Source organism: Salvelinus alpinus, chromosome 17, assembly GCF_045679555.1.
Source record: "Salvelinus alpinus chromosome 17, SLU_Salpinus.1, whole genome shotgun sequence".
NCBI classification, from domain to species: Eukaryota; Metazoa; Chordata; class Actinopteri; order Salmoniformes; family Salmonidae; genus Salvelinus; species Salvelinus alpinus.
In genome coordinates this window covers 12028537-12172715 of record NC_092102.1, presented here as the reverse complement: position 1 = coordinate 12172715, position 144179 = coordinate 12028537, and the positions used below count along the sequence as shown (strand labels likewise).

Here is a 144179-nt window from a genome sequence, read left to right as displayed (position 1 = left end):
TAAAAAAAAAAAAACATGTTTTCCCATCTCAAGAGGTTAAATAAAAAATTACTAAGTGCCCATTAACTGCCAAATAAATTAACAGGGTTGACCGTAACAGAGTTGACCGTAACAGGGTTGACCGTAACATGGTTGACCGTAACAGGGTTGACCGTAACATGGTTGACCGTAACAGAGTTGACCGTAACATAGTTGACCGTAACAGGGTTGACCGTAACGTGGTTGACCGTAACAGGGTTGACCGTAACATGGTTGACCGTAACAGGTTTGACCGTAACAGGGTTGACCGTACCAGAGTTGACCGTAACAGGGTTGACCGTAACAGGGTTGACCGTAACAGAGTTGACCGTAACAGGGTTGACCGTAACAGGGTTGACCGTAACAGAGTTGACGATTTCTTCTTAAACAGCCATGAATCCCCTTGTGACAGGGGGAATGGAAGCTTGTTGTGTACAACAGGGATTGGCATTCGAATGCAAGCTTCACAAAAAAACAAGAAATTGTAAAAATATTTCTATGGATAACAGTGTTGACGTGTTATGCTCAACCTGCTCAGTTTTTCCCCACAAAACACCAGAAAATTGCCATAAAGAGTAGAACCAGCTCACCTGCTCACTCTATGATTTATTAGATGTAAAAAAAATATATATAATTTTTTTTTTTTTAGAAGGAATAGTTTCACCATATTAAAATTTGATTTCAGTTCACATAACAGGGTTTACCTTATAATGAAGTACAGATGTAAATGAATCCCTAATCACATGGAATAAATACTAATCTTCAGAAATGACTTTGTTAAAGCAACAAAATAATTTGGGATTTACAATGATGGTGAAATTTGGGAGAAATGTTGGGATTAAGTGGGTTAAAACATTCCAAGAAGTGACACAGGGTAGACGGAGGGACAGATTTATTGAATTCTCCATGTGGTCTATATTAAAGGTCACTTCGTTTAATATAACATGCTTTTAAAATTCAATATTGGTGCATAATTTCTACATAAAATATCAAAGGATGCAAAAGGCACCCAGAGGTCTCCTACGCCTCAGATCAACACAGTGGTGTCTGAACATCAAGCAGAATGACAACACTTCCTTTGTATAGCCTGAAGACAGGAACAGGGCTGAAGATACTAGGCCTGAAATCAGAATGGCCCCCAAACAGATGTCTTGAATTAAGTCCTCCTGCATCCCAGAATGCCTCTAAACCATAGCGGCTCATAAATCAATGTGGGCTACATAAATAACAGCATCATATAGTCAGGCGTGCTCTCTCTGTTTATACAGAATGACTCAGCAAATGTGTGGCTGGCAAACATGCCTGCAGTGAGACCCATCCAGCCTCCCATTAAAGAAGTAGTTAAATGCACATAGGGACAAGGAGAGAGAGCATGAGAGAGTGGGAGAAAACGAGTGAGTGCTCCATGAATGCTTGCCATATGGTGTACATCTTATTCTGGCATTCCTCGAGTTTTCCAGCTTAATAAAGTTTCTTGTTTAGCTTTACAAAAATGTTTTTCCAACCAACTCACTCGGAAGCAAGGGTATCAAACAAACCTGAAAACAAAAGCTTATTTGAGAAACCAAACGGTCCACTGGAGAGACACATGGCCATAAAGGGTAATAAAAGCATATCACTGTACCCTTGTGTTGTTTGACTGTTTTCCCCCTGTTGGTAGTGTAATAGCAGATTATGATGAATGCTACAGATAAAGAGTAGGCGTCACAGTGATAGAAAGCAGGGAGTCATGCAAAAATGGAATGACAACAACGGACCTTGCATCAATGACCACGGATTATTTTTGGACAACAAAGCTCTAACTAGGCCAAATATGGGAAAAAGCATAACTACTTTATGTTTTGGGTTTGGTTTATTTGTAAATGCATCTTAACGTAGAACAAAGAAAAATATATGATATCTATATAATATATCATTAATTGTCATTATGTACACTTCTTTACATGTTTTGCACTAGAAATGTACACAATCCCAGAAATGATAAGAATAATATTTCTGTTTCTTTTAGATGCATATCTAGCGACAGTATATACATACATTCATGGGTTAAAATAACACCGTTTAAAAAAAAAAGCCTTTCAAATTGAATGGGAGGAATGCATCCCTATAAGCATACTGTTCTCCCTATACCTCGTAGGTTCAGAAGTTGATAATACATAAAAAACATGCCATCATAGACAGTGCAGTTTTTGCAGAGGGAAAAGAAAACACAAATACTGTGTTTATAATGGTTTTTCGTCCCCCCCCCCCCCTACCTAAGCCAATCACGTGTCAGCTGCAGGCAAGGAGGGTGACTACGGCCACGTGCATTGGAGAGATTTCTATGACCATTTCCTGTCACGTGTTCAAGAGTAAAGTAACTCATAAATAGCACCATGCAATTCCAGTTCTTATCCACCACATTCAATCCCTCAGGAGCCTTGGCTTACTTAGCACTGCTATCAATTTGAAGTAGAAGTCACTGTTGGAAGGCTATAGGTTTGTTCCAGTACCAGGTGTTGATGACACGAGGCAGACCATTGTGTTGATATTGAGGAGACAGTGAACTCAGGCTAGTGAAGCTAGAATCCCTAAAAAACATAGTTCAACTGTTTTACTGAAAACATTGATTACACTGACATTGATTTCATGGATTGGGTCCTTCATTGCTCCTACACCAGCATTGTATGGAACTGTACATTGATCGAGTGTCACTGACACTGACATACACACATATGTTCTGATTGACATGCTCATATTCGTGTACAGTATAGAAGATGGCAGACATTCAATGCTCATGTGCTTTGGAGATTTTGTACAGCCACCAACTAAGTGCTAGAATTATGTTCAAACAGATCCTCTGTACTCAGTTGAGATATTGGCCCCAAAGGACATATGGTGCCTTCGGAAAGTATTCAGACCCCTTGACTTTTTCCACATTTTGTTACGTTATTCGAAAAAGGATAAAAATATTTTCCCCCTCAATCTACACACAATACCCCATAATGACAAAGCAAAACCATGTTAATAAAACATTTAAAAACTGAAATATTACATTTACATAAGTATTCAGACCCTTTACTCAGTACTTTGTTAAAGCACCTTTGGCAGCGATTACAGCCTCGAGTGTTCTTGTATGATGCTACAAGAATGGCATACCTGTCTTTGGGGAGGTTCTCCCATTCTTCTCTGCAGATTCTATCAAGCTCTGTCAGGCCGGATTGGGAGCATTGCTGCACAGGTATTTACAGGTCTCTCCAGATATGTTCAATCAGGTTCAAGTCCAGGCTCTAGCTGGGCCACTCAAGGACATTCAGAGACTTGTCCCAAAGCCACTCCTGTGTTGTTTTGGCTGTGTGCTTAGGGTCGCTGTCCTGTTGGAAAGTAAACCTTAGCCCCCAGTCTGAGGTCCTGAGCGCTCTGGAGCAGGTTTTCATCAAGGATCTCTGTACTTTGCGCTGTTCATCTTTGCCTTGATCCTGACTAGTCTCCCAGTCCCTGAAACTGAAAAACACCCCCACAGCATGATTCTGCCACAACCATGCTTCACCGTAGTGATGGTGCCAGGTTTCCTCCAGACGTGACGCTTGACTTTCATGCCAAAGAGTTCAATCTTGGTTTCATCAGACCAGAGAACCTGGTTTCTCATGGTCTGAGAGTCTTTAGGTGCCTTTTGGCAAACTCCTAGTGGGCTGTCATGTGCCTTTTACTGAGGAGTGGCATCCATCTGGCCTCTCATAAAGGCCTGATTGGTAGAGTGCTGCAGAGATGGTTGTCCTTCTGGAAGGTTCTCCCATCCCCACAGAGGAACTCTAGAGCTTTATCAGAGTGAATATCATGTTCTTGGTCACCTCCCTGACCAAGGCCCTTCTCCCCTGATTGCTCAGTTTGGCCAGGTGGCCAGCTCTAGGAAGAGTCTTGGTGGCTCCAAACTTCTTCCATATAAGAATGATGAAGGCCACTCTGTTCTTGGGGACCTTCAATGCTGCAGAAATGTTGGGGTATCCTTCCCCAGATCTGTGCCTCGACACAATCCTGTCTCGGAGCTCTACGGACAATTCCTTCGACCTCATGGCTTGGTTTTTGCTCTGACGTTCACTGTCAACTGTGGGACCTTATATAGACAAGTGTGTGCCTTTCAAAATCATGTCCAATCAATTGAATTTACCACAGGTGGACTCTAATCAAGTTGTAGAATAATTTCAAGGATGATCAATGGAAACAGGATGCACCTGAGCTCAATTGTGAGTCTCATAGCAAAGGGTCAGAATACTTAAGTAAATAAGGTATTTCTGTATTTCTACATTTGCAAAAATGTCTAAAAACCTGTTTTCGCTTCGCCATTATGGGGTATTGTGTGTGTGTAGATTGCTGAGGATTTTTATTTATTTAATCAATTTTAGAATAAGGCTGTAATGTAACAAAATGTGGAAAAAGATCAGGGGGTCTGAATACTTTCCAAAGGCACTGCATTGTTACAAGGCCAGACACGTGGATGACATTATGATATTCAAATAGCATGAGCTTCAAGAGTCACGGACATAACACACATTCAACTAAATAAAAAATAACATCTCCTCCAGCTAACGTATACAAATATACAAAAAGAAAACATACATTTATTCAGTACTGATCAAAAGGCCAGTCGGTTCACATATAAACAACGCACCATAAAACAATGTGCGCATTTCCTTTTTGTTGCACCTCGTTGTACGGCAGTTGGCTGTTCACTGTTAGCTGTTAGCTGATCCACATGCCTTTTACCTGGCACGAGTCATCATAGTGCTCCTGTAATGAAAATAGGAGACAGCATCCTCCACATTTTGCCAGTAGCTTATAATGGCATGATCCTGATAATGATCAGTAGTTCAACATGAACATTTGAGTATTAATATAAATGTTTTGGTTTAAAGAACTACGTAGTAAAAGTTTAAAACTCCCTTGGCGATGAGAAGAAGGAATGTTGATGCATTAATTATAGGCAGGTACATCAACAACAATTAATTCAAACCTCAGTGTAAAAATACTTTGCATAACAAAACTTCTTTTCGATTCTCAAATGTTATCTTTAAAATTTGACAAGACCCCCAAAATGAAAGAAAAGCTATTTACAAGACGTAATACACCTGTGAAGATGTCATGTCAAGTAAGAGTTTTTGTTTTGTATCACCCAATAAATTATCACAGGACCACCAACGTGCGTCACACAATCTTGCACAAACACACACACATAAACAAACAAAACATTCAAACACTCTCTCTCTTAACCGTTGTTTGAACGTTCAGTCCCACTGTCCCCTCTGCTACATGCCCTCTCCCACATTCATTCCTCCAACTCTCTCTCTCACACAAATATCCTCTCCTTGTCTCTCTGTGTCCCCTGGCGTGGCCTCAGTCTAGCAGGATATGGGGGGGGGGGGGGGGGGGGGGGTCAGCAGGGTCAGTTTGCGGAGCGCACAGTCCTGCTGCTTCGTGGAAAGCGGTGGACTTTGATGTGTTTGGACAGGTGATCGCTGCGGGCAAACTTCTTCTCGCAAACAGGGCACTGGTAAGGCTTCACTCCAGAATGGGAGCGCCGGTGTCTGGAGAGTTCGTCTGACCTCGAGAACCTGAGAGACAGACAGACCAAGAGCACAAAAGACATGAGTCCTATATCAGTGCAACTGCTTGCCATAACACCCCAAGATAAAAAAAAAGCCCCCTCTCTCTGTCTGACTACACCAGAACACAACACAGGATAAAGGATCTTTCCAACACTCTTCAAAAAAAGAGTTTTACCCATATTATAGCTCTACCCATATTTGGGTTTAACACATCTTCACAGAAAAGTCAAACAGATCTGTTTTTGGTCTTCACTCTAATCCCTGGGTAAAGGGTTAACTCATTACTCATGACAGACTCTCTCTCTCTCTGTGTGTGTGTGTGTGTGTGTGTGCGTGCGTTGAGGCTGTTTAATCTGGAACAGGGGATTGATTTCCTAACACATCGCGAGCATGCCCTTTTCCCAGGAAGGTGTTAATTCCCAATGGTAACATACTGATTAAAGAGATTTTAAGTAATTCCTAGACATTCATTCCATTGACATTGACCATGAACCATGTTGCAACTGTGCTATTGAGATTAAATAAAAGGATCCCTGCAAGATACGTGGTAATATGGCTACATACACACATGGAATAGTAGGTGCTACACATACTGTATATAACATGGTAGTAAAATGGTTACGTATGACTAGGCTACATTAGCAACAGAGGATCGCCTGTATGGGCCTGTATGGGCAGAAGTAAGTCTAAAACAAATACTGTATGCCACTATATGTAAACTAGATAAGTGGTTCTGGGCATGAAGACCGTGAGGTACATTTTTCTTACATTAGGAAACCTCATTGTAATACTATTATATTACTTATGTACTATACGTTATGCGTCAATACCCTCTATACCCCAAAGCTGATATTGTTCTATAACTCCTTCATGTTGAGACATGATTCAGACAGTTCATTCAGTTGTCTTTGACCGAAACTCAGCCTCACCTTGTCCTCTAAGATAATAAGCCTTACCTTTAGGACTGTAACTGAAGGGGCCAAAAAAGGGACCCAACAAACTATCTCTTCCTGGATTTTGATATGAAGTATTTCCCTGTAGGAAACTGTAAGGCTATTTTATATACAAGTCAATAGTTTGAACACACCGACTCATTCAAGGTTATTATTATTATTTTTTACTAAAGTGTCAAACAAATCAAAATATTTTTTAGATTCTTCAAAGTAGCCACCCTTTGCCTTGATGACAGCTTTGCAAACTCTTGGCATTCTCTCAACCAGCTTCACCTGGAATGCTTTTCCAACAGTCTTAAAGGAGTTCCCACATATGCTGAGCACTTGTTGGCTGCTTCTCCTTCACTCTGCGGTCCAACTCATCCCAAACCATCTCAATTGGGTTGAGGTCTGGTGATTGTGGAGGCCAGCCCATCTGATGCAGCACTCCATCACTCTCCTTCTTGGTCAAATAGCTCTTACACAGCCTGGAGGTGTGTTGGGTCATTGTCCTGTTGATAAACAAATGATAGTCCCACTAAGCGCAAACCAGATGGGATGGTGTATCGCTGCAGAATGCTGTGGTAGCCATGCACATTAAATGTGCCTTGAATTCTAAATACATCACTGACAGTGTCACCAGCAAAGCACGCCCACACCATCACACCTCCTCCTCCATGCTTCACGGTGGGAAAACCACATGCGGAGATCATCTGTTCACCTACTCTGCGTCTCACAAAGACACGGCGGTTGGAACCAAAAATCTCAAATTTGGACTCATCAGACCAAAGGACAGATTTCCACCGGTCTAATGTCCATTGCTCATCTTTCTAGGCCCAAGCAAGTATTTTCTTCTTATTGGTGTCCTTTAGTAGTGGTTTCTTTGCAGCAATTCGACTATGAAGGCCTGATTCACCCAGTCTCCTCTGAATAGTTGATGTTGAGATGTGTCTTTTACTTGAACTCTGTGAAGCATTTATTTGGGCTGCAATTTCTGAGGCTGGTAACTCTAATGAACTTATTCTCTGCAGCAGAGGTAACTCTGGGTATTCCATTCCTGTGGAGGTCCTCTTGAGAGACAGTTTCATCATAGCGCTTGATGGTTTATGCGACTGCACTTGAAGAAACTTTAAAAGTTCTTGAAGTTTTCCGTATTGACTGACCTTCATGTCTTAAAGTAATGATGGACTGTCGTTTCTCTTTGCTTATTTGAGCTGTTCTTGACATAATACGGACTTGGTCTTTTACCAAATAGGGCTTTCTTCTGTATACCAACCCTACCTTGTAAAATCACAACTGATTGTCTCAAATGCATAAGAAGGAAAGAAATTCCACAAATTCACTTTTAATAAGGCACACCTGTTAACTGAAATGCATTCCAGGTGACTACCACATGATGCTGTTTTAGAGTACGCTAAGAGTGTGCAAAGCTGTCATCAAGGCAAACGGTGGCTACTTTGAAGAATCTCCAATATAAAATACATTTTGGTTTGTTTAACACTTTTTGGTTACTATATGATTCCATATGTGTTATTTCATAGTTTTGATGTCTTCACTATTATTCTACAATGGAGAAAATTGTAAAAATAAAGAAAAACCCTGGAATGAGTAGGTGTGTCCAAACTTTTGACTGGTACTGTAACTGCTATATGAAACTATGTTATATAAGCAGTGGTTTGGAGGTGATGGAGGTTGGGCTTATGACAGTAAGGCTGCTTGTGGAGCTCCTGTGGGGCAGGGTGGGACACCCAGGCATGGGGAGGGGAGCCATGATTCCCATCACCTCCACAGCTCAGTTAGGCTACACTCTGGCTCTGTTCGAGCTTGTCCCTGATCTCAGCCCTGTAGCATACAGTAATTACTGATAAGAGCTGGCAAAGGCCAAAAGGAGGGGACTTACTGTGGTGAATTACAAGAACTACCAGTAAATGTGTCCTAAACTCTTTCCTGTAAACATAATGTACAAACACACTCATGAATGAACACAGATTCCAGTCCACAGTGAGGGACAGTGTTACTCCAGCCACCCTTGTCATAGACTGTTCTCTCTGCTACCGCACGGACGGCAAGCGATAACGGAGCGCCAAGTCTAGCTCAAAGATGTTCCTAAATAACTTCTACCCCCAAGCCATAAGACTCCTGAACAGCTAATCAAATGGCTACCCAGACTATTTGCATCTTTAATAATTTGTTATTCTTATCTCTTACTTTTTTTAGGTATTTTCTTAAAACTGCATTGTTGGTTAAGGGCTTGTAACATGTGACAAATAAAACTTGATTTGATTTGTTACAGTGACTCATGTAAGTCCACGGGGAGGGACAGTGTTACTGTAACTCATGTAAGTCCACAGGGAGGGACAGTGTTACTGTAACTCATGTAAGTCCACAGGGAGGAACAGTGTTACTGTAACTCATGTAAGTCCACAGGGAGGAACAGTTTTACAGTGACTCATGTAAGTCCACAGGGAGGAACAGTTTTACAGTGACTCATGTAAGTCCACAGGGAGGAACAGTTTTACAGTGACTCATGTAAGTCCACAGGGAGGAACAGTTTTACAGTGACTCATGTAAGTCCACAGGGAGGAACAGTTTTACAGTGACTCATGTAAGTCCACAGGGAGGGACAGTTTTACAGTGACTCATGTAAGTCCACAGGGAGGAACAGTTTTACAGTGACTCATGTAAGTCCACAGGGAGGAACAGTTTTACAGTGACTCATGTAAGTCCACAGGGAGGAACAGTTTTACAGTGACTCATGTAAGTCCACAGGGAGGAACAGTTTTACAGTGACTCATGTAAGTCCACAGGGAGGAACAGTTTTACAGTGACTCATGTAAGTCCACAGGGAGGAACAGTGTTACTGTAACTCATGTAAGTCCACAGGGAGGGACAGTGTTACTGTAACTCATGTAAGTCCACAGGGAGGGACAGGGTTACTGTAACTCATGTAAGTCCACAGGGAGGGACAGTGTTACTGTAACTCATGTAAGTCCACAGGGAGGAACAGTTTTACAGTGACTCATGTAAGTCCACAGGGAGGAACAGTTTTACAGTGACTCATGTAAGTCCACAGGGAGGAACAGTTTTACAGTGACTCATGTAAGTCCACAGGGAGGAACAGTTTTACAGTGACTCATGTAAGTCCACAGGGAGGAACAGTTTTACAGTGACTCATGTAAGTCCACAGGGAGGAACAGTTTTACAGTGACTCATGTAAGTCCACAGGGAGGGACAGTGTTACTGTAACTCATGTAAGTCCACAGGGAGGGACAGGGTTACTGTAACTCATGTAAGTCCACAGGGAGGGACAGTGTTACTGTAACTCATGTAAGTCCACAGGGAGGGACAGTGTTACTGTAACTCATGTAAGTCCACAGGGAGGGACAGTGTTACTGTAACTCATGTAAGTCCACAGGGAGGGACAGTGTTACTGTAACTCATGTAAGTCCACAGGGAGGGACAGTGTTACTGTAACTCATGTAAGTCCACAGGGAGGGACAGTGTTACTGTAACTCATGTAAGTCCACAGGGAGGGACAGTGTTACTGTAACTCATGTAAGTCCACAGGGAGGGACAGTGTTACTGTAACTCATGTAAGTCCACAGGGAGGGACAGTGTTACTGTAACTCAGTGCATGCGTATGAAGGCTCCTCAATTTTGCTAAACGATAACAACTTCAGCCAACTACATAAGAAGTTCCAATTGCACACAACTATCCAGCTCTTGGGACCTTCATTAAGCTACAATTACAGAATCCCGTACGCAGCAACCCCAAAGCACTTTAGTTCAAAATTTGAAGAATGGACACTAAGGAACACTATATTCATATCTTATTTTTTTTTTAACTTTTTACTGTAAGTTGAACCGGGTACAAAAACAAGACAAACCCTTTTTTCAGAGCGTCATGGTGTTTTCACAATAAACGGTTTGGGTTCAAACACACTGTCCACTAGTAACCCCATACCAATGTTCCCCTGCAACTCTGTACCGACGTGAAAGTGTGAGTACAACAGCTTAAATGTGTTTGTGCCTGTCTATGCTTGCCTGCATGCATGTACAGTATATATTTTGTGTGTGATAAAATGCAAAAAGGATCCACAGCTTTATAGTACATGTGTCATTTGGTTTTATGGACATGAAGAGAATCAGAGGAATGTCAAAAACACTTTCTTTCATTTCAACACAAGTCACTCAAATTGCAGATGGCTGGAGGGGCATATTTCCCAAGCTCCCTTCCATTTCCTGACCAGGACGGCGTAAGGAGGACGGTTCCCTCAGACAGAGAGCAGCCTCTGAAGGCCACACTGTGCCCTGTGGGAGGTGTGTGGATACAACAGGCCCAGGGCAGTCCTGTCCCAGGGCAGACTGCTGAGCACTGTCAATCTTATCAGACTGGAGAACCAGCTATTGTTTAGTGTTTAGTTGTGCAACTGTGTCAGGTGAAGAGGTTAGGGAGATGGATTTAAGACCAAAGGGCTGCAAGTTCATGGTCCATACAATAGGTTGAACTTTGGCTGTTGAAGAATTAACTGGATGTTGGATTTCCTATTTGTGGGATTACATATCTGGCTGGTGAATGAATGATATGCAGGTTGATGTTTATTGTCATGAGTCTTGTCCTGGTGGTCCTGAGTGATTTCCTCTTAGTTAGGCTAGCTGCCATGTCAAAATTGGCTATATTGTGAAAATTCATGAAAACAAAAATGGGTGTTTTGGTCTTAATTTAAGGTTACGCATTAGGGTTAGCAGGGTGGTTACGGTTAGGGTTAAGGTTTGGTTTAAAATCTAATTTGATAACTTTGTGGCTGTGCCAGCTAGTGACCACTCTGCAGAGCTGCCTCCAGAACAAGATTCATGACGAAAAACACTAAACTGCGAATAATATGGGACAAATGCATGCTTTATGCTTGCTGAGTGAGTGGAAACAAAGAAACGTGCTTAAAACTCCTTTGGCGAATATTAGGTTATGGATTATAATCTAATTAGTATGCCAGAAAGTCAGTCAAAGTGCTGCTTGCTACCAAAACTTTTATATCTTGATTCTGCAAGTGTGCAACAGAGTGCAGATAGAGAGCAAACAGAGAGACAGCTACTGTAGAGGGAGCAAAGTCTGCCCGCACTTCAAAGGCCTTAATCTAATCTCAAACTCTGCAATAGAAGAAAACACACCGATATGGAGACAACGACAGAGCATGAGAAGAGAACAAATTATATATGGATTTTATATGAGGGAAACTAATCATTTTAGTTCTTCATCATATCCAATCAAAATGGCGTAAATCTTAATGATATTTTCTCGGAAAATTCAGCTCTGTGTTTTGCAAAACAGCTGCAGGGATTGACTTTGAATGGAATCATATTTCTCTCTGGTAATCAGCCAGCAAAGGAAGTTGATAACCATGTTAACTTCTGTGAAGAATTGACTCATCTCAGATAATACAACCACAGTCAACAGAGATGGTTGCATACTCTGTTGCCTCTGCAACTAAAACATGGACTGGTGTCCCTAAACTGTCATTCCTGGATGGACCATCACAATTGATAGCTGAACATCAACCCTGCTGCACTAACTGTCACTCCTGGACTTCACTTTGAACACACAGTGCATATAGTCACATGAATAACCCCACACAGGGTATACCTATGAGCTCCACCTGTGAAGTCTGACTCTAACCCAACCTATAACGTGCTTGAACCCACTCACCTCCATCCACAGCCAGGCCAGGTGCAGGCAAAGGGCTTCTCCCCCGTGTGCCTCCTCAGGTGGGCCTTCAGGTGACTGCTCTTAGTGTACATCTTGGCACATCCAGGGAAAGTGCACTTATGCATTTTTATAAGGTCTGCTACCGAGCTCTTCTGGAACTTCTGTCCTCCCACCAGGATCCCTGCAGCCTGGCCACCTGCAAGCCCACCCTCCCCGGGACCCAGGGGCTTGGCGGCTATGGGTACGGGTGCGATGCGCACAAATTTGGAAGATGTGCCATTGAGATTAGCTGGGGACATCAGCTGGGGCACCAGGGCAAAAGTCTGGCCCTGGATGTTGACCAGGAGCTGGGCGATTTTGATGTCTGAGGTGGGCTGGGTGGTCTGCTGTGATACTGGTGTTGGTATCGCACCTGGGATTGGCTCTTGCTTAATCTGGATTGGTTGAATCTGCAGGATGACAGACGGCACACCGAACCCCTCTACTGATGCTGGTGTCCCAGCACTGTCTTCCTGTTTAATCCCACTACAAACGTTGGAGTCTGTTATCGGGGATGTTGGTGTGTGTTTGGTCTCTGTGGTGAGGTCAGTAGCACCGGCAACAGGTACTGTTTGGTCTGAGTGCGCTAGCCCAGGCACTGACCCTGTCACCTGACTGTTTACATCCAACATCCCACCCTCGCAAGCCTCATTCTTCAACGCCACCACCTCCATATTCTCCTCCAGGAACTCCTCTATCTCCTCCAGGGTGGGCTGAAACAGCAGCCCTATGTGATCATCCAGGTCCGCTGGGAACTCAGGGAATTCAAAGCACTCCTCTTTAGTTGGTGGAGACAGGCGGTCCCTCTTTGACTCCCATGCTAGACCCATGGGGAGGATGGGTGGTACTGAGGGGGATAGAGAGGGAGTAACTACACGTCTCAGTGTGGCCTGGGAGAGCAGGAAGTCCAGGAGACCGTCCTGGCTCTCTCCACTGCTGCTGCTGCTGCCGTAGCTGGAACCTAGGACCTGGGACTCAGGGCTGGAGCAGGAGCGAGCGCTGGACGAGTCACTCAGGTCATCCTCTGAGAACGGGGAGGACAGCGCCTGGTAGACACCCGTGTCTGTCACCATGTCCGATGCGTGATGGTCTGCCGGAGAGTTGGCGTAATACATGAAGGTCTCCTCGCCCATCGGCAAGTGATCCACCATTCCTGACCTGAGCCAGTCACAGCTCTGCTAGCTCCCCTCTGGTTTATACTAGTTATAAGTGTATGATTCAGTTTCTCCTCTTCTCCCTAGAACAGAGGAATAGATGTCCATCATGTGTGCAAAATGGCATGGCAATGGAGAAAATTACAAGAAAGAGAGATCATGTTATCCTCCGCTAACAACAATAACTCAAGAGTCATAAGGATAGTTATATAGCACTTCTATAACACTCCCTCTTGCACGAGCCTGCCTGGGGGTTTAGAACAGCTTTTCCCAACTCCAGTCCTCCAGTACCCCTAACAGCACACATTTTTGTTGTAGCCCAAGACAAGCACACCTGATTCAACTTGTCAGCTAATCATCAAGCCCTCAATGATCTGAATCTGGTGAGTTTGTCCAGGGCTAAAACAAGCATGTGTGTTGATGGGGGTACTTGAGGAGCTGTGAACAACTGGTTTAGACAGTAAATATCAGCTGGCCTGCTGGGGGTTAATGAGTTCTTATTAAACCTCCGCTTGGGCATGGAGCAATGCCACTGAACTTTATTATTATTATTTTTTTATGAGTTGTTTTGCATGTCAGGAGTGTCCTTATAGCCGTTCCCATTTAAAGAGTATGTTTCCACTTCACTTTCACATGTGGTCGTAAACCAAGGTCGAAAATAGATGACTACCACAATTGTCAAAGCTTTTCTTCTAGATATACAGGTAACTGACAAAATAAAGGAAACACCAACATAAAGTGTCTTAGCATTGGGCCACCATGAGCCAGAACAGCTTCAATGCACCTTGGCATGGTGGTGGAAAACTCTGTCTTGGCGCCGCTCCAGAATCTCCAATAAGTGTTTAATTGGGTTGAGATCTTGTGACTGAGACAGCCATAGCATATGGTTTACATAGTTTCAATGCTCAACAAACCATTCAGTGACCACTCGTGCTCTGTGGATGGGGGAATAGCCATGGTAGCCAAAATAATGGCCCAAATAATAGCCTTCCCAGCATTTTCATAGATGAACCCAAGCATGATGGGATGTTAATTGCATAATTAAGTCAGGGACCACACTTGTGTGGAAGCACCTGCTTTCAATATAATTTGTATCCCTCATTTACTCAAGTGTTTCCATTATTTTTGGCAGTTACCTGTGTATCATTGCAATACTAGCCTAGTGTAATAGTAGGCCTAGTCTAATTCCCATAAGTTACTACAGGGCAGCCAACAGCTGCTGTCAACTTAACTTGTCGGCTTCAAATAATAGGCTTGCTTAAACCACACATTTCAGTGCATTTTATCATCAAGTGATGGGCAACTTATATTTCCACTATTCATTCAATAAGATTATTATATATGATAAGTGAGGATTTACATGGTGTATTTTATCTTCCAAGTAATATCCGCTTGGTATGTTCCTTGGGCAAATGTAAGAAAACTTGTCTGTAAAATCTAAGAGCTTTTGTTGGCAATGATTCTCTGCCATTGGCTTTAATCATTATTAAAACGTAACTGTATTACACTGTACTAAATGTGGATGCTTAAAACTAGTTGAGCGCCCCCTTCCGTAGGCCTAGAGCCTTCAGTGATTTGACCGATAATAACCTGCACATCATAAAAACGTTGACAGCGTTGACTTGGCTACAACCAATACTTTGAATGGATTGGGCTGGGTGCAATTAACTTCTGTCATACTAGTAGCCTATTTGAATAAACCAAAAACATTATTTAAAAATACGTAGCAGATAAAATGGTAACAACTAGACAACTATGGTGTAGGCAATGTTAAAGAGATGTACATTGTAGGCCTAACCACATTGATAACATGTGACAGTCTCCCTCATTCCCTTTCTGTGAGAAACTTTTTTCTAGTTGAATGCAATAACCTATGCATCTAAAATATAGCCTATCCAAAGTAGTGCCATTTTGATGCGCATATCCACGGTGAAAAATATGTCCTTACACTATACAGCGCACAGTATGTCTACATACTCAGCATAAGCCTGTACATTCGACGTAGCAGTTTCCCCCTACTGTGTGCGCCCCATAGGCAGAAAGCATGGAGCACCATGCGTCCTCTCGACATAAACATGTTGTAATGTCCAGTGCAGCGATGGCCGAGGGAGCGCACCAGAGGACGCACGCACCAATGCGTTTTCTACCATCACTTCCCATGTTAAACACTATTTAAGGCATCAATTATGCACTTACCTTTATGTATCGAGAGAATTTTTGTCCTTTCACCAAGTCTTAGTAAGAGATCACTTCTCCGGTGACGAGATGACGTCAATAGTCAATAGGGTTGTGGATAACCCCTTGAGAGGAGCTTCTCATCGCAATGCAGAGCGGTAGAGCTGGAGCTACGATCTACTGTGGTAGTAGTACACAGTTACATGATTGGTGCTGTGTGGCTTATAAGTAAAATAAGGGGTTGGCAGTTGGTTTATGAAGGCTCGTCTGCTCTGCTCTTACTATTGGTTGACAACGCTTGGAGGCTGGGCTCCAAATTTGTCGTCAATAAACTCTCTACAGACAGACTCTGACCACGTTCACATCAACAGTTTTTATGCTAGTAAAGTCATACGGTATATATATAAAAATAACACGACAGCTATGATGGAAACAGGAAGTTTCGGTACAATAATATAAATGCCGACAGATAATTAGTTTGTTCGACAGGTGGGACCTTTTTGTGTGGGTAAAATTAATTCAAGTTTAAGTTTACTTCGATACAATTGTTTTTAAATGCATATTTGCGCATAAAGCGTTTCCACCGCCATTTCTCGCAAATATTGATTTAATAACCATTGTATCAAAGTAAAGTTGGAGTCACGCGATGATATGGTGTGTGTTCCTCCCACTACGACTCGTGAAACCATGCAGTTTATTAGGCTACATATTAAATAAATGATGATGATGAACTTCACAAGGTGGTGAAAGTGCACGGTGATCTTGATGCTCCTTTCCAATACATTATTCTGATGACATGATGATCGATGGTTGACTGCCGTTTGACAAATAAAAATATTCTCGCTCTTATCCATAATAATTTCATCACGTAGACTAGCCTACCTGCACAGCCTACGGGTACTGTATCTGCGAGCCGTTGGCTATAGCGCACGTGCCAAGACCAGAGTAGACACAATTACTATTTAATGCAACAGTTTTTGTGAAAAAACTATTGGTTGAGTTGAAAATGCATGGAAATATATTGAACTTTAGATTTTTATTAGGTACATAAACACTTAAATGAAGTAAATGTTGTGTACACTAGGTCATCACGTACTCTATCAATCAATCACATTGATGTATAAAGCCCTTTTTACATCAGCACATGTCACAAAGTGCTTATACAGAAACCCAGTTTAATGGTGGCTAGGAAAAACTCCTTAGAATGGCAGGAACCTAGGTAGAAACCTAGAGAGGAACCAGGCTCTGAGGGGTGGCCAGTCCTCTTCTGGCTGTGCCGGGTGGAGATTTTATTATATATTATTATATATTATATTATATATATGAGTACATGGCCATTAAGGCCATTGATGACAGGCAGGGTCAAATAATAATCACAGTGGTTGTAGAGGGTGCAACTGGTCAGCACCTGATTATTTATCTGCAACAAGTCAATTTGCCAGAAACACACCCCTGGTTGGAAAATGCTCATATTCTTTATGCGGATTCTAGAATCTGTTGCCAATTGGATGGAAACGTAGCTACTGCAATTAAATTACTGCCCTCTCATCATCCTGCAGCTAAAACGCAATAGAGACTGTTGGAAAGTTTTATGCAATTATAGGGAATACCACATAGAAATCGATTTAATTATAAGAACATGTGTGTTTGTATCTAAAATTGATTGTGCTCCATAAAATATATGTAATCTAGCAGATCTGGTCATGGGCAATTTGTACACTGCAATAAAAAATAAAAAAATACAACCACAAATGTAGCTGTTTCAAATAATTTATTATTAGGTAACCAGTTCCACAGCCTTTTTTTTGGTAAGGTGCCCAAATATAATTTTTGCATACATTTTCTCATGGTGGAGCTAAATTTGGGTGAAAAGTTGCATAAACTAAGTTGAGTAAACTAATATTCCGTTGAAACAACTAGATTTGTTTTTACATTGTACATTTTAAAGTGCCTCCTGACTGCTCCTTGAGGTCAGTGCCACATCTATGGCATAGTCCAAAAGTATAATGAAAGAGTATAAGGCAGGCTCCACAGTGGCCGGTCTATATTTCCCATACAGATTAGATCTCTCCTGATTAGTTAACCAGCTAATGGTATCTTCAGGGAGCACAAGATTACACATGGGTGATTACCGAATAACATGGGAGTAAAAGTCTCACACTGGTCGTTCTTTCTCCCACTAAATAAATTGTTTTGGACTGGTTAAGGGACATGTTGTTTCAATAGCCTACTTACAGATCCCTGCACATTAGCTTATTGATTACATAAGAAATAACATAGCAATTGCATGATGGACTTAGTACATTTGAAATGGTAATCTTCTCTCTAGACAGGATTACTCTAATCTATTCTATATGTACGCCCTACATGTAAAGAAAGATCTACCATGTTGGTTGGATGTAAATAGAATATTGGCATATTGTGTATAGAATAAAGGCAGACAGGACAATAAAGCTTAGTGCTGGATACTGGGGACATGTTTACTGTCCATAAATGCATTGTCCAGCGCAACGCCAGCCCTTAAAGGGGGTTGGTGTGGTAATAGACAAGCCTGGTCCCCCATCACTCCAGTCCCAACAGGAACTTAAACCTGTAGTGGCCAGGCCAGGCTGCGGTGTTGAGGTTTTTCTCCAAGCTTCGGAGTTAAGACAGGAGGAATTATTCTGGGAACTAGGGGGCAATTAGGGGAAGCGGGACACTTGACTTCACCGGCAGACAGATACTTCCGCCTACACAGAAGAGGATCTTTGCTGGATTGCTGTCAAGAGGTCCCACTCCCAACAAACAGTGTCAAATACAGTACTAAAACCTCTAGTTGAGAAAAAAAACACAACACAGCCCCTCCTGGCTCTCCCCTCTGCCCCCTATATCTAATGCACTTATTAGACAGCTTAGAGGGCTTTTGTTGCATTGGGCTGTCTCATCCTCTTTAATGGATTAGGCCCTCGCCTTTTGCCTACTTCCACACATGTTGGCGGGGATATATAGTGTATATATACATACACAAACCTGTGTTCACTTTTGCACCATTGGATTTGTGTAAATGTGTTATTGTAATTTAATGGATGAATGCATTTACTTCATGAATAGACATTTAAATGTTGTTTGTACAGTCTAAAAGGTGATTATTTTAGAGCACAATTATGCATGACATCAGAGTTGTATACCTAGACACACACACACACACACACACACACACACACACACACACACACACACACACACACACACACACACACACACACACACACACACACACACACACACACACACACACACACACACACACACACACACACACACACACACACACACAAAAGAGAGAGCAAGAAAGAGAGAGAGGGCGAGATAGAGAGAGAGACACAGATACAGAGACAGAGTGAGAGAGAGACAGAGAAAGAGAGAGAGAGAAAGGGAGACAGAGAGTGTGAGAGAGGGAGAGACCTGACCTATATCCTCTGGAGGCCATGACTGAACTGGAGCTCCAACCCCAAAGCCCCCCACTTTGTAGGATTGTTTGCTCTTTCTCTCCTTTCATTGGTATAACCCATAAAAATAGGAAAAGGTCATCACCTTCTCAAGGGCATGATCCCAATGTTGTGGTCAACAAATCTTAACAAATAAAAACAGTTGTTTCCCCTCAGTTCATAATTCAGGAAAATAACACGATTGGGGGCGATGTTTGTGATTTTAATTTCAAGGATGAAGGAGCAAAACACAGCTCCGGAAAACAGGAGAGAACAGAACCATGAGTAAACAAGCTAACTGCTATTGTAACGGTTGTCGTCGGTGGAAGGAGAGGACCAAAGCGCAGCGTGGTTAGTGTTCATCTTATTTAATAATAAACCAAAACTGAACACTTCAAATACAAAACAACAAAGTGAAAACCGAAACAGTTCTATCTGGTGCAGACACACAAAGACTGAAAACATAGAACCCACCCAACTCACGTCCTGACCAACACTAAAACAAAGAAAATACAAAAGAACTAGTGTCAGAACGTGACAGCTATGTTGGACTGCTGGAGAAAATCAACAATTGTGACTAGCAGGGACCTTTCTTGGGCAAACTGAATTCATTCACAAAACACATTATGTAGTTTATGAAAGTTAAATCAGGAAGGCTGGTTTGAATGCTCGTTTAACTTAATCCAGTAAGCATAATATAATTCTGAATAATTTCCTATTCTACGGGCATAGTGGGAATGAATACTAACGTATCATCCTCTGCATAGCATCTTGTTTCTTCTCCTCGTTCCTATTAGCCATGTGCGGAATGTCATTTACCTATTTACCATATAGCCTATAGGCACGGCACAATAATGCACATGTTCTTATATAACTAGGCAAGCCAGTTAAGAACAAATTCTTATTTATAAGGACGGCCTACCCCGGCCAAACCCTAACTCAGAAAACGCTGGGCCAATTGTGCGCCGCTCTATGGGACTCCCAATCATGGCCGGTTGTGATACAGCCTGGAATCGAACCAGGGTCTGTAGTTACGCCTAGGCTACAGTACATAAACAAATACATTAATAAAATGTTCTACATATAATATTCAGATACCATTTGCAACAGCAAGAGCTGGATAGGATAAGAATGTCAGTGTGTATAGGCTTTAGGCATAGGAATTCAGAATTCAGAACTAGAATTGCCATTTGAAATGAGGAAGGCAACCCAAAATTCGATTTTGTGGGCGACCGCAACACAAAACTGGGGGGAAATATTTCACATCAGGGATGGCTTGAGTGAATATTCAAATACATTATCATAGATAAAATAGAAAGTATAAAACCATACTGCCAACCATTATTTATTGAACTATAGCCTAACGTTCGACATGGTGTCACTGCCTTCAGGCCCAATTCTCATTCAACAGGTATCCAATATCCAACCTATTCATTGTAGACTACCTATTCATTGTAGACTACCCGACATGCTCATTGCCGTCTATCTGTTGCTGTCGGGTTAGCTCATGTAGCTCTACATCTTGATCAATTATGACAATCCTGCTATCCTGCTTTGGCTGATTGCCAAATCCGTAATAAAAAATGTGTCATTATCAATAGCCTACAGATAAGCCATTTTCTAAATAGTTATTTTTTTTAAAAAGCTAATATTCTTTATGGGAGAATAGCTACAACAATAACTTCACAAGGTAAGGTAAGCTATTGTTTGCAGTAAATTATTTGCATTTGGTTTACCTGGCAAGTTCAAGGACTGGATATACCAACATGGTGAACTCCCACGGATTCTCTGGCGCCTCCACATCACTTTGTAGTCCTTTAACCCCCACTATCTACAGAGACTAGCAGGACCTCTGACCCCTGGCAGTGACACCAAGCCTTCAGTCTCAGGTGGCCTCACATCCTAGTGCATTAGCGCCTATGGACAACTATCTCTATCTGGAATTCACCTGGCAACAATCAGTGTTCAGTACGGTTGTGTTCAGTATAGGTATGTTTATGCATGGTTATGGGTAGGGAAAGAGAGAAGTGTAGACAGTGAGGAGGAATCCCTTCAAACCAGCAGACAACATCTTCCTCCTGAGAAACAAGGAGAATGAACAGAGGAAGCTGGTAAAGAAGCCATGTTGTGTTGTCTTTAGTGTTTGACCATGCTCTGTTTGACTGTATTAGGGTTTGACTGCATTCATGATCCCTTTCCACTGTGGATGTGGACCTGACCATAAATATATATATATATACAGTATATATATATATTCTTTTTTTTTTTTATACCAAACTCTATTCCTCAGTGCCGTCTTTCAATATCTTTTAACATAACATACAAGGACGATGCTCATTTGTGTACTGAACCATAGGTGCGGCAGCAGACTCTGAAGGTCCATGAGAAGTGCATCTACAGTCCTGGGAGGATACAAGCCAAACGGGCTAACCTGAGGCAGGAGCTGCGGCAGGAGCTGAGGCAGGAGTTGAGGCAGGGGCAGGATGAGGTGCACCCACCTCCAGCAGAAAGGCTGTGTTTCCCCTTAAAAATGATCCAACATGGAGGAAAGATTCCATCCAGGGTGAGTGGCCATCAGGCCTTCCATGACCACTATGAGCGGCAGGTAGCCTAGCGGTTAAGAGTGTTGGGGCAGTAACCGAACGGTCGCTGGATCAAATCCCTGAGCCAACTAGGATACAAATTCTGCTGATGTGCCCTTGAGAAAGGCATTTAACCCTAATTGCTCTCTTAAGTCACTCTGGATAAGAGCGCCTGCTAAATGATGCTTCTCTGGGGCTTTTTTACTGTAGCCTCAGAGAGGTGAATCCTAACTTCACATTTTCACTGATTGTCCCGTTGACATTAATGCATGACTCAGTGAAAATTCCACTTGGAAGTGGAAGCTAGGATTCGCCCCAGAGAAATTGAGGATAAGTTAATAACTTTACAAGTTATTGAATATGACAGTTGACGAATAAGTAAATTATGTTTGCTCTGAATATGACAATTGACAAATAATGAAATTATGTTTGCTCTGTTGTTTTCCAAGACCAGGATTACAGTACTTAGCCACTGCTGTTTTCCAAGACCAGGATTACTTAATGATGTTTTCCAAGACAAGAGTATGTGTACATTAGTGGATTTGGCTATTTTAGCCACACCCGTTGCTGACAGTTGTATAAAATCAAGCGCACAGACATGCAATCACCATAGACAAACATTGTCAGTAGAATGGCCTTACTGAAGAGCTCAGTGACCTTCAACTTGGCACCGTCATAGGATGCCATCTTTCCAATAAGTCAGTTTGTCAGATTTCTGAGAGCTGCCCCGGTCAACTGTAAGTGTGGTGGTAGGCCACACAAGGTGGTAGGCCACACAAGCTCACAGAACGAGATCGCCGAGTGCTAAAGCACGTAGCGAGTAAAGATCGTCTGTCCTCGGTTGCAACACTCACTACAGAGTTCCAAACTGCCTCTGGAAGCAACGTCAGCACAATAACTGTTCATCAGGAGTGTCATGAAATTAGTTTCCATGGCCGAGCAGCCGCACACAAGCCTAAAAACACCATTCTCAATGCCAAGTGTCGGCTGGAGTGGTGTAAAGCTCGCCACCATTGGATTCTGTAGCAGTGGAAACGCTTTCCCTGGAGTGATGAATCACGCTTTATCATCTGGCAGTCCGACGGACAAATCTGGGTTTTGCGGATGCCAAGAGAACGCAACCTGCCCGAATGCATAGTGCCAACTGTAAAGTTTGGTGGAGGAGGAATAATGGTCTGGGGCTGTTTTTTTATACTTCTAGCTAGGCCCCTTAGTTCCAGTGAAGGGAAATCTTAATGCTACAGCATACAATGACATTCTAGACGGTTCTGTGCTTCCAACTTTGTGGCAACATTTGGGGGAGGCCCTTTCCTGTTTCTGCATGACAATGCCCCTGTGCACAATACGAGGTCCATACAGAAATGGTTTGTCGAGATCGGTGTGAAAGAACTTGGACTGGCCTGCATAAAGCCCTGACCTCAAGCCCATCAAACACCTTTGGGATGAATTGGAACGCAGACTGCGAGTCAGGCCTAATCGCCCAACATCAATGTTCAACCTCACTAATGTTCTTGTGGCTGAATGGAAGCAAGTCCCTGCAGCAATGTTCCAGCATATAGTGAAATCCTTCCAAGAATGGAGGCTGTTATAACAGCAAAGGGGGGGACCAACTCCATATTAATGCCCATTATTTTTGAATGAGATGTTTGACGAGCAGGTGTCCACATACACCACACGACCAAAAGTAAGCACTTACAGTTGACTGGGGCAGCTCTATCAGGGCAGAAATTTGATGAACTGACTTGTTGGAAAGGTGGAATCCTATGACGGTGCCACGTTGAAAGTCACTATGCTCTTCAGTAAGGCTATGCTTGTCACGCCCTGACTGTAGAGAGCTTTTTATGTCTCTATTTTGGTTTGGTCACGGTGTGATTTGGGTGGGCATTCTATGTTCCTTTTTCTATGTTTTGTATTTCTTTGTTTTGGCTGGGTATGGTTCTCAATCAGGGACAGCTGTCTATCGTTGTCTCTGATTGGGAACCATATTTAGGTAGCTTTTCCCCACCAATGCTTTGTGGGTAGTTGTTTTCTGTTTAGTGTTTTGCACCTGACAGGACTGTTTCGGTTTCGGTTATTCACTTTGTCATTTTTGTTTAGTGTTCAGTTTAAATAAAAAGTCATGAACACTTACCACGCTGCGCTTTGGTCCGATTCCTCTTCATCCGACGACGACACCCGTTACAATTCTACTGCCAATGTTTGTCTATGAGTCGTTATACACTCTATCGGCAGGACAGAACAGCAGGGTGGGGGGGTGGGGGCCTGTGCATTTAGGTAAACAACAGCTGGTGCACGATATCTAAGGAAGTCTCAAGGTTTTGCTCACCTGAGTATCTCATGATAAGCTGTAGACCACACTATCTACCTAGAGAGTTTATCTGTATTTTTCATAGCTGTCTACATACCACCACAGACTGATGCTGGCAAATAAAACCACACTCAATGAGCTGTACAGTCGTGGCCAAAAGTTTTGAGAATGACACAAATATTAATTTTCACACAGTTTGCTGCTTCAGTGTCTTTAGATATTTTTGTCAGATGTTACTATGGAATACTGAAGTGTTAATTACAAGCATTTCTGTAACGTCGTCTGTGTGTAGCTGGTGAGATGAGTCAGGCGCAGGACAGCAGACATGAGTAATAAAAGCACTTTTACTCAAAAATCGAAATATATACATGTTCACACAATACGGACCACAATACAACAAACAATCACTCACAAAAACCACGTGGGGAACAGAGGGTTAAATAATGAACAGGTAATTGTGGGATTGAAAACAGGTGTGTGAAACAAAGACAAAACAAATGGAAAATGAGAAGTGGATCGGCGGTAGCTAGAAAGCCGGTGACGTCGACTGCCGAACGCCGCCAGAACAAGGAGAGGGACCGATTTCGGTGGAAGTCGTGACAGTACCCCCCCTTGACGTGCGGCTCCAGCAGCGCGCCGACACCGACCTCGGGGACGACCCAGAGGACGAGGTGCAGGGCGATCCGGATGGAGACGGTGGAAATCCCGCAACAACGAAGGATCCAGGACATCCTCCACCGGCACCCAGCATCTCTCCTCCGGACCGTACCCCTCCCACGCCACGAAGTACTGAAGGCCCCTCGCCCGACGCCTCGAGTCCAGGATAGCTCGAACAGCATATGCCGGGGCCCCCTCGATGTCCAGAGGGGGCGGAGGAACCTCCCGCACCTCAGCTTCCTGGAGTGGACCAGCCACCACCGGCCTGAGGAGAGACACATGGAATGAGGAACTAATACAATAATCTGGGGGAAGCTGTAACCTGTAACATACCTTGTTCAGTCTCCTCAGGACTTTAAATGGCCCCACAAGCCGCGGACCCAGCTTCCGGCAGGGCAGGCAGAGGGGCAGGTTTCGGGTCGAGAGCCAGACCCGGTCCCCCGGTGCGAACACCATGGCCTCGCTGCGGTGGCGGACAGCACCCTCTTTTTGCCGCCTCACGGCCCGTTGTAGGTGCACATTGGCAGCGTCCCAGGTCTCCTCCGAGCACTTGAACCATTCGTCCACTGCTTCGATCTGGCTCTGATGCCACGGAGCCAGAACCGGCTGATAACCCAGTACGCACTGGAAAGGAGAGAGGTTAGTGGAGGAGTGGTGGAGCGGGTTTTGGGCCATCTCTGCCCAGGGGATGAACGCTGCCCACTCCGCCGGCCGGTCCTGGCAATATGACCACAGAAACCTACCCACATCCTGGTTGACTCTCTCTACCTGCCCGTTACTCTCGGGGTGAAAACCTGAGGTGAGGCTGCCCGAGACCCCCAGACGTTCCATGAACGCTCTCATCCTCGATCAGAGACTATGTCCTCAGGCACCGCGTAGTGCCGGAAGACATGTGTGAACAGGGCCTCCGCAGTCTGTAGAGCTGTAGGGAGACCGGGCAAAGGGAGGAGACGGCAGGACTTAGAAAACCGATCCACAACAACCAGGATCGTGGTGTTGCCCTGTGAGGGAGGAAGATCCGTAAGGAAGTCCACCGACAGATGCGACCACGGCCATTGTGGAACAGGTAGGGGTTGTAATTTCCCTCTGGGCAGGTGCCTGGGAGCCTTGCACTGGGCGCACACCGAGCAGGAGGAAACATGAACCCTCACGTCCTTGGCCAAGGTGGGCCACCAGTACTTCCCACTAAGGCAACGCACCATCCGCACGATGCCAGGATGACCAGAGGAGGGTGACGTATGGGCCCAATAGATCAAATGGTCGCGAACAGTAGACGGAACGTACAGGCGCCCAGCTGGACACTGGGGGGGAGTGGGCTCTGTGCGTAACGCCCGCTCGATGTCCGCGTCCAGTTCCCACACCACCGGTGCCACCAGGCAAGAGGCCGGAAGTATGGGAGTATGATCCATGGACCTCTCCTCTGTGTCATACATCCAGGATAGTGTGTTTGCCTTAGCGTTCTGAGAACCTGGTCTGTAGGAGAGGGTGAAAACAAAATGGGTAAAGAACATAGACCACCTTGCCTGGCGAGGGTTCAGTCTCCTCGCCGCCCGGATGTACTCCAGATTGCGGTGGTCAGTCCAGATGAGAAAAGGGTGTTTAGCCCCCTCAAGCCAATGTCTCCACGCCTTCAGAGCCTTGACAACAGCCAACAGCCAACAGCTCCCGGTCCTCCACATCATAGTTTCGCTCCGCCGGGCTGAGCTTCTTTGAAAAGAAGGCACAGGGGCGAAGCTTTGGTGGCGTGTCCGAGCTCTGAGAGAGCACGGCTCCTATCCCAGCCTCGGATGCGTCCACCTCAACTATGAACGCCAAAGATGGATCCGGATGAGCCAGCACGGGAGCCGAGGTAAACAGAGCCTTCAGGTGACCAAAAGCCCTGTCCGCCTCAGCCGACCACTGCAGCCGCACCGGTCCTCCCTTCAGCAGTGAGGTAATGGGAGCTGCTACCTGACCAAAACCCCGGATAAACCACCGGTAGTAGTTGGCAAACACCAGAAACCGCTGCACTTCCTTTACCGTGGTGGTAGTCGGCCAATTACGCACGGCTGAAATGCGGTCACTCTCCATCTCCACCTCTGACGTGGTACCCTAAGAAGGAGACGGACTGTTGGAAGAACAGACATTTCTCAGCCTTGACGTACAGGTCATGCTCCAACAGTCGACCAAGCACCCTGCGCACCAGGGACACATGCTTGGCACGTGTAGCGGAGTCTATCAGAATGTCATCAATATACACCACTACACCCTGCCCGTGCAGGTCCCGGAAAATCTCATCAACAAAGGCCTGGAAAACTGATGGAGCGTTCATCAACCCGTACGGCATGACGAGGTACTCATAGTGCCCTGAGGTGGTACTAAATGCCGTCTTCCATTCGTCCCCCTCCCGGATACGCACCAGGTTGAAAGCGCTCCTGAGATCCAACTTTGTGAAGAAGCGCGCCCCGTGCATTGACTCGATCACACTGGCGATGAGAGGCAGCGGGTAGCTATACCTCACAGTGATCTGATTGATCCCTCGATAGTCAATACACGGGAGCAGAACCCCATCCTTCTTCTTCACAAAATAGAAACTCGAGGAGGCAGGTGAAGTGGAGGGCCGAATGTATCCCTGCCTCAGGGATTCGGAGACATATGTTTCCATAGCCACCGTCTCCTCCTGTGACAGAGGATACACGTGACTCCTGGGAAGTGCTGCGTCTACCAGGAGATTTATCGCACAATCCCCCCATTGATGAGGTGGTAATTTAGTCGCCCTCTTCTTACAGAAGGCGAGAGCCAAATCGGCATATTCTGAGGGGATGTGCACGGTGGAGACCTGGTCTGGACTCTCCACCGTAGTCGCACCGATGGAAACCCCCACACACCTCCCTGAGCACTCTCGTGACCACCCCTTGAGAGCCCTCTGTTGCCACGAAATAGTGGGGTCATGACAGGCCAACCAGGGTAAGACCAGCACCACGGGAAACGCAGGAGAATCAATATGGAAGACACTGATTCTTTCCTCATGACCCTCCTGCGTAACCATGTCAAGTGGAGCGGTGGCCTCCCTAATCAGCCCTTACCCTAATGGTCGACTATCTAGGGCGTGCACAGGGAAAGGCATATCCACAGGAACAAGGGGAATCCCTAAACTATGAGCAAATGAACGATCAATAAAATTCCCAGCTGCGACTGAATCTACTAGTGCCTTATGCTGGGAATGCGGGGGAAACTCAGGAAATTAAACAAACACATACATGTGAGGAACAGGGGACTCTGGGTGAGCCTGGTGCCGACTCACCTGTGGTGAGTCGGCACTAAGTGCAGCACCTCCCAGCTCCATGGGCGTCGGAGCGGAGGTGCTGGGGGATGGAACTGACAGGTCCCGATCCGGACATCCGCGGGCAGTCAGCAGGTTGTCCAGCCGGTCGGACAGGTCCACCAGCTGGTCCAATGTGAGGGTGGTGTCTCTGCAGGCCAACTCCCGATGGACGTCCTTGCGCAGACTGCACCTGTAGTGATCGATCAGGGCCTTGTCATTCCATCCCGCGCTGGCGGCCAGGGTCCGGAATTCGAAGGCAAAATCCTGCACGCTCCTTGTCCCCTGCCTCAGGTGGAACAGACGTTCATCCGCCGCTCGACCCTCAGGTGGGTGGTCGAACACTGCCCGAAAACGGCGGGTGAACTCTGCGTAATGATCCAACGCCGCATCTCCCTCACACCATACGGCGTTGGCCCATTCCAGGGCTTTGCCTGAGAGGCAGGAAGAGGGCGGACACACTCTCACGCCCCGAAGGAGCCGGATGGACGGTCGCCAGGTAGAGCTCCAGCTGTAGTAGAAAACCCTGGAATCCGGCAGCCGTCCCATCATACTCCCTCGGGAGTGCGAGTCGAATCCCGCTGGGACCAGGGGAAGGAGGGGTGGACAGTGGGACCTGTTGTAGTGGAGCTGGTGGAGGCGCTGGAAAGCACGTGATCCATGGCAGTGCCCAGACGTTGCAACATGATCGCGTGCTGCTGAACACGCTGGACATGGAGGGTGTCTGCTCCTGCTGACTCCATTCTTGGGTGAGTGATTCTGTAACGTCGGCTGTGTGTAGCTGGTGTAATGAGTCAGGCGCAGGACAGCAGATATGAGTAATAAAAACACTTTTACTCAAAAATCAAAATATATACAGTGGGGAGAACAAGTATTTGATACACTGCCGATTTTGCAGGTTTTCCTACTTACAAAGCATGTATAGGTCTGTAATTTTTATCATAGGTACACTTCAACTGTGAGAGACGGAATCTAAAACAAAAATCCAGAAAATCACATTGTATGATTTTTAAGTAATTAATTTGCATTTTATTGCATGACATAAGTATTTGATACATCAGAAAAGCAGAACTTAATATTTGGTACAGAAGCCTTTGTTTGCAATTACAGAGATCATATGTTTCCTGTAGTTCTTGACCAGGTTTGCACACACTGCAGCAGGGATTTTGGCCCACTCCTCCATACAGACCTTCTCCAGATCCTTCAGGTTTCGGGGCTGTCGCTGGGAAATACGGACTTTCAGCTCCCTCCAAAGATTTTCTATTGGGTTCAGGTCTGGAGACTGGCTAGGCCACTCCAGGACCTTGAGATGCTTCTTACGGAGCCACTCCTTAGTTGCCCTGGCTGTGTGTTTCGGGTCGTTGTCATGCTGGAAGACCCAGCCACGACCCATCTTCAATGTTCTTACTGAGGGAAGGAGGTTGTTGGCCAAGATCTCGCGATACATGGCCCCATCCATCCTCCCCTCAATACGGTGCAGTCGTCCTGTCCCCTTTGCAGAAAAGCATCCCCAAAGAATGATGTTTCCACCTCCATGCTTCACGGTTGGGATGGTGTTCTTGGGGTTGTACTCATCCTTCATCTTCCTCCAAACACGGCGAGTGGAGTTTAGACCAAAAAGCTATATTTTTGTCTCATCAGACCACATGACCTTCTCCCATTCCTCCTCTGGATCACCCAGATGGTCATTGGCAAACTTCAGACGGGCCTGGACATGCGCTGGCTTGAGCAGGGGGACCTTGCGTGCGCTGCAGGATTTTAATCCATGACGGCGTAGTGTGTAACTAATGGTTTTCTTTGAGACTGTGGTCCCAGCTCTCTTCAGGTCATTGACCAGGTCCTGCCGTGTAGTTCTGGGCTGATCCCTCACCTTCCTCATGATCATTGATGCCCCACGAGGTGAAATCTTGCATGGAGCCCCAGACCGAGGGTGATTGACCGTCATCTTGAACTTCTTCCATTTTCTAATAATTGCGACAACAGTTGTTGCCTTCTCACCAAGCTGCTTGCCTATTGTCCTGTAGTCCATCCCAGCCTTGTGCAGGTCTACAATTTTATCCCTGATGTCCTTACACAGCTCTCTGGTCTTGGCCATTATGGAGAAGTTGGTGTCTGTTTGATTGAGTGTGTGGACAGGTGTCTTTTATACAGGTAACGAGTTCAAACAGGTGCAGTTAATACAGGTAATGAGTGGAGAACACGAGGGCTTCTTAAAGAAAAACTAACAGGTCTGTGAGAGCCGGAATTCTTACTGGTTGGTAGGTGATCAAATACTTATGTCATGCAATAAAATGCAAATTAATTACTTAAAAATCATACAATGTGATTTTCAGGATTTTTGTTTTAGATTCCGTCTCTCACAGTTGAAGTGTACCTATGATAAAAATTACAGACCTCTACATGCTTTGTAAGTAGGAAAATCGGCAAAATCGGCAGTGTCTCAAATACTTGTTCTCCCCACTGTACATGTAATATACACGTTCACACAATACGGACCACAATACAACAAACAATCACTCACAAAAACCATGTGGGGAACAGAGGGTTAAATAATGAACAGGTGATTGTGAGATTGAAAACAGGTGTGTGAAACAAAGACAAAACAAATGGAAAATGACATGAAGTTGATTCAAAGAGTCAATATTTGCAGTGCTGACCCTTCTTTTTCAAGACCTCTGCAATCCGCACTGGCATGCTGTCAATTAACTTCTGGGCCACATCCTGACTGATGCCATCCCATCCTTGCATAATCAATGCTTGGAGTTTGTCAGAATTTGTCAGTTTTTGTTTGTCCACCCGCCTCTTGAGGATTTACCACAAGTTCTATCGATGTTTTGTTCCCTGAGCCACTTAGTTATCACTTTTGCCTTATGGCAAGGGGCTCCATCATGCTGGAAAAGGCATTGTTCGTCACCAAACTGTTCCTGGATGGTTGGGAGAAGTTGCATGTGTTGGTACCATTCTTTATTCAAGGCTGTTTTTAGGCAAAATTGTGAGTGAGCCCACTCCCTTGGCTGAGAAGCAACCTCACACATGAATGGTCTCAGGATGCTTTACTGTTGGCATGACACAGGACTGATGGTAGTGCTCACCTTGTCTTCCAAACAATCGGAAAGGGGATTCGTCAGAGAAAATGACTTTACCCCAGTCCTCAGCAGTCCAATCCCTGTACCTTTTCAAAATATCAGTCTGTCCCTGATGTTTTTCCTGGAGAGAAGTGGCTTCTTTGCTTCCCTTCTTGACCCCAGGCCATCCTCCAAAAGTCTTTGCCTCACTGTGCGTACAGATGCACTCACACCTGCCTGCTGTCATTCCTGAGCAAGCTCTGTACTGGTGGTGCCCCGATCCTGCAGCTGAGTCAACTTTAGGAGACGGTCCTGGCGCTTGCTGAACTTTCTTGGGCGCCCTGAAGCCTTCTTCAGCGCTCTCCTTGAAGTTCTTGATGATCCGATAAATGATTGATTTAGGTGCAATCTTACTGGCAGCAATATCCTTGCCTGTGAAGCCCTTTTTGTGCAAAGCAATGATGACGGCACGTGTTTCCTTGTATTTAACCATGATTGACAGGGGAAGAACAATGATTCCAAGCACCACCCTCCTTTTGAAGCTTCCAGTCTGTTATTCGAACTCAATCAGCATGACAGAGTGATCTCCAGCCTTGTCCTCGTCAACACTCACACCTGTGTTAACGAGAGAATCCCTGACATGGTGTCAGCTGGTTCTTTTGCGGCAGGGCTGAAATGCAGTGGAAAAGCACAGCCAAGTGCTGCCCAGTGACACGAGCCTACCACATGAGCTAAATAACCTCTAAGCTCGCCTCGAGGCAAGTAACACTGAAACATGCATGAGAGCATCAGCGGTTCCGGACGACTGTGTGATCACGCTCTCCGCAGCCGTGAGTAAGACCTTCAAACAGTTTAACATTCACAAGGCCGTAGGGACAGATGGATTACCAGGACGTGTACTCCGAGCATGCGCTGACCAACTGGAAAGTGTCTTCACTGACATTTTCAAACGCTCCCTGTCTGAGTCTATAATACCAACATGTTTCAAACAGACCACCATAGTCCCTGTGCCCAAGAACACTAAGGTAACCTGTCTAAATGACTACGAGCCGTAGAACTCACGTCTGTTGCCATGAAATGCTTTGAAAGGCTGGTCATGGCTCACATCAACACCATTATCCCAGAAACCCTAGACCAACTCCAATTTGCATACAGATCCACAGATGATGCAATCTCTATTGCACTCCACACTGCCCTTTCACACCTGGACAAAAGGAACACCTATGTGGGAAATGCTATTCATTGACCACAGCTCAGCGTTCAACACCATAGTGCCCTCAAAGCTCATCACTAAGCTAAGGACCCTGGAACTTAACACTTCCCTCTGCAACTGGATCCTGGACTTCCTGATGGCCGCACCCAGGTGGTAAGAGTAGGTAACAACACATCCGCCACGCTGATCCTCAACACGGGGGCCCCTCAGGGGTGCGTGCTAATTCCCCTCCTGTACTCCCTGTTCACTCATGACTGCATGGCCAGGCACGACTCCAACACCAACATTAAGTTTGCAGATGACACAACAGTGGTAGGCCTGATCACCAACAACGATGAGGCAGCCTGTAGGGAGAAGGTCAGAGACCTGATCGTGTGGTGCAAGAACAACAACCTCTACATCAATGTGATCAAGACAAAGGAGATGATTGTGGACTACAGGAAAAGGAGGACCGAGCACGCCCCCATTCTCATCAACGGGTTGTAGTGTAGCAGGTTGAGAGCTTCAAGTTCCTTGGCGTCCACATCACCAACAAACTAACATGGTCCAAACACACCAAGACAATCGTGAAGAGGACACGACAAAACCTATTTAGGAGACTGAAAAGATTTGGCATGGGTCCACAGATCCTCAAAAGGTTTTACAGCTGCATCATCGAGAGCATCCTGATGGGTTGCATCACTGCCTGGTATGTCAACTGCTCGGACTCCGACAACAAGGCAGTACAGAGGGTAGTGCGTACGGCCCAGTACATCACCGGGGCCAAGCTTCCTGCCATCCAGGACCTCTATACCAGGTGGTGTCAGAGGAAGGCCCTAAAAATTGGCAAAGACTCCAGCCATCCTAGTCATAGACTGTTCTCTCTGCTACCGCACGGCAAGCGGTGCCAGAGTACCAAGTGTAGGTCCAAGAGGCTCCTAAATAGCCTCTACCCCCAAGCCATAAGACTCCTGAACAGCTAATGAAATGGCTACCCAGACTATTTGCGTTGCACTAACAGAAGTTAACACAGCATTATTGTTTTCACCACTGGAATATATATTTTCTTAACCCCTTTTTCATGATATCCAATTGGTAGTTACAGACTTGTCCCATCGCTGCAACTCCTGTACTGACTCGGGAGAGGCGAAGGTCAAAAGCCACGTGTCCCCCGAAACACGGCCCGGCCAACCCGCACTGCTTCTTGACACACTGCTCTCTTAACCCAGAAGCCAGCCGCACCAATGTGTTGAGGTCAGTGTGCATGCGCCCGGCCCACCACAAGGAGTTGCTAAAGCACGATGGGACAAGGACATCCCGGCCAGCCAAACCCTCCCCTAACCCGGACAACGCTGGGTCAATTGTGCGCCGTCTCCTGGGTCTCCCGGTCGCGGCCAGCTCAAACACAGCCTGGGATCAAACCCGGGTCTGTAGTGACCGAACCCGGGTCTGTAGTGACACTGGGTCTGTAGTGCCTTAGACCGCTGCGCCACTCGGGAGGCACCGGATTATATATTTTCTAACCCTTCAAACCACAAGGCTTCTTAGCTTTAGAGTTAATAAAAACAACAAAAGCTGTTTTATACGCAAAGCAGTTTGGGGATGAGGTAAGTGGAAAAACAGAAAGGTGCGATTGTTGTTATTGGTAACACAGCACATGGCTTGGTTCAGCTTCGTGTGCGTCTCCTTTTTGCTTGAAGGCTCCATTTATATTTGCCCAAAGTTTCCCTGAGCTAAGCTTGTCTGAACTATTACCCAAGCTCTGACAAAACCCGGTTTGTTTGAGTCTCTGTAAAAACGCACATTTTCGCCAGATGTTCCCCTTATTTCTTTCCACAGCCTCATAAAAATCTTTTTTAAAAAGGGCATAATTACATCAGGATATGCTTGTTGTTGTCCAGTCCTAACCGTTTCAAAGAAAGTAAATAGGTAAATGAATATGAAAACACCTTGAGGCAGTAGCTTACTTAAAAGACATCAATCCCCAGGTCTCGAGCTGCGTGTCTAATAGGTCCCCTGGCGTCACATTTCACCCTCGTAAGTCCCAGAGCCGCATACACTTCAATTTCCTGAGATTACTCATTCTCCAGACCCTACAAACCTATAAATACTTCCTTTGCTAAGGAGTCTGTTTGCCTCAAGGGAGAGACAGAGCTCTTTAACTGATTACATTTATTAGAATAACACAGCAAGAAGAACACTTTTAGTTCCTCAGTGCAATTGCAGCTATCTCTTTAATGTTACCTTTCCTCGTTGTATCTTCCCATTGCTATACAACACAACAATTAACACTCTCGGTCTCCATTCTTATTTTGACCTGTTGTCGGTTTCTGTTTTCAACGCCAAGTCCCTCCTCTCTTTCCTTCCTGTGGTCACTGACCTCTACTCATGGTGTATTCCCCAGTACTCCCTGGCCGTGAAGAGGGAGGTGATTCAGAAGCTGTCCAAGATGGCCACCAAGGAGGAGAAGAGGCTGCAGCAGACGGAGATATAGTGCCAATAATTGACCTGTATTCAAATGACCTGTGTAGAAAAATATGTTGTTGTGTTCTGCATTCTCCCATTCTTAATCATCCAAGAACACCTGAGAGAGCATACTGTGAAGAATGCATGAATGCAAAGCACTTAAAATCTGTCAAATTTGAAACTTACTTTGTTTGTATCCAGGGAGCAGGAGACCGAGCAGCTGACCCAACAGATTGACATCATTACCCATGCCATCCAGAGAGAGAAGGACAGGGCTGGGAAATGTGAACTGTTCACAGACAGACAGCACACACAACTGCTTACATTCATACAGTATGTACACACGCATACAGTACACAAAGTGAACACTACAGGGACCAAAGTCATCATAGAGTCCTAATCTAGGACAATGAGGTACAGTGGGAGTGTGAGGCAGTGAAAATTGAACTCACTCAGCCTCACATGGCTCTTGTACTGACGGACGCCCATTAACCCTATGGGCAGGATGGGATATTGGAGGCCCTGGGCAGGAAGGTGGTGGAGGGATACAGGAGCTGTAATGGGAAGAGTGAGGCCAACCTGACTACGCTGCAGATGATGACCAACATCGAGGCCCGCTGGAGAACGTGGAGCTGGTTCCCAGGGGCCGCTAGCCCATGGCCAAGAGGGTCAAGAAGAAGGAGAAGAAACTCAGGTGGGTCAACAGAAAAGTCAGTCAGTGGTCCTCTGTAGCTTAGATGATAAAGCATGGTGTTTGCATTGCCAAAACAGTAGTTTAGATTCCCGGGACCACCCATACGTAAAATGTATGCACGCATGACTAACTCACTTTGGATAAAAGCGTCTGCTAAATGGCATATATTATTGTTTAGCTAAAATATCAGGGTATATTTGCATGTGTGTACTACAGTAATTGACCCACTATGCTGTAACTGTATAATTGACAGTGGTTGGCATACAGTACTATAGTTTTTCTAATTAAGTCGTCAGAGTGGAGTTAGCTATAGGACTGTGGCTGGTACGGCTCTCCATGTGTTCGTATTTGCAGGCTAAGGCAGGAGAAGGGCCGTGTGCAGAAGATGCAGCAAGAGGAGCGCCTACGTAAAGCCCTGGAGAGAGCTCAGGCTGACATCAAGAGACCTGTGAGTGAAACACACAACAATACATACACAATACCAGGGGCGCCACTTTGGTTTTAGAAGTGGGGGGAGGACGTAACCTGGCAGGGGCTCTGGGGGAAGTGATTTTGGGCATTTAAAGCTAATTTCCTGAATTTTTACACAATCCAATATGACCTCTCCATTTAGAACAAAAAGTAAGAAAAAATGCAGACAGTCATCAAGCTAGATAAGAGATCATTATTATAAATATGTTTAAGTGAGACTGCAAAATGTAGCAATTGTCACTGTCATCATTCCCGCTGCTTCCAGTTCAGTAGCCATACCTGCGAGATCAGGTGTGCGTGTGGTGTCAATTAAATAGAGTAGGTTATAGTCTATGCATGGGCGGAGAAGCATGGGCAGTTATCTGACAGATAACTAGAGGCTGGAACTGACCCAGCTATGGTAGCTACTAGCTAGCATAGCTTATTCATTCACCGCAGTCGAGAGGGGATGAAACATTAGCTAACTTTACATGTAAGTTACAATACTAGCTCAGCACTGCGAATAAAGACTAGTTTAGTTTTTTAATGTTAAGTTAAACAGAAGTTACCATGCCAGCTACATCAGTCAACTATAGAGTAGCCAGTTTCTGCTCTGCTTGCCTGTCAGCCTGTCAGCCTGCTCTGTGGCGACTGCGGTTCTAAATCCAGCTGGCTGAACACTCCAAACAGCCTACCCGACCGCTCGGAGGTGTCCGCATGGTCCTAAAGAACACCTAAAGCCACATTTGGTATCACATTGCATTGACAAAACTGAGGGGAACATAAATGCAATTTCAGAATGTGTGTGTGGGGGGGGGCATGACCCCCCAGTCCCCAGTGAAAGTTGCGCACCCCCACAATACACTCACAGACAATAAACAAAATGTTGGTCACACAGCTTACAAAGTGTCATACATGACAAGCCTTACCGGATATAGGTGTATACAGTACCAGTCAAAAGTTTGGACACACCTCATTCCAGGGTTTTTCTTTATTTCTACTATTTTCTACATTGTAGAATAATAGTGAAGACATCAAAACTATGAAATAACACATATGGAATCATGTAGTAACCAAAAAAGTGTTTAACAAAACAAATCAAATTATATATTATATTTTATATTCTTCAAAGTAGCCACCCTTTGCCTTGATGACAGCTTTGCACACTATTATCTATGGATCTATTTACAAGCTCTACTTCTTCATGTAGACCCACTATCCCCTCCTGCTACATCATGGACCTTAATGGATCTTCAGGACCTGATGTTCAGACATTTTTAAAAAGTGTTCTGTATGTTAAAACAAATGTGCTATATATGTGCATATTCTACTTTATTGTGGAGAGTTGATACTTTGCCAGTGCATTTCCACTACCACAAGATGGCACCAAGATCCCTAGATCTAGTATGTAGAAGCTAAGGAAGACACCATGAAAGGTCCTGTAAACTGAAAGTACAGGTCTTTAGAAATACTGAACACAAATAAACCCACACACTCTGGGACTTTGTTTGAAGAGCTTTAATGTAACCTGATGCGTTCACATAAAGCTGAGTTAGGCTGCGATTGAAGTCAATCGAGGGTGATAGGCATCGCAGATTTGAAAGGCAGTTCTCCATTGAGCCGACGTATGCAGCGTTTACTGTGAATGGGATCTTTGTGAACGCCTTTTAAAACCGCAATGCCTATAACCCGCGATCGGATTGAATCACAGCTTAAATGGTATGTGAAGCCAAAAACCACTGGAATGGGTTTCAAGACATTGGCTGACAGTGTGAATCTCAACACAAGAACCAAACCGTCAATTCATAGACATAATATGTGAAAAAAAGATTCCTTTTATAAGCATTCATTTTGCATTTTGCATTACTAAGGGCTCTCTCCTCATTTAAAATCACCCGATAGTTAACACTCACTGCACAATCTATACAAATACGTTTGGAGTTTTCTCCCACCTTCTGTAGCCTATAAACATGTAATAACTGCTAAAATACAATCAAAATGATGAATATCCAATATGGCAAACTAAAGTTATTCAAATTAGTTAGCTGTCCTTGGTTGAAATACTGTACATTTGATAATAACAGAACCGGACATTGACAAATGCATAACCTCTTTGACAGGAACAACAACTGAATACTATATGTATCGTTTGCAATCATGACACATCAAAATAAGAGGACAACCTCATAGAAAAAGTAAACCTCCAAATTCTAGCATATTACTGTAACAAGCTCTTCAGTTGATGTTCATATTACAATGGATGGACATTCAAATCACATCAGTTGCATTATACATCTTCATTGAGATAACATTTACATGAATTTATCTATTCACATATGTTGCTCTAAACACTAACTAAATCCCATGGTACAAAACATTTAGCATTCTCGGTTTGAGGGGAAATATGTTGCTCAAAAGGAAAACGTTAAGTAACACAAGTTAAATGCATATTACGCTGATGGAGATATATAGTTTTCGACATAGCTTTAGTGGACAGCGACGAATCATAATTAACAAAACATTATAATCAAACACCAAAAAACAAGGATTGTATAATATAAGTCCCAGCATGCTAACTCTTGTCACTGTACAAGACAAGGTCTAACCAACGGGGCCTACAGAGACGCACAACTAACTGTGGCAGACAAATACATCCCTAGCCACACTGACAGACATGGCTTTGCAAAGTGAGGGATTGTAAGGCCACACACCAGTCCCCATCTTAACCAGTATAGTTTGGGCCAGAGTCAACCTCACCTCACAGTACAGCAGGCATATCAACTGAACACATATCTACCAGGGAATCATGTTGATCTGTAATATCCTTATACTGTGACTCCACTCTCTGCGGGTATTTCAGGGGGAGTTGGAATATGCAAAAAGATACCTTTCCTATTCACAAGTACACAATAGGACAAGTATAAGCACCTAACAAATTAATATGATAGACTCTCTCAGAAGTGCCTTAAACTATCAGTGACCACTAGGTGGTAGCTCTGAGCCACTCTACAAAGGAGTCAGTTGAATTAATTATTGAATTATTGCTGCATCTTAGTGATTCATTCGGTTTCCATTCCATCTGATACTGTGCAAATACAATTAATAGTAGGATCTAGAGTGTTAACTCAAAATTGGCAACGTCAATTGTTGTGGTCAACACATACTGGTGTAAAAAGTGCTTTGCTGTATTCATTTTAATGAACATTTTGAGAGCTGTCATTTGGCATATGGGGATTCCAGTATCCTGCGATGTTTTTCAAGCCACTTTTTAACGATGTCACAACCAGGGGATTATTGACATTATAATGCTGTGATGTCAGCTCTGATAGAACATGAGTCAGAATCAAAACCATAGAAATCAAATCAGAACCATAGAAATAGAATAGGATTATATTTCTATGATCAGAACTAAGCCTGGAGCTTCAGGTAGCAACAGGGTTCTAATTCCTAGTTCTAGCCTGAGTTCTCCACTTAATTATAGTAACACAATTAGCAACAAATCCAATAAATCTCATCTCCCTCTCTCTTTCTCCTTTCTTTTCTGACAACCACACAAAAAAAAACACAGGACCCCTACTGTCCCACTCCTCAACCTCCCTCCCCTCCACCCTCTGTCTCCCTCTATCTCTGCAGGGGGGCACTGAGACTGGCATTTGTGTTTCAGCAGGGAGTAATGTGCGTCCAGCCTCAGCCCATGCTGGGCAGGATGGTATGATATAGAGCGGGATGAGAGTGACTGGCACTAATGAACATGTGACCTGGGCCCCATACCTGCCCTGCCGACACTCTCCTGGTTCACAACACAGGACCTGCTCCTGCACCAGATCAATCAACAACAAAACAAACAACAAAACACTGAATGTCAAGTTTGTCAAGGATAACCTCTTCGTTCACCTCCCCACTGACAGTCAACTGTCTGAGCTCGTGTTTTTGAACGTGGTTTGTATAATATGACTCTTTTTTGGGGCATTTAGTTTCAGCAAAGCAAATAAAAGTCAAAGCATACAGATGTCTGATCTTAATTTGACCCATTTCATCCTAGGAGGAAAATAATCCTTAAAACGGGATGATTTGAATAGTTGAAGAAATATTTTGAATTGCCACCAGGGGGCAGCTGGAAGCTGTGTTTGTATACAATGTAGTACCGCACTGTCAGTAGAATGGCCTCCTGTTAGAGTTGCCCGGGTCAACTGTTATTGTGAAGTGGAAATGTTAAGGAGCAACAACGGCTCAGCCACAAAGTGGTAGGCCACACAAGCTCACAGAATGGGACCGCTGAGTGCTGAAGCGCATAGCGTGTAAAAAATAGTGCTTCTGTCCTCGGTTGCAACACTCACTCCTGAGTTCCGAACTGCCTCTGGAAGCAACGTCAGCTCAATAAATGTTTGTCGGCAGCGTCATGAAATGTGTTTCCATGGCCGAGCAGTCGCATACAAGCCTAAGATCACCATACGCAATGCCAAGCATCGGCTGGAGTGGTGTAAAGCTCGTCGCTATTTGGCTCAGGAGCAGTGGAAACACATTCTCTGGAGTGATGAGTCACGCTTCACCATCTGGCAGTCCGACGAACGAATCTGGGTTTGGCAGATGCCAGGAGAACGCTACCTGACCGAATGCATAGTGCCAACTGTAAAGTTTGGTGGAGGAGGAATAATGGTCTGGGGCTGTTTTTTTATACTTCTAGCTAGGCCCCTTAGTTCCAGTGAAGGGAAATCTTAACGCTACAGCATACAATGCCATTCTAGATGGTTCTGTGCTTCCAACTTTGTGTCAGTTTGGGGAAGGCCCTTTCCTGTTTCAGCATGACAATGCCCCCATGCACAAAGCGAGGTCCATACAGAAATGGTTTGTCGAGATAGGTGTGGAAGAACTTGACTGGCCTGCACAGAGACCTGACCTCAACTCCACCGAACACTTTTGGGATGAATTGGAATGCCGACTGTGAGCCAAGCTTAATCACCCAACATCAGTGCCCAACCTCACTAATGCTCTTGGGGCTGAATGGAAGCAAGTCCCCGCAGCAATGCTCAAACATCTAGTGGAAAGCCTTCCCGGAAGAGTGGAGGCTGTTATAGCAGCAAAGGGGGGACCAACTCTATATTAATGGCCATGATTTTGGAATGAGATGTTCGACGAGCAGGTGTCCACATACTTTTGGTCATGCAGTGTACCTTAGACTGCAGTTCCACTGGGCTCTGGTTCAAGCAGCCTATGTAGACTATGTGCAGGTAACCGTGCATCTGGTGTGAATTCTTATGTGAATTATAATAAATGTACATCTTTGTAGGGGGGTAGATTTATTTTCCATTAGGGAGATTTTTTTTCCCTCTCTGCTGGTGAGTATTTTTCTCAGCTCATACAGGAGTAATAATAAAGGCCTAGTTCATTAATTTGGTGATTTTGCTATTTTATTTGTAAAAATTATAATATATATAATAATATAAATAATATTGATTTGTTTTATTTATTTTTTATCAGGGGAAGCTGCAGCACCGTCATCACCCCTACTTTCACGGATATGCCTTCTAATATCTTCCCCTTTTCAGACCCTGTTCATCTCTTCAATAAAAGCTACAAAATTACAAATGGAGTGGGACTGCCATCGTAGATTTGTGAATTAATTTAGATAGTCTATATCCTACATTAGGCCCACAAGTTTATTGCATTTCTTTCAATGTTTTCAAGAAGTAAAACAAATAGTCTGATAACATATTTCCTCGTTTACCACAGCAAATTTACTGTGGCAATTTACCAGACACTTTGTTTGAATAAAAACTAATGTTGGTTTAGCCAATTATTATTTTAGCTGTTTTCTATTTATGTTATCCATTAAATACAACTGTCTTTAAAATAAAAACGTCTGGTATGGTCATTTCTTATCAAGATCGGGATAAAATATCCATGGACTGTCCATTTTTGAAATGTGTATCTAAAATCAAGTCATTCAGGGGATTGACCCAGCTAACAACAAACGCTCCCACAACTTTAGAGAATGTTCCCTTAAGTGTCTCATTAGGTCATTAACTAAAGTTTTCATAGGAATGTTCCTGTGATGTGCAAGGAGCGTTTCCAAGAGACCATTCCCTTAATGTCAAATAGAACTTGGAACGTGGTTAACATGTTCTCAGAACTTAGGATATGAATGTTCTAGACGTGTTTCATGGGAAGGTTGCAAGAACATTCATGTGTCCAGTTTTCTGTGGGGTAGAAGAATATTCTATCAACGTCCCACCAAACATACACAGAACATGGTTGCCATGTTCTCAGAATATAAGGTATTTATGTTCCCAGACACATTTCATGGGAACGTTGCAAGAACATTTCTGTGTATCTGTTGTCAGCACGTCGCCTGATGGTCCCAAGCCCATCAAAGGCCCTGATTGGTGAACCACTGATCCACAGCTCTTTTTGTCTGTTGGCAAGGTTAGCTTGCATACAATGCCTTCAGAAAGTATTCACACACCTTGAATTTTCCACATCTTGTTGTGTTACAGCCTGAATTTAAAATGTATTATATTGAGATGTTTTGTCACTGGCCTACACACAATACCCCATAATGTTAAAGTGGAATTATGTTTTTCGGAATGTTTACAAATTAATAAAAAATGTAAAGCTGAAATGCCTTGAATCAATAAGTATTCAACCCCTTTGTTATGGGAAGCCTAAATCAGCTCAGGAGTAAAAATATAATAAGTTGCATGGACTCTCTATGTGTTTAACAAGATTTTTTTAATGGCTACCTCATGTCGGTACCCCACAGATACAGATTATTGTAAGGCCTCTCGGTCGAGCAGTGAATTTCAAACACAAAGACCAGGGAGGTTTTCCAATGCCTCGCAAAGGGCACTTATTGCTAGATGAATAAAAATAAAAAGCAGACATTGAATATCCCTTTGATCATGGAGAAGTTATTAATTACACTTTGGATGGTGTATCAATACACCCAGTCACTGCAAAGATACAGGCGTCCTTCCTAACACAGTTGCCAGAGAGGAAAGAAATCACTCAGGGATTTCACCATGAGGCCAATGGTGACTTTAAAACAGTCAAAAAGTTTAATGACTGTGATAGAAAAAACGGAGGATGGGTCAACAACATTGTAGTTACTCCACAATACTAACCCAATTGAAAAGAAGGAAGCCTGTACAGAATACAAATATTCCAAAACATGCATCCTGTTTGCAACAAGGCACTAAAGTAATACTGCAAAAAGTGTGGCAAAGCAATTTGGGGCAAATCCAATACAACACATTACTGAGTACCACTCTCCATACTTTCAAGCATAGTGGTGGCTGCATCGTGTTATGGGTATGATTTGAATCGTTAAGGCCTGGGGAGTTTTTCATGATATATATTTTTTTTTACGTAATGGAGCTAAGCACAGGCTAAATCCTACAGGAAAACCTGGTTCAGTCTGCTTTCCACCAGACACTGGGAGATGAATTTACCTTTCAGTAGGACAATAACCTAAAACTCAAGGCCAAATCCACACTGGAGTTGCTTACCAAAAAGACAGTGAATGTTCCTGAGTGGCCGAGTTACAGTTTTTACTTGCCTGAAAATGTATGGCAAGAACTGAAAATGGTTGTCTAGCAATGATCAACAACCAACTTGACAGAGCTTGAAGAATTTTGAAAAGAATAAATGGGCAAATGTTGCACAATCCAGGTGTGGAAAGCTCTTAGAGATTTACCCCCAAAAGACTTACAGCTGTAATCACTGACAAAGGTGATTCAAAGATGTATTAAATCAAGATATAGTGTTATATATTTTTTTCCACTTTGACATTATAGTATTTTATGTAGTTCATTGACAGAAAATGACAATTAAATCCCACTTTGTAACACAACAAATGTGGAAAAAGCCAAGGGGTGTGAATACTTTCTGAAGGCACTGTATTGGACATACCTGATTATATTGTGCATGTTCATTTATACAGTAATTATTATCAAACACCTGGGATTTGAACTCACAACCTCTTGGTTCATGGCTTTCAGGTCTTCCTTCTACACCACCATGTCAGTTAACAGTTAATTTGACTATTCTCTCATCATTGATTTTATTTACTTATTTCAACACTTTAAGGGCACTCTGTATAGTTGTTTAATGTTGGTGGGGCATATTAACCTGTTTTAATGTTTGTTATTTGCTAGAAGGGAGTGGGCCAGAATCGAACTATATGTGCATAGCCCTGACCGCTAGACCACCCCAGGCTACAATTGAACATAATTTTGACAGTTGATTCGTAACCCTCTTTTTCGATAATATGTGACGCGATTCAGGAAACTAAGCGTATGTCGCAAGTCACAACTTCACAGGAGAGCTGTTTGAACGTAAAACATTTTTATTAAACCAAAATGCGTTTTTGGCAGAAATGCCTTCTTGAACATGTGAACTTTCATGTGCCTTAATAACAAACTTGTATGCCATCTGTAAATACAAATAAAATGGTTAAATTACAAGCCTTGTTGGTTAAGCCATATAAAAAGATAGCAACCTTCCCACTAGCCATGATTGGCTGAGATAATGAGTGGGCTGGACATGCCGAGAGATGAGTTCGGATTGGTCTGCCATATAGAAGGCTTTGTCTATTTGAGCTGGTCAGTCTGTGTTGGTAATCCTGTCGAACGTGGCTTTTTGCTTTCCACTTTCTGGAGGATCGAGTTTTGAAACCAGTGGAATTAGAGTATGATAGCTAAAGAGATGAGAAAACACCTGTTTCCTGGATTACATCTTCAAACTAAGGGCATTTGTGGCATGGATCCGTGAGAGGGAGACGTGTCCATCATGCATGATGATGTTTACGGGTAAGATAGTCCCGCTAGCTACATTTTCAGATATTACACGTTTCTAATTCTGACAGAAAGTGGTTTCATTTCAAGCTAAAGTGTACTGTTAGCTAGCGTTAGCTGGCTGGCTCCCTAGCTGATGTTAGGTGACGTGACGTGATGTGTGTGATCTTACATGTTGTTTACCTAGCTAGGTTAATTGTTTACCTAGGTAGCTAGCTACATGTCTTAAGCTAAAGTGTACAACACCTGTTGAATATGGCTGGTGCCAGTAAACATCTGCAAAAAAGCCTAATAAAATTGTTGCCATCAGAGCTGGTTTGTCTGTTTTCATGTTATCCAGAGGTAAACAAATCATTGGCCAGGGCATCAATTGTGCGCTCTGAACTCAAGGAGATGGGTGGAGCTAAAGGTTAAGAGGGTGTGAATGATGCTGAATGGGTGTAGACAAAGAAGAGCTCTCTCACAAAACACTAAAATGCCATTTTCTCAAGAGTGAGTTTACACATTTATCAACTTTCAAAGCAGAATTACTTTCCCAGTGTTCCTCAAATGCAGTGTATGATATTCCATTTTGTAGCTCTGAGTCTCTATTTTTATCCAACGTAAAAAACTGAAATTCAACTTCTGCTACATAGGATCCAAATCCAGGTGGTGAGTCATATATATACTATAGATAAAGAAAAATCATGGGCTGTGTTTTTTGTGTCTTTTTGGTTTTAAAATCAGTTGGTCTCTTTCAAGCACCATTGCGCTCCGTTCCGTAGGCTACCTCACTATTCTCAATTTCATCTTGTCTTTACATCTGATATTATAGGCCTGTGTGTGCAATTACTTTTGATAGGCTACAGGAAGCTATAGTTTAGGTGTAGCTTAAAGTACGGACACATTTCGGATACACTTGTGTCATAGTGGAGACCAATATCTATGTTGTGTTATTAAGCTATATAAGATGATGGTTGTTGATGTGTATGGATACATTTGAATTTTGCGGTAATAGGACTTATAGGCCTACAGTAGCAGTAGGACATTTATTCATATTCTGTCTGGTGCTTTTAGCTTTTGAGTGAGTGAGGGATGATGATTTTGATAGCTGGCTATTGTCAGACTGATTTGACTACCCCCACGTGGCAAAAAAAGACAACTGTGGGTTTTCAGTGAACATATCTAAATCACAAGGCTCATTTGAATGTCCTGATATGCAGGAAAATTTCTGCGACAAAAGAGTGATCAAATTAAGATCCAACATCTGCATGAAGTAGAAAGTCAACATAAATAAAACATATTGTTTGTTACATGAGAGCATTTATTCCTGTCATTCCAGTGGATAGGATACCGTAATTCAAGCAGATTTATGTGTATAAAAAGAGTAACCTCATGTAAGAGGGTGTGGGTTTGGAGGTATGGGCTGAAAGCAATATGTCAAGTTGTTTATGTGTTTTATCTTCAGTTGATGGCTAAGCTGCTTTGCATATACTGTATATATATATACACACTCCAGAAGCTGAAAGTGAAAATCTAATAGTCTTTTTGTTTCTCAGTTTCTTAGATATGTATATTCTACATCAGTAACTTTCACAGTCTGTAACTCCCCCTTCTGCATGTGAACTTTGTATTGTGTCACATCATGGCATAGTAAGTTATATTTATTCCTTCTCTTCAGAAGTCACTGTGCTTGTGGGTATTGCATTGGGTGCTATATCTACTCACCCCTATGTGTTCAAATACACAATGTATACATAGACTCATTCTATGTGTGTATGTACTGTACTGTGTTTAGCTACAGTATGTGCTAGGGAGGGGCCATCGACTTGCAATGAGATGGCATATGGTTTGGAGAGATGAGAGAGATGTCAAGTGTATGTGTATGTGCACAACAAATGTGTGTAGACCCAGTTAGGGTGTTGAGAGGTGCTGTCCCACTACAGTGATAGGTGTCAGATATGCCTGTGGAGCTTGGGAAGCTCTGATGAGGAGAGAGCAGGCCGGGGCTCGATGCCTCTGGTCTTCATGAAGCCCAGAAGCTGCTCGGGGATCTCAGCCAGCACGTCTTTGGCCAGCCGGGCCATGCTCAGGACCTGGTTCCCTGACTGGTCCATGTAGTCCCGGAAAGGAACAAACTGTATGGGAGTTGGGGGATGGATGACAACAGGGACACACTACTGTAGTAGGGTACTGAAAGTATTGAATGTCTGGGAGAATAAACTTCTTGGTCCTACTACTGATCATGAGCATCAAATACACTGAACATAAACTTGAATTTGTTGCTTTAGTCTAATTTGGAGAACCTCAGTTGCATTTCCTTGATTCCTCTGCTGCTTCTCAAACCCCCTTGGATGAGAAGGTCAGACTGCTGACCTTTTCATCCATCCAATGGCTTTTGAGAAGGAGGTGAGGAGAGAGGATGCGAGGAATCAATGATATGCAATTGAGATACTCACTTGTTGTCTGGCCACAGCCTACCTGCACAATGTCTCTTTCAGCAAAGCGCCCTCTGGAGGACACTCTGACCTCATCTCCATCCAGCTCCTCCATGGCTAGACAGAAACACAACATATGATAAGCTTTTCAGAACTAGCACTCTGGGGAACAGTTGAAGTCAAAACATCTACAGATACTAGAAGGAAAATGTTATGTGCTACTAGCACTGTGGACCCATTTATGCTGTAAGTGCTTTTGAAAAGAAAGGTCATTCTAAAAGGCTGACAGAATTCAGCTGGTTTATAGAAAATCTCATTGAGGACTCATCTCATTGTGTCTGATACTCAGACAACTCAACCCAGACATAAACAAGTATTCATAACTGCACACAAACCCTGCCACACTACAGTGCACAAACTCTTAGATAGACACATCCACACGAATGCACAGATACACACACACACACACAGGAGTGCAGCAAAAGGAAAATAAACCAGACAACAAGCCTTGAAGCACACATATCAACACACATTTTCAGACATCGCTACTTCTGAAGAGTTTCTCTCCTGAAGTGCCATCAAGCGGTCTGAACTCATGACCTCTGTAATGCCTGACTGACTTCACAGCGTTCGATTGCCTAACCAAGGGGAAAATTCAGCAGAATCGAGCGCAGATGATGCCCAGAGTTACACCTCACTGGGCTGAAACAGAGACTACCCTCCCTCCCTCCCTCCCTCCCTCCCTCCCTCCCTCCCTCCCTCCCTCCCTCCCTCCCTCCCTCCCTCCCTCCCTCCCCCTTAAGGAGTCATTGATCTGAAGAGGGGCTGGATACTTGACACTCTGCAACACTGACTTTCTAAAGGAACACTCAAAGGAGAAATGCCCCTTAAAAATATAATAACAGCTGTGCAGGAGCGACTGTGCTTCTCTATTCTACCTTCAGGGGCGCCACACTCACCGTCAAACTTTGCAGGTCCAACCCCTACGATGATGATGGACATGGGGAGAGCAGCTGCCTGTAGGGAAAGAAAGAGTAATTACAGACAAACAGTAGTAGGCTATGCTTGGTTTGCAGACAGCCCCGATAGTGCACTGTCTGCAGATAAGATGGCCCTGCTGAAGGAGGAACTGTACTGTGTACTCCACTCACGTTGACCACAGCCTCCTTGGTCTGCACCATGTCAGAGATAACTCCGTCTGTGATCATCAACAACACAAAGTACTGAGAGCCATCTGTCACATCCTGTGCAGACCTGAGGGAGCACATGCAAGCACGCACGCACGCATGCGCACACACACACATACACACACACACACAAGAGCATTAACAAGCAGTGTTAGGAGTGTGTTCCTGAGTGAGATTGAGAGTGAGTGAGTTTATATGTGATAGCAAATGTTTACAGCCTCTCACTAGAGAGATACTGTAATTAAGGACCGTTATCCAGTGAGCCATGACACTTTGACCTCTGGCATTACCCAGTTGGCACCTCTCATCTCAGAACGAGAGGAGCGAACAAAAACAAAAGAGAAAAATGACATTTTTTCCAAATCCTCTTCATTCCAATTTCACCAAGTGAGCCACAGGCGCTGTGAGGAATAAAATGAACAACAAGAGACAGTCGATACATTTCAGGCCCGATGTGTTATTATGTTAGACAAGATCCAAGACACGTCTCACAGTTGTTTGTCTGAGTCGGCGATGTTCTCCCTGGAGTATCCTTCACCCGGTTTAGGCTCCGAGATTACATCCCTAATAAAGGTAAATAAGATGTTCCACCTGGCTGAGTGTAGCATCGATCCCTGTCTGAGTGAGACCAGAACTATGACCACTATCCCCCCCCTGACCGAGGGATTACCTGCGCTCTAATATATCTAAAAGCCAGGGTGTCAGAGACGTATAAAGACCTACGGGATGTTAGACAGGTAACAGTGAGCTGTAAGGGTAGTGGGATGACACAGGGGCTAGTACACATCTCAAAGATCAAAATTGGTTGAAAGACGTCTTTTCAACATCTTTTCAACCCAAAATACATACAGTAGCAGTCAAAAGATTGGACACATATACTCATTCAAGGGTTTTCCTTTATTTTTACTATTTTCTACATTGTAGAATAATAGTGAAGACATCAACACTATGAAATAACACATATGGAATTATGTAGTAACTAAAAAACAAATCATAATATATTTTATATTGGAGATTCATCAAAGTAGCCACAGTTTTGCACACTCTTGGCATTATCTCAACCGGCTTCACCTGGAATGCTTGTCCAATGGTCTTGAAGGAGTTCCCACATATGCTGAGCACTTGTTGGCTGCTTTTCCTTCACTCTGCGGTCCAACACATCCCAAACCATCTCAATTGGGTTGAGGTCGGTGATTGTGGAGGCCAGGTCATCTGATGCAGCACTCCATCACCCCCCTTCTTGGTCAAATAGCCCTTACACAGCCTGGAGGTGTGTTGGTTCATTGTCCTGTTGAAAAACAAATGATAGTCCCCATTAAGCGCAAACCAGATGGGATGGCGTATCGCTGTAGAATGCTGTGGTAGCCATGCTGGTTAAATCACTGACTGGTTAAATCTCAAATTTGGACTCATCAGACCAAAGGACAGATATCCACTGGTCTGATGAGTCCATTGCTTGTGTTTCTTGGCCCAAGCAAGTCTCTTCTTCTTAATGGTGTCCTTTAGTAGTGGTTTCTTTGTAGCAATTCGACCACAAAGGCCTGATTCACGCAGTCTCCTCTGAACAGTTGATGTTGAGATGTGTCTGTTACTTGAACTCTGTGAAGCATTTATTTGGCTTGCAATTTCTGAGGCTGGTAACTCTAATGAACTCTGCAGCAGAGACACCTCTGGGTCCTCCTTTCCTGTGGCGGTCCTCATGAGAGACAGTTTCATCATAGCGCTTGATGGTTTTTGCGACTGCACTAGAAGAAACTTTCAAAGTTCTTGAAATGTTCCGGATTGACTGACCATCATGTCTTAAAGTAATGATGGACTGTCATTTCTCTTTGCTTATTTGAGCTGTTCTTGCCATAATATGGACTTGGTCTTTTACCAAATAGGTCTATCTTCTGTATTCCACCCCTACCTTGTCACAACACAACTGATTGGTTCAAACGCATTAAGAATGAAAGAAATTCCACAAATTAACAAGGTACACCAGTTAATTGAAATGCATTCCAGGTGACTACCTCATGAAGCTGGTTGAGAGAATGCCAAGATTGTGCAATGCTGTCATCAAGGCAAAGGGTGGCTGCTTTGAAGAATCTGAAATATAAAATATATTTTGATTTGTTTAACACTTTTTTGGTTACTATTGTGTTATTTCATAGTTTTGATATCTTCACTATTATTCTACAATGTAGAAAAACCCTTGAATGAGTACTGTAGGTGTGTCCAAACTTTTGACTGGTACTGTATTTTCAACTTCTTGTGCTTATAGGGGTGACTGGTTATTATTCTGGTCACTTTACACAGTTGATAGAATGGCCTTGCAATGCCCTGTTGCACTGTCCTCCTCCCTTTGCAATCACATGGTAAGTAGCCTGAATGCTAAAACCGTTTTTCAAATTATGTATTCTTAGCCAGAGCTCACCTGAAATTACAGCCTCCATGATTTGAGTAGCACCAAAAACTTCTAAATAACACTCTGGAGAAGACAAATGCTCTCAGCACACGTATAAACATGCATACTACTCAGAGCAGAAGCGACAGAGGAACATTAGTTGTCCGAAAGACACATTCTCCACACACAATCTCCACACACATTCTCCACATGGTGCTGTTGGCGCTCCTACAATGAGCCCCAATAGACCCATACCGTATCAACCCTCCTCCAGACACTCTGGTCCAAGACAATGTAGCACATTATCTATGCAACAGGAGCGTGTGCTCTATGTAAGGTATGAAGCCTGCCTGTACAGGGAATATTTAGAATGAATAATACGTACGCCAGCCATCTGCTCGTAAGAGGGAGAGGATCGCTGCCTAGGGGAGAAAGAGCCTGGCAGAGATAACAGCTTCAAGTACATAGTATAGCCTTGCATCTCAAGGGGCTGTGTGTATGTGTACGTTCTAATCTAGTACAGGGGTTCCCAAATGTTTTTGCGCGCACCGCGCCTATTTCTATGGGCACAAGCAATGTTCCTGACACAAACTGTTCACACGCCTCTTGTTGGTGGAGAGTATTTTGCATGTTTAAAGCTTATTTCCTGCAATTCTACATATTTTGTCATGGGTTGCAAATAACATTTAGCAGTTTTCCATGTCTAATGTGTATTCATGTGATATTTGAGTGACAAAAAAATACAACAATATCTAAGGGCTAAAAAACAAAATAAAAAAGGTTAGCTGACATGGGCTAGTTAATCTGGACATTTCTAACAAGTTATAAATAGCTCTCTAAGGTATGCAATGACTAACATGGCAAAAGGAATTAATGATGCACTACCCAATTTCTAAATTGCACCTTGTGCATTCTGCTATTACAACTTTCAAGAGTAAGTTTAAAGCCGGCTTGGCTACCTGCCGCCCATTAGATAGTAGTGTTGCACCTTGCATTCAAATCAAGTCCATTCCTGTATTGTCTACCGAGATCATATTATGAGTATGTAGTGTGTCAGAGGTTTCCAGAGGTCTAGTCCATTGTGGTCTCCTTACCGTGCCACCTGGTTGATGACTGGAGAGAAGTTGGTGGGTCCGTAGAGTTGGACCGTTCTGAGGCCCTGGAAGTACGCCTCCAGCACTCCCTCTATCCCCACACAGTTTGGGTTTTCATTGTCACCACTCTGCATGGGACAGGAGGAGATGTCACCATGAAACAGTTGTCAGCCTTAATGTACTTAAAGACATTCAGTTATCAATAACTTTATGGTAAATTGTTTCACTGGTGATCAAAACCTCAACAATCAACCTACCTTTACACATCCACTCCTTTCTACAACAAGGCCCAGGAAAAGTAAGAGCTAAATGTGCAGCGTAAAAACAATAAAACGAAAATAAATTGTAAATAATAAATAACGATCTTTTTATAATTAATATGGGACTTCAATATTCAACAGCCACTGGAGAACCAACCAGCCCAGTGTTCACAGTGCTCATGCGTTTGATGTTTTTTTGTAGTTGTTTGGGAAGTAATGCTGCAGGTCAGATAGACGGAGAGCTCTGTTGGCTTGACAACAGCAGCCAGTAGAGCGGAACCTGTGATTGGGGGAGGCTCCTCAGAAGGAAGTGAGGACGCTGGGAGGCCCCCGCATGCCTGAGAGATAAGACGGCTTCTGAGTGCGTGTGGCCAGCTGTGACCACGGTGATGAGACTCGGCCACTGCGCCACACCCGCTGTCACAGCTGCACTGAGACAATGAGTGGACACGTCTACTGCTGGTGTTTGAGATGTGATGGAGTCACGAGAGAACACTCTGCCATCATACGGACAGACAGACAGCAGACACCCTCAGGGGTGACCTTGAGATGTTCACTTTTGGAAAATGTGTCAGGAAGCAAATCAGCTTTTTGGTTTGATGAACAGCAACTTTAAAGCAAGGCATGCTTTCTCTGATTGATTATCTATCGTCACAATGTCATTTTCTTCTGAATCTGAATGATCTGAGATAAATCATTTATTTTAGGCAAATGTTTAAGTGGAGGGAAAGTATATGAAGCCAAACAACGGAAAATGACTTGTATGTGTCTGCCAGTTGATTTGCGTGCTTGTTTACTTTTCTCATCATCAGCACATCTCCTCCTCATGGGGGAGAGATTCCCAGAAGCAGCGCTCCACATCCTCAAGCAGATGATCCCCTTCTCTCTCCCCCTCCCTTCCTGATTGAGGGTTGGATTCAAAAGTCTCAAATCAAACAGGCTGCATCATCACTGTGACAACTACAGAAACACAGCAGGGGGGAGTGAAAGGTGTTCTTTCTCTCTCCCTCTCTCTCTCTCCGTCTCTCTCTCCATCTCTCCGTCTCTCTCTGTCTCTCTCTCCGTATCTCTCTCTCCGAGTCTTGCTGATTGGGAGAGCTTATCACTAAGCAGGATAAGACACACATTCTTACTCCAGAAACCCATCTTTTGATGAATAACAAATAAACAAAGAGAAAGAAGAATGCCTTCATTCCGAGTAGTCAATAGCTTGGTTATTGAAGGTACACACTTGAAGGTACACAGCTGTGTGTTTGATATTCAAGTGCTGGGTGAGTCACAGGCTTCTCTAGCTCTCAGAAGGTTCACCGAAGCAAGGTTAACCGATAACAAGCCTCCCTGCCGACTGGCCTTGTCCACACCAACCAGTAATGTGCAGCATTACACAAAATCCTGCTCTAATACAATGCATTCGGGAAAGTATTCAGACCACTTGACTTTTTACACATTTTGTTAAGTTACAGCCTTATTCTAAAATGTATTAAATATACACTACTGTTCAAAAGTTTGGGGTCAATTAGAAATATTCCTTGTTATTGAAAGAAAAGCAAAAAAATGTGTCCATTGAAATAACATCAAATTGATCAGAAATACAATGTGGTCATTGTTAAAGTTGCAAATGACTATTGTAGCTGGAAACTGACAATTTTTTATGGAATATCTACATAGGCTCCTGTGTCCCTCATTACTCCTGTGTCCCAATGGCACATTGTGTTAGCTAATCCAAGTTTGTAATTGTAATAATGAATTATAATTGATTATTAGAAAACCCTTTTGCAATTATTTTAGCACAGCTGAAAACGGTTGTCCTGATTAAAGAAGCAATAAAACGGCCTTCTTTAGACTAGTTGAGTATCTGGAGCATCAGCATTTGTGGGTTCGATTACAGGCTCAAAATGTCCAGAAACAAAGAACTTTCTTCTGAAACTCATCAGTCTATTCTTGTTCTGAGAAATGAAGGCTATTTTATACGAGAAATCACTCCATTTCACTCCATTTTGCAAAGCCATGCCATACACTGTGGACGGCGCTTAATTGGAGCCAATTTCCTTCTACAACAGGACAATGACCTAAAGCACAGCTCCAAACTATGCAATAACTATTTAGGGAAGAAGCAGTCAGCTGGTATTCTGTCTATAATGGAGTGGCCAGCACAGTCATTGGATCTCAACCCTATTGAGCTGTTGTGGGAGCAGCTTGACCGTATGGTACGTAAGAAGTGCACATCAAGCCAATCCAACCTGTGGGAGGTGCTTCAGGAAGCATGGGGTGAAATCTCTTCAGATTACCTCAACAAATTGACAACTAGAATGCCAACGGTCTGCAAGGCTGTAATTGCTGCAAATTGAGTATTCTTTGACGAAAGCAAAGTTTGAAGGACACAACTGTTATTTCAATAAAAATCATTATTTATAATTCATTATTTATTATTTATCAATGTCTTGACTATATTTCCTATTCATTTTGCAACTCATTTCATGTATTTTTTCATGGAAAACAAGGACATTTCTAAGTGACCCCAAACTTTTGAACGGTAGTGTATATTTTTTCCTCATCAATCTACACACAATGCCTCATGATGACAAAGCGAAAACCAGATTTTAAGAATATTTTGCAAATTTATAAATTCAGATCCTTCGCTATGAGACTCGAAATTGAGCTCAGGTGCATCCTGTTTCCATTGATCATCCTTGATATGTTTCTACAACTTGAAGTAAATTAAATTGATTGGACATGATTTGGAAAGACACAGACCTGTCTATATAAGGTCCCACAGTTGACAGTGCATGTTAGAGCAAAAACAAAGCCCAGAGGTGGAAGGCATTGTCTGTAGAGCTCCGAGACAGGATAGTGTCGAGGCACAGATCTGAGGAAGGGTATCATTCTTAAATGGAAGACGTTTGGAACCACCAAGACTCTTCCTAGAGCTGGCTGCCTGGCCAAACTGAGCAATCGGGGGAGAAGGGCCTTGGCCAGGGAGGTGAGCTGACAGAGCTCCAGAGTTCCTCTGTGGAGATGGGAGAACCTTCCAGTTGGACAACCATCCCTGCAGCACTCCACCAATCAAGCCTTTATTGTAGAGTGGCCAGACGGAAGCCACTCCTCAGCAAAAGGCACATGACAGCCCGCTTGGAGTTTGCCTGAATGCCAAGTATCACGTCTGTAGGAAACCTGGCACCATTCCTACAGTGAAGCATGGTGGTGGCAGCATCATTCTGTGGGGATGTTTTTCAGCTGCAGGGACTGGGAGACTAGTCAGGAGAGGGAAAGAGGAATGGAGCACAGAGAGATCCTTGATGAAAACATGCTCCAGAGCGCTCAGGACCTCAGACTGGGCCGAAGGTTCATCTTCCAACAGGACAACAACCCTAAGCACACAGCCAAGACAACGCAGGAGTGGCTTCGGGACAAGTCTCTGAATGTCCTTGAGTGGCCCAGCCAGAGCCTGGACTTGAACCCGATCGAACATCTCTGGAGAGACCTGAAAATAGCTTTTTGACACTCCCCATCCAACCTGACAGAGCTTGAGAGGATCTGCAGATAGGAATGGGAGAAACTCCCCAAATACAGGTGTGCCAAGCTTGTAGCGTCATACCCAAGAAGATTAGAGGCTGTAATCGCTGCCAAAGATGTTTAAACAAAGTACTGATTAGTCTGAATACTTTTTTTTATTTTAATATAATTTAGCAAACATTTTTTTTAAATGGTTTTGCTTTGTTATTATGGGGTATAGTGTGTAGATTGATGAGGGGAAAAAACTTGTTAATCAATTTTAGAATAAGGCTGTAACGTAACAAAGAGTGTTAAAAGTAACGGGGTCCGAATAAGTTCAGAATGCACTGTATATCTGTAGGCCTGCTTCACAAGCATTGAAGCTGAAGGCCCTACTCAAAACTGCTCACAAAGTTATAGCATAACTTTTTTTTTTTAAGTTTGCATATTCTTATGGCTAGCGGAACCCCTCGACAACATCCCGCTGAAAAGGCAGAGCGCAAATTATTATTATTATTTTTTAAATATGTAACTTTCAAACATTCACAAGTGCAATACACCAAATTAAAGCTTAACTTCTTGTTAATCTATCCATCGTGGCCGATTTCCAAAAGGCTTTACAGTGAAAGCACACAATATGATTATGTTAGGTCAGAGCCTAGTCACAAAAACACATACAGCCATTTTCCAGCCAAAGAGAGGAGTCACAAAAAGCAGAAATAGAGATAAAATTAATCACTAAGCTTTGATGATCTTCATCAGATGGCACTCATAGTACTTCATGTTACACAATACATTTATGTTTTGTTCGATAAAGTTCATATTTATATCCAAAAATCTCAGTTTACATTGGCGCGTTATGGTCAGTAATGTTGTGCCTCGAAAACATCCGGCGAATTTTCAGAGAGCCACATCAATTTACAGAAATACTCATCATAAACTTTGATAAAAGATACAACTATTATGCACAGAATTAAAGATATACTTCTCCTTAATGCAACCGCTGTGTCAGATTTCCCAAAAACTTTACGGAAAAAGCACACCATGCTATAATCTGAGTACGGCGCTCCGACACAAAAACAAGCCATACAGGTACCCGCCATGATGTGGAGTCAACAGAAGTCAGAAATAGCATTATAAATATTCACTTACCTTTGATGATCTTCATCAGAATGCACTCCCAGGAATCCCAGTTCCACAATAAATGTTTGTTTTGTTCGATAAAGTCCATAAATTATGTCCAAATACCTCCTTTTTGTTAGCGCGTTCAGTTCACAATACAAACTCACGAGGCGCGGGCAAGTCCAGGCGAAAGTTCAGAAGAAAAGTCCAAAAAGTTATATAACAGTTCGTAGAAACATGTCAAACGATGTATAGAATCAATGTTTAGTATGTTTTTAACATAAATCTTCAATAATGTTTCAACCAGATAATTCCTTTGTCTTTAGAAATGCAATGGAACGCAGGTCGCTCTCACGGCCATCCGCATGACCAGCTCATGGCATTCTGCCAGACACCTGGTTGAAACAGCTCTCATTCCCCCCTCCTTCACAGTAGAAGCCTCAAACAAGGTTCTAAAGACTGTTGACATCTAGTGGAAGCCTTAGGAAGTGCAATATGACCCCATAGACACTGTATATTAGAAAGGCAATGAGTTGAAAAACTTCAAACCTCAGATTTCCCACTTCCTGGTTGGATCTTTCTCAGGTTTTCGCCTGCCATATGAGTCCTGTTATACTAACAGACATCATTCAACCAGTTTTAGAAACTTCAGAGTGTTTTCTATCCAAATCTACTAATAATATGCATATATTAGCTTCTGGGCCTGAGTAGCATGAAGTTTACTCTGGGCACGCTTTTCATCCGAACGTGAAAATGCTGCCCCCTATCCCAAACAGGTTATTAAGTGAACATTTAAGTGATAATGCCGGTGAAGATGTGATTTTGAGGATATTGGCACCATTGTTAGGCCAGAAATGAAGTGGAGGTTGTAAGTTCGATTGGCAGGTTGCTATGGCAAACAAAAAATGGCTGCTATGGAGGCTCTCTCCCCGTAGCTAACAAACATAAAATACCGTAAATACACAACCACATATTTAGCAATGGAGCATGTTCTGATTGGCCAGTGATGGGCCAGTGAGGGGTCAGGCCTCGACACATCTACAACGCATTGCTGTTGAACCAGCCTTCATTATAGTACGCCTAGGGCTTGGGTTTTGAAAATAAGAAATGGAAAACAAGCAATTGTTACAGTAAAATAACTTATAAATACGAAGTTCACCGGTATTCATTGAGGTTCTCAACTCTCGATTTCATGATGAGCATGGACACATGTAGACAACATCATGGAGGGGGTTTCCCAAAACAGGAGCTGCAAGGCTTAAAATATGTAGGCCTGCCTACAATACAGAGATACAAATAGAATGTCAGCTCACTGTTTTGCTTCTCTCAAACTCATCTTTTAATCAAGCTTTGATGATTTAGATGTATTTCTAAGTGGTTTCACGAGCCAAACCCTTTATTGCATTGGGTTGAACAAAAAAAGTCTTAATTGGAGATTAGGGGTGGCTATCTTTGGTTTTTAATCAAATAAAACGAAATGGGAAAAAAACTATAGTTTTTTAAAAATGTTTCTAAATACTAAGTATACAGGCACCAAAAGCTCATTACTCTTGTTCCATGTGCATTGCATGGCAGTGTCCGTCACGGCTGGATAGGCTGTGTTTCCGCTGTCAAAATTCATGCTATAATGAACCACGTTACCGCTAAAACCAGCTTTTGGTTGGTCTTAAAGGTGCAATATGCAGAAATCACTCTGCCATTCCCTGGTTGCAAAAAGTTCGCCTAATGTCAGTTTATGTGACAAAACAAGCATGTAGAGCACACATGTAAAACTCATTGCACGGAGGGCCGAGTGTCTGCAGGTTTTCGCTCCACCCTAGTACTGTGTCTTAAAAAACTAAAACCTGCAGACACTTGGCCCTGCATGGAATGAGTTTGACACCCCTGGTGTCCACATCACCAACGAACTATCATGGTCCAAACACACCAAGACAGTCGCGAAAAGGGCACGACAACACCTTTTCCCCTTCAAGAGACTGAAAAGATTTGGCATGGGTCCCCAGATCCTCAAAAAGTTTTACAGCTGCACCATCGAGAGCATCCTGACCGGTTGCATCACCGCCTGGTATGGCAACTGCTCGGCATCTGACCGTAAGGCGCTACAGAGGGTAGTGCGTACGGCCCAGTACATCACTGGGGCCAAGCTCCTACCATCCAGGACCTATATAATAGTCCTGCTTTGGCTCTTAGGCCAATCAAGAGCATGATTGGCTGTACAATCAGCCCCAACGCTTTGAAATGCTGCTCTTATCCTTGAAACGCAGGAGCTGATTTTGAGTTAATAGGGCCCTGGGACAGTGGTCTCTAACCGCATTTGCTCCCGCTCTCCTTTTTTTGCCTCCCTTCTCTGCCTCTTCCCCACATGAAACACAGATCAGCCCACATATTCACACCTAAAGATACTAACACACATACACCTACTACTATAGTTGTATTAAAGGTACAAATGGGCACAAAATAGAGAAGCACACCATGAGAAAGAATCTGAAATATAGCTTGAGGTTTCTTACTCCAATCTGATACAAAATATGTGTATGCACTTCTGGATTTGGATCTATCAGAGTGTGTCTAGTAGCAGTGCTTGTGTGTGTGTGTGTGTGTGTGTGTCTAACCAGAGGGAAGGCGTGGGAGATCTTTCCGTCGGGGGGCAGCTTGGCTCCGAAGCCATAGGCTGGGAAAAGCTTGTCACTGTCGTAGTCCTGGATGATCTCCCCCACAGCTTTGAGTGCCATGGCGTAGGCGTTCATCTGGTACGGGTTCATGTAGTGGAGGGAAGTGGGCTGAGACGGATTACCTGTCAGAGAGCACAGACAAACACACATAGAGACACAACTGAAATGAAGATTCATTAATGTCCACTCACTGCTGATTCCTGTCGTGACCTATTCCACTGTGTTATATAATATGTGCATAAATATATTTTTGATATGGCCTACGACAGCCCTAAGCTCCAGACTTACCATTAGAAGCAGTGAAGTCGATGGCTACTGTGAAGTTGAGTTGTGTCCTGGTGGGAAGGACATAAAATAGATCAACTTGATCCAAATTAGAATTCTGGCGTCTGAGAGGACCAAACCTCTTCAACCAGGACTTTGATCAATAGTTTATTGAGTAGTTCTATTACTCTGGCCCTGGTCCTATGGGCCAAATTGACAAACTGGTTAGATGGAGCAGTGTGAATGTGATGCAAATAAGTCCATGTCCAAGACCTTTAGTCTGGGGGCTTCTCAAGCTGTTAATCCACATAGCGATGGGCCGAATTAACACTGGGCTAATTAAAATTCAACTCACCCGCCTCGGATGAAATCCACAAACGTATACTCTGACTCCACTTTGAAGGACAGCAGTGTTACCTGGTGATCGTAGTGAGGGTGGGGGGATGGGGAGAAGGATAGTATGATAACAATAATTACCCCTATAAATCAATACAACGGTGAAGCTGACAGGCAGATATGAGGAAGGTACGTACCGTGCCAGAGTTGATGTATTTCCTTTTCTTGCCCTTCTTTTTTGGATTTAGAACCTGGTTTGTGGAAAATAAACGAATGGATAAGAAAACGATTACAGTAAATTATTAAAGCAATATGAACTGAAGATGCTTGTGGTAAATATTGTGCATAATGTGGATGTACATATCTATTCAAGGTACAACAAACTTGACAACTGAAAGGATATGCCTGATAATAGTAATGAAAATTGAAAACATGAAATTGGAACACAGGAGTGATGGTTGCTGATAATGGGCCTCTGTGCGCCTATGCAGATATTCCATAAACAATCTGCCGTTTCCAGCTACAATAGTAATTTACAACATTAACAATGCCTACACTGTATTTCTGATAAATGTTATGTTATTTTAATGGACAAAAAAAGTAATTTTCCTTCAAAAACAAAGACATTTCTAAGTGACCTCAAACTTTTAAACGGTAGTGTATGTACACTGAGTATACAAAACATGACATAGACTGACCAGGTGAATCCAGGTGAAACTATGATCCCTTATTTATGTCACTTGTTAAATCCACTTCAATCAGTGTAGATGAAGTTGAGGAGAGGTTAAAGAAGGATTTTTAATCTTTGAGACAATTGTGTATGTGTGCCATTCAGAGCGTGACAAAATAATTAAGTGCCTTTGAACGGGGTACTCTCAACAGTTTCCTGTTTGTATCAAGAATGGTCTACCAACCAAAGGACATCCATCCAACTTGACACAACTTTGGGAAGCATTGGAGTCAACATGGGCCAGCATCCCTGTGGAACGCTTTCGACACCTTCTAGAGTCCATGCCCCGACGAATTGAGGCTGCTTTAAGGTGCAAAAGGGGGGTGCAACTCAATATTAGGAAGGTGTTCCTAATGTTTGGTATACTCAGTGTATATGCTTCTAAAAATACACAAACATTTGTGGCTCACCTCATAGACATTAAACTGGTTTTGTCCACGCGAGAAATCTCTGTAACTTGTGGTGAACTCACCGATGAAATCATGGCTGAAGGGAAGAATAGCTGAAGGTTTGACACATATTCACAAAGCCTTACAGACATTCATGTGTTCATCAAAAAGAGCACAAAAAAGTACCTTCCATCTCTGTCCCAGTCATAGACATCCACTTTAACCGTTCTAGTAGGGAAGCAGAAAAAACAATTCAAGAAACGTATTTAATTTGTTCAACATGACCTTAGACACAACCACCACAGACCTACGTGACCTAGGGAAAAAGTGTCATGCTGATACATGTCCAAGAGAGGTAGGCTAATATTCTGTCAACAGTACACACTGACTCACAGAGACTCCGTCAGCATCGTTAACATTGATTGGTGTGAGATGTAGTGTAAAATCATCTGAGTCAATTCCAATAACACCAGTGCTGGCCACTGGGACACCACGGCCGACTGCTGGCATTATTCTGAATGCCCCAGGACAGAGTTTGGGAGACCCTGCTGTAGAGGTTCCCCATTGGCTCCCCCCAGACAGTGTCTTTCTCTAACCTGTCATAGTCCCCGTTACACAGGGCCCTCACTGCGATGGTGAAGGGCTGCCAAACAGGGTTCAGGGTGTTCTTAACCACCTCCGTCTTATGACAGATAGTGAACCTGGAACAGAGTAGTAGAGAAAGTTACAGAGAGGAACTCACAATGTACGTACCTGTGAAACGAGGAAATATCACAAGCATTGAGAGAATCCCAAGAACATGGGATACTGAGAGCTAGATACTCAGTCCAAGTACATGGTAGAACATTGAAAACACAGATGGAACTAGACATTGGACGTTCCCTCGGCAGGTACACTCACGTTCCATCTTCGTTACTTCGGTAGAAGACCAGGAAGGGGTCAGACTTCCCAAAAAAGTCCTTCTTGTCCAGCTTGTTGGCACACAGCTGCATGGTAGCAATGTCCTAGAGAGGAACATCAACAGAGAACTTTTGGATAGCTTCTCACTGTAGCACATAATCAACATATTACTGTAGTCTAGCCCTAAGGCAGGTTTTTTTTTTTTACTTTTCTTGCCCGGGGTCCCCCACCCAGGCAAACCTGTGACCCAGGGAGCTCCAACATGTGTTCGCACCACAACATTTGACATCTCGTCTTATCATCAGGTGAATGATAATGGCAATTTGGTAGACAGTTTCATTATTTTGACCTTCCCATTTTGACCTTCCCAAAGTTCATTGGAAGAGGAAGTGTAAACTTTAACATAGTCTATTAGCTAGAAAGGTATCTTGGCAGTGTATAGAACATATTCTATTTAAGGTATCTTTACTTTTACTCAAGTATGATATTTGAGAACTTTTTCCACCACTGCCTATTGTATGAATTCCTTTCATTAGCCATAGTTTCTAGTTTCAACTTTATTTAACCAGGTAGGCCAGATGAGAACAAGTTCTCATTTACAACTGCGACCTGGCCAAGATAAAGCAAAGCAGAATACAGAATGATGTCGTCTGCATAGAGGTGGATCAGAGAATCACCAGCAGCAAGAGCGACATCATTGATGTATAGAGAGAAAAGAGTCTGCCTGAGAACTGAACCCTGTGGCACCCCCATAGAGTCTGCCAGAGGGCCGGACTGTAACAGTTTTGGTCTAGAGTGTCTCCCCCTTGAAGAGGGGGATGACCGCGGCAGCTTTCCAATCTTTGGGGATCTCAGATGATACAAAAGAGAGGTTGAACAGGTTAGAAATAGGGGTTGCAACAATTGCGGCGGATAATTTTAGAAAGAGAGGGTCCAGATTGTCTAGCCCAGCTGATTTGTAAGGGTCCAGATTTTGGTCCAATAGCCATCGTTCACCACTGTTACTATGGGACACTGGAGATCGAATTTCAACATTGAAACAATGTTGCAAATATCGGAGATACAGTACAGACAGCAAAGTTGACGCAAATATCTGCTGTTGAAAACCAAATGCTAGTGAAAACCAAATGCTAGTCTTAAAGAATGAGGATATTTTTACATTTAACATTTAAGTCATTTAGCAGACGCTCTTATCCAGAGCGACTTACAAATTGGTGCATTCACCTTATGATATCCAGTGGAACAACCACTTTACAATAGTGCATCTAACTCTTTTAAGGGGGGGGGTTAGAAGGATTACTTTATCCTATCCTAGGTATTCCTTAAAGAGGTGGGGTTTCAGGTGTCTCCGGAAGGTGGTGATTGACTCCGCTGACCTGGCGTCGTGAGGGAGTTTGTTCCACCATTGGGGTGCCAGAGCAGCGAACAGTTTTGATTGGGCTGAGCGGGAACTGTACTTCCTCAGAGGTAGTAGGATATCATGTCTAGATGCGTTTTTACAGTTTACAGTAACGATTGCCTGGCTGGTCTGATGAGACAGTGGATTGCGCAGTGAGATGGAAGAGTAAATATGTATTTCGCTGTCATAGCCTTAGCCGATGGTAAGATGTGGAATAGACACTGGCTGGAACACAGTTTTAACCAATCAGCATCCAGGATTAGACCCAGGCATTGTATAATTTAATTCATAGACTTCACTGTGGTGCTGCTATGGCTAAAAACCTCTTCTGCCGCAATGCCAGACTCCTTCCAGCACATTCCTATCCCGTGATTGAGTCCTGCTTTGGCTCTTAGGCCAATCAAGAGCATGATTGGCTGTACAATCAGCCCCAACCCTTTGAAATGCTGCTCTTATCCTTGAAACGCAGGAGCTGATTTTGAGTTAATAGGGCCCTGGGACAGTGGTCTCTAACCGCATTTGCTCCCACTCTCCTTTTTCCCCCCCTCCCTTCTCTCCCTCCCCCCCACATGAAACACAGATTAGTCCACATATTCACACCGAAAGATACTAACACACATACACCTACTACTATAGTTGTATTAAAGGTACAAATGGGCACAAAATGGAGAAGCACACTACGTCCCACAAAAAAGTATTTATTTAATTATTATGTCATATAGTTTTTAAAAAACGGTCTGGAATATTCATAGGTAACATTGCAGAGATATAATTAAATTCTGAGACCACAACCATTTTAATCACGTTGATCTTTCACCATAAAGAAAGTTCTCTCTCTTCCCATTTTTCTATATTGGTCTTAATCTTGTCTAGCAGTGGCTCAAAATGTAGTCCCATCACTTCCTCCAAATTTGCACTAAATGTATAACCCAAATCTTTCATCCCAGTAGGAACCCATTTAACATTTCCAGAGTAACATATGGCATGAATTGACATTGCTTTCGACTTATCCCAATTCATTTTGTAGCTTGACAAACTAGAATATGATTCAATACAAGTAAGTAATTGTGGAAGAGACTAGAGAGGATCAGAGACCAGCAGAAGAATATCGTCTGCATACATAAGCAGCTTCTATTTTTTTCCTCCTCCATGGACACCCCCAATGTCTGTATCTGTACTTATCATTGTCGCAAGAGGCTCTAAAACTATGGTAAACAGGAGAGGGGAAAGAAAGCAACCCAACCTTGTGCCTCTAGAAAGACTAAAAAAAGGACACATAATTCCATTTGTAAGAACTGTTTCTTTAGGGTTGGAATAAAGGACACTTATCCCTTTACAAAAGCCAGGACCAAAAACACAGTTTCCTAGGGTTCTTAGGAGAAAAGCCCACTCTACCCTATCAAATGCCTTCTCAGCAGCTAAGGAGACAGCAACGGTAGGAACTATATTTGAGCGGTTTAACCACATGAGGTGTAAGAGCCTACCTGTTCATAATAAATCCTACTTGGTCACTATGTATGATCTTAGGTAGTGCCTTCTCTAAGCGTATTGCAAGGGTCTTAGTAAGAATCTTACAATCCACATTAAGAAGGCCATCCAGACCAGGTGAATACCCTGCTTTCAAAAATAAAATGGTGGCTTTTACTTCCTGTTCTTTTATAGTACAGTCTAGGTCCTCTACTTTGCTATCTGATAATCTAGGTAATTCTATACCAGATAAAAAAGTATCTATATCTATGGGGCTCGCCGAACAGGAGGATGTACTGTATATCAATCTTCATAAAAACATTGAAACATTGTTTCTCTCTTGGATGAGGTCACCATCTTATTGCCCTTCTTAAATGCTGGGATTACGTTAGAAGCATTTTTAGTTGTCTTGCTAGTAGCCGGCCTGTCTTCTCACCTTCCTCATAAAAACTGGTTCTAAGCCTAAACAGTGCATATTCTCTCTTTTTGTTATACATTTTGTGCAACTGAAATTTCAGTTTGCAGGCAGTTTGAAACGTGCTATCTGTGCAATGTATTGCCAAATCCCTTTCCAATACACATTTCTCTGTTTCTAATCTTTTTACTGCTTCAGCCCCTTCCCTCATATTTTTGGACGCATATGCTATTATTTTGCATCTGATATATGATTTAGAGGTTTTCCATACTGTGGAAATCCTTATAGGTGAGCCTACGTTGATCTCAAAAAAGGATCTAAGATCATGTGCTAGTGATTGGCTAAATATCTAATCTTGCAATGGTGTTGAGTCTAAATCTACCCTTCCTTACATTTTCAGAGTTTATATCAACATGTAACTCCACTATAGCATGATCTGTGAGGGCGATGGGCCCAATCTTGCAATCAATCACATTATTAAACATGAAATTAGATATCAAGAATACATCTATTCTGGAGTGTGTCTTATGACAGTGGGAGGAAAAAAGTATATTCTCTATCATTAGGATGCACTAATCTCCATATGTCTGTAAGGCCCATATCTTCTGCTAGCATATGTATTGCAAGTCTATCTTTTGGCGCGGAGTTACTTGTAAATTTACTTCTATCAATCATATTGTCCATCACTTGGTTGATGTCTCCAGGAAGGACGATCTGTCCCTCCATATTTCCCAGTATAATGTTGACCTCATGAAAAAAATGTGGGTCCTCCTTGTTGGGAGCATATATGTTGCATAACACTACCGTAATCCCATTTATAAGAGCCTCAATGCAGATAATCCTGCCAGACTCATCAGAGTGTTGCTTCAACATTACAAAATGAAGTATTTTGCTTATCAGAATAATCACCCAATTTTGTTTGGAATTAAATGAGCTATGATAAACTTCTGCAACCTAGCCTCCTCCAAATTTCAGTGCCTCTGTATCTGTTAAATGTGATACCTGCATGAACTTAATATCTGCCTGTTTTGATTTTAAATATGTCAAAATCTTTTTTCTCTTCACTTGGTTACCACAACCATTTACAGTATGTTCCAAGTATCCATATTTGCTCTGAGAGGTTATAGCCTGTGAGCATGAAGTGCCCCTTTTAACACGTTACAACTCTAATAAACATCATTATATAAAATTGTACAATATATGCTCCTGCTGTAGAAAAAAAACTGTGTAAATAAACATGGAAAACCAATCCCCAAATAAAACAAAGCAACGTAACGTTGCTTCTCGATGAATCAATCATCACAGAACTGTCTTTGATGCTGCAGTATCAACTAAACAATATATAAATATTTATTCAACTAGGCAAGTCAGTTAAGAACAAATTCTTATTTTACAATGACGGCCTAGCCCGGCCAAACCCAAAAGACGCTGGGCCAATTGTGCACCGTCATATGGGACTCCAGATCACAGCCAGTTGTGAAATAGCCCGGGATCGGAACAGGGTCTGTTGTGATGCCTCAAGCACTGAGATGCAGTGACTTAGACTGCTGTGCTACTCGGGAGCCCTTATGGTCAGTGAGGTGGTCCGTGAGGTGCATGAAAGGCTAAATTAGCAACACTCCCCAGAGTCCCTCAAAAAAATAGGCTACCTTCATTTGTATTGTAAACAGCCTATAATTCAACTTGTACTTTACCTTGTCTCGTCTTCTTTATCTAAGCTAAACACCTTGCTCTTGCAATAAACTTTCTGCCTCCACGTTGTCCTTGAAAATAATTTTCTTTCCCTTCCAAGTACAGAGCAGGGTCGCTGAGAATGGCAGATTTCAACGGCGAGGATGCCGTCTCCCGTCTGGAGAAGGGTAATGAGAATCATGAGAAAAGCTGGATATATTGTGGAATCGTGTCGAAGAACTTGAGAACAGAAGTAGGAGAAATACGGGGAAATTAGTTCATCTGAAAGAGGTTAGTGAGACTGGCGGTGGACTAATCTTGTGTGTGTGCAGAAAATCATCGCAGGCATGAATTTGAAATTTAACGAACCCATCGCAGTTTAACCATGCCTGACGGGAATGGGCCCCCAAGAACGGTTCTCATACGATTCCTACAATCTACAGCCCGGGACAAGGTACTTAAAGCGGCAAAAGAAAAGGGTGGCTTTCAATGGGTAGGCCGCCGGCTGTCTTTTTTCCCGGCCCTTTCCAGGAACTGGCAATGAAGAGGAAGAAGTTTGCAACGGCGAGGAAACAACTACACGAGAAGAACATCAGGCACACACTGCCACTCTGCCCCATCCATCCTCTCTTGTATCGCATCAACTTTTTCCTTTAGCTCGGTAGTTGTTTTTATCGTGGCGACATCGGATGCAACACCCAACAAAGTCGTATTCATCTTTCCCATTTGCTCAAATAGATCCTTCAGATTTACCGATTTCTCTTGGGTTATGTGTTTATCCATGTCTTGGTGGGGGTTTCGGAAAGACTTCCTGTTTATTTGCTAGTCGATGTGGCCTTCTGTGAATACTGCGTGGTAGGGCCGAATAAGTTTTTAGCGTGTGTCGACATTCCAATAACGCCACTTTAGCGAGATGTTTCAAAATGTAAATGATCTTTATATTATACTGCACTTCAAGTCAGTATATTAAGTGTATGTCGTTGAATTTCAATATTTACATGTGGGCATTTGGAGCTCTCTAAAATGCTGCCATCTTTTTTGGTAATCACACCTGACTCTTACGCGGCTATTTTGAAAGATATCATGAAGAACTGCATAAGTGTTGCTAATGCTCTCCACTTTCTGGAGGACCGAGTTTTGAAATCAGTGTAATGCTCGGTGGAAGCAGAGTATGATATCTAAGGAGATGGAGAAAATTCTGCCATTTGATTGAAAATAATGTGGAGGGAGTTGAAAAGAGAACAAACAGTAGAAGGCTGTTGTATAAAACACCTGTCTCCGAGATTATATCTTCAAACTAAAGGGCAACCATGGCATCCATGACAGAGAGGGAGAAGCGTTCATTCATGTATACGGGTAAGAGAGTCGAACGAGCTACATTTTCAGATGTTATACATTTATACATGCTAGCTTGCGACTCTACGTCTACCAGGAACGCGCTCACCAGCCAAGCACACGCACTGTCGTGTATGCAAGGTTCGATCACTTCTGACACCAATGTAATGAAACAGGCAGGGAGCAGGCCTCGAACCCTCGACCTTTTAGCCCGAAGTCCAGCGCGCTATCGACTGTGCCGCAAAAGCATGCTCAAGCGCAGAGTCGATATTTGCGCTTATAAACCCAATACTGTTAGCTAGCTAGCTAACATTAGCTGGCTGGCTCGCTAGCTAACGTTACGTGAATGATCTGTGTAGTAATATTATTCATATCTCAGAGCCATTTGCATTGCTAGTTATAGCCTAACGTTAGCTAGGTAGCTAACATTGAACCTAGCTAGTTTGTTAGCTTTAGCTGCCAGCAGATTCATGCAGGGTAGTAATGTTATGAGTTGGGTTTATGGTTCATTGTTTAGCTAGCTAGCTACATTTTTAAACAAAAGACTCCATTATGCAAGTAACCATTTCACTGAACCGTTTACACCTTCTATATCCTGTGCATGTGACCAATACACTTTGATTTTATTTGATATAGTGTGCATTTACCAGAGATGGCAATGTGAAGAACAACATGACCTGCACCAAAGTCAAATTAGGATGTAACGTTAGGCCAATGAGACAGTGTCCAAGTTCTAAAATTCACTGGTAGAATGACCTGCTTTTATTTTGTCACACTCACAACCGTAAACAATTTTTTTGTATTTAGCTTGCCATTATCTGTAAATAATGATCTTGTTGTGAGTATATAACTTAATGTTAGCTAGCTAGCTAACAAGCTAGAAACTAACCAAAACATTGTTTATAAAGTTGCTTTTAGTTGCCTGGTTTGCTAGATTGACATATACTAAATTCATTGTTAAACGGATGGCTTTATTAGAGTAAAAAAAAAACACCAGTTATGCTATTTTGGACCACCAGGCTGCCGATGTCACGCAGCCTGTCGTTTTTGTGTTTATACTTTTTCATTAACGACAACGACAAGTTTGATGTCGGACGACACTAGAATGTACATGATGTCACTACGAGAACTGTCTACAGACATGTCGATAGACGTTGCCTCACAGTTGAATTCTTAAAGAGATGGGTGGGGCTAAGGCTTAAGAGGGTGTGAACGATAATGAATGAGTGTATACAAAGAAGAGTAGGTGTACCAAAACATTCAAGGGCCATTTTCAAGGTCCCGTGTGGCTCAGTTGGTAGAGCATGGCGCTTGCAACGCCAGGGTTGCGGGTTCATTCCCCACGGGGGGACCAGGATGAATATGTATGAACTTTCCAATTTGTAAGTCGCTCTGGATAAGAGCGTCTGCTAAATGACTTAAATGTAAAATGTAAATGTAAATTTTCTCAGAAGTGGGGTTACAAGTTTATCAACTTTCAAAGTAGAATGACTTTCCCATTGTTCCTCAACTGTTGTGTATGATATTACATTTTACCAGTCTCTACTTTTATCCAATGTAAAAAACATAATTTCAAATTTTGCTACAAGAGACCCAATCCAACCGGTTGGTCACAAATAGTTTTTGGAAATGAAGCCCTTTATCTACTTTCCCAGAGTCGGATGTTCCTGTAGACTTCCAGTCATTGCGCTAACGCTAGTTAGCATTGGCTTGTGAAACTACCTCTAACTTCCTTCATACTCGACGCAGAGACATACAATTTTTATCCACAGTGATATTCTGTTGCAGATAGCGATATTCGTAAAATAAGGAATATGCTTCTGGACAGAAGCTCTACAGCACAACTAACTAACTAACAGGCGCTCCAACATGTGAAGAAAGCCGTACAGCATAATAACCACAGAAAACATGTTTAGCTTTAATAGTGACTTCGAGCCAACCCCTTTTACCTCGAGAGGAAATTAAAAAACAACACCGTACAGAATTCATCACATGGAAGCTATTATTCAGTCTGAGGGCTTAACAATATGTATGGCTGTTTATGGTCTGTCAGTGGTTGTGCATCCGTTGGTTGGTCCGCTGCTCTGTTTTGGGTAGAAGGACTAGTAGGACAGGTCCCTGTGGAGACGCCCCGGGACTGAAGCATCACGCATGGAGCCACTGTAATAAGTTAGTCTTCTCCAGCGCAGTACAACGCAGGGGCAGACTCAGAGGTGGCTGATAGCAGGAGAGGGGCATCATGGGAAATCTCTTAGCAGCCAGTTCCTCAGTGACAGAGTGGCGAGCTCTGCCCACGCTCATCTGAATTTCTAAGCAGTCTCTCTCTCTCTCTCTGAGAAAAACCCTCTCAGTTATTTCTGGGGTAAACAAACATGGAGATTAACTCTCTCGCCCCTTTCTCTCCTAGTCTTGTTTTTGTAAGAAGTGTTGACATGCTGAATGCACTGAGGTGTCTGTTTAAACTACTAGCACACAGCTCGGACACCCATGCATACCCCACAAGACATACCACCAAAGGTCTCTTCACAATCCCCAAGTCAAGAACAGACTATGGGAGATGAACAGTACTACATAGAGCCATGGCTACATGGTGCTCTATTCCACATCAGGTAATTGATACAAGCAGTAGAATCAGATTTTAAAAAACTGATAAAAATATAACTTATGGAACAGCGTGGACTGTGAAGAGACACACACACAGACACACATACACATGATAAGACACGCACTCTACACACACGTACACAGGGATTTTAAATTGTAGATATGTGATACTAGAGTAGTGGCCTGAGGGCACATACTTAATGTGTTGTGAAAAGTGTTATGAAATGCAGTGTCATGTAATATTTTAAATTGTATATACTGTAACTGCCTTAATGTTGCTGGACCACAGGAAGAGTAGCTGCTGCCTTGGCACAACAATGGCTGAAACAAAAGCTGACTTTCGTGGCCTCAGAGGGGAAAAGGTGACTTGTCAGGTACTGACCCTACAGTTACTGAGCTCCTCCGCCGCAAAGATAATGGCCCCCAACTTCTTCCCAGGAATCCCACTGTGAAAGAGAAAAAGAGAAAATGATGGAAGAGAGAGGGGGGAGGGAGAGTGACAGAGAGAGAGAGAGAGAGAGACAGAGTGAGATATCTTTTAATACTAATGACAATATGATACTTAGTCATATAGTCACAGTCCCGCTCTTCCTCTTCCTTGAGTCAGAATTCATTAACCATGCAACACATACTGCATAGCACGTTCACACAGCCATCTTTCCTATCTTGTTCTGCTTTAATGCAGTTGCCATCACATGAAGGTTAAAGCTTTTGTTTTTACTTCATTTAAACTTACTTTCACTTTGTCGATTCAATTTATTCCAATTAAGGCACGATTCAATGAACTGAAAAGATAGCGAGCAAGAGCGAGGGTAGAGAAAGCCAGAGCAGACAAGCCGAAGAAGTGCGAGAGAGGGTGAGCAAGAGGCTGTGTGACAGTAAGGGGCTTGCGAGGTCAAACCTGCAAGCTGGTCAATTACTGTGCAGTGGGTAAATCTGGGTAACTCTGGGCCAGCTATAGCTCGCTCCACTCCCCTCCTCCAGTCATTAGTAGAGTGAACTTCTGGGGAGAATATCAATTGCATTACTCTGATTCCTCGCGTCCTCTCTCCTTGCCTCTTTATCAAAACCCATTGGATGAGAAGGTCAGAAGGGAGGGACCTCTGAGCTTCTCATCTCATGAGGTTGGAGAAGGATGTGAGGAATCAAGGAAATGCAATTGAGATTCTCCCGTGGTGCAGCTCATCCTCTCACCACATCCAGCACGTCACTCTCTCTGACAGGGGCGACCTCCTAGCACATCACCTTATCACCTACACTGAGCAGAGGCCTTGTCTCACAGTGGTACAGGGTGCTGATGGGTCACCTATCCAGGTATGTCTCAATCTACCACCTTGACACACATTTTCCTACTGGTATTTCCTGCATAACAGAGTTGTCCAATCAAACCATGTCCAATCTCATAGCGTGCTCACTGAGTTACAGAGGTAATAGTCTTGCGATGTACCACATTGTGCAAGTCTGACTGCGATTGGGCATCCCTCATTAAACAACCCTCTGTTTTTACTATAAGGTGTTATATCTAGGGTTGCAAAGCTATCGGTAATTTACCAAAATGAACGTAATCTTTTGTAATTTTGGTAATTAATAGACAATCTATGGCAATCTATGATAACTTTGGTCATTTATACATGAATAACTTTTACAAAATGTATTCATATATAGTATACATTTTTATATCCGTATCCATATTGTCCATGAGGTTGTAGTGGATAGACCATAAGGTTCAAGAGAAAATAGCATAATTAATACAAAAAAAACATCTAATGAACAATGACATTATTTGTTTTAACTCTGCAACTCTTCCAACTATTGACTTTTCTTACAACTACTACCAGTTTGATGCCAAAACATTGACAACAAATATATGTTGACATAGTTAAATAAATAAAAGTGTGTAAAAAAAAAATGTATACAAAATATTTCATGTTGAAATCATCATATTAAACACCAATTGTATTCACTAAGTTGATGGTTAATATTTAGGATACTGTTTTATGGCTTTGATATTCAATGTTTTATTAAAAAATCATGTTATTTAATATTTGTACATGTGATAAGGCCACACAGAGGGCCAGAGATAATTACAGAGACCTGTGGTAATCTGAAGTACCCCAAAATGTCACTAGATGTCATCTTATAAATTTCCATATAAACCTTGAAAGTTACCAAAATTCTGGTAGTTTACTGGTAAACTTTGAAAGTTTCCAGTAATATACCCTCCCTTTTGTAACCCTAGTTATAGCACACATTGTGAGTAATCACAGTAAATTGGTGAGGAAATGGAAAATGAAGTGGAAAAGTTTCCGTCTTCACCATCCTGAGATAATATACGATGATGTTCTGGACACGGAGAGAAAATAACAAATTACTGTATGTTTCCTTGGTAACTGAAGTCACAGTATCAGCAGCAATCAGGACACGTCATCTAATTACGTCATAGAAACAGCCATCGAGGCCCTTTAGCAGACAACAGGCAGAAATCCTGTTAGCTAGAGGCCCACCACGTCTCAATGCGATTAGACCTTGGAGAGAAGGATGCCCTTCAGAAACCTATCTCCTCCCCGTCACTCCCCTCCCTGTCTGCAGGCAAATGGGATGGCAAGAGTAGCGACAGGTGAGCGGAAGAGTCCAGAGATTTCTACACTATATATACAAAAGTATGTGGACACCCCTTTCAAATGAGTGGATTTGACTATTTCAGCCATATTCGCTGCTGACAGGTGTATAAAATCAAGCACACAGCCATGCAATCTCCATAGACAAACATTGGCAGAGCTCAGTGACTTTCCAACAAGTCAGCTGCCCCAGTCAACTGTCAGTGCTGTTATTGTGAAGTGGAAATGTCTAGGAGAAACAATGGCTCAGCCATGAAGTGGTAGGCCACACAAGCTCACAGAACGGGACCGCCAAGTGCTGAAGTGCGTAGCGCGTAAAAATCGTCTGTTCTCGGTTGCAACACTCACTACTGTGTTCCAAACTGTCTCTGGAAGTAACATCAGCACAATAACTATTTGTCATGAGCTTCGTGAAATGGGTTTCCATGGCTGAGCAGCCGCACATAAGCCTAAGATCACCATGCGCAATGCCAAGTATCGGCTGGAGTGGTGTAAAGCTCGCCGCCATTGGACTCTGGAGCAGTGGAAATGCATTCTCTGGAGTGATTAATCACACTTCACCATCTGGCAGTCCGACGGACAAATCTGGCTTTAGCGGTCGGCAGGAGAACGGAACGCTACCTGCCCGAATCCATGCTGCCAACTGTTCCAGTGAAGGGAAATCTTAACGCTACTGCATACAATGACATTCTAGACAATTATGTGCTTCCAATTTTGTGGCAACAGTTTGGGGAAGGCCCTTTCCTGTTTCAGCATGACAATGTCCCCTTTGCACAAAGCGAGGTCCATACAGAAATGGTTTGTCAAGATCGGTTTGGAAGAACTTGACTGGCCTGCACAGAGCCCTGACCTCAACTCCTTTGACCACCTTTGGGATGAATTGGAACGCCGACTGCGAATGCCCTTCCTCACCAATGCTCTTGTGGCTGAATGGAAGCAAATCCCCTCAGCAATGTTCCAACATCTAGTGGAAAAACTTCCCAGAAGAGTGTAGGCTGTTATAGCAGCAAAGGGGGACCAACTCCATATTAATGCCCATGATTTTGGAATGAGATGTTTGATGAGCAGGTGTCTACATACACTACATGACCAAAAGTATTTCAGAGCTGCATTTCTATTGAAACGTATTGTGTATACCGTGCAGATCAAAGTTAAAAACATGTATTTGTAATAACAATGTACTTATAGTAAGGGCATTATGGCGAAACAAAGCCCTATGTATTTTGAATTGCAGTCCACAAGAACTAGAGAATGACAGACAGATGTGGACATATGAGAAAGTAGCCATTAAAAGAAGAAAGAAAACAAATATGCATGTATTTGGCTGCCTTGTTCCATCTTTGCAGCTGGCCTTACCCAAAGGGGTCGAATACAACATTCAGGATGTGTCAGCTCGGCTAGCGCCAACAGTTCTCAATATTTCAGGACCATGGCACAGATTCAGATGGGTTGAGCCAGAGGTGGGATAAACCAGAATACTAGAACAACTTCAGGAGACAACGATTCAGTTGGCCAGGCAGAGAAAAGAAATGGGATGGTTCCTGCACTCTGTGTCTGACATGGGGACAGTGGGCCGTCTGTGATGCACTTTGGGAGAACATAGTTCCTTACCTTCCATGTACGTGACACATTGACAGCTGGGGGATTATTTATTTACAAATCCATCTTTACCTAGCGCTATTGTACTGTCTGGATTTAGACTGGACTTAGTGTCCTGAAAAGTCTGCCACATAAATGTTGAAAATAAAATCCCCAAAAATGACCAAAGAAATTAACCAATGAGCTGTAGCCAAAGTAGCCCACAAAGTTGTGCTGTAGACATCATAAACTGGCTGCACATTTGTGTGTGAGACAGACATGTGGTGTCCTCCCAGTAACTAAATATAATCTGCTAGAGAATTACACTTCCCTTATCATCCAATACCTCCCATACCATCCCCTCCACACATCCAACACCCCCACACCCTCCACACATTCAATATCCCCCATTCCCTCCACACTTCCTACCCCCCATCCCCTCACATCTGGAGACCCACTGCTCTCCCAGGGAGCCTCTGAGCTGCCTGAGAGGCACACACAAACTACACTCACCCATAAACTCCACTCCCTGTAGCTATGGATCCAAAAGAATGCATTGTTGTTTCATGAATACATGTAAAGCCGATGAACTAAAATAGATTTAACAAGAGCACAAGAGCAGGAAGACACCCAAGTCTTGCCAACGGCTCATGACTGCCTAAGAAACACAAGAAGACTTGAGGAAAAGTAGCTTAGGCAGAAATTGGTAATGTCACAGCAGAGGTAGCTAGAGGGAACATATGGCAGGTTGTTCAGTTGCACACTGCCTGCCTGCCAGGGATCCCAAAACATTTATCATGTGAACCTTGATCGTGTATCGTTTCACACTTTTGACAGCATCGAAATGTGATCCTCAAGAGGTCTGACCATGTGGGAGATTTGACATTGAGCTGAAAGGACAGCAGAGCATTTACCGAAATGTGCATCTATACACAACCTGTCATATTACGTGTGATTTGATTGCCTGATGTCTGCAGGAGAAATCCCAAAGTGTCATTTCACAATGTGTGCCCTATACATTTCTAAAATGAACAATACATCACCTGTGACAGCTTATTTAGCTATGTTTCCACCTCATATATATCTCCATCTACTCTTGTGGCGGTAGCTTGTTGCTTTGATAATGGACTGGGGGAGTATTTTCTATGTCCTCTATCTATAAACACTGAATCTTCTATGAGGTTTGACTTTTTAATTTGTCTCTCCGACAGCTTATTGGAAAGGACTTTTGCTCCGGTTTGTAGAAACTAAATGATTATTTTCAATATGAGCTGATTTGTCATAGCAAACTAAGAACTGGGTTTGTGTGTCAATCGATTTGAATTAGCTGGAGTCTCTCCCATTTAGTTTTATCACAGGTGAATTCCATGGGATGTTCAATATAGTAACACTATATTGAAGTAACGCTATATTGAAGGTAGATGCTTCATTAACCTTATAGCAGAGAGACAATAGCTCACCATGAGCTATTATGCATCACTATCTATTAATTGCATTACAGGCAACCTATTATTTGTTCATAACACACTGCTAACTTACAGTATGTCCACATGAATTTTGTGTGCAATTACTATCCTATATATAGTAGATAAAAGTCACTGTGGTTGATCTCCATATCACAACCTCATTATGAAAATGTAACAGTCGTAACATCTCAAGGCTAATCTACATAGATATGCAATTACACTGTATGTACATCTATATCATGTATGCAAATAGTTGTTTCCCAACTTGTGGTATGGGGCGGTGTAAAGTGTGTAACTAATAATACACAGTAAAACCTTAATTACAGTTGCCAGGACTGCACCTCCATGATTATGAGTGTGTATGAGTGTGTATGAGTGTGTATGAGTGTGTGTGAGTGTGTGTGAGGATGCGAACTCGCAGCAGGAGTGAAATTGTGGAAGCATGGGGTATGCTCTCCACACCAAATCTTACAGATAAAAATACGACCAGCATGCAATGTCACGTAGAGCACATATCTGATCTTCAAAAGGGGAAAATGAAGTGTATTCGCCCAATCATGCTTTTACACCATGGGAGAGCTTACAGTCCTTCTCAGTTACCATAGAAACCAACAGGTAAGTGGTAGAGAAGTGCTTCTTCCTCCACAGCATGATACCCCATTCTGAAAACAGTGACCTACAAAAAGACGCCCACCGCCGCGCGGAGGCCATCGCCAGGCATTCCGGATTGGCTCTCCTCCGCCTCTCACTCTAGGGGGTGTGTGTGGAATAAAGGCAATGCTGGGGGGGATGTGTTTATTTTATTTTTTAAATAGTAGGTGGATCAGCTTTAAAATTGCAAATAGATTTTGGCTTCTATCAATCTAATAGTCTGCATCATTTCCAATCCAGCCATATATATATATATATATATATATTTTTTTTAAAATATATTTTCCTTTGTAATTTTCCCCTAACCCTACCACCTCTCCCCTAATTGGAGAAAACTAACGGACAACAACACTTAGGCTTCTACTTCCAGCTTATACATACTATATAGTGCATTCTGAAAGTATTCAGACTTCTTGACTTTTCCACATTTTGTTACGTTACAGCCTTATTCTAAAATGTATTAAATTGGTTTTTTTCTTAATCAATCTACACACAATACCCCATAATGACAAAGAACATTTCTTTTTCAGAAATGTTTGCAAATGTATTAAAATAAACAAACTGAAATATGACATTTGCATAAGTATTCAGATACTTTACTCAGTACTTTGTTGAAGCACCTTTGGCAGCGATTACAGCCTAGAGTCTTCTTGGGTATGACGCTACAAGCTTGGCACACCTGTATTTGGAAATTTCTCACATTCTTCTCTGCAGATCCTCTCAAACTCTGTCAGGTTTGATGGGGAGCATTGCTGCACAGGTATTTTCAGGTCTCTCCAGAGATTTTCGATTGGGTTCAAGTCCGGAATCTGGCTGGGCCACTCAAGGACATTCAGAGACTTGTCCAGAAGCCACACCTGCATTATCTTGACTGTGTGCTTAGGGTCGTTGTCCTATTGGAAGGTGAACCTTCGCCCTAGTCTGAGGTCCTGAGCACTCTGGAGCAGGTTTTCGTCAAGGATCTCTCTGTACTTTGCTCCGTTCATTTTTCCTTTGATCCTGACTAGTCTCCCAGTCCCTGCCGCTGAAAACATCCCCACAGCATGAAGCTGCCAGCACCATGCTTCATCGTGGGGATGGTATTGACCAGGTGATGGGCAGTGCCTGATTTCCTCCAGACGTGACGCTTGGCATTCAGGCCAAAGAGTTCAATCTTGATTTCATCAGAGCAGAGAATTTTGTTTCTCATGGTATGAGAGTCCTTCAGTGGGCTGTCATGTATATTTTACTGAGGAGTGGCTTCCTTCTAGTCACTCTACCATAAAGGCCTGATTGGTGGAGTGCTGCAGAGATAGTTGTCCTTCTAGATGGTTCTCCCATCTCTACAGAGGAACTCTGGAGCTCTGTCAGAGTGACCATCGGGTTCTTGGTCACCTCCCAGACCAAGGCCCTTCTCCCCCGATTGCTCAGTTTGGCCTGACGGCCAGCTCTAGGAAGAGTCTTGGTGGTTCCAAACTTCTTCCATTTAAGAATGATGGAGGCCACTGTGTTCTTGGGTCCCTTCAATGCTGCAGAAACGTTCCCAGATCTGTGCTTCGACACTATCCTGTCTCGGAGCTCTACAGACAATTCCTTTAAACTCATGGCTTGGTTTTTGCTCTGACATGTACTGTCAACTGTGGGAACTTATATAGGCAGGTGTGTGCCTTTCCACATCATGTTAAATCAATTGAATTTACCACAGGTGGACTCTAATCAAGTTGTAGAAACATCTCAAGGATGATCAATGGAAACAGGATGCACCTGAGCTCAATTTTGAGTCTCATAGCAAAGGGTCTGAATACTTAAATGAGGTATCTGTTTTTTTATTTTTAATACATTTGCTAAAATGACTAAAACCCTGTTTTCGCTTTGTCATTACGGGTTATTGTGTGTAGATTGATATATTTTTTAATTTAATCAATTTCAAAATCAGGCTGTAATGTAACAAAATGTGAAAAAAGTCAAGGGGTCTGAATACTTTTCGAATGCATTTTATGGACACAGTATATTATGCATTAGTTATCTTCTTGTTATTTTTAGTCCCACCCTTCAGCTCCCATCAACCCCTCCAATCTATCACTGAACACCATCCAGTTTTGATTTCTATTTGCCAGATATTTTTCCACTGTGCTGTGATGTTTCACAAGTTCTGAACCTTTCTATTCTCATAGTTTCTACAGACTGTAAATTAAAGATACCATTTTTTTGCTAAGAGTATTATTATATTATTGATCGATTGACTATGACTTTTCAGACCACCCAGCAGTGCTATTTGCAGAGTCCAAGTAAATGTTGCAGGGAGGATGTGTTTTTGGGGTTGTTTTCACAGCCATGTGAAACACACTAAACACGCAGAGGAGTTGTCTCCAGGCTTTGTCATTGCAGATCCCCTCTGGGATGGCAGGCTCTGTCTGCTGTTGGTCCTTCTGTACCCGTCCCCCTCTCTCTCTCTCTGTCACAGCTTGCTACATGTCCCCCAGGAATGTGGCCTTCTAAATGCCGGAGAGTCAAGGAGGGAGAATGGCACATTTTGGAACAAAACCCACATCCTTTTCCTTCGCTGCTCTCGGCATCTTTGTAGCTTCATCCATTGTCGGTTTTAAATAGCCGTCTTTTGAGTGACCAACCAGACAGGCTGAATGGCGATTGTTTTTATTGTTGAACGCAAGGCTTTTCTTCAGGGTGAAGCATTTCTTTCAGGCTTTTCTAAAGGATTCTCAAAATTATATGTCGTGCAAATAATTTCTGTTTGAACAAGACTTTTAGTTTGTGATGGAGGATGCAACTTGCATGCTTTGCTTTTCAGAATGTGGCGGTACAGTATGTGAGCAGGACCATTGGTGAGTGTGTGTGTGCCTGCGTGCATGCATGTGCGCTTGTGTATAAGTGTGTGTGCACAGGCACAGGGGAGGGTAACGCTTCACTCTGGTTACGCCAAGAAGGCAGAGCACATTTTTATCTCGCCAATAGAGAAAGTGCAGCGGGCCCAAACCCAGTGGCATCCTCCAAAGGCTATACATCTCTCTCTCTCTCTCAGCTCAGCTCAGTTCAGTTCAGCTCAGCTCAGCTCTGCCAAGGCTATGTCATTTGAACTGGGAGATACACAGTGCTGGCTGCATGGGGACGATACGCCTGAAAACGTATAAATAGACAAATGGATGAAGATGTCCAACGGGATCTTTTATGGTAATCGAGAACATTGGCTCCCATGGTCACGTGTAAAGTCAATGACTGGCCTCTGTTTGAGGAGTCTGTTCCTGAGGAATAAAACATGATTGCTATTTACAAATGTTGTCGCTCCTTATGCCCCCAAAATAAGAACATACATACCTCTTCACGAACACACAGACAAAAAGCTAAGTACACTCAGTCTGAGAGAAAATAGGTCTCAACAATTCATCTCCGATTCTGCAATTACCATATTTTCCAGCTGGCGAACTCATAACATACAGGCACACTGCACAAACAACACCTTATTGTCGATTTCTGAAATCGGTAGAAAAAGAAATTACGCTTCACATGACAATTTCTGCACAAAATGACCCTATCAAGAAGTTGATTACAAGATGTTACTATGTCGTGCACCAGAGGTGCTTTGGCAATCAATGCTTTTTCATTAGTTTCTTTCTGAGGCTATAGAGTATGGAATATTGCCACGGGTTTATACCATAATACATTCTCAACGTTTATTGCTCAGCTACAGTGCTGTGCCCCATTTCCAATCTACAGACAGATAGTCCCTCACCTCAAGTCCGAACCAACATTTGCCAATCACATGGGCCATGACATCCAGCCAAAGAGAGGTATGGCCAGTTCTCACTTCATTAGGACTGTAGTGGTTCCATGGATAGTGGGAGAGAGAGTGCCATTGCCCTTGGTTCTAAGCAATGTTGTGCTGCTATTTTTATTGACTTGGCCAAAGCTTTTGATACGGTAAACCATTCCATTCTTGTGGGCCGGCTAATGAGTATTGGTGTCTCTGAGGAGTCTTTGGCCTGGTTTGCTAACTACCTCTCTCAACGAGTGCAGTGTATACAGTCAGACCATCTGCTGTCTCAGCCACTGCCTGTCACCAAGGGAGTACACCAAGGCTCGATCCTAGATCCCACGCTCTTCTCAATTTACATCAAGAACATAGCTCAGGCAGTAGGAAGCTCTCTCATCTATTTATATGCAGATGATACAGTCTTATAATCAGCTGGCCCCTAACCGGATTTTGTGTTAAACGCTCTACAACAAAGCTTTCTTAGTGTCCAACAAGCTTTCTCTACCCTTAACCTTGTTCTGAACACCTCCAAAACAAAGGTCATGTGGTTTGGTAAGAAGAATACCCCTCTCCCCACAGGTGTGATTACTACCTCTGAGGGTTTAGAGCTTGAGGTAGTCACCTCATACAAGTACTTGGGAGTATGGCGAGATGGTTCACCGTCTTTCTCTCAGTACGTATCAAGGTTAAATCTAGACTTGGTTCCCTCTATCGTAATTGCTCCTCTTTCACCCCAGCTGCCAAACTAACCCTGACTCAGATGACCATCCTACCCATGCTAAATTACAGAGACGTAATTTATAGATCGGCAAGTAAGGGTGCCATTACCATTCTGCCATCAGATTTGCCACCAATGCTCCTTATAGGACACCACACTGCACTCTATGATCCTCTGTAAACTGGCCATCTCTGTATACCTGTCGCAAGACCCTGGTTGATGCTTATTTATAAAACCCTATTATGCATCACTCCCCCCTATCTGAGATACCTACTGCAGCCCTTATCCTACACATACAACACCCGTTCTGCCAGTCACGTTCTGTTAAAGATACCCTAAGCACACAAATCCCTGCCTCGCTCCTCTTTTCAGTTCGATGCAGCTAGCAACTGGAACGAGCTGCTAAAAACATTCAAACTGGACAGTTTTATCTCTTCATTCAAAGACTCAGTCATGGACACTTGTACTGACAGTTGTGGCTGCTTCGCGGGATGTATTGTTGTCTCTACCTTCTTTTTGGGGTTTTGGTAGGCCGTCATTGTAAATAAGATTTTGTTTTTAACTGACTTGCCTAGTTGAATAAATCAAATAAAAGACTTACGAGAGGCTCTTCTCCAGCCGTCCGCCCATGGAGCCAATGATCTCCCCCAGAGTGCAGAAGGTCTGACCCAGGAAGTCCTGGTGCAGAGAGCCTGGGGTTAGTCATTTGACACGTCTGACAGCCAGGCAGTTCACAGTAGTACAGTACATACAATGCTTTATCATACATCCCACATGTCAGGTTGAAAGCTAAGTGATACAAATCAAATCAAATGTTATTGGTCACGTGCACATATTTAGCACATGTTATTGCAGGTGTTACGAAATACTTGTGTTCCTAGCTCCAACAGTTTAGAAGTAACTAACAATTCCCAATAATACACACAAATCTAAAGCGATGTCGGAGTGGCATTGACTAAAATACAGTAGAATACAGTATATGCGTACATATCATATACAAAGTGGCTGAAGACATTGCAAACTATTGTGACACTGAAAACTCAACAATTAAACATGGGCATACAGTGTGTTATCAAAAAGGTTCAAATAATCCAATCTAGCAGGTGTATCTTATAAACCCGATACATCTCATTGTCCAAAGTAGTTTTTTTACCAAGCTAACATTTCAAGCTGGTGTTACATCTGTCCACACAACACAGAGAAGCAGATGAGGACAGTGAGAAGCACAGACATGGCAAGGCACATAAAAACAACAGAGCTCTGTGTGCAAGTTCGCTCTCTGACACACTACATTATGCTGTCTCAAAAAGCAACTAGCCTACGGTAGCTTTGGCTTTGAAGTCGTCTCTCAAAGTGCTTTAGCTGAGCATTTGATATAATGGGATGGCTTAATGATACTATGGTTGATTGGAACAGAACAAAAACACAGATATTGGACAAGTGACTGCAGAAGTACAGAAAAACACACCAATCTCACATCATGAATGGCTGTCTCTAAATGCAAATAAGGAGACGATACATAACATGCCATAATGACTGACATTACAGCTGTAAATGTATTTACTAGTTGCATCAATACTAACCTTCTGCGCTCCCGTATTTTGTTGAGCAGAAAGGCAATGGAACACAGTCAGAGGTCAAATCTAGAATATAATATTGTAGACTATTGTATTCATACAAAGACAACAAGCATCCTTCTGATAATTATCCTTCCTCTGTACTGTCAGTATTGAGTCACGATGGCATAATTAACAACATAACATTAACAGCGTGTTTTATACTGTGAGGGGAGACACTTACAAATTTTGAAATATTTGAACTTCTGGAGTCCACATTGTATCTGCAAGAAACCAAACATAGTTAGGTATAAATCACGTAAAATGACCAAATCTGTGGGAATAACCAGTGAGCTAGGGAAATATGTCCTTACCTATCAGTTTAGGTATTGGATACTGCACGTGTCGTCCTGAACTAAATGAGCAAATCAAATTATCTTTAAATTAACCTTAACATTTCACAGGGACATTTCTGCATGAAGGAGGAATACACAGTAGAGGGGCTGAGAATATTCTCTAGTCCATAGGACTGTGGTCAAAAGTAGTGCACTATACAGGGAATAGAATGCAATTTGGGATGCAGCCCTTGTCTCCCAACACGAGAACATCCATTGACTGTTGGGCCAGTCAACATCCATTGACTGTTCCTGAATCCTATTCACTGTGGATATGAAGCCAATCCTCCACCTCGGGCTCAGGGCTTCGATGCTTGCTTAAACATTCCCTTGCTCAAACTCGCTTGTTTTCATTGGTTCAATGGTATAGAACATTATTGAGTCCCATCATTTGGGAGTTATCTGTTTGTCTGTAGCATGACTGTTATGCTGGAGTAGTGTCACAACTTCCGCCGAAGTCGGCTCCTCTCCTTGTTCGGGCGGTGTTCGGCGGTCGACGTCACCGGCTTTCTAGCCATCGCTACTCCATTTTTTATTTGTCCATTTGTTTTGTCTTGTTTCCTGCACACCTGGTTTTCATTCCCCAATCACACTACATGATTTTATTCCTCTGTTCCCCCTCGTGTCTTTGTGTGAGATTGTTTTGTGTTACGTGTCTATTTTGACGCACTATACTGGTATGTCTGTATTCCGTGTTTTATTTCACGAGGTATGTTTATTTGTTTGTACATAATTATTGTGACTGTTTGCGCGTTTTGCACTTTTGCCAATTGGCTGGAGGTTTCGACGCAGTGGCGTCCGTCTGTTGGTTTCTCCTGCCTAAATAAAGTGTGCGCCTGTTCACAACTCTCTGCTCTCCTGCACCTGTCTCCGCTCCCAGTACGCACACCATTGACAAGTAGACTGATTGATTATTTGCCCTTTGTTAATTAAAAATGAATATTGACCCTGTTAACACCTGAGTTACACTGATTGTTTGTAAGAACTTTGTCACAGCGCAGAACAATTCTTTTTCCATGGCATATAATCAGACATTTCAAATTCATACAATGTCAATACATATACACTACCATTCAAAAGTTTGGGGTCACTTAGAAATGTCCTTGTTTTTGAAAGAAAAGCACATTTTTTGTCCATTTAAAATAACATCAAATTGATCAGAAATACAGTGTACACATTGTTAATGTTGTAAATGACTATTGTAGCTGGAAACGGCAGATTTTTAACGGAAAATCTACATAGGCGTACAGAGGCCCATTATCAGCAAACATCACTCCTGTGTTCCAATGGCATGTTGTGTTAGCTAATCCAAGTTTATCATTTTAAAAGGCTAATTTTGCAATTATGTTATCTTCTCACGAGTCACCAACCCTGATCCGGTAGCACCCCCCACCCCCCCCCCCCCCCCACTGAGTAGCATAGCTAGCATAGCGTCACAAGTAACTTGTAGCATCTAAATATCATTAAATCACAAGTCCAAGACACCAGATGAAAGATACAGGTCTTGTGAATAAAGCCACCATTTCAGATTTTTAAAATGTTTTACAGGGAAGACACAATATGTAAATCTATTAGCTAACCACGTTAGCAAAGGACACGATTTTTTTTACTCCCAATAGTTTTTTCCTGCGTCAGTAGCTATCACTAATTCGACTAAATAAAAATATATATAGCCACTAACCAAGAAACAACTTCATAAGATGACAGTCTGATAACATATTTATGGTATAGCATAGTTTTTTTTGGGAAAAATTTGCATTTTTCAGGTATAAATCACAGTTCTACATTGCAGCTGCAATCTGAAATAGTGCTGACCCAGCCAGAACAATTACAGAGACCAACGTCATATAACGAATTACTCATCTCATCTGAAAAATACACAGCGTACAGATATTGAAAGCCCAACATCTGGTGAATCCAAACAATATTTCAGATTTATTAAATGTTTTATAACGAAAACAAAATGTAGCGCTAAATTAGCATAGCTATACCAGGCAGATTCGGCTAGGCGCCCACGGCCAGTTCACATGCACAACAGATATGATATAACATCGTAAATTGGGTCTTACTATGGCTGATCTTTCATCAGAATGTTGATCAAAGTGTCCTTTGTCAAGATGAGTCGTTGGTTCCGTTCAGAATTGTTCCTTTCCCACTCCATTTAGCACAGGTACTGGTCGAGTGGCACGGATCTCTCAAACGTAAATAAAATCAGACAACGGAACACCACAAAACTCCCGAAAAAATTCAAATAATCTGATTAAACTATATTGAAAAAACATACATTACGATGATCTGGTCACATGTATCAAACAAACTTCGAGACGGAGATAGTTTTCATCCATAATGGCCGCACAACAGAAGACAATCGCAGCTACAAGTCGCACGATTTAGAGAACCGGAAGTTGTCGGTCACGCCAAAGAATTAGCTCTCATTTCACGTCAGTCCCAGATAAACAAGATATTTTTCCTCTGACGTCCTCTTGACACCCAGAGGAAGGCCAATGAGGTGTGTTTCGGGTCATAGGGGGCACGACCATATATAGGCAGAGCGTTGAAGCTGGCATACACATCTTGCTTTTTTCTTCTTGGTCATGGAAAGTGCTGTCAAATGACTTCTGTATCACTCAGAGACAAAATTGAAACGGTTTTAGAAACTAGAGATTGTTTTCTTTCCAATGGTATTATTTATATGCATATAGTAAGAGCAATAATTGAATAAGAGGCAGTTTAATCTGTAGAGCAAATTATGCTAATGGGAAAATAGCACCCCCTGTATTCTCAAGAAGTTATCACAGCTGAAAACTGTTGTCCTGAATAAAGAAGCAATAAAACTGGCCTTCTTTAGACTAGGTGAGTATCTGGTGCATCAGCATCTGTGGGTTTGATTACAGACTCAAAATGGCCAGAAACAAAGGACTTTCTTCTGAAACTAGTCAGTCTATTCTTGTTCTGAGAAATTAAGGCTATTCCATGCAAGAAATTGCCAAGAAACTGAAGATCTCGTACAACGCTGTGTACTACTCCCTTCACAGAACAGCACAAACTGGCTCGAACCAGAATAGAAAGAGGAGTGGGAGGCCCCGGTGCACAACTGAGCTAAAGGACAAGTACATTAGAGTGTCTAGTTTGAGAAACAGATGCCTCACAAGTCCTCAACTGGCAGCTTCATTAAATAGTACCCGCAAAACACCAGTCTCAACGTTAACCTTGATGAGGCGACTCCGGGATGCTGGCCTTCTAGGCAGAGTTGCAAAGAAAAAGCCATCTCTTTCCAGTGTCTGTGTGATTTTGCCCAATCTTAATCTTTTCTTTATATTGGCCAGTCGGAGATATGGCTTTTTCTTTGCAATTGAAGAATAGTGGGACAACATTCCACAGGCCACAATCAACAACCTGATCAACTCTATGCGAAGGAGATGTGTCGCGCTGCATGAGGCAAATGGTAGTCACACCAGATACTGACTGGTTTTCTGATCCACGGCCCTGCTTTTTTTTTAAGGTACAGTATCTGTGACGAAGAAAATGCATATAGTGGCAAGAAAAAGTATGTGAACTCTTTGTAAATACCTGGATTTCTGCATGAATTGGTCATAAAATTTGATCTGATCTTCATCTAGGTCACAACAATAGACAAACACAGTCTGCTTAAACTAATAACACACAAACAATTATACGCTTTCATGTCTTTATTGAACACATCGTGGAAACCTTCACAGTGAAGGGTGAAAGAAGTATGTGAACCCTTTGGCAGCAATAACCTCAACCAAACGTTTTCTGTAGTTGCGGATCAAACCTGCACAATGGTCAGGAGGAATTTTGGACCATTCCTCTTCACAAAAATGTTTCAGTTCAGCATTATTCTTGGGATGTCTGGTGTGAACTGCTCTCTTGAGGTCATGCCACAGCATCTCAATCGGGCTACGGTGAGGACTCTGACTAGAAGGCGTATTTTCTTTTGTTGAAGCCATTCTGTTGTTGATTTACTTCTGTGTTTTGGGTCATTGTCCTGTTGCATCACCCAACTTCTGTTGACCTTCAGTTGGCGGACAAATAGCTTAACATTCTCCTGCAAAATGTCCGTTGATGATAGCAAGCTGTCTAGGCCCTGAGGCAGCAAAGCAGCCCCAAACCATGATGCTCCCTCCACTGTATGTGCCTTTTTCTCTCCACATACAGTGTTGTGTGTTCCTTCCTAACAAAACTGTAGTTTCATCTGTCCACAGAATATAATGCCAGTAGCGCTGTGGAACATCCAGGTGCACTTTTGCAAACTTCAGACGTGCAGCAAGGTTTTTTTTGGACAGCAATGGCTTCTTCCGTGGTGTCCTCCCATGAACACCATTCTTGTTTAAGGTTTTACGTATCGTAGACTCGTCAACAGAGATGTTAGCATGTTCCAGAGATTTCTGTAAGTCTTTAGTTGACACTCTTGGATTCTTCTTAACCTCATTGAGCATTCTGCGCTGTGCTCTTGCAGTCTTCTTTCCAGGACGGCCACTCCTAGGGAGAGTAGCAACAGTGCTGAACTTTCTCCATTTATAGACAATTTGTCTTACCAAGGACTGATGAACATCAAGGCTTTTTGAGATACTTTTGTAACCCTTTCCAGCTTTATGCAGGTCAACATTTCTTAATCTTAGGTTTTCTGAGATCTCTTTTGTTCGAGGCATGGTTCACATCAGGCAATGCTTCTTGTGAATAGCAAACTCAAATTTTGTGAGTGATTTTTATAGGGCAAGGCAGCTCTAACCAACATCTCCAATCTTGTCTCATTGATTGGACTCCAGGTTAGCTGACTCCTGACTCCAATTAGCTTTTGGAAAAGTTGGCCTAGGGCTTCACATACTTTTTCCAACCTACACTGTGAATGTTTAAATTATGTATTCAATATAGACAAGAAAAATACAATATTTTGTGTGTTATTAGTTTAAGCACACTATGTTTGCCTATTGTTGTGACTTAGATGAAGATCAGATCAAATTTGATGACCAATTTATGCAGAAATCCAGGTAATTCCAAAGGGTTCACATACTTTTTCTTGCCACTGTATCTGCATTCCCAGTCATGGGAAATCCATAGATTCGAGCCTCATTTATTTATTTCAATTGAATGAGTTCCTAATGAACTATAACTCAGTCAAATCTTTGAGATTGTGTCATGTTGCATTCTTATTTATGTTCAGTGTACATAGTAAACAGTGTACATCGTCTACATAGCCCTTGAGTTCATTATTGAAGGTGAGTGTGATGCTTTCCAATCGATAGCTATACATTTTTTTGCAGCAATAAGATCCAGGTTACAAAACTTTCTTTTGATATTGGTTAACAATATTGACATTTTACAACAAACATGATTGTGGAGATGGATGGATATAAATTCCAACACAATGATATACAGTATATCACAAAAGTGAGTACACCCCTCACATTTTTCTAAATATTTGAGTATATCTTTTCATGTGACAACTCTGAAGAAATGACACTTTGCTACAATGTAAAGTAGTGAGTGTACAGCTTGTATAACAGTGTAAATCTGCTGTCCCCTCAAAATAACTCAACACACAGCCATTAATGTCTAAACCGCTGGCAACAAAAGTGAGTACACCCCTAAGTGAAAATGTCCAAATTGGGCCCAAAGTGTCAATATTTTGTGTGGCCACCATCATTTTCCAGCACTGCCTTAACCATCTTGGGCATGGAGTTCACCAGAGCTTCACAGGTTGCCACTGGAGTCCTCTTCCACTCCTCCATGACGACATCACGGAGCTGGTGGATGTTAGAGACCTTGCACTCCTCCACCTTCCATTTGAGGATGCCCCACAGATACTCAATAGGGTTTAGGTCTGGAGACATGCTTGGCCAGTCCATCACCTTTACCCTCAGCTTCTTTAGCAAGGCAGTGGTCGTCTTGGAGGTGTGTTTGGGGTCGTTATCATGTTGGAATACTGCCCTGCGGCCCAGTCTCCGAAGGGAGGGGATCATGCTCTGCTTCAGTATGTCACAGTACATGTTGGCATTCATGGTTCCCTCAATGAACTGTAGCTCCCCAGTGCCGGCAGCACTCATGCAGCCCCAGACCATGACACTCCCACCACCATGCTTGACTGTAGGCAAGACACACTTGTCTTTGTACTCCTCACCTGGTTGCCACCACACACGCTTGACACCATCTGAACCAAATAAGTTTATCTTGTTCTCATCAGACCACAGGACATGGTTCCAGTAATCCATGTCCTTAGTCTGCTTGTCTTCAGCAAACTGTTTGCAGGCTTTCTTGTGCATCATCTTTAGAAGAGGCTTCCTTCTGGGACGACAGCCATGCAGACCAATTTGATGCAGTGTACGGCGTATGGTCTGAGCACTGACAGGCTAACCCCCCACCCCTTCAACCTCTGCAGCAATGCTGGCAGCACTCATACGTCTATTTCCCAAAGACAACCACTGGATATGACGCTGAGCACGTGCACTCAACTTCTTTGGTCGACCATGGCGAAGCCTGTTCTGAGTGGAACCTGTCCAGTTAAACCGCTATATGGTCTTGGCCACCGTGCTGCAGCTCAGTTTCAGGGTCTTGGCAATCTTCTTATAGCCCAGGCCATCTTTATGTAGAGCAACAATTCTTTTTTTCAGATCCTCAGAGATTTCTTTGCCATGAGGTGCCATGTTGAACTTCTAGTGACCAGTCAGTATGAGGGAGTGTGAGAGCGATAACACCATATTTAACACACCTGCTCCCCATTCACACCTGAGACCTTGTAACACTAATGAGTCACATGACACCGGGGAGGGAAAATGGCTAATTGGGCCCAATTTGGACATTTTCACTTAGGGGTGTACTCACTTTTGTTGCCAGCGGTTTGGACATTAATGGCTGTGTGTTGAGTTATTTTGAAGGGACAGCAAATTTACACTGTTATACAAGCTGTACACTCACTACTTTACATTGTAGCAAAGTGTCATTTCTTCAGTGTTGTCACATGAAAAGATATACTCAAATATTTACAAAAATGTGAGGGGTGTACTCACTTTTGTGATATACTGTAAATGGCACAGACATTATCCCAAAATGGCATCAGTTTGTCACAGGACCACAGCATATATAATAGGGTTCCTTTTAGTTTTTTTGTATCTCCAACAGAGTATATGACATGTCTGGGTGCATTACATGCATCCTGGCAGGAGTGTAGTAAATCCTATGGATTATCTTAAATTGCAATAATTTATGTCTGAAGTTGTAGGAGCAGATATGAACACTCTCACATACTATATATGTGACCAATAGTTCTCATCAATTTCTTCCTTCAGATCTGTTTCCCATTTTTTCCTTATAGGTTCTGAGCTATCAGGTAGAGATTTAGTAACCCTTGATATAACTTGGCAATCAACTTCTTTGGCATAGCAGCTTCTTTCGGTATTGTTTCAATGCTAGATGCTTTAGGTTAATCCAGATTATGTTGAAGCGATTGAATACAATTTCCCTAGTTGTAAGAACTTAAAGAAATTGGCCCTGGATAACCCACATTTCCCCACACTTTCAACTTGCTCAATATAGTGTTGTTTGGATTTCAGAGCAGCAATCTCTGCAGAACGGGAGTTTATTGTGCTATATTCAAGCTTCAAAGTTTTCAACTGTTTCTATCTAAGCTGTGTTTTCTTTCTAAGTTGTGTATTCTCTGTTCTAGTATTTATAATTCTTTATTGGTCTTCTTTTCCTTATGAGAAGAGTAAGACACGATACAACCTCTCATATAAGTTTCAAGTGCTTCCCAGACAACAGCTGGGCATACTTCATTATCTACATTTATTTCCAAAAACATGTCTATCTGTGTGTTGAGATATGAGGTAAACTCTTTATCTCCAAGTATCATTGTGTTCATTCGCCATGTCTTTGTTACTGACAGAGGAGGCTTGACCTTTAAACATTTAGGACAATGGGCTATGGTCTGTAATTATTCTAGGAAGGTAGTATTTACATTCAGAGACACAGTCAGTTAAAGGAAATTTTTACAATAAAGTCAATTCTTGAATATAAGTTGTGGACATGAGAGTAATAGTATTTTGATTCAGTTGGATGTTTATAGCTCAACAGTTCACATAGACCCATCTCTTTGATGTTGTGGTTGAATACCTTAGACATATTAGGAAGATGATATAGTTCAGCTGATGGCTTCTCTAGTGTTGCATCCAGCACACAGTTAAAGTCACCACCCCATATAATATTGATGTTACATTGAGATAGTTTTAATATACACCGAGTATACCAAACATTAGGAACACCTTCCTAATATAGAGTTGCACCCGCCCGAAAGCGTTCCACGAGGATGCTAGCAATTGTTGACTCCTATGCTTCCCACAGTTGTGTCAAGTTGGCTGGATGTCCTTTGGGTGGTGGACCATTCTTGATACACACGGGAAACTGTTGAGCGTGAAAAGCTCAGTAGCGTTGCAGTTCTTGACACAAACCGGTGCGCCTGGCACCTACTATACCCCGTTCAAAGGCACTTACATGTTTTGTCTTGCCCATTCACCCTCTGAATGGCACACATACACAATCCATGTCTCAATTGTCTCAAGGCTTAAAAATCCTTCTTTATCCTGTCTCCTCCCCTTCATCTACATGGATTGAAGTGGATTTAACAAGTGACATCAATAAGGGATCATAGCTTTCACCTGGATTCACTTGGTCAGTCTATGTCATGGAAAGAGCAGGTTTTCTTAATGTTTTGTATACTCAGTGTAAGGTCGTTAATGAACTTTGGGTTGTCTTCATTTGGGCAATAGCAATTCAGTAAAGTTACTTTTTCTTGCGCCAGGTTTCCTTTTACCATTATACAACGTCCATTTGGGCCTGTAGTAATTTCTGTAATTTTTTTTATCATTGAGAATTGATGATACCCCTCTGGATCTTGAAGAGTAGGTGAAGGAAAATGCCAACCCATCCCAAGCTCGCCCAAACCTTTCACTTTCTATTGGTTATAGGTAGTGTTGCACGGTATACCGAAACGTCTGTACTTATTCAATACTTGAACATGAAAAACGGTTCGGTACTAGAATTGTTGTTACTTTCAGTACTTCTGTCAAATGTGTCTCACGGATCAAGCCTGTCTATCAGTGCAGACGACCCCTTAATATAGCACGCATCATGCCTGCTCCACTTACTCATTGCTAGCCTGCACTGGGAGTCTGTGATGCATCATGATAGCGCCCCACTCATGCTGCACAGAACACACTTGAATTAATACACTTGAATAATGGGACAGGGCATGTAGAAATGTTGAAACTGTTCATTACTGTCTGCAAAACAATGTCCATACAGGCTAGAACACTTTACAATAGAACATGATACTGGCAGCTTCCAGCTTTGTAGGCTAACTTTCCTTGCTAGCTAGCTTGACAGCTAAAGCTAACATTAATTCACTACCCTAGTACTTTGTTTATGATAACCATAATGCAAACTATAAAGCAAAATATGTTGATTCAAAGCTGATTGCCACCAAAACCTTTATTCATTCACTTATTCAGTCTCTCTCACATCTCTCCCAAGGAAAAGGCTATAATGACACGCCTGATACATAAACCAATATATCATTTCAGAATTGATCAAAATTAGGTTACGGTTAGGGTAAGGGTTAGGGTCAGGTTTAAGGGTTTGGTTAAGGTTAAGGTTAGAGTTAAGGTAAGGGTCCGTTTTAGGTTTTTGCTAGTCTGTTTAAGTGTCAACTGTGTACTTATAGTCTTCCCCCTCTCCCAAAAATGATGGTGAATAAAGTCATTACTGGTGAAAGAGACATCACACATTTTTTATAAAAGAAGCTTCTTCTATCCAAATGTTGTTGATCAGTACAATAAAAAAGTCGCAAATGTAAGGGAAATAGATTTTTGTCATCTGTAGCCCCATGAAATAAGCCAAAACAAGCTCAATAACTCAATGCACGAACACACTCCTATTGCATATGCATTCAACTGTATTGTGGATAGGCCTAGGCTATATCTTGATGTATCCAGTTTATCAATAGAGATTTACCATTCAAATAGATGTAGTTAGATAGGTAAAAACAATGTCAAATTGATTGTATAATTGTATAATTAATTAATTAATGCATACATGGCTGTCTGAAAAATGTTTATGTAAAACAGAGCAGTACCTGCGTTTATCTGTCCGGATGTCACGCCCTGACCTTAGTTATCTCTGTTTTCTTTATTATTTTGGTTAGGTCAGGGTGTGACGAGGGTGGGTATGCTTGTTTTGTATTGTCTAGGGTTTTTTGTATGTCTAGGGGTTTTGGTAAGTCTAGGGATATGTATGTCTATGGTGGCCTGAATTGGTTCCCAATCAGAGGCAGCTGTTTATCGTTGTCTCTGATTGGGGATCATATTTAGGTTGCCATTTTCCCTTTTGGTTTTGGGGGTTCTTGATCTATGTTTAGTTGCCTGTCTGCACTATCCATATTAGCTTCACGGTTCGTTTTGTTTTGTTCAGTGTTCGTTTTGTTCAGTGTTCGTTTTGTTCAGTGTTCGTTTTGTTCAGTGTTCCTTTTGTTCAGTGTTCCTTTTGTTCAGTGTTCATTCTTTAAATAAAGAAGAATGTACGCTTACCACGCTGCGCCTTGGTCTCCTCCTTACAACGGCCGTGACAACAGAAATTCCATTCTGTGGCTTTGGCTAATATGCCTTCTTTTTTTGCTGTGTTATCGTTTTGGTATCGAGAATCATTATGGTATCGAGTATTTCGATGTAAAATGTTTTACAGGGAAGACACAATATGTAAATCTATTAGCTAACCACGTTAGCAAAGGACATGATTTTTTTTACTCCCAATAGTTTTTTCCTGCGTCAGTAGCTATCACTAATTCGACTAAATAAAAATATATATAGCCACTAACCAAGAAACAACTTCATAAGATGACAGTCTGATAACATATTTATGGTATAGCATAGTTTTTTTGGGGAAAAATTTGCATTTTTCAGGTATAAATCACAGTTCTACATTGCAGCTGCAATCTGAAATAGTGCTGACCCAGCCAGAACAATTACAGAGACCAACGTCATATAACGAATTACTCATCTCATCTGAAAAATACACAGCGTACAGATATTGAAAGCCCAACATCTGGTGAATCCAAACAATATTTCAGATTTATTAAATGTTTTATAACGAAAACAAAATGTAGCGCTAAATTAGCATAGCTATACCAGGCAGATTCGGCTAGGCGCCCACGGCCAGTTCACATGCACAACAGATATGATATAACATCGTAAATTGGGTCTTACTATGGCTGATCTTTCATCAGAATGTTGATCAAAGTGTCCTTTGTCAAGATGAGTCGTTGGTTCCGTTCAGAATTGTTCCTTTCCCACTCCATTTAGCACAGGTACTGGTCGAGTGGCACGGATCTCTCAAACGTAAATAAAATCAGACAACGGAACACCACAAAACTCCCGAAAAAATTCAAATAATCTGATTAAACTATATTGAAAAAACATACATTACGATGATCTGGTCACATGTATCAAACAAACTTCGAGACGGAGATAGTTTTCATCCATAATGGCCGCACAACAGAAGACAATCGCAGCTACAAGTCGCACGATTTAGAGAACCGGAAGTTGTCGGTCACGCCAAAGAATTAGCTCTCATTTCACGTCAGTCCCAGATAAACAAGATATTTTTCCTCTGACGTCCTCTTGACACCCAGAGGAAGGCCAATGAGGTGTGTTTCGGGTCATAGGGGGCACGACCATATATAGGCAGAGCGTTGAAGCTGGCATACACATCTTGCTTTTTTCTTCTTGGTCATGGAAAGTGCTGTCAAATGACTTCTGTATCACTCAGAGACAAAATTGAAACGGTTTTAGAAACTAGAGATTGTTTTCTTTCCAATGGTATTATTTATATGCATATAGTAAGAGCAATAATTGAATAAGAGGCAGTTTAATCTGTAGAGCAAATTATGCTAATGGGAAAATAGCACCCCCTGTATTCTCAAGAAGTTATCACAGCTGAAAACTGTTGTCCTGAATAAAGAAGCAATAAAACTGGCCTTCTTTAGACTAGGTGAGTATCTGGTGCATCAGCATCTGTGGGTTTGATTACAGACTCAAAATGGCCAGAAACAAAGGACTTTCTTCTGAAACTAGTCAGTCTATTCTTGTTCTGAGAAATTAAGGCTATTCCATGCAAGAAATTGCCAAGAAACTGAAGATCTCGTACAACGCTGTGTACTACTCCCTTCACAGAACAGCACAAACTGGCTCGAACCAGAATAGAAAGAGGAGTGGGAGGCCCCGGTGCACAACTGAGCTAAAGGACAAGTACATTAGAGTGTCTAGTTTGAGAAACAGATGCCTCACAAGTCCTCAACTGGCAGCTTCATTAAATAGTACCCGCAAAACACCAGTCTCAACGTTAACCTTGATGAGGCGACTCCGGGATGCTGGCCTTCTAGGCAGAGTTGCAAAGAAAAAGCCATCTCTTTCCAGTGTCTGTGTGATTTTGCCCAATCTTAATCTTTTCTTTATATTGGCCAGTCGGAGATATGGCTTTTTCTTTGCAATTGAAGAATAGTGGGACAACATTCCACAGGCCACAATCAACAACCTGATCAACTCTATGCGAAGGAGATGTGTCGCGCTGCATGAGGCAAATGGTAGTCACACCAGATACTGACTGGTTTTCTGATCCACGGCCCTGCTTTTTTTTTAAGGTACAGTATCTGTGACGAAGAAAATGCATATAGTGGCAAGAAAAAGTATGTGAACTCTTTGTAAATACCTGGATTTCTGCATGAATTGGTCATAAAATTTGATCTGATCTTCATCTAGGTCACAACAATAGACAAACACAGTCTGCTTAAACTAATAACACACAAACAATTATACGCTTTCATGTCTTTATTGAACACATCGTGGAAACCTTCACAGTGAAGGGTGAAAGAAGTATGTGAACCCTTTGGCAGCAATAACCTCAACCAAACGTTTTCTGTAGTTGCGGATCAAACCTGCACAATGGTCAGGAGGAATTTTGGACCATTCCTCTTCACAAAAATGTTTCAGTTCAGCATTATTCTTGGGATGTCTGGTGTGAACTGCTCTCTTGAGGTCATGCCACAGCATCTCAATCGGGCTACGGTGAGGACTCTGACTAGAAGGCGTATTTTCTTTTGTTGAAGCCATTCTGTTGTTGATTTACTTCTGTGTTTTGGGTCATTGTCCTGTTGCATCACCCAACTTCTGTTGACCTTCAGTTGGCGGACAAATAGCTTAACATTCTCCTGCAAAATGTCCGTTGATGATAGCAAGCTGTCTAGGCCCTGAGGCAGCAAAGCAGCCCCAAACCATGATGCTCCCTCCACTGTATGTGCCTTTTTCTCTCCACATACAGTGTTGTGTGTTCCTTCCTAACAAAACTGTAGTTTCATCTGTCCACAGAATATAATGCCAGTAGCGCTGTGGAACATCCAGGTGCACTTTTGCAAACTTCAGACGTGCAGCAAGGTTTTTTTTGGACAGCAATGGCTTCTTCCGTGGTGTCCTCCCATGAACACCATTCTTGTTTAAGGTTTTACGTATCGTAGACTCGTCAACAGAGATGTTAGCATGTTCCAGAGATTTCTGTAAGTCTTTAGTTGACACTCTTGGATTCTTCTTAACCTCATTGAGCATTCTGCGCTGTGCTCTTGCAGTCTTCTTTCCAGGACGGCCACTCCTAGGGAGAGTAGCAACAGTGCTGAACTTTCTCCATTTATAGACAATTTGTCTTACCAAGGACTGATGAACATCAAGGCTTTTTGAGATACTTTTGTAACCCTTTCCAGCTTTATGCAGGTCAACATTTCTTAATCTTAGGTTTTCTGAGATCTCTTTTGTTCGAGGCATGGTTCACATCAGGCAATGCTTCTTGTGAATAGCAAACTCAAATTTTGTGAGTGATTTTTATAGGGCAAGGCAGCTCTAACCAACATCTCCAATCTTGTCTCATTGATTGGACTCCAGGTTAGCTGACTCCTGACTCCAATTAGCTTTTGGAAAAGTTGGCCTAGGGCTTCACATACTTTTTCCAACCTACACTGTGAATGTTTAAATTATGTATTCAATATAGACAAGAAAAATACAATATTTTGTGTGTTATTAGTTTAAGCACACTATGTTTGCCTATTGTTGTGACTTAGATGAAGATCAGATCAAATTTGATGACCAATTTATGCAGAAATCCAGGTAATTCCAAAGGGTTCACATACTTTTTCTTGCCACTGTATCTGCATTCCCAGTCATGGGAAATCCATAGATTCGAGCCTCATTTATTTATTTCAATTGAATGAGTTCCTAATGAACTATAACTCAGTCAAATCTTTGAGATTGTGTCATGTTGCATTCTTATTTATGTTCAGTGTACATAGTAAACAGTGTACATCGTCTACATAGCCCTTGAGTTCATTATTGAAGGTGAGTGTGATGCTTTCCAATCGATAGCTATACATTTTTTTGCAGCAATAAGATCCAGGTTACAAAACTTTCTTTTGATATTGGTTAACAATATTGACATTTTACAACAAACATGATTGTGGAGATGGATGGATATAAATTCCAACACAATGATATACAGTATATCACAAAAGTGAGTACACCCCTCACATTTTTCTAAATATTTGAGTATATCTTTTCATGTGACAACTCTGAAGAAATGACACTTTGCTACAATGTAAAGTAGTGAGTGTACAGCTTGTATAACAGTGTAAATCTGCTGTCCCCTCAAAATAACTCAACACACAGCCATTAATGTCTAAACCGCTGGCAACAAAAGTGAGTACACCCCTAAGTGAAAATGTCCAAATTGGGCCCAAAGTGTCAATATTTTGTGTGGCCACCATCATTTTCCAGCACTGCCTTAACCATCTTGGGCATGGAGTTCACCAGAGCTTCACAGGTTGCCACTGGAGTCCTCTTCCACTCCTCCATGACGACATCACGGAGCTGGTGGATGTTAGAGACCTTGCACTCCTCCACCTTCCATTTGAGGATGCCCCACAGATACTCAATAGGGTTTAGGTCTGGAGACATGCTTGGCCAGTCCATCACCTTTACCCTCAGCTTCTTTAGCAAGGCAGTGGTCGTCTTGGAGGTGTGTTTGGGGTCGTTATCATGTTGGAATACTGCCCTGCGGCCCAGTCTCCGAAGGGAGGGGATCATGCTCTGCTTCAGTATGTCACAGTACATGTTGGCATTCATGGTTCCCTCAATGAACTGTAGCTCCCCAGTGCCGGCAGCACTCATGCAGCCCCAGACCATGACACTCCCACCACCATGCTTGACTGTAGGCAAGACACACTTGTCTTTGTACTCCTCACCTGGTTGCCACCACACACGCTTGACACCATCTGAACCAAATAAGTTTATCTTGTTCTCATCAGACCACAGGACATGGTTCCAGTAATCCATGTCCTTAGTCTGCTTGTCTTCAGCAAACTGTTTGCAGGCTTTCTTGTGCATCATCTTTAGAAGAGGCTTCCTTCTGGGACGACAGCCATGCAGACCAATTTGATGCAGTGTACGGCGTATGGTCTGAGCACTGACAGGCTAACCCCCCACCCCTTCAACCTCTGCAGCAATGCTGGCAGCACTCATACGTCTATTTCCCAAAGACAACCACTGGATATGACGCTGAGCACGTGCACTCAACTTCTTTGGTCGACCATGGCGAAGCCTGTTCTGAGTGGAACCTGTCCAGTTAAACCGCTGTATGGTCTTGGCCACCGTGCTGCAGCTCAGTTTCAGGGTCTTGGCAATCTTCTTATAGCCCAGGCCATCTTTATGTAGAGCAACAATTCTTTTTTTCAGATCCTCAGAGATTTCTTTGCCATGAGGTGCCATGTTGAACTTCCAGTGACCAGTCAGTATGAGGGAGTGTGAGAGCGATAACACCATATTTAACACACCTGCTCCCCATTCACACCTGAGACCTTGTAACACTAATGAGTCACATGACACCGGGGAGGGAAAATGGCTAATTGGGCCCAATTTGGACATTTTCACTTAGGGGTGTACTCACTTTTGTTGCCAGCGGTTTGGACATTAATGGCTGTGTGTTGAGTTATTTTGAAGGGACAGCAAATTTACACTGTTATACAAGCTGTACACTCACTACTTTACATTGTAGCAAAGTGTCATTTCTTCAGTGTTGTCACATGAAAAGATATACTCAAATATTTACAAAAATGTGAGGGGTGTACTCACTTTTGTGATATACTGTAAATGGCACAGACATTATCCCAAAATGGCATCAGTTTGTCACAGGACCACAGCATATATAATAGGGTTCCTTTTAGTTTTTTTGTATCTCCAACAGAGTATATGACATGTCTGGGTGCATTACATGCATCCTGGCAGGAGTGTAGTAAATCCTATGGATTATCTTAAATTGCAATAATTTATGTCTGAAGTTGTAGGAGCAGATATGAACACTCTCACATACTATATATGTGACCAATAGTTCTCATCAATTTCTTCCTTCAGATCTGTTTCCCATTTTTTCCTTATAGGTTCTGAGCTATCAGGTAGAGATTTAGTAACCCTTGATATAACTTGGCAATCAACTTCTTTGGCATAGCAGCTTCTTTCGGTATTGTTTCAATGCTAGATGCTTTAGGTTAATCCAGATTATGTTGAAGCGATTGAATACAATTTCCCTAGTTGTAAGAACTTAAAGAAATTGGCCCTGGATAACCCACATTTCCCCACACTTTCAACTTGCTCAATATAGTGTTGTTTGGATTTCAGAGCAGCAATCTCTGCAGAACGGGAGTTTATTGTGCTATATTCAAGCTTCAAAGTTTTCAACTGTTTCTATCTAAGCTGTGTTTTCTTTCTAAGTTGTGTATTCTCTGTTCTAGTATTTATAATTCTTTATTGGTCTTCTTTTCCTTATGAGAAGAGTAAGACATGATACAACCTCTCATATAAGTTTCAAGTGCTTCCCAGACAACAGCTGGGCATACTTCATTATCTACATTTATTTCCAAAAACATGTCTATCTGTGTGTTGAGATATGAGGTAAACTCTTTATCTCCAAGTATCATTGTGTTCATTCGCCATGTCTTTGTTACTGACAGAGGAGGCTTGACCTTTAAACATTTAGGACAATGGGCTATGGTCTGTAATTATTCTAGGAAGGTAGTATTTACATTCAGAGACACAGTCAGTTAAAGGAAATTTTTACAATAAAGTCAATTCTTGAATATAAGTTGTGGACATGAGAGTAATAGTATTTTGATTCAGTTGGATGTTTATAGCTCAACAGTTCACATAGACCCATCTCTTTGATGTTGTGGTTGAATACCTTAGACATATTAGGAAGATGATATAGTTCAGCTGATGGCTTCTCTAGTGTTGCATCCAGCACACAGTTAAAGTCACCACCCCATATAATATTGATGTTACATTGAGATAGTTTTAATATACACCGAGTATACCAAACATTAGGAACACCTTCCTAATATAGAGTTGCACCCGCCCGAAAGCGTTCCACGAGGATGCTAGCAATTGTTGACTCCTATGCTTCCCACAGTTGTGTCAAGTTGGCTGGATGTCCTTTGGGTGGTGGACCATTCTTGATACACACGGGAAACTGTTGAGCGTGAAAAGCTCAGTAGCGTTGCAGTTCTTGACACAAACCGGTGCGCCTGGCACCTACTATACCCCGTTCAAAGGCACTTACATGTTTTGTCTTGCCCATTCACCCTCTGAATGGCACACATACACAATCCATGTCTCAATTGTCTCAAGGCTTAAAAATCCTTCTTTATCCTGTCTCCTCCCCTTCATCTACATGGATTGAAGTGGATTTAACAAGTGACATCAATAAGGGATCATAGCTTTCACCTGGATTCACTTGGTCAGTCTATGTCATGGAAAGAGCAGGTTTTCTTAATGTTTTGTATACTCAGTGTAAGGTCGTTAATGAACTTTGGGTTGTCTTCATTTGGGCAATAGCAATTCAGTAAAGTTACTTTTTCTTGCGCCAGGTTTCCTTTTACCATTATACAACGTCCATTTGGGCCTGTAGTAATTTCTGTAATTTTTTTTATCATTGAGAATTGATGATACCCCTCTGGATCTTGAAGAGTAGGTGAAGGAAAATGCCAACCCATCCCAAGCTCGCCCAAACCTTTCACTTTCTATTGGTTATAGGTAGTGTTGCACGGTATACCGAAACGTCTGTACTTATTCAATACTTGAACATGAAAAACGGTTCGGTACTAGAATTGTTGTTACTTTCAGTACTTCTGTCAAATGTGTCTCACGGATCAAGCCTGTCTATCAGTGCAGACGACCCCTTAATATAGCACGCATCATGCCTGCTCCACTTACTCATTGCTAGCCTGCACTGGGAGTCTGTGATGCATCATGATAGCGCCCCACTCATGCTGCACAGAACACACTTGAATTAATACACTTGAATAATGGGACAGGGCATGTAGAAATGTTGAAACTGTTCATTACTGTCTGCAAAACAATGTCCATACAGGCTAGAACACTTTACAATAGAACATGATACTGGCAGCTTCCAGCTTTGTAGGCTAACTTTCCTTGCTAGCTAGCTTGACAGCTAAAGCTAACATTAATTCACTACCCTAGTACTTTGTTTATGATAACCATAATGCAAACTATAAAGCAAAATATGTTGATTCAAAGCTGATTGCCACCAAAACCTTTATTCATTCACTTATTCAGTCTCTCTCACATCTCTCCCAAGGAAAAGGCTATAATGACACGCCTGATACATAAACCAATATATCATTTCAGAATTGATCAAAATTAGGTTACGGTTAGGGTAAGGGTTAGGGTCAGGTTTAAGGGTTTGGTTAAGGTTAAGGTTAGAGTTAAGGTAAGGGTCCGTTTTAGGTTTTTGCTAGTCTGTTTAAGTGTCAACTGTGTACTTATAGTCTTCCCCCTCTCCCAAAAATGATGGTGAATAAAGTCATTACTGGTGAAAGAGACATCACACATTTTTTATAAAAGAAGCTTCTTCTATCCAAATGTTGTTGATCAGTACAATAAAAAAGTCGCAAATGTAAGGGAAATAGATTTTTGTCATCTGTAGCCCCATGAAATAAGCCAAAACAAGCTCAATAACTCAATGCACGAACACACTCCTATTGCATATGCATTCAACTGTATTGTGGATAGGCCTAGGCTATATCTTGATGTATCCAGTTTATCAATAGAGATTTACCATTCAAATAGATGTAGTTAGATAGGTAAAAACAATGTCAAATTGATTGTATAATTGTATAATTAATTAATTAATGCATACATGGCTGTCTGAAAAATGTTTATGTAAAACAGAGCAGTACCTGCGTTTATCTGTCCGGATGTCACGCCCTGACCTTAGTTATCTCTGTTTTCTTTATTATTTTGGTTAGGTCAGGGTGTGACGAGGGTGGGTATGCTTGTTTTGTATTGTCTAGGGTTTTTTGTATGTCTAGGGGTTTTGGTAAGTCTAGGGATATGTATGTCTATGGTGGCCTGAATTGGTTCCCAATCAGAGGCAGCTGTTTATCGTTGTCTCTGATTGGGGATCATATTTAGGTTGCCATTTTCCCTTTTGGTTTTGGGGGTTCTTGATCTATGTTTAGTTGCCTGTCTGCACTATCCATATTAGCTTCACGGTTCGTTTTGTTTTGTTCAGTGTTCGTTTTGTTCAGTGTTCGTTTTGTTCAGTGTTCGTTTTGTTCAGTGTTCCTTTTGTTCAGTGTTCCTTTTGTTCAGTGTTCATTCTTTAAATAAAGAAGAATGTACGCTTACCACGCTGCGCCTTGGTCTCCTCCTTACAACGGCCGTGACAACAGACATTCCATTCTGTGGCTTTGGCTAATATGCCTTCTTTTTTTGCTGTGTTATCGTTTTGGTATCGAGAATCATTATGGTATCGAGTATTTCGATATACTAAACCTGGTATCGAAGTCAACATTCTGGTATCATGACAGCACTAGTGATAGGGGAGTTTCTTGTAAATAACAGATGTTGGCGTTATTCTTTTCAAAAAAGAAAATACCTTAATTATTTTGGCTGGCTGCACAATTCCATTTACATTCTATGTCACACATGTTAATCTATTTATATTGTCAGTATTATCCACAACATGATATTGTGATGGGTCTTTACTAGGACTGTCAAACGGTTAATAACATTTTTTTATTTGCTCAAATTTGGCCCTAAAGAAAGATTTTCCCATTTGAAGTTTAACACTTCTGCGCACACACACACATACTGTTAAAGCTTCAGGCATTCTAAATCAGGGGTCTCCAACCTTTTCTAGCATGAGAGCTACAAATGTTTTTCTTCTTTTCAAATAAACACATTCTTCTCTTCCCCAGGTCTTTAGTGTAAAAGAGAAAGTAATGCACTATGTTTTCTGTCAATACACCTGGTAAAATAATGGTTATTAAAAAACTCTAAGTGGGACCTTATAAAAGCTGTGATTTTTTCCCCCACATTTTAGAATGTTATTTTTTCACGCCCCAACTTACAATTGTTCATTGAGAAACAACAAAATTGGATGTTCTGAGTCCAAGTCAATACTTAAATCACATCAGAATAAAATAATGTATAGGTCTGGAAGAAAACTAACTAATTTTGTTTTTTGTGTAATCCCCCTTAATTGAGCATCTAGCGAGTGATGAATGTGCCGTCTAATGTGCCGGTTTAGCGATGGTTCTGTACTGCTGCTGCGACTCATTCATGGAAAAGTTTGCAAATAACTAATTATGTACTTCTGCCAGGTAAGCCTACTTTACAGTTAACATTTAATTGACAAGGTTTTGGGGAAAGTATTTCTGTCAACCAACAAGACAATTATCACATCAACTGGCTACACAGGTATTTTATTTAACCTTTATTTAACTAGGCAACGACACTGGGCCAATTGTGCGCTGCCCTATGGGACTCCCAATCACAGTGGGTTGTGATACAGCCTGGAATCGAACCAGAAAAATACAACACTAATACATCTTGATTAGATGAGTATTCAACCCCCTGAGTCTATACATGTTCAAATCAAGAGCTTTACATACCTGAATTGTAAATTCAGTCTTGACATAGATTTTTCAGGTAGATTTAAGTCAAAACTAACTAGGCCACTAAGGAACAGTCAATGTAGTCTTGGTAAGCAACTTCAGAGTATATTTAACCTTGAGTTTTAGGTTATTTTCCTGCTGAAAGGTACATTTGTCTCCCAGTGGCTATGGAAAGCAGACTGAACAAGGTTTTCTTCAAGGATTTTGCCTTGACTTTGTTGTCCTTAAGCCATTTTGCCACAACTTTGTAAGCATGCTTGGGGTCATTGTCCATTTGGAAGACCCATTTGAAACCAAGTTTTAACGTCCTGACTGATGTCTTGAGATGTTGCTTAAATATTTCCACATTGTTTTCCATCCTCATGATTCCATCTATTTGCAGCAAAGCACCACCACAACATGATGCTGCCACCCCTGTTGGGATGGTGTTCTTCGGCTTGCAAGCCTCCCCCTTTTTCCTCCAAACATAACGATGGTCATTATGGCAAAACAGATCTATTTTTGTTTCATAAGACCAGAGGACATTTCTCCAAAAATGACAATCTTTGTCCCCATGTGCAGTTGCAAACCGTAGTCTGGCTTTTTTTATGGCGGTTTTGGAGCAGCGGCTTCTTCCTTGCTGAGCGACCTTTCAGGTTATGTTGAGATAGGACTCGTTTTACTGTGGATATAGACACTTTTGTACCCGTTTCCTCCAGCATCTTCACAAGGTCCTTTGCTGTTGTTCTGGGATTGATTTGCACTTTTCGCAACAAAGTACGTTCATCTCTAGGAGACAGAACGCGTCTCCTTCTTGAGCGGTATGACGGCAGCGTGGTCCCATGGTCTTTATACTTGCGTGCTATTGTTTGTACAGATGAACGTGGTACCGTCATGTGTTTGGAAATTGCTCCCAAGGATGAACCAGACTTGTTTTTTCTGAGGTCTTGGCTGATTTCTTTTGATTTTCCCATGATGTCAAGCAAAGAGGCACTGAGTTTGAAGGTAGGCCTTGAAATACATCCACAGGTACACCTCCAATTGACTCAAATGATGTCAATTAACAGAAGCTTCTAAAGCCATGACATAATTTTCTGGAATTTTCCAAGTTTAAAGGCACAGTCAACTTAGTGTATGTAAACTTCTGACCCACTGGAATTGTGATACAGTGAATTATAAGTGAAATAATCTGTCTGTAAACAATTGTTGGAAAAATTACTTGTGTCATGCACAAAGTAGATGTCCTAACTGACTTGCCAAAACTATAGTTTGTTATCAAGAAATTTGTGGAGTGGTTGAAAAACAATTTTAAATGACTCCAACCTAAGTGTATGTAAACTTCCAACTTCAACTGTATTTCACAACCTCATTTTTTCAAGTCAATCGCAAAATAATACACTTGTGTCTGATCAGATATTAGCAAATTAATAGATGAGCTGCCACCTCCACTTATTTGCCCAGCCAGATGTCAAGGAACCAAATATACAGACGGAGATTCAATGAAACAAAAACCAAACGTTTGGATAACTTTGGTAGTTTCAGTAAGCAACATAATGATAAATGCCTATAATAGCATTAGCCTACATTATTCCAATATTTTTTGATATTCATTCCCACAGTATGTTTATTGATTGATCCACCCAGTTGTGGTTGAGAAAACATGCATGCGTAGTGGTGGGCTTTGCGAAGTGATGGGACCTGCCTCGTAAAGTTTAGAACTGCCACAAGGATGGTAACAACCTAGTAATGGGCGCTACCAATACCATCATTATGAAGCATCACATCTCATGAACCCGCATTGCTTAAGCCAGACTTAGCTACGACGAGTCTTACTTTTGGTTGCTGCAACAGGTGTAAATTCTGATCCCAAAGTCGGCTGTAGCTATGCCCGACCTAGCATTTAAGACCAATTTGTTTACACCCAACTGGTGCAACCGGCTCCAAGTGTCTAGAAGTAGGTATTTCCCAGTTGGCATGGAGACCGAGAGGTTGGTCACTTACACATCAAAGCGGAGGTTCTGCTTCTCTTCAAAGAAGAAGTCCAGGAAAAACTTCCGCACAAAGTTTGGATTCAGCGTGTTGTCAATCACTTCTGTTCTGCCAAACTAAAACAGCAGCAGGGAAAGAAAATATAGAGGTGACAGAGTGATGCTACATGTAACAGAACCTCGAATTTCTGTTTAATCCACCAGAAAAGACAGAACAAATATTACAACAAATATTCATGGTTAAACTCAAATATACTAATTGACACAAAACAATTATTTTTGGATATACACTACCGTTCAAAAGTTTGGGGTCACTTAGGAATGTCCATGTTTTGAAAGAAAAGCAAATTTTATGTCCATTAAAATAACATAAAATTATCAGAAATACAGTGTAGATGGGCAAAAGAACAGAAGAACTCTGCCTAGAAGGCCAGCATCCCGGAGTCGCCTCTTCACTGTTGACATTGAGACTGGTGTTTTGCGGGTACTATTTAATGAAGCTGCCAGTTGAGGACTTGTGAGGCGTCTGTTTCTCAAACTAGACACTCTAATGTACTTGTCCTTTAGCTCAGTTGTGCACCGGGGCCTCCCACTCCTCTGTCTACTCTGGTTAGGGCCAGTTTGCGCTGTTCTGTGAAAGGAGTAGTACACAGCGTTGTACAAGATCTTCAGTTTCTTGGCAATTTCTCACATGGAATAGCCTTTATTTCTCAGAACAAGAACAAGAATAGACTGGCGAGTCAATTTGATGTTATTTTAAATGGACAAAAAATTTGCTTTTCTTTCAAAAACAAGTATATTTCTAAGTGACCCCAAACTTTTGAACGGTAGTGTATATATCTTTTGTACTGTATAATCTTTGTAAATGATCTCATAAAAAGTACTGGTGGAGTTATGTCACACATGCAGCTAAAAACAATATATGGAAATGTCTGCTCTATGCAAAATACAACCAACTGATTGCAGCATTACCGTAAAAATGTAGGAGGCAAGTGGGAGAAGGTGATGAACTTTTCTTTATCCAAAATTGGTTAAAGAATATCGTGATAAATAAAGAAGTTTACCTGTTTCATTTAAGGACCAAAACATATACAGCTGTGCCATACATGTGGCAAAATAGTTGGGAAGAGATTTTTGATGTGCCAATTCAATGGCACAGGGTTTATGACCTGATACACAAAACATCGCCGGATTCAAAACTTTTAGTTTTTCAATTTAAATGATTATACAAAATTCTTGCAACCAATAGAATGTTATGTATATGTGGGATACCACCATCCCAGCTCTGCAGAATCATTACTAGATCACTTGTTTTGGTACTGCTAATATGTACAGTGCCTTGCAAAAGTGTTCACCCTCTTGGCATTTGACCTATTTTGTTTCATTACAACCTGTAATTTAAATTAAATAAGGGGAGGGGTGGTAGGGTTAGGGGAAAATAATACACATCAGGTATTGGAAATTATGCAGACAATTGCATTGATAGAACCCACAATCTATCTGCAATATTAAAGATGATCTAACCCCTATTTTTTATTTTTTTAAATAACAGAACCTCAATCAAAACATAATCTCCGTGATAGATATCAGTAGTGGTGGATGAATCAGAATTAGTTGGGTAACATAAGTAATTAAGATGTCATATCTGCATAATATTCTTATGTGATATACTTTTTATTCGAATGTATTTCTAATGGACTCTAGTGTTGGCAGTTGCATTTCTTCCCTCAGCTGGGACTCAGTCACTTGGGGCCCAGAGAGGGGAGAGGTCAGGCTTGTCTTTTACATGTCTCTGGTGCTATGCAGAATATTAGAAAGGGAAGAGGACAGGATGGAACATTGTCTTCATATGTGAATGTATCTGTTAAACCATGTGAAGGGATGGCATGATTAATGGGCAACCAATTACTTGTCTCCACAATGTCTGTGCGCAAGTCACTCCCTCCTTTTGCATTGGGGGAGGATTATGGCAGTGTCTGGAACCATTATATGTCCTCTCTGATGTTGTACATATCCTGGGATAGTGTATGACCTAGAGGCTCACTCCCCTCAGTGAGCTTGTCCAGGAGTGGGGTCAAGAGGGGGTTTACTTGAGATGGGAGTATCTGGAGTTAACATTTGTTATGCCATTGGATGAGGTAATGGTTCTGTGCTATGAAGTACCAGGAACGAGATTAGAACCTCGTCTTAGGGACCAAACTGAACGATAATTTATAGCGAATGCTATCTGGCTATGGGATTCTCCTCTCTCTCAAGTAAAAGTCTTTCTTTGTAAACTGTTCCTAAGATCTGTGGTTCGTCATGTAGGTTGAGAGGGGTGTATCTTGGCTATAAAAGATATTTGTAATTTTCTGTTGTCACTTTCAATGGCTCATTAGACATGGCGCATCATTGAAAGTCAAAATGCTATTGCAAAGCTCTTATTATTAAAAATGTAGTTTAAGTATAACTCTGACTGGTGTGTGAAGTTTGTTTCTCCTCATTTGGTAAATACAGAAATAAGCCACCACACAGTATAACCCATTTGATAATCAATGACACAATGTCACTATAAATCTAAACATATGAAAGTTTACTTCACTAGCAATAACTGCATATGTTATCTGCCTGGCTATCAGACACCCTGCACTGCCTCAATACCCAGCTCATGTCCTTAGTGCCCAGTGCACATAATTCCAGCTATCAACTCTGTCCCTCCCAAGCCATTATTAGGCCTGGGAGGTTAGTTTATTGGAACCCTACCAGCCTACCTGGTATCGATCGACCAAGGAACGTCCCATGATACACTTCCACCTGTACTATTTTGGGCGGAGTTCTTTGAGGTACGATTGGTTAACGGGTAGTGGAGCCCTGCTGGGAATGTTAGAATATAAATTGTGTTGTTAAGGGGAAACGCTTTCAATTATTGTGAAGTGACTGAAACTAAGAGGTCTTAGTTATGGTATGTCAACACTAGAGTACAGAGGAAACAAATAGATTTACTCAACACCCTTTTAAGTGTTAGTGTAAACTAAGATTAAGTGCGTATCGTTTTCAACCCTTAGTGTTGGTGTCTCAGTGTATGTGGTAGTGATCAGAAATAGAGAGAAGGGGAATCAGGCAAGGTGCTTTGGCTTGTGAGTCTTCACTAAATGAATGGTGCAAATATGTCTGCAGTTGGTTATGGAAAGTTTACTCTGCTGATTGCGTTACAATAATTATGCCCTCTCATTGATTAACCCTGCCGCATTGAATACGCAGGTGGAAGACGTCTTGCTGTAAGGGAATCCACGCAGACAAAGCCCTTACTTGAGAGAGAGAGAGAGAGAGAGAGAGAGAGAGAGAGAGAGAGAGGAGAGAGAGAGAGAGAGAGAGAGAGAGAGAGAGAGAGAGAGAGAGAGAGAGAGAGAGAGAGAGAGAGAGAGAGAGAGAGAGAGAGAGAGAGAGAGAGAGAGAGAGAGAGAGAGAGAGAGAGAGAGAGAGAGAGAGAGAGAGAGAGAGAGAGAGAGAGAGAGAGAGAGAGAGAGAGAGAGAGAGAGAGAGAGAGAGAGAGAGAGAGAGAGAGAGAGAGAGAGAGAGAGAGAGAGAGAGAGAGAGAGAGAGAGAGAGAGAGAGAGAGAGAGAGAGAGAGAGAGAGAGAGAGAGAGAGAGAGAGAGAGAGAGAGAGGTGTTGTAGATGTGAATATTTAATGAGCCCCTCTAGAGCTCTAGACATTTGGGAAAATGTGGCTTGTTCACTACCTGAACCTATCTTATCCTGTCTGCTTCTTACCCCAGGCCATTCTACACTAATAGGAAGGATGGTAAAATCCATGCCAATTACTGATCATGGCTAGTGGTGCCTTATCCCACTAGTTAGTTAGGGAAATAGCTCACAGAACAGGGCTCCGGGCAGCCGAGCGGAAATGGAGGAAAACTCGCCTCCCTGCGGACCTGGCATCCTTTCACTCCCTCCTCTCTACATTCTCCTCTTCTGTCTCTGCTGCTAAAGCCAATTTCTACCACTCTAAATTCCAAGCATCTGCCTCTAACCCTAGGAAGCTCTTTGCCACCTTCTCCTCCCTCCTGAATCCTCCTCCCCCCCCTCCCCCCTCCTCCCTCTCTGCTGATGACTTCGTCAACCATTTTGAAAAGAAGGTCGACGACATCCGATCCTCGTTTGCTAAGTCAAACGACACCGCTGGTTCTGCTCACACTGCCCTACCCTGTGCTTTGACCTCTTTCTCCCCTCTCTCTCCAGATGAAATCTCGCGTCTTGTGACGGCCGGCCGCCCAACAACCTGCCCGCTTGACCCTATCCCCTCCTCTCTTCTCCAGACCATTTCCGGAGACCTTCTCCCTTACCTCACCTCGCTCATCAACTCATCCTTGACCGCTGGCTACGTCCCTTCCGTCTTCAAGAGAGCGAGAGTTGCACCCCTTCTGAAAAAACCTACACTCGATCCCTCCGATGTCAACAACTACAGACCAGTATCCCTTCTTTCTTTTCTCTCCAAAACTCTTGAACGTGCCGTCCTTGGCCAGCTCTCCTGCTATCTCTCTCAGAATGACCTTCTTGATCCAAATCAGTCAGGTTTCAAGACTAGTCATTCAACTGAGACTGCTCTTCTCTGTGTCACGGAGGCGCTCCGCACTGCTAAAGCTAACTCTCTCTCCTCTGCTCTCATCCTTCTAGACCTATCGGCTGCCTTTGATACTGTGAACCATCAGATCCTCCTCTCCACCCTCTCCGAGCTGGGCATCTCCGGCGCGGCCCACGCTTGGATTGCGTCCTACCTGACAGGTCGCTCCTACCAGGTGGCGTGGCGAGAATCTGTCTCCGCACCACGTGCTCTCACCACTGGTGTCCCCCAGGGCTCTGTTCTAGGCCCTCTCCTATTCTCGCTATACACCAAGTCACTTGGCTCTGTCATATCCTCACATGGTCTCTCCTATCATTGCTATGCAGACGACACACAATTAATCTTCTCCTTTCCCCCCTCTGATAACCAGGTGGTGAATCGCATCTCTGCATGTCTGGCAGACATATCAGTGTGGATGACGGATCACCACCTCAAGCTGAACCTCGGCAAGACGGAGCTGCTCTTCCTCCCGGGGAAGGACTGCCCGTTCCATGATCTCGCCATCACGGTTGACAACTCCATTGTGTCCTCCTCCCAGAGTGCTAAGAACCTTGGCGTGATCCTGGACAACACCCTGTCGTTCTCAACTAACATCAAGGCGGTGACCCGTTCCTGTAGGTTCATGCTCTACAACATTCGCAGAGTACGACCCTGCCTCACGCAGGAAGCGGCGCAGGTCCTAATCCAGGCACTTGTCATCTCCCGTCTGGATTACTGCAACTCGCTGTTGGCTGGGCTCCCTGCCTGTGCCATTAAACCCCTACAACTCATCCAGAATGCCGCAGCCCGTCTGGTGTTCAACTTTCCCAAGTTCTCTCACGTCACCCCGCTCCTCCGCTCTCTCCACTGGCTTCCAGTTGAAGCTCGCATCCGCTACAAGACCATGGTGCTTGCCTACGGAGCTGTGAGGGGAACGGCACCTCCGTACCTTCAGGCTCTGATCAGGCCCTACACCCAAACAAGGGCACTGCGTTCATCCACCTCTGGCCTGCTCGCCTCCCTACCTCTGAGGAAGTACAGTTCCCGCTCAGCCCAGTCAAAACTGTTCGCTGCTCTGGCACCCCAATGGTGGAACAAACTCCCTCACGACGCCAGGTCAGCGGAGTCAATCACCACCTTCCGGAGACACCTGAAACCCCACCTCTTTAAGGAATACCTAGGATAGGATAAAGTAATCCTTCTAACCCCCCCCCCCTTAAAAGAGTTAGATGCACTATTGTAAAGTGGTTGTTCCACTGGATATCATAAGGTGAATGCACCAATTTGTAAGTCGCTCTGGATAAGAGCGTCTGCTAAATGACTTAAATGTAATGGAAATGGAAATGTGCTGGACAGTGCAGGATGTTTGGACTTGTGGCATTCGGGCAAGTGACACTAATTTCTCAAATGTTTTCTAATTAATACTGCTCATTGATATACAAATGCTACCACCTTCGGCATACTTATGTGATTTTGGAACAATCCGAATAGAATAATATCAGGAAATCATTTCAGTGTCAGTGGCTCAGCTACCTACTGGGAATAGGCGTCAGTTCAAAGTCTAGTTTTGATTCACATTTAGGTTCAAAGTTAGGTGGGAAAAAAAGACAAAATGCCTTTATGTTGATGACTTATTGCAAATCCAAAGAGTTTTCTACGTTGATTCAACATCATCACATCAATTCTTTGGGGGTTGAAATGACGTGGAAACAACGTTGATTCAACCAGTTTATGACCAGTGGGAAAAGAAGAAGATGGAACAACATGAGTCTCAGTCCGGAGGGTTCTTACATTTTCCCCCAATCATAGAAATCAGAACCTGTAAGTTAGCAGAACAGTGACTAAAGACGAAAATGCAAAAAGCTGAAAATAGAACTTAATTTTCCACTCACCTCCATCCACTCTTTGGTCCCGATACCCTGAACATACAGCACAACCACTGCATAGAAAGAGAGTTAAAAGAAGGCCATAAGAGAACTTCTGAATGTAGAGTATTCAATAATGGGCCAGTCTTCAACAAACTAAAACCAAAATGTCAAAACATTAACTTAGAAGAGAAAACTAATTTGGTAGAATAGGTTCAGGTTGGTCACATTCATTTAAAACAGCTCATCAGCGGTTGAATTTTGGGCATTAGCGGTATAATCCACTTCGCTCTGACTTCGTGCAGGCAATTAAAAAAAGGATCTCTTCTAATGACCAATTAAGAACATTGAGATAACAGCATCAGGGCAAGTGTACGGGTAACTTGGCAACGTTACTGTATTTGTAGATGCTGTTCACTGCACTCATGGTAGGTTTGTCACGCTGAGGATTTTTGCTAGCAACTAGAAACCACTTTGGCAACGATTATGCCGACGAGCTGCCCGGATACAAACCACTTGTGAAATGCCACACTAGAGAGCAAAATCCCTTGGATAATAGTTTTTAAAATGTTATTTAACCTTTATTTAAGCAGGCAAGTCAATTAAGAAAATATTATCCTGTAGGGACGGGGGTTAAAAAATAAAATAAAATATGTAAGACCAAACGGACAACACAGACAGAAGACACTGGCAACAGCACAAATACAACAGGAAACAAACTGTGTGTGTGTGTGTGTGTGTGTGTGTGTGTGTGTGTGTGTGTGTGTGTGTGTGTGTGTGTGTGTGTGTGTGTGTGTGTGTGTGTGTGTGTGTGTGTGTGTGTGTGTGTGTGTGAAGTAAAACAACATGCTTCCTTACATAAGGCAAAGCAAACTAGTGACATCGGGTGACAACTAGAAACATTTACAGTACATGTCTCAACAACCTGTTCATCTATTTATGCTTTGAACTCCAGGACACAATTTCAAGACTAGGGAGCTGAGTAATGAAAGGACCTTTTTCCATGCTCGGTTAAAACATTCGGGACTCTTAGTCAAAAACAAGATTGAGATCTAAGCTTGCATGTGTTTTCATTTCGAGCTAGAAGAGAGGAGAGACAAAATGGCAACTTTCCTAAAATGGGCTTATAAATAAGAATGTACCAGTGTTTGAGCCTGCGTGTTGCTAGTGATGTCCACCGAACAGCACAGTAGAGATCACAATGGTGAGTTAGACATCTCTGATTGGTGACAAAAGGGCTGCATGATACACAGTCAAGAGCTTTCAGTGTAGAGCTTGAGGCTTGCAACATAAATAGTATCACCATAGTCCAATACAGAGAGAAAAGTACAATGAATCAACTCCTTTTTGGCAGCAAAGGAAAAAACTAACTTTGTGCCGGGAATAAAACCCAATACGCAGTTTAAGTTCTCTATATGGGTGGTGGAGCTCAACTTGTCATCCACCTACACTTGCTCTATAGAACGTCCTTCCAAGGTAGTAATTACATGGTTTTCTGAGAATTTAGTATTGGAAAATACAATGCATTTTGTTTTAGAGGAATTCAGAACGAGCTACAAATCGTACAGATTATGTTGAATGATGTTTTTGTTTTTTCAAAAGCCAAACTGCTGCCACTTGAATAGAGAACAGTGTCATCTGGGTTCGATTTGCCAGGTTTGACCAGTAATCCCAACACACTTCAATCTCTGCACCAAGACATTATGGTCTACAGTGTCAAGTCTATGAAAACAGATAAACAATGCAGATTCCTATCCAGGGCATAGTAAATATCATTGAACATTTTCAAAGTTTGAAACCCACCAAGCCTGTTAAGAAAACAGTGAGGAAATAAACTAGTGAGGCCATAGAGGAGTTAAAGGGCTGACTGGCCTCCACTGATTGGGACATTTTTAAAGATGAAAACACCAACATTCACAATTACACAGACAGTGACACATCTTACATCAGTGTCTGTGAGGAAAACTGAATTCCATCCAGCACTTTTTTCAAATTCAACAACGACAAACTCTGGTTCACTGCTGAACTCAGAGTACTGCGCTCAGCCAAAGAGGTGACACATAGGAGCAACAACAAAGAGAAATATATAACTGCTAAACTGCTGCTCAACAAGGAGATTAAAGTGGCCAAAAGTCGTTACAACAATTCGCCACCAACGACTGCTTGTCTGTCTGGAAGGGTCTCTGAATGAGTTCTAATGAGTTCTAATGTCGTTTTGAATCACAAAGAGCCCTCAGCCATCAAGAGTCTCCTCAGCTATCTTGGTCCTCAGCTGACAACACCCTCAGCCATCTGGACTCTCCCTCCCCGCACTCCCCCACTGACTACTTCCCTCCCTCCCTCCCTCCCTCCCTCCCTCCCTCCCTCCCTCCCTCCCTCCCTCCCTCCCTCCCCCTTACACCCCCCCCTCCCACACAACTTCCCTCCCTCCCTCTAGCCTACCCCAGACTGCCCTCCTTGTCATCACAGAAAAGGAGGTGAACAAGCTCTTCAGAAGGCTGCAGGTCCAGACCGGATTTCCTCAGCCACACTAAAGAACTGTGCTGACCAGCTTTCCCGTTTTCAAGCACGTATTCAATCAGTCTCTAGAACTATGCACTGTACCTGCCCGCTTCAAATCCTCCACCATCATCCCATTCCTGAAGAAACAAAAGGTGACCGGCCTGAACGACTACAGACCTGTAGCGCTCATGAAAACCTTTGAGCACCTGGTCCTGTTCCATCTCAAAACCACCACCGACGCCCTCCTTGACCCCATGCAGTTCGCCTACAGAGCCAATAGGTCTGTGGACGACGCCTTCAACATGGGCTTCTCTACATCCTTCAACACCTCGACAATCCAAGGACATACGTGAGAATACTGTTTGTGGACTTAAACTCAGCGTTCAACACAATCATTTTGGACCTGCTACAGCAGAAACACACCAAGCTGAACATTTCGGACTCCATCTGCCGGTGGCTCACCGACTTCCTGACCAAGAGAACAAAGCATGTTAAGATGGGAAAACATCTTTCAGACTCCCTGTCTACCAGCACGGGGGCGCCACAGGGTTGCATGCTCTCCCCCATCCTCTACTCGCTCTACACCAATGACTGCACCTACAGCGACGCATCTGTCAAACTACTGAAGTTTGCTGATGACACCACACTAGTCAATCTCCGACGACGACAAGTCCAAGTACTATGGAGAGGTTGACCGCCTTGGTGCAGTCACAACAACCTGGAACTCAACACAGTCAAAACAGTGGAGATGTTGGTTGACTTCAAGTTAATGGCTTCAAGAAATATACGGCCAAGTCATTACAATTCCTGGGGACTATCATCTCCCACAACCTCAAGTGGGAGGACAACATCACAGAGGTGACCAAGGAGGCTTAGCACATTCTCTGCCATCTGCCCCAGTTGAGGAAACTCAAACTCTCTCTGACAATTCTGGTTCAGTTCTACACGTCCATCATTGAGCTCATCCTCACCCCTTCTTTCAGCGTCTGGTTTAGGTCTGTGTCTGCCCGCTGTAAGGGCAAACTTCAGTGCATCGTCCGGTCTGTGGAGAAGGGCATCGGCTGTACCTGCCCAACATCAAGGACCTGCACATCTCCAAGATAAGGAAGCATGCAGGTAAGATCATCGCCGGCCCTGCCCTCCCCGGACACCCCATCTTTCAAAGACATCGCTTTGGCAGACGGTTTAGGTCAATCATGACCAAAAACGCTCAACACCTGAACAGTTTCTTCCCACATGCTGTGGCCCTCACCAACCGGCCATCAGGCTCATAGGGATTATGTGACTTTGAATTGGGCCGATTACTGCACCTTGTAATCTAATCTGCATTATACTGCATTTACACCTGCATGTACATTATACTATGTACACCTCGCACAACACTGTATATATTCACCATGGCAGCATCCCTCCCTCTGCTTATATAGAGATATCCCCTCTATAAATGGTATATTCCCACTGACACCAGCCTATACTGCAGAATGTTATGTTTTATGTTTCCTGTACTGATATGATATATTCTGTCTGTATTCTGTTTGTATATTGCATATAGCTGACAGCACCTTCACAGTAAGGCAAATTCTGGCTTTGTGTACGTGGCTAATAAAGGGTATTCTGATCATGTAAATCACTGGTAGTGCAATGAAGAAGTCTACCAAATAAAGTCTACCAAAGTTGACTCTGTGTTTGTAAGCATGCCAGGTAAAGGAAGTGAGATTGAGATAGACAGGACAAGGCAGATATATGAGAGCTCCCAGTAGTGCCCTATTGTCTCTTAAGTAAAAAGAAAAGCTGTAATAAATGACTAAAATAGTCTAATTCCAAAATGCTACAGGGCCTGATTGAGCATTAGTTAGCGCCTAGCAATGCAGCACATGAATTGTTTTTACTCTGTCAGGTATTTCCCAGTCAACAAAGTAAACAGCTTCAGTGGATATCGGGGGTGCCTTACAGAAACAGCCATTAAAGTTTGATCCGCAACATGGAGGGAATCATTCCGAGAAGATGAGAAGTGTATCCCCGTGCTATAGGAATCCTCCAGGATGAGAGAGAAACTAGTACTCCTTCAGATTAATCTAAATTTGGGGACAGATGAGAGAAACCCATAGCTTGGCTCCCAGCATCAGACGGATAGTCTGCTTTATGGAATGTGACTGGTAGAGGATACCCCATCTGGTGGGAAAGTGCAGAGTCAAATCAAAAGGAGCTGCACGCCAACTTTTCTACTCTGGCTTCAGGACCGGGTAACCAGGTGAACTGAAATTAAATTCAATCAATCTTACACGCTTAGAAAAAAACATGGTATCTACAGTAGAACCTGGGGCACTGAGGCACCTGCTCGACCCAGCTTTTTTTATTGCTCTTTTTGCATTAATTATTACCTTGTTTGCTCAGAATGTTTGCGCAATCATTTCCTATGACTGACAAACACTTTTGGAACATGAATCGGAAGCTATACATTTATCTCTCAGCCTCCCAGATCTGGAATACTACATCCACTCCTTTGTTTCCCGCACTGCGGGCTTACTTGTTGCTCCTGACCGAGATGACCAAAGGCAGAGGAAGACAAAAGCTAGGCTGACAAGATGGGCTACACCTCCTCCTCTTACTAGTATCCTGATGGCTAATGTCCAATCGCTGGAAAATAAACTTTGTGAACTCAGAGCAAGGCTGTAATTGCAGAGGGACATCAGGGAATGCTGTGTCTTTGTTCCTGTCACCGCCGTTGTCAGGAGGAGGCGCAGCGTGGTATGCGTACATTCTTATTTATTTTAACGAATGAACACTGAACAAACTAACAAAATAACAAAACAAATCGTGAAGCTATATGGATAGTGCAGACAGGCAACTAAACATAGAACAACTGTCGCCGGAAGCTCTGGACTGGGTCCTGTCGCCGGTTGCTCTGGACAGGGTACTGTCGCCGGAAGCTCTGTACTGGGAACTGTCACCGGAAGCTCTGGCAATGCCAGCGACGGTCTGCAGTCCAGAGTCTCCAGCGACGGTCTGCAGTCCAGAGTCTCCAGCGACGGTCGGCAGTCCAGAGCTTGCAGCGACGGTCGGCAGTCCAGAGCCTCCAGCGACGGTCGGCAGTCCAGAGCCTCCAGCGACGGTCTGCAGTCCAGAGCCTCCAGCGGGGGTTCCCAGTCCAGAACCTCCTGCGAGGGTTCCCAGTCCGGAGCCTCCGGCGACAATCCACGGTCCGGAGTCCCCGGCAACGATCCACGGTCCGGAGTTTTTATATATCTATGTTGGCCTGGTATGGTTCCCAATCAGAGGCAGCTGTTTATCGTTGTCTCTAATTGGAGATCATATTTAGGCAGCCATTTCCCCATTGTGCTTTGTGGGATCTTGTCTATGTATAGTTGCCTGCGAGCACTACATTAGCTTCACGTTTCGTTTTGCGCTTTATTGTTTTCTGGGAGTTTCATTTAAATAAACATGTGGAACTCTACGCACGCTTCGCCTTGGTCCATTCATTATAACGATCGTGACAGCTGTTGAGTCTGCCGATAAGAATGTGGTGATTGACAGAGTCGAAAGCCTTGGCCAGGTCGATGAATACGGCTGCACAGTATTGTCTCTTATCGATTGCAGTTATGATATCGTTTAGGACCTTGAGCATGGTTGAGGTGCACCCATGACCAGTTCGGAAGCCAGATTGCATAGCGGAGAATACCGGTGGGATTCAAAATGGTCGGTGATCTGTTTGCTAACTTGGCTTTCGAAGACCTTAGAAAGGCAGGGTAGGATAGATATAGGTCTGTAGCAGTTTGGGTCTAGAGTGTCTCCCCCTATGAAGAGGGGGATGACCGCGGCAGCTTTCCAATCTTTGGGGGTTGCAACAATTTTGGCAGATCATTTTAGAAAGAGAAGGTCCAGATTGTCAAGCTGATTTGTAGGGGTCCAGATTTTGCAGCTCTTTCAGAACATCAGCTATCTGAATTTGGGTGAAGGAGAAATGGGGGAGACTTGGGCGAGTTGCTGTGGGGCGTGCAGGGCAGTTGACCGGGGTAGGGGTAGCCAGATGGAAGGCATGGCCAGACATAGAAAAATGCTTATCGAAATTCTCAATTATTGTGGATTTATCGGTGGTGACAGTGTTTTCTAGCCTCAGTGTAGTGTGCAGCTGGGAGGAGGTGCTCTTATTCTCCATGGACTTTACAGTGTCCAATAACTTTTTTGAGTTTGTGCTACAGGATGCAAATTTCTGTTTGAAAAAGCTTTGGCCAGGTCGATGAATACGGCTGCACAGTATTGTCTCTTATCGATTGCAGTTATGATATCGTTTAGGACCTTGAGCGTCTGTTGAAGAAGTCTGTTGTAGCCTCCTCGTGCAGTTCCGTCAGCAGACCAGCCGTGAAGGATTAGTAGGTTTCCGTGTAGTAAAGCTGCCCAGTCCAATTGGCAAAATAGGTATAATGGCCCAAGAAATTGGCTGATGGACCTATTCAGCTAGCGGGCCGCGGCTAGCAGATGGGCATTCAGGGGACGTCGCGACAGAGGGGCCTGTTGCAAAAAGAACCCTCGGGCAGATTACGTCAGTAGTCCAGTCGTAATGGATTAGCAGGATTTTATGTAGTAAAAGGGGTCCATAATATGTATTGTAGCCCAAGGAGTGGCTGATGGACCTCTTCAGCTAGCCGGGAGATGGGCCTAGCATCGGCTAGCTCCAGGCTAATTGGTGCTTGCTTCGGGACAGAGACGTTAGCCAGGAGTAGCAACTCGGATTGCAGCTGGCTAGCTGCGATGATCCAGGTGAAAAGGTTCAGAGCTTGCGGTAGGAATCCAGGAATATGGAGAGAAAATAAGTCTGGTATGTTCTGGTTTGAATCGCGTTGTGCAAACTGGCTAGAGATTTCCTAGCTAGAGGTTAGCTGATGACCGCTAACAGTGGTGAGCTGACTACTATCTAGTAGCTAGTTAGCTGGCTAGCTTCTGTTGGGGGAATCCGGTTCGAAAGTACAGAAAAATACTTTAGAAAATAGCATATCCATTCCACATTGGGTGAGGTGGGTTGCAGGAGAGTATATTGAAGTTGATGTTTAGGAAAAAAATATAAAAAAGATATGCGAAGAAAAAAGATATATACACGGGACAAGACAAGGACAAAGACGTCTGACTGCTACGCCATCTTGGAAAGAAATATGGAGATTAGATGAGCAGGAACTGCATACACTCACTGTGATTCCCTGATACCCGTAGGTCGATAGGAATCGTATTGCGGGTGACTCGGCCAATAGAGCGCCCATCCAGCGCTCTGACGTCCATGGGAATGGAGAGGGGTTGAGTGGAGATGCCCAGCTCTGACACCAAGGTAGCATCGATAAGTGATTTGACCTGGTCACCACATAACAGGGTGGAATGGAGATGGGTGCGGGTAATGGGAGATTGGAAAATTCTCGTAAGGCTAACCAGAGTACTCGGGCCTACTGATGAGCCTGGTCTTTTCAATGGACAGGTGGAAATATAATGTCCTGTAGTCCCGCAACACAGACAGCTTCTGGTGTTCAGTCTGAGTAAATGTTCCTCCGGAGACAATCAAGCTCTTCCCAGTAGCTTGGGCTCTGGAGGAGGGGAGTCTACCGCCCTCAGCAATTCCCGTGAGCACTCGGGTGACATCGGAGTCTCTCGGAAATGCCTTCGGGGGTTTCGGGGATTCCTCTGAGTCGAGTTGGGAATCGAGGGCGAGCAAAGGCGACAGGGGACAGATTCCCTCACCCTCCTACGTTCTCGTAGCCGCCCATCGATCCGGATGGTCAAGGCTATGAGGGAGTCGAGGTCCGTTGGCAACTCCTGAGCTGCGAGCTCATCTTTGATCACCTCTAATAATCCGTGAAGGAACATGTCGAACAATGCTTCCGGGTTCCAGGCATTCTGAGCTGCCCACGTGTGAAAATTCACTGCGTAGACTGCCACTCTATGGGCGTTTTGACGTAGCTGGAGCAGTTTATGAGCAGCCTCTGTCCAGTGTCTGTGTTCTTTTGCCCATCTTAATATTTTCCTTTTATTGGCCAGTCTGAGATATGGCTTTTTCTTTGCAACTCTGCCTAGAAGGACAGCATCCCGGAGTCGCCTCTTCACTTTTGACGTTGATACTGGTGTTTTGCGGGTACTATTTAATGAAGCTGCCAGTTGAGGACTTGTGAGGTGTCTGTTTCTCAAACTAGACACTCTAATGTACTTGTCCTCTTGCTCAGTTGTGCACCGGGGCCTCCCACTCCTCTTTCTATTCTGGTTAGAGCCAGTTTGCCCTGTTCTGTGAAGGGAGTAGTACACAGCGTTGTACAATATCTTCAGTTTCTTGGCAATTTCTCGCATGGAATACCCTTCATTTCTCAGAACAAGAATAGACTGAAGAGTTTCAGAGGAAAGGTCTTTGTTTTTGGCCATTTTGAGCCTGTAATCGAACCCACAAATGCTGATGCTCCAGATACTCAACTAGTCTAAAGAAGGCCAATTTTATTGCTGCTTTAATCAGGACAACAGTTTTCAGCTGTGCTAACATAATTGCGAAAGGGTTTTCTAATGATCATTTAGCCTTTTAAAATGATAAACTTGGATTAGCTAACGCAATGTGCCATTGGAACACAGTAGTTGTCACGTTCGTCTTCCTCCTCTTCTGAGGAGGAGATGTTTGAAGGATCGGAGGACCAATATGCAGCGTGGTATGTGTTCATCATGAATTTAATAAACAGAGAACACTGAACGAACTATACAAAACAATAAAACGAACAATGAACGTGAAGCTATAATAAGAATAGTGCTGACACAAGCAACTAACATAGACATACAACATAGAATGCCCACTCAGATCACACCCTGACCAAACAAAACATAGAAACATACAAAGCAAACTATGGTCAGGGCGTGACAGTAGTGATGGTTGCTGATAATGGGCCTCTGTACGCCTATGTAGATATTCCATAAAAAATCTGCCGTTTCCAGCTACAATAGTCATTTGCAATATTAACAATGTCTACACTGTATTTCTGATCAATTTGATGTTATTTTAATAGACAAAAAATTTGCTTATCTTTCAAAAACAAGGACATTTCTAAGTGACCCCAAACTTTTGAACGGTAGTGTAAGGCTGCCAATGAAAGGGTGGTGTAGGTGGCTAGAAAGGGTACATTATAGCTGAGAGATGTTTCTAAGAGTGGAGGAGTCAATAGACATTTTATAAATATAAATTACCATGCCTGCACCCTTCAGTTTCATAAAAGCTTTATTCCCACTTAAAAGAGCCATGCAAAACAGAGATGAATGACGGAGTCTGTGTGGGTGAAATTGCAGATTTTATATTAATCTGCAGGGGAGACCTATTCACTACAATTTCAAATATTACCTTTTGAAAAGCACCTTGAGTGACTTAATAAGATTTAATAAATGAACGCACATCATTACCATCTCAAATCGACTCACGCTACAGGGACTAGCGTTTCCAAGCTTCGATCAGAGTGTATAACTTAATGAATGGAATTATAGGTTTGTGATAGGAAACAAATACAGTATTGGACCTCCTTAAATTACCTTTAATTTATTTTGGGCAAGGATCTCAGCAGGGAAGCAGTCCTTGGGTCACTTACCTTCTAAATGGACTGAGGTGGTCATGCACATTGGGGGCAATAGGGTTTTCCACACTGCCTACTCCCTTCATATTCAAGAGGCTGGCGGTTCTGCATCAGTGTGGGAGTCCAATTACTTGAGTCATACAGATCAGCTTTTGTAAGCAATTAAAAGCAATTGACTCATTCTGGCCAATTTACAATATGCAAAATGAGATCTCTTTAAATCATTGTTATAGAAACGACTCGTTTCAAAATGGACCAACGGGTAGCTGACAAACGCTGTTTGTGGTCCCTGACGTGGAGTAAAGAGAGAAATCTCAACACTGTTCCTTTAAAGCTTTGACTCGTTCTTGACTGTCATAGTGATTAACCAGTTTGGACAGAGATGAAAGTGATATCATAAATGAGGCCTTTTAAATGCAAGGAAGTACAATGGGACAAGTACGAGCAATATACAGTACAGTGAAGAGCTCTCAAACAATAACATCAAATATCTCAAACCACATTATGTATATCTCATTCCAATGAAAGAGATTATACTTGGCACTCAATTTTCTTTTCAGGATCCCAACTCCTCTAAGAAGCAATCACAACGCAGAATGGATTTAAGTCAATTAGAGGAATTTGGAAGAGCAAATTCCATGCTTGGGTTAAGTGTATGCCTAGGGCTGTGACGCTCATGGAATTTTGGATGATGGTTGTTGGTTAGCCAAATAACTGGTTACCATAATAACCGTTTGAAAAGCGTTTTTTGTAAGACGCACATTTTCTCCTCTCCTCCGCTACTGACTGCTGGCATAGAAATAGAATAAAGTAAACGGGAGTCCCGATTCAAGTCACTGATGGCATAATGGGTGGACTGGCGGCCATTGCGTGTGTACCCATAGAGCAGTGGTCACCAACCAGTCGATCGCGATAGCCTTTCTAGTCGATCACCAAACACTTCTGTAAAAAAGCCAACAGTAAAGGCTTGCGCTCCTTTTTTAAAATATTTGTGTTGGCGGTAGGTGCACTTTATTTATTTTTAAATGTTTACATGTTTTTACTTAACCTTTATTTAACTAGGCAAATCCGTTAAAAACTAATTCTTATTTACAATGATGGCCTACCCCACCAAACGCTGTGCCAATTGTGTGCCGCCCTATGGGACTCCCGATCACGGCCAGATGTGATACAGCCAGGATTCAAACCAAGGACTGTAGTGACACCTCTTGCACTGATATGCAGTGCCTTAGACCGCTGCATGCCTCGGAAGCCTGCTTGATTCAGAAGCCCTGCGCACTGAGTAGGCAAAGTGTTCCCATTTTGAACCTTTTAATATGTCTGAAAAGACAAACTCCACCTATCTGGCAGACGGGAGATCTGTGGCTAAATGGAATGTGCCTACTGTGCTGGCCAATCGGATAGCTCAAATCATCAGTGCCTACAGCTTCCAGCTAAGTTTGATACTAGCCTACATGAGATTTCATAACACTTACCATGACCAGAGAGAGACTGTCAAAGAATACAGCAAAGAGCTGGTGTTTTTATGAATGAGTTCATGTTTAAGTTTTTATTCAGCACGGTCAACACTGTTTTTATTCAACACTATTACAAAACGCGCTTCTCCGTACTTCCACTCGCGCTGCAGCTACTATGAATTAGTAGCCACATGTCTTGATAGCCCTGCGTTTGTATTATTATTAGCAGCTCATCTTGTCTATTTTAATATTTAGGAGTATTTCACTTTCTCTGGTCATAGGAACAACATGAATTAGTGCATGATGCGGATGTGGTGCGACTCGAGTTTCCCCATCAGGTGGAAGACGGTGTCTCTGGTCAGTCTCACCGGAGGAAAGGAAGAGACCGTGAGAGGCGGACCATCTGCTGCTCTCTCCCTCCCTCCTCCGAGACAAATGCCAAGTTAAAAACAACTGAGAACTTGGAACTGGGAAATCTCTGACTTGTAATGTTAAAAAAACATCTGAGCGCTGATCTCGGCTTGCGTTTTGACTGCGAAAGTGATCTTGACTCAGAAAAGGTTGGTGACCACTGCCATAGAGGGTTGCCAGGTGACGTACGGCCATGTTGGTGGCTATGTTGGAAGACCACTGCATCAATTCTTCCAACAACAGCTGAGTGGCTACCCAAAGCTGCACGATAACAGTGCCAAAAACTAGTTGATTCATCACCATGGTCAATTTCTGTGTAGAGGGAATTTCTGTGACAAGAGGGAAACAAGAGGGAAATAAGAGGGAAAGAAATATTTTTTACAGATTACCCGGAATCAAGAAAAACCAAGGAAATAAGACTCGAGAACTGTCAGAAAAGTGAAGAAATTCTTTTGCCTGTAAAGACCTGAACCCTGTCAGTACAGGGTCTGCACCGATCACTTCATCACTGGTCAGTCTGATCAATTTTGAGTTTAGCTGTTAGCTGTTTTGCTAACCAGGTGTTAACAACAAGACTAAGTTAGCCAACATTAGCTAGCTAAATAGCTTGTAGTCTAGCATGCGTCACTCTCACCATAAAAATACAACTTTATAGTAAAGCAATGCATGCATCTATCATCACATTTGCATACAAATTTTATCCTACTATTCCTAATGTGATAAGCAGATTGGATAGTCATAATTTATTAGGCTATTAATATAACTCGATCTACTCACCATGCATGGCTGATCGTCTAGTGGCATAGACCTATAGGCTATATCAGAGACGTCTCTTTTCTTTCCTTTGCTCTCAAAAAATGTGGCCTTTGATGAACACATTTCATAATTCTACTACACTTTATATGACTGGAGACGTTAGCAGAATCTTTTTTAATCCGACAAATCAAGGGGTAGCCTGGGCCTACTCTACTGACAATGACAAACAGATGAATAAAAACGACCTTGTCTTCAATGCAACTATCTAATCTAGGCCCACGAAAAGGGGAGACACAAATGGTACAATATGACGTCCATCTAGCCTGGAAGAGGACATTATTGTCCCAAGAAATTCCAGTCGCACTCATCCAATGATAATTTGTTTAGAACTTTATTCATAAGGTGGTAAAATGTACGGACATTACAGCATAGTACAAAGGCCTCAATGGGATAAAACAACCTGCGGTGTTGACTATTAGCCCAACAACAGATGTAATCTTTATATGACACTAAAATAGCTGAATGAATTAAACACAACCAAACATTCAAGAGCCCTGATGGTATAGGTGACCTTAGGAAGGGATATTTTAACATCAAGTGTACTTTGTATTTGTTTATGTACTGTAGGTTCACCAGCTGAACTCTATCAAGACACCCATACCGACTGGATTCCCACCGTGAAGATGAGCAATGCTGCAGCAGCATCAGTTTCTACTTCTACTACTTCGTCCTTATCCAGATATGAAAGGAGACGTCCCTCAGTTAGACAAAATGGTTGTCATGTGCTGTGCCTTGGTCAATCTGAATGATTCTGTTGTGCCATTTCAGTAGAGAGCAACTTCTCCTTGTCGTCATGACAAAACTGCCCCCTTAAACCGAATGAAGGGTTTCACAATAATTTACAACAACATGTAAAATACTATTGTTTATTATATTAGAAACATACCGTACTTTAATAATAAGTTATATTGTTGTATGGGTGAAATGAAAAGTTTTGTCTGTCATCCCTGCTTTGCCTTGCCCCATTGAATTTTTTTATTTTTTTATAGCTAACTATTCTTTCTTTTACAATTTAAACACATTTAGCATAGACAATGTAATTGTTGTGGTAGTCTTAGGCAAACAATCTTCATTATCACAGTGGCACATCCATGTGCCACTCAGACCTCAGTATCTGGCATTGAACTTGGTAGTAGTAGCTGTGTGTATGTTTTGAATCAGGTATGTTTGTCCGGGGTTACAACAAAAATGTGTGCTGTTGGGGGTACCCGGGGACTAGAGTTGAGAACCACTGCTGTAGGCCTATGGCTACATTGCTGTTGACTGCCATTATCAGCTGCAAAATGGGTTCACATGGCTGATATCCTGAGAAAGATTGACAAACAAATAAAACTAACTGGAGAGTTTAACTGAACAAAAAGGTAATGTTCATTTGAAAATACAACACAGAAACAGAAATTCAAATTAGAGACAGATTCCCTTCCCCTCCTTATTGCAGGATTGTGATCTGTGATTAATCAACATTGACACTAGTTAATCTTGAATAATAGTTTTAAGTTAACAATTAAAACAATTAAATGTTTAAACACTTTACTTCAAAGAATCAACAATCGTTTTCATATAATTTCAAAGTGTACAAGTAAGCTAACTCATATGTAAAGGTTAGACATCTTAATAACAAGTAGACTATTATTACTTAAGCATAATTTCAGGTGAACAAGAAAAAGTCAATACCAGAGGTTTGTATTTATTAGGGATCCTGCATAGGCAGCAGCTACTCTTCCTGGGGTCCAGAAACATTAAGGCAGTTACTGTATGTAGCCTATAGTTTATCATTATACACTGAACAAAAATATAAACGCAACATGTAAAGTGTTGGTTCAATGTTTCATGAGCTGAAATAAAAGATCCCAGAAATGTTCCATACGCACAAAAAGCTTATTTCTCTCAAATGCACAAATTTGTTTACATCCCTGAGTAAGCATTTCTCCTTTGCCAAGATAATCCATCCACCTGACAGGTGTGGCATATCAAGAAGCTGATTAAACAGCAAGCTCATTACACAGGTGCACCTTGTGCTGTGGACAATAAAAGGTCAATCTAAAATGTACAGTTTTGTAACACAACACTTTGCCACAGATGTCTAAACATTTTAGGGAGCGTGCAATTGGCATGCTGACTGCAGGAACTTCCACCATAGCTGTTGCCAGAGAATTGAATGATAATTTCTCTACCATAAGCCGCCTCCAACGTCATTTTAGAGAATTCCAACCGGCCTCATAACCGCAGACCACGTGTATGGCGTTGTGTGGGCGAGTGGTTTGCTGATGTCAACATTGTGAACAGAGTGCCCCATGGTGGCGATGGGGTTATGGTACGGGCAGGCACAAGCTACAGACAACGAACACAAATGCATTTTATCGATGGCAATTTGAATGCATAGAGATGCCGTGACGAACCCAATGTGAGGCCCAAATTTTCTAAGGTATCTGTGACCAACAGATGCATATTCTGTATTCCAATGTGAAATCCATAGATTAGGGCCTAATTTATTTATTTCAATTGACTGATTTACTGATATGAATTGAAACTGATTAAAATTGTTGCATGTTGCGATTATACTTTTGTTCGGTATAGTTATCATTATTGGCTTGGTGGATGGCACTTAACAGACGCAACACAACTAATGTTATTATGACAACAGAAGTAGCCTACTAGTAGGCCTAGCTAACGTTAGCAAACTTGAATGAAATAAATATAAAATTACACTTATACATTTACACTTGTACTTGTTTACATGACTTGAATACTCTATAAGTGGACTCCTTCAAATGATTTACTCTGGCAAGTTTGCCACAGGAGAACTGCAGAATGGAAGTCGAATCCATCACTGTCGTTGTTTGGCTGTGCCCACAGCAACATTTAAAAAATGAGGTGGATAGGAGCAAAGCAGGAAGTAAAAGCAAGATGTGTACCCATCAATATGTGCTGTGATTTGTTGATTCAACTCAACTATTAAACAAAATACATTCCATTGCATGAGCCACATCAGTTAACATCATTTGAATGAACATTCTACATTACATATGGAAATTATTGCATCACAATCCCAGGCAGCCATTGCGAGTGTACCCATGAGTTTACCAGTCAAATTGCCAGGTTTAGAGGTTCCAAGCACATTCTATTTATTCTATTTCTATGTGTGCTGCTGCTGCAGGGAGGGGGGCGCTGCGTAGTTCATTCCACCAAAAGAAAAGTTTTATTATTTTCATGGCAGTCATCAACCATAACAGTCGGTTACGTGGTTATATGGTAGAAATGTGCCAGCACTACGCATGCCAAGAATATAGTGTGACAATGGGTTAATGGTATATGTTCTCTCCATGGAGCATCAACCCCTAGGTGAGTTAACCAAACAAATTCATGAACATCTTAGTGGAATTTATATGACACTTTGACAGCACTGTCCATGACAAAAAAAAGTCCATGGCCAATAACGTCCTGTAGGTTACTCTGTATAACTGGTTTCTAAAATTCAAGAAACTAAAACAACTCATGAACACAAAATTATACAGCATCAAACACATGCATTTCGCTACACTGGCAATAACATCTGCTAAATATGTGTATGTGACCAATAACATTTGATTTGGCACAAACACAACATAAAGCTCTTAGACACATGGGTAATCATGGACACTCACACACCACAATCTATTTACTTTTCACAGAAAAGTACAAGGATAAAGTACTTTGATGTCTGGGCCATCTTTAAATTAGATCAGGGGGAGGGAGCTTACTGTGTATTCAGAACATATTCGTCCATTTACACAAAGCCTGCACACAAATACTCAAAGTGAATCTAATCTAAGTGATTGGCTATGTAGATAGCACAAACTAGAAGAGGTAAAACATCCATATCACATTTCTTCATCACAGAACTTGTTGGAGATTAGGCACATCATGCAGATGAATATAATCAAACCAAGTAACTACCTAAATCAATTAAGGACCAAACTCAGAATCCCAGACCCCCAGCTCTGAGTAATGAGTACTTTGCGGGGCTGTTGCTCAAATCAAATCAAAGTCTCCTGAGGGGGAATAGGTTTTGTCGTGCCCTCTTCACGACTGTCTGGGTGTGCTTGGACCATTTTAGTTTGTTGGTGATTTGGACACCAATGAACTTGAAGTTCTCAACCTGCTCCACTACAGCACCGTCAATGAGAATGGGGGCATGCTCGGTTGTCCTTTTCCTGTAGTCCACAATCATCTCCTTAGTCTTGATCACATTGAGAGAGAAGTTGTTGTCCTTGCACCACACGGCCAGGTCTCTGACCTCCTCCCTACAGGCTGTCTCGTCGTTGTTGGTGATCAGGCCTACCACTGTTGTGTCATCTGCAAACTTAATGATGGTGTTGGAGTCGTGCCTGGCCGTACAGTCATGAGTGAACAGGGAGTACAGGAGGGGACTGAGCACGCACCCCTGAGGGGCGCCCGTGTTAAGAATCAGCGTGGCGGATGTGTTGTTACCTACACTTACCACCTGGGGGTGGCCTGTCAGGAAGTCCAGGATCCAGTTGCAGAGGGAGGTGTTTAGTCCCAGCTTAGTGATGAGCTTCGAGGGCACTATGGTGTTGAACGCTGAGCTGTAGTCAATGAATAGCATTCTCACATAGGTGTTCCTTTTGTACAGGTGTGAAAGGGCAGTGTGGAGTACAATAGAGATTGCATAATCTGTGGATCTGTTGGGGCAGTGTGCAAATTGGAGTGAGTTTCTGGGATAACGGTGTTGATGTGAGCCATGACCAGCCTTTCAAAGCACTTTATGGCTACATGTTTCAGTGTTACTTGCCTCAAAGCGAGCATAGAAGTAATTTAGCTCGTCTGGTAGGCTCGTGTCACTGGGCTGCCTCCCTTTGTAGTCTGTAATAGTTTGCAAGCCCTGCCACATCCGACGAGCGTCGGAGCCGGTGTAGTATGAGTCGATCTTAGTCCTCTATTGACGCTTTGCCTGTTTGATGGTTCGTCGAAGGGCATAGCGGGATTTCTTATAAGCTTCTGGGTTAGAGTCCCACTCGTTCAAAGCGGCAGCTCTACCCTTTAGCTCAGTGCGGATGTTGCCTGTAATCCATGGCTTCTGGTTTGGGTATGTACGTACAGTCACTGTGGGGATGACGTCATCGATGCACTTATTGATGAAGCCAGTGACTGATGTGGTGTACTCCTCAATGCCATCGGAAGAATTCCGGAACATATTCCAGTCTGTGCTAGCAAAACAGTCCTGTAGCTTAGCATCTGCTTCATCTGACCACTTCTTTATTGACCGAGTCACTGGTGCTTCCTGCTTTAATTTGTGCTTGTAAGCAGGAATCAGGAGGATGTAATTATGGTCAGATTTCCCAAATGGAGGGCGAGGGAGAGCTTTGTAAGCGTCTCTGTGTGTGGAGTAAAGGTGGTCTAGAGTTTCTTTTCACTCGGGTTGCACATTTAACATGCTGATAGAAATAATTTAAAACAGATTTAAGTTTCCCTGCATCCCAAGGCACCCCGATCTCTTTTCCGTCTCTTTCTCCTGCGAATGACAGGGATGGGTGCCTGTTCGGGTGTTTGGAGTAAATACCTCTCGTCCGACTCATTAAAGAGAAATTCTTCATCCAGTTCAACGTGAGTAATCGCTCTTCTGATTTCCAGAAGCTCTTTTCAGTCATAAGAGACGGTAACATTAACATTATGTACAAAATAAGTTACAAAAAATTCGAAAAAACTAACAAAATAGCATAGTTGGTTAAGAGCCCATGAAACGGCAGCCATTCTCTCCAGCGCCATCTTTAGATGGCTGTTGATATTGTGAAATTTCATCAGAGCCCTGGTCTCTCTGGCTCTGTGGGACTGCAGTTGTGATAGTAGCCTTAATACGAGTCACTCTGAGCCTGGCTCTGTTTATCCAGCTGAATCCCATTTCTCCCTACCTTCAACCCAGAGACCTTTGAGCCCTGTCCTGACAGCTCAAAGCTTTCACCCTGGTATGACTTCAACCTGACAGACTTTTGACAAACACATAGTAGAGCTCTCCAAACAACACTATAGCAATAATAATGTATGTGTTGTATAAAGCATTTGAAGCACGGAACAAAATATAGTTCCAAGTGGAAGGTGATTTCATTCCTGTGCTCCAAAGCGACCTGTGCATTTTGGAAGTCCAGTTTGGGGAGCAATAAGACATACTCACAACGCAGTGAAATGAGAGGCCATGAACACATGTCTACACATGAAATAGATATGATCAAAAACTCTTATTAAGGACGCGAACATATAACACTGCAGCTGTGGTTGTGTGACTGAGACTAAATATTGGAGACAAAGAGTGACAAACTGAGATGTAGGGAATAGATAAGGTAACCTATGTGACTTTGAAGACCAAAATATAGGAGAAATGCTGAGTAAAACAGCTTAAACTGACTATGAACTTGTGATGTGGAACCGCTACAATTTATCCTATGTCATCATATTCCAAATCTCAGAATCGTCCTTATATTGGTTTTTACAAATGTTTGTATCCGGATGAAATAAAGTGCTTTACAAAAGAAACGAATGCAGCTTCACTGCATAACGGAATGTTTATAACATCCCTGAAGTTTTTGTAAAAATGACGGAATCAACTCTCTAGTATTTACATGAGTACATTCAGGACAGATAGGACAAATGCATGCATGGAATTTCACACATTCTGATAAACATTCACTCAAAAAGAGAGGCACATACCAGGATCAGACTTGGAAAATTTGTCCACGTCCAGAAGATCCCTATGGAAATAATATACAGGGGAAATAAAATAATAATAATTTAATCAGGCTGTTATTCTTTCCATAGAATGTATTCAATGTCACTGCAGCACCCACTTGAACATATTTCAATGGAGTTTTTGTTCACTTGTTAGTACAACATTTCTTATGGAAAACACTAGGTAGTTTTCCCTCCTCAAAACAAAATGTATTGTATACATCATTTCAAATGCTGTTGGCTATCATTGAAGAGCTGGAGGCAGAATTTAATAGAGAAAACAATAGCGCTAAACAGACTGAACTGATTATCATTAACATTATTGTCATTATGTGAGATTCTACTTAGCCAGAGTCAGATGAACTCATGGATACCATTTTTATTCCTCTGCGTACAGTATGAAGGAGGTTAGAGGTAGTTTCCAGAGCCAATGCTAACTAGCATTAGCACAATAACTGGAAGTCTACAGTTACGTAAGTAAGTTCAGCATTATTGTTTTCTCTCTTGAATTCTGCCTCCAGTTCTTCAATGATAGCCAACAGCATCAGTAGGAAAATGGCTTAAATGCCAGAATCGCAGTATCCCTTTAACATTTTGCTTATGTTTAGTGTTTTCCTCTGTTGTAGAAATATATTTATTCTGTGAGGACAACAAATTAATAATACTTAATGTAATATTCAGCACAACTGAAAAATGTATTGTTAAACAAAATACATAACAAACCAGCCAGTGTGCATAGGGTGACACCAGAACATTTTTGGCTAAATATATGTGTAAGACTGAAGTGACATACATAATCAATTAGATCACACAGCATCGTAATCAGTGGGTTGAACTTCCTGATAAGGAACATGATGTCACGCCCTGACCTTAGAGAGCCTTTTTATCCTCTATTTTGGTTAGGTCAGGGTGTGACTAGGGTGGGTACTCTAGTTTTTGTATTTCTATGTTGGCCTGGTATGGTTCCCAATCAGAGGCAGCTGTCTATCGTTGTCTCTGATTGGGGATCATATTTAGGCAGCCTTTTCCCACCTGTTTGTTGTGGGATCTTGTTTTTGTATAGTGCCTGTGAACACTGCATTTAAGGCACGTTTAGATTGTTCTGTATTGTTTTTGGTGAGTTTCATTTATTAAAACATGTGGAACTCTACGCACGCTGCGCCTTGGTCCATTTCTAACAACGAACGTGACACATGAACAACTGTTCCTACACCAATTTTGGCCCAGTGCATGAATAATAACGACCTTATTTCATATTACACACCTAAAGAAAATGTCAGTAAAATAAGGTATTTACAGGACAAAATAGACTAACAACCCAATCTAGAGGCACACAAAGTGTATACCTCCACTAATGACAGTCCCAAGATAATAGCACTAGTTTGGTCCATTTACAGGTACTGTATCCTGATTAAGGTACCTTTGAGTAGGAGATAAGATTTTGCTGTCACTACTATAGTACAATACTTGGTCTGAGTTCAACATCATCCCCTATGTATAGGATAAAATGCATGGTGCGATAAGTGTAAAATTATCAGTCACAGTAACCAACTCTTTCCTCCGCAGATGAGGGCAGTCTCGTGGGACCATTTCTATATCGTCAGTATTTGAGTCACTGCCATTGGGTTCATGTTTCATATTATATCAAAGGGGAAACAACTACTCCCAATGACAGAAATGGCACAAACACTGAGTCTCTCTGAGGAGCTCTGGACCACTGAGCTGAGGTACATTTGCACTCCCCAGCTGACATGTTTTTCAGAGAAGGGAACTGTCTGTGCTTGCTAGTGTCTGTCTCTGTGAGTCTGAAGAAGGTTGTGAAGCCGAAACGTCTGTGTATGTTATCCCTGATGCAGTGAAAATATATATTTTTTAAATGAAGTAAGCTTTATGTGACATATTTTTGAATGCGAACCCATTACACCTTTTTGTTTGGCTGCACGACTTTACCAGGTCAGTGAGTTGAGAATCCCTCAACTCTTTTCAATTTTTTTGAACTCATACCTCAGGTTCATTTTAGGTTGGCAGTTTGCCAGATGCACAACACGTCAAGGAAATGGGTTGTTGAGAGGCAGACGAATGAAATCAATGTTGTGGCTGATTGTGTAGTCCGCTTGAGACTTGAGCAATGTTTTATTAGCTGTGATAAGAGGAGAAGTTGCAGATGTGTCTCACAGAGAACCACCCACTTGTTTCTAAGCATGGAGGAAATCCAGAGTTAAGGCTTTGTAATCTCCAAGGTGGCACCATCTGCCGTTCCCTTCGCTATTCAGAGGCAGGGAGGATTATTGTTTGCTGCCAGTGGTGGCTGGGTTTGTGACCATGGATTTATGACCATCCCAGTGACTCTTTTCTTTGGACAGACAACACGAAGGCCACTCAGCCAAAAGTGTATAATCCCATCCCACTGGGGGCACCATGTCATTTTTGGTGGGTAATATTTGGTTAAGGCATTGATCAATGAGATTTCAACCTTTATTCAACCACTCAAAAAGTCTGCCAGAAGTTTGTTGAATTCCCTATGTGTTATCACTGCGCTTTCAACCATTTTAAAGCACAACAAAGATAAAATGGGAATACAATGTCAGATGTTTGTATTTATACAACAACTTAATGTGTTATCACTGTGCTTCATGTAATAGCCCAACCAAATGATCTGGATTGCAGAAAGTGCAAGTGATCCAAGCTGTTTAAGATTCTGCACAGATTATTTAAGCAATTGTGAAGATATCCACAGACCTGCAACCTTTGCATGGTATCCTGAACATGCACACTTTCTATGATTACATAAGAAGACATTTATAGTTACAGTTGGCTAACCTCAAAGTGTGGCCATGGTTACTCGTTTTAAGGTTGAATCCTGTTTCATTCGTTTGTAAGATATCCTTAAATGTAGGCTATTTGCTGTATTACAAAAGTATTATTACATTTTGTTTGGCTGACAACACAGCCAAATATCAACATTTAAAGGATATCTAATGCTTAGATAGTTTAATCTGAGCCACTGGCTTAATCCTATTCTTTAACTTTTATTTTTGGTTTAGTTGGAGCCTAGAATTTGTAATATAGGCTGTTAACTGTATTTCAAAAGTGTAATTGAACTGTGTTTGGGTGTCAGCACAAACACAGTTCAACATTTGAAGGAGAAGTATTTTTTGTGCCACTGACTTTGTCTAGAAATCGCCCTCTCAACCAACAATCAAAGTTAAAGTATAGGACTTTAAAGTGCCTTTAAAGATTGATTTGATTTAATTTAGTGCTATTCTTTAACTTTGATTGTTGGTTGAGATGGCGATGTGAATCCATCATATCATTTATTCATTTGTAGTCTAACTGGAATTGAAGCCAGACTAAGTCAGTGGCACAGATGGAACTATCCAAACAGAGGTTCTCCTTCAAATATGATATTTGCTCTGTTGACAACAAAACACAATTCAATATCCAGTTTGTCTACAAATTAATAATTGATGTGTTGGATTCACGTCTCCAAAAACGTCTCCAAAAATCCAAGTTAAAGAATAGGACTAAACCTAATCTAATCAAAAAAGTTTGATTTGATTTAGTCCTATTGCTTGGTCGACCTTATGGCCTGGTTTTTGCTTTGACATGCACTGTCAACTGTGGGACCCTTAGATTTTTGCAATGGAGATGTGAATCCAACATATTAAAGATTAACTTGAAATCAACCTAAAGCTTGAAACCCTAGGACTATATGTATTGTCTATTTTTTGTTGAACCCTGTTTTTTTTACCTTTATTTAACTAAGCAAGTCAGTTAAGAACAAATTCTTATAATCAATAACAGCCTAGGAACAGTGGGTTAACTGCCTGTTCAGGGGCAGAATGACAGATTTGTACCTTGTCAGCTCAGGGATTTGAACTTGCAACCTTGCGGTTACTAGTCCAACACTCTAACACTCTAACCACTAGGTTACCCTGCCGCCCCAAATTAAAACAATAGCTGTTACAAATACTATACAGGCCTAAATAGTCTCATTGATGATATATGAATCATAAAGTATGGTTACATTTCATTTTCTCTGTTAAACCTACCCTTTGAAATTACTTCAATAGCAACAGTGAATATACAGTATTTAGTTAATACAAGATTTCTCAATAATCATTTTCCTGATAGCCCATTGGTAAAAGTCAGTGACAAATATAAAACCTAAGCAGGGCTTGGTTATTAAATATTAAATATTAAATATTTTTTCCCCCTTATCAATCTACACACAATACCCCAGAATGACAAAGCAAAAACACATTTTTATTTTGCAGATTTATAAAAAATAAATAACTGATATCACATTTACATAAGTATTCAGACCTATTATGCAGTACTTTGTTGAAGCACCTTTGGCAGCGATTACAGCCTCGAGTCTTCTTGAGTATGACGCTACAAGCTTGGCACACCTGTATTTGGGGAGTTTCTCACATTCTTCTCTGCAGATCCTCTCAAGCTCTGTCAGATTGGATAGAGAGTGTCGCTGCACAGACAATGTCAGGTCTCTCCAGAGATGTTCGATCGGGTTCAAGTCCCGAAGCCACTTCTGCGTTAGGGTCGTTGTCCTGTTGGAAGGCGAACATTCACCCCAGTCTGAGGTCCTGAGCACTCTTTTCATCAAGAATCTCTCTGTACTTTGCTCCATTTATCTTTCCCTCAATCCTGACTAGTCTCCCATTCCATGCCGCTGAAAAACATACCCACAGCATGATGCTGCCACCACCATGCTTCACTGTAGGGATGGTGCCAGATTTCCTCCAGACATGACACTTGGCATTCAGGCCAAAGAGTTCAATCTTGGTTTGATCAGACCAGAGAATCTTGTTTCTCATGGTCTGAGAGTCCTTTAGTGGCCTTTAGTGGCCAAACTCCAAGCGGGCTGTCATGTGCCTTTTACTGAGGAATGGCTTCCGTCTGGCCACTCTACCATAACGGCCTGATTGGTGGAGTGCTGCATAGATGGTTGTCCTTCTGGAAGGTTCTCCCATCTCCACAGAGGAACTCTGGAGCTCTGTCAGAGTGACCATCGCGTTCTTGGTCACCTCCCAGACCAAGGCCCTTCTCCCCCGATTACTCAGTTTGGCCGGTGGCCAGCTCTAGGAAGAGTCTTGGTGGTTCCAAACTTCTTCCATTTAAGAATGATGGAGGCCACTATGTTCTTGGGACCTTCAAAGCTGCAAAACATTTTTGGTACCCTTCCCCAGATCTGTGCCTCGACACAATCCTGTCTCGGAGCTCTACGGACAATTCCTTCGACCTCATGGCTTGGTTTTTGCTTTGACATGCACTGTCAACTGTGGGACCTTACATAGACAGGTGTGTGCCTTTCCAAATCATGTCCGATCAATTGAATTTACCACAGGTTGACTCCAATCAAGTTATAGAAAAATCTCAAAGATGATCAATGGAAACAGGATGAACCTGAGCTCAATTTCGAGTCTCATAGCAAAGGGTCTGAATACTTATGTAAATAAGTTTTTTCTGTTTTTTACTTGTAATTATGGGATATTGTGTGTAGATTGATGATGACTTTTTATTTTATTTAATCCATTTTAGAATAAGGCTGTAACGTAACAAAATGTGGAAAAAAGGAAGGGGTCTGAATACTTTCCAAATGCACAGTTTGTTATACAAGGTTTGTCTATGTTGAACATTGGTTACAATGATGACATAATCATGTGGTTTTCACCCTCAAAACAACAGTTTATGTTGATGAGTTTTTTCAAATCCAATGTATTTTCCACGTAGATTCCACGTCACAATACGTTGACAAATTAAGTTGAAACAGTTAGTATGACATTCTATGTCAGTATCAGATATGAGGAATGTAACCTGGCTAGTAGGATATGAGTAGCTACAGGTTAAACAACTTCTTGTCAATAGGGGGGCGCTGTTTTCACTTTGTGAAAAATCGTGCCCAAATTAAACTGCCTCGTACTCTATTCTAGATCGTACAATATGCATATTATTATTACTATTGGATAGAAAACACTCTCAAGTTTCTAAAACTGTTTGAATTATATCTGTGAGTAAAACAGAACTCATTTTGCAGCAAACGTCTATACAGGAAGTGAAAACTCTGAAAACGATGCTCTGTTCCAGGGCCTGACTATTCAATTGCCTAATATTTATCGATATGCATGCACTTCATACGCCTTCCACTAGATGTCAACAGGCAGTGGAAGGTGGAATGGGGTGTCTAGCTTGATCTGAGGCCGAAGAAGAGCTTTTGGAGTGACAGGTCTGGAAATGTCTTTGTCTTCTCTGGCGCGCGAAGTACGTCGACATTGGCTTCTGAAAAGCGTTCGGTATACACGGCGGATATCTCCGGCTCTGTTTTTATTTGATACATATTAGAAAAACATCATAAAGTAGTTTTTTTCAACCGAGTTTCATCAGTTTATTCAACGTTTATTTTTTTGGAGTTTTCCGTTCTTTGCGTCGAGAGAAACTGGGAACGTCATCAACATTGGCTAGCATTGTGGCACGAATTCGACAGGAGAAAAGGACATTCTAAAACCAAACAACGATTTATCCTCGACCTAGGACTCCTTGTACAAGATTCTGATGGAAGCTCAACAAAAGTAAGAACAATTTATGATGTTATTTCGTATTTCTGTGGAAAATGTTGATTTCTATTCTCTGCCGTTTTGGCGGGCGCTGTCTCGCAATAACGCAAGCTGTTTGTTATGGTAAAGTTATTTTTAAAAATCTAACACGGCGGTTGCATTAAAAGAACCAGTGTATCTTTCATTTGCCATACAACAAGTATTTTTATGTAAAGTTTATGATGAGTTCTTTGGTCAGATTAGGTGAGTGTCCAAAATAGCTCCGGACATTCTGGTGAATCGATGCTACATATTCACAATGTATAACCACGGTTTGCAGCTCTAAATATGCACATTTTCGAACAAAACATAAGTGTATTGTATAACCTGTCATCTGATGAGTTGACAGTCTTATAGTTGGTCAAGGTTAGTGATTCATTTTATATCTTTTGCTAGTTTTTGCGAATGCTATCTATGCGGTGAATAAATGCAGTTGTGTGTTTGGCTATTGTGGTAAGCTAATATAATGCTATATTGTGTTTTCGCTGTAAAACACTTAAAAAATCGGAAATATTGGCTGGATTCACAAGATGTTTATCTTTCATTTGCTGTACACCATGTATTTTTCATAAATGTTTTATGATGAGTATTTAGGTATTTCACGTTGCTCTCTGTAATTATTCTGGCTGCTTTGGTGATATTTTTTATGGTAGCTGCAATGTAAAACTATGATTTATACCTCAAATATGCACATTTTCGAACAAAACATAAATTTATTGTATAACATGTTATAAGACTGTCATCTGATGAAGTTGTTTGTTGGTTAGTGACTAATTATATCTCTATTTGGTCGGTTTTGTGATAGCTACCTATGCGGTAGAAACATGGTGAAAATATGCGGTTGAGTCTTTGGCTATTGTGGTTAGCTAATAGAAATACATATTGTGTTTTCGCTGTAAAACATTAAAAAAATTGGAAATGATGGCTGGATTCACAAGATGTTTATCTTTCATTTGCTGTATTGGACTTGTGATTTCATTATATTTATATGCTATTATTTACTTGTGGCGCTATGCTAGGCTATGCTAGTCAGCTTTTACTGATGAGGATGCTCCCGGATCCGGGATGGGTGTTAAGTAAAGGTTAATGATTGTGAGCTCAGCAGTGGAGGCTAGCGGGAGGACAGGCTCATTGTAATGGCTGGAATGGAGTGGAGTCAAACGTGGTTCCCATATGTTTGATGTTTTTCAATACCGTTCCATTCATTCCATTCCAGCCATTACATAGAGCCCGTCCACCTATACCTCCTCCCACCAACCTCCTCTGGAGCTCAGGGACCCTTAAACAGCTTATAGGGCCAATACAGAATACCTACCTGCTATCTCTTTTTTTATTTTTGTATGTAGGCTTAGTTGAAAGTTCATGAACACACATGTCACCTGTTTAAGTGTTATTAGAGGCCCTTATAAACTCACATTATTTTGTCATATTGCAGATCCCTTGTGAAACCTCTATAAGTGCTGTTGGTTTTGTACAGTAGCATTGTAGGTTACGGTACATACCGTAGGTTATGCTACAACAAATTGTATCTGTGGTTGACAGTTCACAGTGTCTCAGTGAGATTATCTGATGACCTTTCCTGGAAATAACATGCGTATGAGAACAAACACATACTTCTATGGAAAGCAATGTAATGGCTGAGACCCAGACAGCAGAAAATTTAGAAAATGTCAATATTTTCTCCCCAAAAAACAGTTATTCCATTTGTTTCCTGAGCTTTAGCATACTGTCCTGTACTGTATACAGGCCCGGCCCTCAGCATGAATGTCATCAGCAATTACTCACTTTTTTCCCCTCCACAGAACTCGTTGGTATTCGGTTGCTAAGCAACCTTATTTTTTTTGTCTAGATGAAACCATTCTGTCAAAATTTGCTAGCATTCATGTCTAAATTCTCAAATGATATGCATAATGCAATTCCAACCACAAAATGTACTGGCTTTGATTTTAAGCCTCAAAACACAAGAACTTGCCTAACTAACAGCTACATGTTTGTTTTTGACTTTGTTAAACATCAAATTCTATTCTATTTTGAGGCTCCACGTGTTTTCATGGAAAATATGAATGTTATTTCCAACAACCAATTAGCAACTCTGCCATAAATCCAGCAGGGGGGGGGGGGCTTAGGGCCTGCCATTGTATGAATATAAAAAGGCTTAGGGCCTGACTGTATAGATCATATTGGACCTGCCATTGTATGAATATTTTTCCAAATCGATTGCTGTGTCAATTAATCAACCGATTTTACAGATTATGTACAGTGCCAGGGTTTTTTAATCACATGTACACTCACTTTAAACTGATGGGATTAAATATTTGACCGTGAAAAGGATGTCGAGGGGGCAACAACAGGCAAATGTGATACTGAGGGCTGCTAAGTACTATATTACGAGAAAGACATAACGTGACAAAAGTTTTCATGAAGACAATTACGTATACTCCACACATGTAATGGTTTGTTCACAGGTAGCCATGGTCTATTGTAGACATGGTTCTACATAGGCTACACCTGCTTGAGAGGTGATTAATCGATAGCCATACCACAACACTATCCAGTCTCAGTGCCTGAAAAGTATGCATTAGCACTGTTGACTACACCGGGCTGATGCACTGCGGTCAGGCACGTCTCGGCGCACCTTTGAAGGTGTATCAGGAAGGAGGTGAATGAGAATCCATGCATGAGGTGAAACAATGGTTTTATCATATTTCTACTCTATGCTTGGTATTCTAAAACAATACGAATGTTGCCTAAATTAAGATAAATATTTAACTTGGTATGCACACTTATTTCATATGAATACAGAAAATTTGCTGTAAATAATTGAAATATTATATTAGCACACAAGTGTCTCATCTGCATCCTTTCAATACAAGATGTTTCACTTATAATCATGCCATTTAACATTTTATGATACATTCATGATCTTACCTGCATGACACGGTTACTTCAATTTTAGTTGCAGGAACGATGTTGTTCAGCGGATCGAACTCCCCTATTGATGCCATCATCTCTTTAAATGTGCACGTTTCAAGCTCTTTTGGTGAAATATCTCAAGTATATTCTCGACCATTAGAAACTTAAATCAAACCACATGTTAGTTGTAGAGCCATATCCGTCTTCATTGAGTTTTGGAAAGAAGCGAGTCCTAGAGTAAATACATTGCATTGGAGAGGAAAGCAATTCATCCTTCACAGTGTAGCCTACAGGAGAAATGAAGCGCGAGCGTCTCGGTACAGAGGGATTCCCTTCCCACCAACTTCTATTTTTCCAGTGCTTTCGACAGGTGGTGTTAGAAGCACGGGATACACTTTTGCAGAAGGATTTTTTTTGGCAAGGATTATACTATTTGTTTCTTTCTCTGATACTATTTCAACCTTCGATCTATTTGTTTGTTGTATCTATGTTTATTTTATATTATTATTGGCTTGCTTGACACAAATATACAGGATACATACATTGTATCCTGCAATTATGCAACAAATCAAAGCATATTTAAATGTACACCTTATTTTTTGTCCTGGATACAGAACAAAAAATAAGTCTATAACTGAAACCCATTCGTTCATTTGAGAACTTATTCTTGAGTATCTTAAATTGTTTATAATTTCCCTCCTCTAAGACAGACCACCTAGTAATGCAGACCTTGTGCTTTGTTTGTTGAAATATTTGTATTTGTTTTAATGGATTGTTGTTTCTCTTCCAATCACCTCTTTTTAAAATATATATTTTTAATGTAACCTTTATTTAAACTAGGTAAGTCAGTTAAGAACAAATTTTTATTTACAATGACGGCCTACCCCGGCCAAACCCTAACCCGGACAACAGTGGGCCAATTGTGCGCCACCCTATGGGCGGTTGTGATACACCCCAGGATCGAACCAGGGTCTGTAGTGACAGCTCTAGCATTGAGATGCAGTGCCTTTAGACCGCTGCGCCACTCGGGAGCCATTTTGTAGGCCTACCTGTACTTTTCACAGAATGTAGTACTGTTGAGGCAGATTGGTCACAAAAAACATTGTCTGTGATTGATCAATCTAAAGAATACTGAAACTTAGGTATGTTTACAGCTAAGATTTAATGAAGAAAATTCAAATAACCTAAATTCAGGAGCAAAGTCTCACAGGCAGCCTAGTCTCAGAGGTAATCAAAGTTATGGATCACAGAGGCATTTACTATAATCACATTTACGTATTTTCTGCTCACACCAAAGCCTTTCATAAACAAATAGAAACATTGCTCAGTAAGACAGGTTTCATTGAATCCAGCAACCTCCTTGTAGGTTGTTTTTATAAGTTGGTAAGAAAGCCACCCTACGTGACTTGGTTTGCATTATGATACATCAACTGATGCAAGGAGGGGATGGAACTTGAACTGAGAGAGGATGGCTGGTAGAGAGAAGGCTCAGTTGTGCGTGTTTTGGGTCTTATCACACCGTTTGCTCCAAGGGAACCCAGAGGGAAGGGTTTGAGGATGAAGATAAAGGTGTCCAGAAGCTCTGTATGAGGGGAAGAAAATTAATCACATCCATCATTAGAGGAAATACGAGATGAATCACTTGCCTTTCACTGCTACAAACAATCAGACAGCAATAATCAATTAGACCTTACTAAAATAGAAACAGCCAGAGATAAGAGACTGAAGCTAAACCTCTGAAACACCCGGACCATTTAATGACTTACACATACAAGAAGACCAATTGTTGTATTGATCCATTAAGTGTAAAAGACTCCGTCATCCTTAGTCCACTTCAGCTATAACTGACAGTGAATGTGATGGTATCTTTGCTCCAGTCGCCAACTAGAAGATGGAAAAATGTTATTTATACCTGCTGGCTATGTGTATTGTTCTGGAGGCACACTCAATTTGGCAGCTAATCAGGCAGAAATTGATATTCTTCACGCAGGAAAAAAATATTGAGAGAGAGAGAGAGAGAGAGAGAGAGAGAGAGAGAGAGAGAGAGAGAGAGAGAGAGAGAGAGAGAGAGAGAGAGAGAGAGAGAGAGAGAGAGAGAGAGAGAGAGAGAGAGAGAGAGAGAGAGAGAGAGAGAGAGAGAGAGAGAGAGAGAGAGAGAGAGAGAGAGAGAGAGAGAGAGAGAGAGAGAGAGAGAGAGAGAGAGAGAGAGAGAGAGAGAGAGAGAGAGAGAGAGAGAGAGAGA

General features: G+C 42.4%; 2 protein-coding genes and 1 long non-coding RNA gene across 3 annotated transcripts; all 3 read right to left on the bottom strand.

The window, feature by feature from the left end:
* Positions 1–895: 895 nt before the first annotated feature.
* LOC139542131 (Krueppel-like factor 15) lies at positions 896–15816 on the bottom strand. Its single transcript, XM_071347200.1, has 3 exons — positions 15626–15816; positions 12237–13512; positions 896–5606 (listed from the first exon to the last, which is right to left on the bottom strand). The coding sequence occupies exons 2-3, from the start codon at positions 13424–13426 to the stop codon at positions 5438–5440; spliced, it is 1359 nt and encodes a 452-aa protein (XP_071203301.1). The 5' UTR covers positions 13427–13512; positions 15626–15816; the 3' UTR covers positions 896–5437.
* Positions 15817–37289: 21473 nt separating this feature from the next.
* LOC139542130 (copine-9-like) lies at positions 37290–142252 on the bottom strand. The gene is made up of 20 exons (XM_071347199.1): positions 141953–142252; positions 132396–132436; positions 112961–113007; positions 106502–106605; positions 83294–83337; positions 82099–82189; positions 71101–71164; positions 61828–61931; positions 61524–61628; positions 61114–61155; positions 60949–61024; positions 60006–60059; positions 59828–59889; positions 59497–59543; positions 59149–59330; positions 51663–51790; positions 48147–48249; positions 47955–48012; positions 47039–47112; positions 37290–46695 (listed from the first exon to the last, which is right to left on the bottom strand). Exons 1-20 carry the CDS (start codon positions 142030–142032, stop codon positions 46513–46515), a joined length of 1689 nt encoding a protein of 562 aa, XP_071203300.1. The 5' UTR covers positions 142033–142252; the 3' UTR covers positions 37290–46512.
* Positions 142253–143080: 828 nt separating this feature from the next.
* LOC139542129 (uncharacterized) lies at positions 143081–143868 on the bottom strand. The gene is made up of 2 exons (XR_011668470.1): positions 143704–143868; positions 143081–143519 (listed from the first exon to the last, which is right to left on the bottom strand). It is a non-coding gene; the product is annotated as an uncharacterized lncRNA (long non-coding RNA).
* Between the last annotated feature and the right edge of the window lie 311 nt (positions 143869–144179).

What these genes read in the sequence shown, in the direction of transcription:
- LOC139542131 (XM_071347200.1), bottom strand. Translation starts at nt 13,426, where the DNA reads ATGGTGGATCACTTGCCGATGGGCGAGGAGACCTTCATGTATTACGCC. An exon ending in TGGCCTGGCTGTGGATGGAG is followed by an intron (nt 5,607 to 12,236) that starts GTGAGTGGGTTC and finishes TCTGTCTCTCAG; the next exon opens with GTTCTCGAGGTCAGACGAAC.
- LOC139542130 (XM_071347199.1), bottom strand. Translation starts at nt 142,032, where the DNA reads ATGATGGCATCAATAGGGGAGTTCGATCCGCTGAACAACATCGTTCCT. An exon ending in GTGGATTTCATCCGAGGCGG is followed by an intron (nt 59,544 to 59,827) that starts GTGAGTTGAATT and finishes CCTTCCCACCAG; the next exon opens with GACACAACTCAACTTCACAG. An exon ending in CGACTTCACTGCTTCTAATG is followed by an intron (nt 59,331 to 59,496) that starts GTAAGTCTGGAG and finishes GCTCTCTGACAG; the next exon opens with GTAATCCGTCTCAGCCCACT.